The sequence below is a fragment of the Pagrus major genome, chromosome 19 (assembly GCF_040436345.1).
Source record: "Pagrus major chromosome 19, Pma_NU_1.0".
Taxonomy (NCBI): Eukaryota; Metazoa; Chordata; class Actinopteri; order Spariformes; family Sparidae; genus Pagrus; species Pagrus major.
Genome location: NC_133233.1, coordinates 17,441,627 through 17,563,173, shown reverse-complemented (window position 1 = coordinate 17,563,173; position 121,547 = coordinate 17,441,627). Strand labels below are relative to the sequence as shown.

The 121,547-nt window shown below is 42.7% G+C and overlaps 8 protein-coding genes across 12 annotated transcripts; 3 read left to right on the top strand and 5 right to left on the bottom strand.

The window, feature by feature from the left end:
• Positions 1-9,082: 9,082 nt before the first annotated feature.
• Positions 9,083-22,595, bottom strand: qtrt2 (queuine tRNA-ribosyltransferase accessory subunit 2). 2 transcript variants are annotated; one of them, XM_073487838.1, is made up of 8 exons: positions 22,082-22,595; positions 21,898-21,953; positions 19,644-19,720; positions 18,573-18,782; positions 17,429-17,628; positions 14,880-15,049; positions 10,093-10,204; positions 9,083-10,006 (listed from the first exon to the last, which is right to left on the bottom strand). In XM_073487838.1, the coding sequence occupies exons 1-8, from the start codon at positions 22,297-22,299 to the stop codon at positions 9,754-9,756; spliced, it is 1,296 nt and encodes a 431-aa protein (XP_073343939.1). In that variant the 5' UTR covers positions 22,300-22,595; the 3' UTR covers positions 9,083-9,753. The 2 variants fall into 2 exon arrangements, with proteins under 2 accessions (XP_073343939.1, XP_073343941.1); XM_073487840.1 differs by having other exon boundaries at positions 14,898-15,049.
• A 438-nt stretch (positions 22,596-23,033) lies between these two features.
• Positions 23,034-37,724, top strand: ccdc191 (coiled-coil domain containing 191). The gene is made up of 17 exons (XM_073488893.1): positions 23,034-23,214; positions 23,876-23,914; positions 24,089-24,224; positions 24,343-24,495; positions 25,373-25,551; positions 25,684-25,907; positions 27,676-27,820; positions 27,921-28,111; positions 28,300-28,549; positions 29,144-29,565; positions 31,348-31,439; positions 32,903-32,985; positions 33,076-33,177; positions 33,365-33,508; positions 35,192-35,344; positions 35,629-35,783; positions 37,514-37,724. The coding sequence occupies exons 1-17, from the start codon at positions 23,143-23,145 to the stop codon at positions 37,653-37,655; spliced, it is 2,682 nt and encodes an 893-aa protein (XP_073344994.1). The 5' UTR covers positions 23,034-23,142; the 3' UTR covers positions 37,656-37,724.
• A 41-nt stretch (positions 37,725-37,765) lies between these two features.
• On the bottom strand, positions 37,766-44,387 carry zdhhc23b (zDHHC palmitoyltransferase 23b). Its single transcript, XM_073488892.1, has 6 exons — positions 44,086-44,387; positions 42,038-42,184; positions 41,226-41,912; positions 40,612-40,779; positions 38,579-38,851; positions 37,766-38,203 (listed from the first exon to the last, which is right to left on the bottom strand). The coding sequence occupies exons 2-6, from the start codon at positions 42,172-42,174 to the stop codon at positions 38,158-38,160; spliced, it is 1,311 nt and encodes a 436-aa protein (XP_073344993.1). The 5' UTR covers positions 42,175-42,184; positions 44,086-44,387; the 3' UTR covers positions 37,766-38,157.
• Positions 44,388-45,794: 1,407 nt separating this feature from the next.
• On the bottom strand, positions 45,795-59,852 carry gramd1c (GRAM domain containing 1c). 3 transcript variants are annotated; one of them, XM_073488389.1, is made up of 18 exons: positions 59,776-59,852; positions 58,024-58,130; positions 57,475-57,598; positions 56,729-56,829; positions 56,067-56,162; positions 55,893-55,973; positions 52,765-52,883; positions 51,644-51,800; positions 51,389-51,548; positions 51,142-51,285; positions 50,483-50,601; positions 50,247-50,389; positions 50,063-50,166; positions 49,529-49,699; positions 48,892-48,958; positions 48,538-48,657; positions 48,041-48,146; positions 45,795-46,998 (listed from the first exon to the last, which is right to left on the bottom strand). In XM_073488389.1, exons 1-18 carry the CDS (start codon positions 59,813-59,815, stop codon positions 46,930-46,932), a joined length of 2,028 nt encoding a protein of 675 aa, XP_073344490.1. In that variant the 5' UTR covers positions 59,816-59,852; the 3' UTR covers positions 45,795-46,929. The 3 variants fall into 3 exon arrangements, with proteins under 3 accessions (XP_073344490.1, XP_073344491.1, XP_073344492.1); XM_073488390.1 differs by having other exon boundaries at positions 51,389-51,545; XM_073488391.1 differs by lacking the exon at positions 59,776-59,852 and adding an exon at positions 59,628-59,769.
• Positions 59,853-60,440: 588 nt separating this feature from the next.
• Positions 60,441-69,486, bottom strand: atp6v1ab (ATPase H+ transporting V1 subunit Ab). The gene is made up of 15 exons (XM_073488911.1): positions 69,399-69,486; positions 66,434-66,537; positions 66,169-66,297; positions 64,863-65,077; positions 64,640-64,777; positions 64,403-64,554; positions 64,155-64,317; positions 63,967-64,075; positions 63,748-63,870; positions 62,715-62,829; positions 62,557-62,620; positions 62,260-62,463; positions 61,991-62,085; positions 61,647-61,818; positions 60,441-61,240 (listed from the first exon to the last, which is right to left on the bottom strand). The coding sequence occupies exons 2-15, from the start codon at positions 66,513-66,515 to the stop codon at positions 61,148-61,150; spliced, it is 1,854 nt and encodes a 617-aa protein (XP_073345012.1). The 5' UTR covers positions 66,516-66,537; positions 69,399-69,486; the 3' UTR covers positions 60,441-61,147.
• Positions 69,487-70,592: 1,106 nt separating this feature from the next.
• On the top strand, positions 70,593-74,488 carry naa50 (N-alpha-acetyltransferase 50, NatE catalytic subunit). Of its 2 annotated transcripts, none has more exons than XM_073488726.1 (5): positions 70,593-70,783; positions 72,274-72,407; positions 72,534-72,653; positions 72,745-72,811; positions 72,989-74,488. In XM_073488726.1, the coding sequence occupies exons 1-5, from the start codon at positions 70,776-70,778 to the stop codon at positions 73,164-73,166; spliced, it is 507 nt and encodes a 168-aa protein (XP_073344827.1). In that variant the 5' UTR covers positions 70,593-70,775; the 3' UTR covers positions 73,167-74,488. The 2 variants fall into 2 exon arrangements, with proteins under 2 accessions (XP_073344827.1, XP_073344826.1); XM_073488725.1 differs by having other exon boundaries at positions 70,602-70,783; positions 72,271-72,407.
• A 263-nt stretch (positions 74,489-74,751) lies between these two features.
• LOC141014629 (basic helix-loop-helix domain-containing protein USF3) lies at positions 74,752-84,955 on the top strand. The gene is made up of 7 exons (XM_073488504.1): positions 74,752-74,836; positions 75,364-75,488; positions 75,582-75,613; positions 75,735-75,817; positions 75,922-76,018; positions 76,181-81,150; positions 82,580-84,955. Exons 2-7 carry the CDS (start codon positions 75,445-75,447, stop codon positions 84,386-84,388), a joined length of 7,035 nt encoding a protein of 2,344 aa, XP_073344605.1. The 5' UTR covers positions 74,752-74,836; positions 75,364-75,444; the 3' UTR covers positions 84,389-84,955.
• Positions 84,956-85,268: 313 nt separating this feature from the next.
• Positions 85,269-114,796, bottom strand: boc (BOC cell adhesion associated, oncogene regulated). Its single transcript, XM_073488828.1, has 18 exons — positions 114,569-114,796; positions 99,851-99,979; positions 98,321-98,593; positions 95,025-95,171; positions 93,728-93,871; positions 93,030-93,323; positions 91,306-91,578; positions 90,955-91,223; positions 90,696-90,861; positions 90,258-90,317; positions 89,768-89,977; positions 89,249-89,424; positions 88,930-89,152; positions 88,644-88,829; positions 87,651-87,862; positions 87,473-87,561; positions 87,037-87,188; positions 85,269-86,391 (listed from the first exon to the last, which is right to left on the bottom strand). The coding sequence occupies exons 2-18, from the start codon at positions 99,960-99,962 to the stop codon at positions 86,222-86,224; spliced, it is 3,156 nt and encodes a 1,051-aa protein (XP_073344929.1). The 5' UTR covers positions 99,963-99,979; positions 114,569-114,796; the 3' UTR covers positions 85,269-86,221.
• Positions 114,797-121,547: the final 6,751 nt, after the last annotated feature.

The following is a 121,547-nucleotide window of genomic DNA, read 5'->3' as shown; positions in this document are numbered from 1 at the left end:
GCTCTAAATAAAAAGAGGTGATGTGATTAATTTATACACAGTGTATGAATATAATGAAAATATACTGGTGAAGTATCTGGTAAAATATCTAATTCTCAATCTGATCCAAATCATTATGATTATTGAGTAGATAAACCTAGTAGCCCCAACCCCCTGAAAAACTAGAAAAGAACAAGACGTAACCTAGATGGGGTTATACTTCAAAGAGCCATTATCTAGTTTAGATCAGAGTAATCAAACCGGTGATGGTGGTGGGTAAAGCAGCTCCACATTTGCATATTCATAGACTGAAATTCTCATTAAGGGAGTGGAGGATTTCTCAATTTTATTTGTGGATCAATGTAAAAATACTTATGGTTTCCAAACGGTTCTCAGAGTAGACATTTAAAAGAAAAATCTGCCTAACACACCACCATATTTTGCAGTGGCTCCTTGCTGTGCAGGGGATGTGCGGTGGCTCGAAGCTTGACAAGCATATCTGCTTTTGATGTTTCGTTCAAATCCGGAGGAACTCTGCTAACGGCTATCTCGTCTCGTAAAGGCGAGAAGAAAGACACCCTCATCTTTAAGAGCATAGATCTCTCTCCACGCTCTTTGTTTCTCCCACTCAGAAATTCACTTTCTATAACGGTCGCCTGCTCCCTCAAAGGCTGTCATTTCTCTGTCAATCCAACATGTACTTCATTTCATATCTAGTCTGATGCTTTATTAGATCCCTGCCAGTCCTGCAAAAGTTTCACAGCTTTTCAGAAAAAAATACAACTGTACTGAATCTTAATGTTTGCACCATTAAGATATAATGCCACAAAGAAGCTACTGCAGCACTGGGACATCCTCAACGTTCGTGCTTTGGAGGCAAATAAGGCGCTGATGTCTCACTTCATCATTACAAGGAACAACCGAAGCCCTCTGAGAATGTGATCACTACTTTATCAAGTCTCTGCGTGTAAGCCCGTCAAGATGCTGAGTCACGCTCTTGTGAACAAAACCCTCGGAGCCGTCATTACAATCAAACCCTATTGATTTGGGCCTGATTGGCGCTGATGTCACAGTCAGTGTTTTTCCACAGGAACACGTAGAAGGTGAAGAAACAAATCATGTGGTTGTTTGTTGACACGCGTGTACTAACATAAGGCACACACTGGCACAGTGTGAATGAAGTCAGTGTGTTTTTGTGATTCACACCTCTGGTGAAGGCTGCAAATGAGGCAGTTTGGTTGCTATCGGCGAGGCAGCACACCTTACACCTTCACTAATGTGTCAGTTATTGAAAAGAATTTGTAATATACAAATGAGACCTTATTGCTTTTTCAATTTGTAAAAAAAATTGATTTAAAAATAACAATAAACCATCCTGTGTTATGGTTGATGTGTTTATGAAAAGATCATTTGAAGTGGAAATGTGATTGATGGCAGGGTGGTTGCATAAATTCGCCATCATAAAGATTCCTTTACTGCACGTCGTTTTTCTCTTTCAAACAAACGCCACGTTAGCTATAAACAACAGTGGCAATCAAATATAACCGGTTTGAAGGCGCATTACAAATTACCCCCCTCAGGATCCTTAAGGATATCTCATAAACAACCCCCACAAGGTTAGATTCTGCATACAAAACGCTATTAGGCGAAGATGAATCCCTCAGTCAGCACTCATTGTGTAAGTGCCGCCTCTCCAGAAATCCTTGGAGAAACCTTTGGCTAGAAATTTCCTATAAAAAGGGGGGGGATTTCTGCTTGAAGCTGCCACAGAGAAACTGTAAGTGCTAATGTTTTAGCTCACGCTTCTTCCCCTGCTTGCATTTCAGCAACCCAGACCTCAAATTACACCGAATGAGGCATTCATTCCCCATTTTTCCCCGCACTAACCAGCAATGCTCATCAGCAAAGGTCAAATCCCACGTGACCTTTTCATCCGTCTGCTGTGCTACTAAACCGAACACAGCTGACCTTTCGTTCAACTTCCTGTGACCTCTGGGGCAGCAGAACGATACAAATGAAAGGCTTGCTTGTGAAACACACAAACTAGCGAAAGAGAGAGAAGCGGTGTAGCTCCCTGGATAGTATCAGCTGAGTCACACAATAATCATGCATTTAGGAACTGAATCACCAAACGGACAATTTAAAGATGCCAGAAATTCAAAATTCCTGTTATCTCTGTATCCGTGTGTGTGTTGTTCTGCCATCGATCGGTAGGACAAACATGTCAGAAAAAGGAATGTTTAATATTGGCAAACAATTATGACCATTTTTCTTACTGTGTGTGAGTTTCTTTTGCTGACTCAGAAACAAACATAAAAACACTTCCAATAAAATATGGCTTTAGGCCCACTGCAGCTCTTCTTCTTCCTTAGTCTGGCAGAGTTTAATTTAATTTGTGTGAGCGCAGGGGAAGGAGCAGGGATTTGTGAGTGAAAAAAAAGAATCAGTGTAATCAGTAAAGCTGACACTATTGGTTGTTTAATCAAATTTTCAATGCATTCAAAGATTTGGTTTTCTATTATAGTAAATTGAATATTTTCAATTTTTTTTGCAGCCATGCTCCCAGTACTGAATTGACTGTAAGTTTGTTCCTGCCATCCATGTTTCCCTCAGGATGAATTTTAATATCCTGATCCCTTAATTAGCACTAATCTCTCGTGCCATCAGCAGGTCAAAACTTCAATTTGTCCAGTACTTTATGATTTATGACCAAATATCTGCAAAACTAATGACATTACCATCAGCCACAACTGTGTGTTGTCTTTAGCGCTAATTAGCAGATGTTAGCGCGCTGACCTGAGATCGTGAACTAGATAAACATGCTAAAGATCATTAGCACATGTCGTTTTGCTCAAAGCACCCCTGCGCCTGTAGTACAGTCTAACAGAGCCACACTGTACTGGCTGTACTCTTCATCTTGGTATGCACTAAATAATTAATCATAAAAAAAACTAAGCACATTAATCGATAATTGGAGCCCTGGCTCCACAGGCTTGCAAAATTGGAATATGGCTCCTGGTAAAAGCAGTATAGCAGCAGATAATATACAGTTTATTTTAATTTCCATTTGTGATTTTTTTTCTGGTCTCAGTCATGTTGTGTTTATGCAACAATGCAGGTTTTGACTATGTTTCCTGAGTGTCTCATTAAAAATGTTTTTTTCTTTTTGATTGATTAGCTGGCCATGTGAGTCACTGTTGACATCAATACATCCAAAACTCAATATGGTCGAAACCTTCCCTGTTCAGCAGCTATAATCCAATGTACACTTCCTTCTTTTTCTCTCACGGGAATAGTTATCCTACAAAAAGCCTAAATATGGGATCAGATTTGTATAAAACTGCACCGCTATAGCCGCCACAATTGCAGTCATTTTGTCTCATTTCATTGTGTTGTCTCTTTGTAGTCATTTTGTGTCTAGTAATCATTTTGCCTCTCTTTGCAGTTGTTTTGTGTCTCTTTGGAGTCATGTTGTCTCTTTGTGGTTAGGTTGTCTCTTTGTAGTCACGTTGTGTCTCTTTGTAGTTATTCAGTGTCTCATTGTCATTTTGAGATTCTTTGAAGTTGTTGTGTGTCCCTTAGTGATCATTTTGTGTCTCTTTCTAGTCATTTTGATTCTTTGTAGTCCTTTTGTGAATTTGTCCAGTCATTTTGTGACTCTTTCTAATCATTTTGTGACTCTTTGAAGTCAATTGTCTGTTTTTGTAGCCAACATTCAGTCACAGCAGCGTTCAAATACCAACAAAGTCAGAGGACTGGTTGTGGTGCACATATCTTGTGTCGTAGTTTAAATTCCATTAAATTATGTCTTTGAAGACCCTTGTGAGTTGTGTCTGCTCTCACCACCTCACAAACTCATCTGGCGTGTAAGCAACTAAACAAATGTCATGCTACAGATATTGGTAGAGGAAAAAAATGTGGTTATGTGCATAATGATACTGTGTGCGATTATAAGCTGGACATAAGCCAGGTATAGATGTGCACAGATCCAGATAATTGATGTATTCATATCCACAGAGGAAGGGCTACTCTGCCTTTACTGGTTTAAGATCACATTTCATTAAATTCACCCACCAGGGCAGAAAGTCATGAGGAATCTTATCCAATAAGTCAGGAGCATTAATGTATTATGGCCTCTCCATATTTCAAGAGAGTATTTCAACATACACTTACACATTATGATGTGCTGAGTCGCAGCCCTGATAAAATATTCATCTGTGGCGTCCCGGTGGGAGCAAGTCCCCGCTGATTTAAAACATCATCAGCTGATGATTTATGTGTATAAATGGATTATGAAGTACATGAGGGAGGTAATAAGGCATTTGGCCTTCTGTTTAGGGAGCAATCATTTATAGTCAGCACGGTGGCGAGAGTCACGGCTGCTCCTCGTCGGTGGTCAAGGGTTACCATGGGGACAGAGGCGAGGGTCAGGGGCTGCAGAGGGAGTCGTCACATTGTCACTTTATGGTGCCCTAGTCGTTTCTGATTGGGTGAAATGGAGGAGGACCTGTATGTTAAGCTGACAGTGTGGTGTTATATCATGGCTGATAATAGTTAAGAGTGAGCAGCAGCCTGCACGGATTATTAAAGACAAAAGGCCCCCAGCTCATCCTAAAACTATACATCAGATTGCAAGAGATGCCAAATGATTACAGAGGCACAATTATCTCTTTGTTGACATTTTTATTTCTACATAATTGTTTTGTATCTCTGTAGATATATGGTGCCTTCAGTTTCACAGCCTTTCTCTTTTCTGTTCTTTTTCTGTTTGTTTGTGGTTGTTTTGTGTCTCTTTAAAGTCATTTTATATCTCTTAGTAAGCATATCGACTCCTTGTAGTTGTTCTGTGACTATTTTTAAGTCGCTTTGTGTTGCTCTAAAGTAATTTTGTTTATTGTAGTAGACATTTTGCGACTCTTCAAAGTGGTTTTGTTTGTCTTTGCAGTCGTTTTGTCTTTTTGCAGTACCCTTTGTACTCATTTTGTGATTATGTATTCATTTTATATCTTTGTAGTCACTTTGTGTCTTGTTGTAGACATTATGTGACCCTTTGAAGTAGTTTTGTTTGTCTTTGTTATCGGTTGGTGTCCCTTTGTAGTCATTTAATCTCTAGTCTCTTTGCAGTTGTTTTATGTCTCTTTGTTGTAAATTTGTGTCTCTTTTTGGAGTCATTTTGTGTCTTTTAGTAAACAATATATGACTCTTTGAAGTGCTTTTGTTTGTTTTTGAAGTTGGTTTGTCTCTTTTCAGTTGTTTTTCTTTTTTAGAAGAAGAAGACGCTTTATTTGTGTCACCTATCAACTATGCCTCCAGGGACCAACTCAGATCTTAGCCAGTGCCGTGGTCAAAGGGCACTGGAGAATCAACCTAATTGCATGTTTTGATGGTGGGGGAAACCGGAGTACCTGGGGGAAACCCATGTGAGCATGGAGGGAACATGTAAACTCCGCACAGAAAGGACCTGCCCCAACGCAAGTCGAACCCAGGACCTTCTCGCTGTGAGGAAACAATGCAAACTACTGTGCCAGCATGCCGTTTTGTGTCTCTTTATAGTCATATTGTCTTATTGTATTCATTCTATGACTCTTAGAAGTTGTATTGTCTTTGCAGTCGTTTTGTCTCCTTATAGTCATTTTGTCTTTTTAAAGTTATGTAGTCATTTTATGACTATGTACCCATTTTGTCACTGTAATCATTTTGTGTCTTGCTTAGTCATTTTGTGAGTCTTTTGAGTTATTTTGTATATCTTTGTACTCATTTTGTCCATTATTTATTCATTGCGTCTCTCCATAGTCTTTTTGTGACACTTTTAAGCGGTGTTGTTTATTTTTTTGTCTCTGTATTACTTTGCGTGTCCTTGTAGTCAACTCGATGAATGAATTGGATTTCACACAAGAAACGTAAGCAATCACAGATAGTAGCTCCCCAGGGGGTCAGGTGGCCCCAGCGGTGTGTCAGACAGGCCTGTTAAATAATCGATCCCTGGCTGTGGCTACAGTGACACTTCAAATCATACGTCAAATTAATGATCATAAGTTTCAACGCATCACAGACACTTGCCTCTCAAAGTGAAAAATACAGACAATAGCTCACTCCTGTAAGACTCTGGATGTTTTGATTCTGACAACACAATCCCTCACTGATAAAAACCTTCTCTGGCCATCATTTCCTCCAAGATAACACCCACTGCACCTCACACCACTGGCTTTATGAGACTTTCTGTTGTGTTGGGAGTGCAGCTGAGCTCATTCTTTTTCATGTTTTGCTGCCACAACAGCAGATAACAATCTGGCTGCCATGTGAAGTGAGAGATAAATATGAGGCTCGGCTCGCACTGCAAACTTGTCCAGGAGAGCGGTGAGACAGAAGAGAAACTTGTAGTGATCCAGTATGAATAGCGCTCTCCATCTGTATAATTGGTTGAAATGAGCTATGAGGGCCACCTGCTGACTGTGTCATTCAGAGCTCTTTTACATGGAAATTGTGCCCAGTGTCACTCAGCAGAGAGTGAGGGAGGCACACGGAGAATGAGCACGAGCATATCAGCTGAAGTCTACCACAGAAATGTTTAACTCATGAGTGGAAAATATGCAGAATCCTAAAAAAGCTAATAGCTTACACTTAGTCTTAATTGGCATTCTGGACACATTTTCCTACATATTTGTTTATCCACCAATTAGGGTATTTTATGGAACGTAATCCCAAGAATGAAGATTGACATAAATTGAGACTTAACTTTGAGATTACAAATTACAAAGCCAGTTACAAGCTGCATTTAGGAATATTTTTATATGAAATGTAAAAGAGGTGGACCCACATATTCACTTCTCCATGTAAAATTATCACCAGATGCTGCAGTTCAGCTGTAAGGAGTTTTTTTTGTATCTTTCTGTGCATTGTATTGGATTTGTGGCACACAACTTGATTGTTCCATTGTTCTCATTACCTCATTTTGAGCCACAGCAGACTGCCTTTATCAGGCAAGAAGCTCTGATGAATCCTCTGTACACAACCGGCTCAGCACCAAACAGCAGACAGACACTGTTAATTGATTAGGAGGTGAACATAGAGGAGCATTTAGCAGCTAAAGAGCCAAATAGTTCCCTCAGGAGACAAAACCAGAGCTAAAAGGAGAGTGAATATTGGACTTATATTAATCAGGTGGCCAGAAATACTGTATGGCTCCACATTAATGATAATTTGCTAAATGTGTAAATAAGCATCTGTTTACACACTCACCATGCCAACTTAAAGAGGTGATTATATCAATGTTGTGCTGACAGCTTGTTCCACTGTGCCAAAGCAGCCAACAAGATCAATTCATACTGCTAAGTTTATCCAGAAAAACAGAACAAGTGCACTATGGAAAACACTTCCAACTATGTTAAAGGTGTGCCACACAACTTTGAAATAGTTATACTTTCAAACTGAATTTGTGTCCGGGCTGTGGCACTGCCAGTTTATCGAATTAAACTTCTTGGACATCCAACATTTAACTTTCACTATTTTCTTGACTCAGCATAGTTGACAAAATGTCACAAACAAACCTTCAAGAGGTCATATTATGCTAATTTCCAGGTTCATACTTTTATTTGGGGGTCCTAGTAGAATAGGTTTACATACCTTAATTTAAAAAAAAAACACATTATTTTTGTGTTTCATATGGTGCATTGCTGCAGCACCCCTTTTCACACTGTGTCTTGAACGCACTGTTTTAGCAACAGAGTGAGACATCACGCCTCTGTTCAATCTTTGGTGAGAGTTGTACATGTGCATTACTTAACGGGCAGGATGTAGCCAATCAGAGGCAGAGCAGGGCAGGTCATGCCAAGCAAGGTAGTGTGATCTAAAATAACACATCTACAGCAGTAGCAACTGTATGTCTGCTGACTGACTGGAGTGTATATATTTTAATATTAAATATATAAAAATCCAAGGCCACCAGCGTGGTCAAAACATAACATTGAAAACTGAATGTAAAGAAATGTAAAGTTTTAACCTGTCTGCGTTCAGAAACATACATTACTAACATTTATTCTGGCGATTGGGTTCGCATGTAGGAAATAGTCAAACCTTGTGTGGACCTCTTAATGTGAGGAATTCTGGTGAATCCTATTTGCTCTAAATTCACATTTTGTTCACATTCTCACATCTTATTTTAACACTCTTGAGCAATAAACTGCCAGCTGGGATGTGTTTAAGCACCCCCTATCTGCTATATGCTTATTTATATTCTATTTCACTATGCTATATCTCATCATTATTGCAATCACTTATGTTCCACTTTATCTAACATTTGAAGGTCACAAGCTCGATAAATATATGTCAAAATGAATAACCGGCTGGAGTCTCGTAGTCTAGACTTATTAGGAGTAGTTTCACTCCACAGCCATTAGCAACAGCTTCAAAAGGGCTGGAGACTGAAACCTTGTATCACATGCAGTGCATATTTATCAAGGGCAAATTTGCTGAGCATGCTGTTACACTAACTTTTGTCAGATAAACATCACATAAGGAAACATTTTTTGTTACGCCTCCACTGAAACAGTTCCTGGATAAAATGCAGGAAAAGGAGGGCAAACCATTAGCTACTTATTCTATTTTCACTTGCTAATCAGAGGTGTTGACTTTACAACCTTCTCTTCACCAACTCCTGTCCACTGCCATCCCATTGCACCTTAAAATAAACAGTGTAGAGGTCGCTGCTTGTTTTAGCCTTTCCCTATAGACATTAATAGAGTTCCATCTTTCCCAACCCATTTTAATCCTACAAGTATTAATAAACAGCGCCCACCTACTGACGACAGCAGATCGTCAAACCTGCTTTATAATCCTCGTTGTGGTAAAGGTATCCCACAGGTACGACATAAATCCTTATACCTGTTCCATAAATCTGTCACACTCTCCTCTCTCTCGGCCTGTCCCCCTGTCCCCCACAGACATCTGCACGGTCCGACAGTCAATTATATCCCATCACCTTCAAAAAGCCTGCATGGTAGGCAGTAGAGACCCATATCTTTATCTGATCTTTATCCTCCCCTCAGCAGCAGCAACAGTGGAGCTGTCAGCTCAAACCTTCAGTTAACCCTCACAGGAGACAACAACCAGTGGCATGTTTAATGAAAACAATCCTATTAAACATGACGGTTTGTCAATGTGTTTGAAAACTACATGAAATCAATTTCCATGACTGTGAGAAGCTCGAGTTATCCAAGTGAAACATTAAAAATATTCATGAACGTGCAAAAAAAAAAGACAAATGCTTGATGAAGACAGATGTATAAAGTATGAATACACACTTGACTTTTTAATGTATAACAGAAGAAAAAGGGATCTTTTTTTCATTTTATAAGTCAGAGTTGGTTCGTCCTCTGCTCTATGTCATGAGTTCACAATCAGCCCAAAACAGGAGAGGATTCAGTCATAGTCGATAGTCTTCTACCATCCATCCTCACATTTCTTTCCTTATTCAGATTCCTCTTCCCCTCTTCAGCCACCTGACCCCTGACTCCTTCTTGCTATCAGCTCGGATCAATACACAAGCTTAAAGGCAGCCGTTCTCCTGATGTGAAACCAGGACACGACCCCAAGGTGCAAACATCAGACTGGTCTCTTTATCTGCTCTGTGTATGAGGTACATGACTTTTGTTTTAAATTTTGAAACACATGGAATGACTCAAAGTCTCTGCATGATCTGAGCAAGATAGAGCTCTTATAGCCAAGTCAGTCCAGAGATCCTTTACAGGAAAAAACAATCTCTCTGATTTATCAGTCTTAGTCCTTTCTCTCTGTCTGCCCGCCTCTCTCCCCAAGAACCCGTCTCTTGAGAAGGTCCAGTTTATCCTTGGCCAGAGCGTCCCTCAGGGCACCGAAGAAGCCGTGATAGTGGGCCGTGTTGTGGATCATGAGCAGGACTCCAGCCAGCAGCTCATTGGTCACCAGCAGGTGGTGCAGGTACGCCCTCTGGTGGTTCTTACAGCAGTAGCAGCCACACCCCTCCACTAAGGGTCTGAAGTCGTCCTGGTACCTGGAGAAAAGTTTTAATAAATAAATCAAGCGTTCAACAAAGATTCTCAAAGCGCTACTGCTGCTGCTGCTGCTGCTGCTACAAACCTCTTGTCTTTAAGATTCATCTCGAAAGATGTCATCTGTGACTGATCCACATTAAGGTCTCCATTCTGTTGTGGCTCCCCTGCTGTCTCCCTCTCTTTGTCCAGCTCAAGCACTGCCAACATAGACAAACATCTCATTAATCCCAGCAGAAAACACCTTCACACCATAATCTCATATCATTCAGCAGGAGATTACATCCCCTTATACAGAACTCCATCAGCCCAGCGGCGAAAATAAAATGGGGACACATACTATAGCTTGACACCATTTAAACACTGCTGTCGCCTATATTTTCAACCCCATTAGAATATAATTACATGCTGGTTATGTTCTGACTTTCAACGACTGTCTTTTACAGATGGGTGTTCACTGTGAGGCGACTTCACTTAATTTAATGAAAATGGAGAAAGTATGCAGAGCTGACAAAGAGCGGTCTTTTATTAGAAGGTCTGTACACCAAACTATCTGGTCGGTTACAGACAAAAGGGACGTGAAGTTTAAAAACACAGGGTGGAGAAAAGGGTAAGAAAGTGCACAGTCCACAGCAATGCATATGACAAAAGACAGAGAGATTAAAAGGCAAGAGTAGAGCAAACTGGGCTTAGTGCAAACTGAAACGGGTGAAGCGGAGAGCAGCAAAGTGTGTAAACAAAGCATAAAAATGAAATTATTATGGTCTGTAGCTTAAGGAAGGGGTGATAAGCTCGAGAATAAAAGGGACAAAATGAGGCTTGACCAAAGCAAATAAGATAAAAGGAAGAAGAACTAAGAGCCGAAACTACAGAAACATTGAAGTTGAGAAAAAAGGGTTTGAAGTTTCAAGGCTGCAGATAGTTGTGGGCCTTAAATGCCTTCTCAGGGTTTCTGCACGTGTCCAGCACTTAAATTTAGTTCTTTTTAAGACCTTTTCAGGAAAACTTTTAACCAATGCTAGACTGATTTTTGGGCAAATCTTCTTATTCAAGCATTGCAGGTGAAAATGAATGCTAGTAGAATATGTGTGTTCCAGTGCAGACGTAAGTTTTATGTAGGAATATGTTTATTAGAGTGAGCTTGGTTAATCTACATTAAATAAAAAGACAGTGTTATGTTCAGTGGTAGGTTTAAAGATTTGTATGATTTTCACTCAGAAGAGTTTGACTCATTTTGACATAAGAAATTAAAAGATGGATGATTGAAATTAGATCAAATATTTGTGTTTGCGACGTTTGGACATCTAAATGCTGCAGGGAAAACACAGAATGAAAACATCCATGACTGTAGCTACTGATAGCCTCTTAGCTCAGTTAGCCGTGCAGCTTGCTGGACAACTGGGGGAATGTTGGCGTTTATAGCAAGAGGAAAGGAGTTTTTGACCACTTGGAGAAAGATGTTTTCAGGCCCAGGGCTAGCGGGTTAGCATGCTAACTTTAGTACATATCTCTGCAACACATTAAGTAGCCGTCTTTGACATATATTCAAAAAAGCATATAGGCAGGCAGGCAGGAATGATTTCCTATGGCGCTCTGTGGTGCATCTTGGTGGGATCAGTTTAGAGCTGAATGTACTCCTGTCCATGACGTGGTGGTCAGCCACAGGAGTACATTCAGCACTAGACTGATCCCACCGAGATGCACCACAGAGCGCCACAGGAAATCATTCCTGCCTGTGGCTATCAAACTGTTTAATTCCTCGCTCTGAGTGTGGCATTATTGCTCTGTATATATGTACATTTCTTGTATTTTTGTTTTGTTTTTGTTGATTATTATTATTATTATTACTATTAATATTAATATTATTATTATTTCTGCATATTCTGAACTTTGAATGGGAGCAGCTGTAACACAAACAATTTCCCCTCGGGGAAGTATTTCTGATTCTGATTCTGAAAACTCAATTTTAACCAAAGATGTAGCTAATGCGTCTCAGTTTTGAACTGCAGAACAGATGGATGAAGTGCAGTAAGCGTAGAGGGACGGTTGATGAAAACAGAAAGTTGTCAGGATGGTGGAGGCAAGAGGAAAACTTTGGGGTGAGAAAAAGGAAGGGGCTGAATTAGCATAATGGTGTGTAGTGTCAAAAAGGACGTTAACTGGGAAGTGAGAGTGTTGAAACCCCACCCCCCTATGGGGCTTTGTAATTGGCTGAGAGGGTGATTAAAACTTCTCTTCAGGTTTGACACCATTGCTGCTCTCACCTCCACTGAACTCCATTACGCTCCCTGTGCAGAATCGATTAGTGCTGTCTGACACTAAATGCTGCCAGTTACCAAACTTCACTCTGTCTCTGATACGAGTTTAACGCAACTTTTTAATGAAGCTCAAAGTCCTCTGTGGGGCGAGTCGGTGCACTTCCCACAGCTCTTGTCATAACACTTCTTTGGCTTTTCACTTGGGACAACAATCAGAAAGACGGGCCCCGGACTTAATAGCTACCATACTGGAGCTGCTTTGAGATACACCATTGATTTCATTTCACACGCTGTATTTCTTTCTATCCAATTATTCCGACTGACCTGGGGCGAGCAAATACACAAGCACTATTACACACAAACAAGCAAGCAAACTAATAATTTCAACAGCCATTAAATCTGTCTTATTTTCATGCAAAATAAATCCTTCATCTTCAAGGCAACATACCACATGCATCCGTAGAGGTACACAGTTCTTTTCTATTCATTATGTAGAAACTGGCTCCAACAGCAGTCAGACTTCGCCTTGTTGCTCACCAAATTAAAAGAAGGGATGATGAAGGGATGTTCAATTACTGAACACACTCTGCAAGGTCTTTACACTGAGCCATCTGGTTACAGATGGTGTATTTGGACAAAAGATTCTGTGCAGCCTCTCTGCTGTGAGATGAATTGCCTTTACATTTGTACGAGAGCATCTGTTAGCATTTTCAACTCATATGCTCCTCTCCTATAGGAATTAGCATAAGCCTACTACGCTGATTATTGGACATCTTTAATCATCTGTTCAGTGCTTTCTAATGACTCTGTGTCATGAATAACATCAAAGTGCTGCCCCTTCTCAGCTTTCTAACATTCATTCTTCTCTGTTCATGACATACCCGCACATTAACGTCAAGATTTCTTTTCTCATTGCTTTTACCACGTCTCTTTTATGCACAGAAATGACTTTAAGTAAACTATTTTTCTCAGAGGAATCATATTTCCCACCACAATCACATTTCATTCTCATCTAAATGCATCCAGCGGGACAGACCCCCTACCCACTCTCCCAAATTACACAGTGACATGTCAGTTTGCTCGAGGCATATATTGCACTTGCTCTTCAAGAGAAGCAACAGTGTTTTCCATATTTTGGGGGTAATTTTCTGTATCACACTTGCATTTAAAAGAAGTCATTTTGTGGCTTTGGGCAAGGTTGCTTTACCTGAAAGGTCGTTTGGTTTGAAAAGAGTGGAATTATTCAAATAAAGTGCTTTACCCATTTTAAATGTAAATGTCCCGATTTAAATGCTACATGTTTAAAAGCACATAGACAGTTGCAGAAGTTACTGCCTGAGAAGAAAAAGAAGGTTGTTCTCACTGAAAAGAATATGAGCACATGGGAATCCTTCTGCAGTAGAAAGTGAAGAGGAGGGTCAAGGCAACTTAAATGGGAATGTTGGCTGAAAGTTAACATGCTTGATCTACATCCCCTGATATGTCAAAACCATGTTCCAACATCAAACCGAGGCTGGGGTACAAGATAAAGTCATTAACAATAAAATAGGCTGTTTTATTAATGGAGTTTGGTGATGAGTCACCATATACTGCTCATGTACTGCACGCTTTCACATCATTTTTGAACTGTAAGCTAAATTATATGACTGTATTCTGATGAAACACATCAATGCTGATGTAAATATTGACATTTCTTACAAAATTTATACAACAAAAGTGCGTATGTACTGACACTCCCCCATAGACATTCACACACTGGACAGCCTCTGGCCCAATCCCAATGTCCACACTCACAAATTCCTGTTATACCATTCCGGCCCCTTGCAGACTCTCTCATACACTTACCAGGTGATGTCAGCTAAATCCATGAGCGCTCAGGGGGGACACTGGGACTGAGCCTGGCAGTCTCTCTGAGCCGCTAGCTCAGCTACAACACAGGTACCACAAAGAAACTTTTACAAAGTAAAAGTCTGGTGAATGTCAAAGCTCCAGTGGAGTCTGTGTTTTCAGTGTGAATGTGAAGAATCTGTCAGCGCCTTCTCATGGCTGGTTAGCTCTGACTACTGGCTGTTCCTGCTACACATGACAGTGGTCAGTCTGTCACAAAGAAGCCACTCTGGTTGGTGTCTGCTTACCTCCCTCAATACACAAACATCAGAGCTGCCTTTGAGAAAACGAGTTAAAAAAAAAAGAAAACAATAAAACTACTTAATATAATTGACTTTATGAACCAACAGTAGACAACTCAACTTGCTTGCTGATCTGTTGTCTGAATGTATATAATGTAAATAACTATGTATAAATGCATAATTTCTGTCTCGGACCCCTGGAAGACGCGCTGACATCATGGCGTTCGCTAATAGAGGTCCTAATAAACTAATTTCACGTACCCACAAGACCACGTCCCCATACAGTGATTGTCCTGTGCGGTTCTCTGCTGCAGTTTTCAACTATGCTTACAAAGAGGAAGCTAGCAGAACCAGGGTGTGTAGTTACCCTTTAATAAGTCAATATATTGATGACAAGTTAACCTTTCTGTCATTACTTTACTTCGTCCCCTATAACGTGAAATTAGACAGTTGCAACAACTATTCTTCAGCACAGCTATTCACCACACCTGCAGGGGGCGCTCTACCTGCGCGCTCCGGGTCCGGGGAGATGTCGAAGTCAAAGCACAGAGCACAGCCTCGCTCCGTCACCTGGAAGGGGAAGAAACTCTCAAACAGGTCCATGCCGGCCTCCACGCACACCAGCACCTCATCAGGTCGTCCGACACCCTGCAGCAGTCTGAAAGTCACGCATACACACACACACAAAAACAGCAGAAAGCAAAACATTGAATTTAACATTAAATAAATCCTAATATAAAACACAGACATGTCTACAATACATAGTGGCTTGACTACATCAGCAGGTTTTCTCTACCCTCTAACAACATGTGCACCTTTGTGTGTTTGTGCTTTCAGTTAACTGGCTCCCTCTGACTGTCTGCCTGCAGGCGTCAAGGTCAGGCCCAATTTAGCATTTGATAATGACTCCACTCCACTTTCCAGCTTTCCTGGGAGGAGCATCTCCTAACAGCCAGAGCTACCAGCAGGAACGATGTCACACAGTATGCCAGATGAGCGTGTTCTCAAGCATACTTAGTGAAGCTCACAGGGATGCAGTCTGCTGCTCCTCACAGTTCCTCTCTCTGTTACTCTCAGAGCCATTGCCAGAGGCTCCTCCATCACCTCCTGGGGAGGAGTACTCATGTGGGACAGTGAGACTGCCAGTGTAGTCAATATGGTTGCAGACACCTTCTTCATGAGAGGCTGTTTATTATTATACAATTTTGGGTGTTATAGTCGTAATGTAAGAGTCTTTTTCAGACAGCACTTAAAGATTATTTTCATCAAATTAATCTGTCAGTCATTTCTACAATTAGTAAAATATATACGAAACAGACAAACATGAAAAGCGTCCATCATAAGTGCCAAGAGCCTGAAGTGACATCTTCAAAAGTTATTCTGTCTGTTTGCACAACAGTCCAAAGACAAAAGAAATTAAATTCATTAAGACATAAAACAACCAAGGCAGCAAATCAGAGCAGAGAATGACAAACGATTAAACTGATTATCTAAGAAGCTGCTGATTCATTTCTGTTGATTGATCAATCAACTAAGCCATTAATTTCTATTTTAATTAATAATGTAAATGGAAGAAAAATTTATGAACCAAAATTGGCACAGCTAAATAATATTTTTGTAAAATTTTCAGTTTTAGCATTCGTACGTGTGAGCTGCATGTTTTTAACTCTAGAGCAGACTACTGCTGTCAGTCATCCGAGTTGTCACTGGGGCAAATTAATGTCTTCATTGGCATCTTTTATAAACTCATCTTTAACATCTTTAACAACTGATGTTTATAAATTATAAACATCAGTTGTACCAAACAGTTGCAATAAACAGTTGATTAATCAATGGTTTATAAAGCATTACATTGTTTGTTACAGAGAAATAACTATTGCTATTGATTATTATAAAGTGTTAAAATAAATCACTGTCAGTAGACAATGCTAAATGATTATTGACACTGGTACTATCTTTAAAGGTGGTGCTGAGATAATGACTGTGTGGAGCAGTTGGGGCAGCACAGGAGAGCTGCTGGCTTATCACTTGTAATCAATGAAGCAGGATAATTGATTGATTGAGCGGGACCCAACGACCGGGTCTACTCAGTCTCTCAGTCACATTCTTTTCATTATCAGTCACTGCACTTTAAACCAAACTGCAGCACTGGTTTGTTTATTTACCAGAAATAAAAATAAATCAAATGATTGAATAGTTTATCAATCTATTGTTTGATTTGTTGATCTATTATGTTTAATTTGTTATTTTGGTAATAAGTAACAATATTGAGCATTTGCTTCTTAGTAGATGCTTATATGTCTTTTTACAAAATACATTATTAAGTTAATTAGAGTTGAAAAAATAATCAATTAATTGATTCTTTGATCAGCAGAAAATTAGGGGACAATCAACTCTACTCCAACAAGAGGATTTGCTGCTTTTCTGTTTATGTAAACTGAGTATATTTAGATGTTGGGAAAAAGACATTTAAAGATGTCACATTTTTCCACTATGTTCTGTTGTTTAAGATCAAGCAATAGTGAAATACTCGTCGAAGAAAACTTTTAAATCATCACATTATACACAAACAGTATATACTGTAAAGCATCTATGGACTGTTCTTTAAGGTGCACTATTCAGCTTTCTTACAGGCCTATAAACAAGGAGGCCGAGGTCTTTACACATGCAATAGCTGTTGTAAGAGCTAACATGACTTTTAGATGTAGCTTTCCTTAAAGCTGTATGTTTACATTTGCATTGGTATTAGAGAAAAACAGGTTTGTACTTTGAGTTAAGAACAAAAACATCACATTGCCCATGTAGACATCCTACAGTTCAAGAGTATATAACTATACAAACATATTGCACATTTAAACTGGTGGATAAATACAATGTTTGTGTGTCATCTCTTATTGAGGGCAGGATAATGAACATGATACTGTTTGTCTCCTTTTGTTTGGTTGGAGTTTATTTAATATCAGTGACACCTTCCGGGAAAAAAATCTCCCCTTACAACTGTAATCAATAAACACATCCATCTTTCTCACACACTGACCTGGGTTTGTCCTCAGGCAGCTCCTTGGTCACAGCAGTGATGAGCTGGGTCCTCAGGTCCTGGTCCATTGAGCCCGTCTGGAGGCCGTCCAGGCAGAATCCTGCCACAGGCCTCTTGGCTGTCTCCCTGGCTGAGCGCACTCTCTCTTCCAGGATGTCTCCTCCCTCCACCACCCCGAACACCTCAACTCCCTCCAACTCCTGGCAACGAGAGACAGTTTGGTGATTAAACAGCTGACAGAGAGAAAACCTGGAAGATAGAAAGGGGAGGGAAGTATCATCCTGAAACTTGACAAACCATTTATGTTTCACATATTGGAGGTCCTCAAGTGCAAAAAAGAGAGATTTTATTCTTGCCAGAGCCCATCTCAATTCCGATGACTCGACATGAAGCTGACTGCACATCATGAGGAGGAAAGACGGAGCAGTGGGTGGGGGAGTGGAGCTCAATCAAGCAGCGCACTCATAACAATGTTGATGTCACGCATTACCTGCAGTACGCTGTCGATCCTGTTAGACTCTTTGCTCAACATCATTCTACGCTTAACGTTTATCGTCCCAAGGGAAATATGGTTTGCAGCCAGGCGATAAAATACAGAAAAGAGCACATTAACGCAGCGTTTAGCAGTGTCATGCACACGTCATACAAAACAATATTAAAAACAAAGTCTTTCACTTACACTTTCAGATTAATGCAACAAAAAAGAAAAAAAGGATGCAATGAACTGCTTCCTGTAAATTAAGTTACAGATCAACTAGGACTAAAGCAATGAATTCTTCTGAAGCATAATTGAGTTACGGTGTCACATGGATAACTCTCGACAAACAGCTTCACTTTGTTCTCTTCATCATGAAATGGGGTTGCCGTTCATTGCTTTAAAAAGAAAAAAAATAATTGATTTCATTAGTCATGCCTAATGCAGAGCCATTACACACCCACTAATAACAAATGCACCCACTGATTATGTATTCCTCCTAATCTCACTGTGTTTCAGCCGTATCACAGCAGCACAGCGGTCCCCTGTGACAACAAAAACACCCAACATCAATCCCTGCCTCGCGTGCTCGTGCCGTGCATGACTGATTCACAAATGTAACAGAGCAGTGGTGTGTGTGTGTTAAGACTGCCGGTTGTGTGTGTGTACCTGTGATTTTTGGTGCAGCAGTAGACACTCATCCAAGTGAGCGAGAGTTCGATCCACCGACTTTCGGACCCTTTTGCGAGAGGTGTTGTTCTGCCACGTCTCTCCGTCTGCCATGCTCTGGTACCAGTCGGGCTGCACGGTCCGCTGGAGAGCCATGTACTTGGCCACTGTCAGTTCAATCCGCCCACCGCTGCCCCACACCGACACAGTCTATGGACAATGAGAAGGCATTTTTCATGTGAAAACACGACTAAGAGGTAACAACAGTTTTAGTGATGCTAGAATTACTAAAATAATTCTCTTTTCAAAGGAGTAGTGCGCCATTGTTGGAAAAAGGCATATTGATTTTCTTGCCATGAGTTAGATGAGAAGATTGATACAAATCTCACAGTAGCTGGTTAGCTTAGCATAAAGCCTGTGAACAAGGGCAAACAACTAGCCTGGCTCTGTCTGAAGGTAGCAAAATCCGCCTATCAGCATATCTAAAGCTCACTAATTAACAAATATAAAGTGTTAAAAAGACAAAGTGTGGTTTATGTGTTAAGTGTGAGTATTTCTGGGATGGGAGCAGTGACTTGCTGTAGTCTCCGCTGGTTGCCTGGCAACTGCTACCCGAACAAGACATAGGCAAACACATAATCCCCCTAAAATCGCAATCTCATAATTTTTACACTTTAAGAGGTGCTAGTAGGCAGATTTTAGTTCCTTTCACCCAGCCTGTTCAAGGCAGGACAAGTCTGTATAAAATGTACAAAGATGGAATTGGGGGTTAATTTCTTCCATCTTTGAAAAATCTCACTGTGTTAATATTTTGTGAAAGTACCAGTAGTGATCCCAACAGTATTGCATTTAGTCAAAAATATTATGGTATTTGATGTTGTGGTTTTTATGGGTCTAGCATTTATGAAGTGCTTTTGAGGAGATTTCAGAATATCAAGATATATATATTGTTTATCGTAATAAAGCCTTAAAATATTGCAACATTATTTTGAGGCCATATCCCCCAGCCCTAAAAATAAGCATATTTCCCAACATATGGATCTACTCCTTTAGGCAGAAGTTTAATCTCACCTTGTTAGTGGTATAACCTGTTGGGCAGGAAGTCGCAGGGTCGTGAAGCGAGCAGTACAACACAGTATCATGAAGACCTGTACAAAGCAAAACACAAAAGTCAATGTAAATGGCTCACAGAGCACAAGACCAGACAAAGGCCGAGCATGAAGAGAGGTGACAGTATGAGACACGTCATTAATGCATTAATGTGACAACTGAGTCTCGAGAGTAACGAGGTGAGGCCTTATCAGCAATTAAATCACTGCTCTTCCCTTCTGGGACTTAAGAGACAGCACTGTAGTAACCACCTGACAGTTTACAACAAGAGGAGCTACAGTGATTACTTTTCCAATTTCAAATGTGTTTGCTTGAGGTCTGGTAAGGCTCCATACCACAGCGACTATGGTACAGCAAAGCTGAATGAGGTCACTTTTCTGGGGCATTTATATAAATATTACTATGAGCAGCACAACCTTTTAGTCAGGCTCATGGAGCTAATCAGCTTTTCAATACTGAACTCAACGTACAGTATATTTAGAAGCAATTTGCTACGTCTTTTCAATTTAGCCAGTGGTAATAACATTCATATAGCCTTCAGCCTTCAGAGTAAATTTATGCATCACGTATGTGTGACATTTACATTAATCAACTAGTCACACCAGCACAGGATTTTGAGCCTGGCAGAGGTTCTTCTGATGTGGCTGTTATTTAAAAAAACATTTACAGTGGAGCAAACAGCAGGTTAATTCAAAATAGTTCAACAAACAGTCCCTTTCCCCCTCTAAAGCTTCCTAATCTTTGACACGGAGATAAGTAATTGAGAGTACATTTCTTGCTGTTTTGACAGTGTGAGAGAAAAATATATGAAATATGTTGGACATTTTTCCATTAGGAAACTGTTTTAACCACTGACATAATCTATTTTTGATGCAAAATCAGAGTAGGCTGCATGAGGAGCTTAAAGAACTGATTAAGTAAAGACCAAGTTACTTTAATTACCAATAAATTTGACACAAAATGATTCATTTATTTTAATTGCGGAGCTCCCGTCTGTCGCTACTCACAACTGGCCCAACAATAAATTTTCTCAGACCATTATTGTGTATTTTATTTTAATATATTTGAAAAGAAGTATTTGTAATTTGTAACAAGATACTTTTTGGGGTATTTGTATTCATCTCTGGTTGTCCGGTTAATACATTTTTAATCATTAAATTCTGACCAGCTATTAATCGATTAATGATAAATCATTAACATCCCTACTCACAACCTCTTTCAAAAATCTTTAAATGCTCAGAAACATGTTAATTTAAAATCCAAGTGGGTGAGTGGGTGTACTGAACTGTTGTGAAGGATTTCTACACTTCACACTTTTTCCATTTTCAGTATCACAACTTGATGCGTCTGCAAACAAAGACTCAAATCCAAAACTATTTTTTCTCTCTTCAACACATTAAAAGATATTGACGATAGTAATTCACAAGGTCCTCTCAGTAGCTGTTATATTTAGCTTTAGTTTAATATTTATATACTTTACAAACTTCTCATCCAAGTTGGCTTGAATGTAGAGACTGAAAGAAAGAATAGATCAGCTTGTGGGTGAGACTTTTTTTGTCGTCTATTGTTTTCAAGGTTCAGAAGTTATTTCAAATGTAAACACAAAAGCTGTTTATTAACTATTTGTATGAACTGACCTTGCTGACTGCTTTAATAAGACATATGCTGCTACTTGAATAAATCAGTTATGAATCACTTTTTCTAATACCTGAGCCAATTTATTGACCATTATTGAGTGATTACAAAGCCTTTACGTGCACACATTAAAGCAACATTATGTAGAAATTGGCATTTTGTGCGATTTTTGAAGCTGTTATTTTAAGGTGAACAAGTTACATAATGTTTTAAAGTGCTTCCACAATGTTAAATGCGAGAAAAGATTTAAAAGCTGCTTGCATAATTGAATATGCTTGCGTAATGTTGCGCCTTTATCAAGCTATGAATAAAGTTCTACTGCATTAATATGGACGCTTCATGATTTTAAGTTAGTTAAAAAGCTGATGATAAATTACCTTTTCATCAATACTGAATAAATCTAAATGCACTGCAATATCATTAGGCTGTCATCCTAATTTATGTCTAATCAATGCTGTTTAGTGTGCTGGAAAGTTCCAACTCATTGTCCTTCACTCATGATTACTCTCTGGAAGATAAGTGGTACAAAGGTAGGCGAGAGAAAGAAGAAAAGATGGGAGAAGAGCTGTTATTGCAGTACCTGCAAATTTCCTGAATCCATCCTTAAACTCCTCCAACACTTCCTGGTGCTCTGCTCTTGAGGGAAAAAGGTGATGCAGGTGTGTGTTAGATATAGAGAGTTCAGTGTGAGTGTGTGTGTGTGTGTGTGTGTGTGTGTGTGTGTGTGTGTGTGTGTGTGTGTGTGTGTGTGTTGAGTTGCTTACATATTAGACAGGGTGATGTGAGTGACAGAGGGGAGGTTGCTCAGGGTGTGCAGTGTGTCCTGGGTGAGGTGGGGCACTGTGCCAAAGGGAGTGTACAGCAGACACCCCGGGACATCCAGGGACTGCTGTCCAGTCCTGCCGAGCCCCTTCAGTACACCCAGCCGGCTTCTTCCCTGAACCACTCGGGACAGCTCCAGCTTCATCCTGCTGCCAGCCATACGAGCAGCCGCAAACAGATTCACTGCACTACACTAACGCACAATACTTAACTAAACCACGAGGAGTTTGATTGGCGGTGAATCAAGCAGGCTAACGTTAGCAAAAGTGCATGTGAGTTAGCCACGCAGCTAACTAGTCTCACGTGCCACTTTAGGCAAGCATTCGTCGAGTTTTGACGTTTACTGCTCTTAAACGACGTACATGAAGAACACGTACACATTCACAACTGTGCTGGTTTTAATTGTATACGTTTATGATTAAAGTGTTTTAATTCGCTTACCTACAAAATTCACTGGCTGACAGGAACTACAAGTCGCGGAAATATGTCGTCATCATCAGCCGCCGCGGCAATTGGAAAAGTACAGTGGTGCGTCTCGCCTCCTTTTCGACCAAAACACCATTTTCTTAATTTGTGCTTAATACAAACCTTTTAAATAGGCGAGGCTTTCCGATTTGTTTAATCTTCTTTCAAGTTTTAGTCCATTTAAAACGGAATTTCAGGTCATTTAGAGACGTGATGAACGTTGCTATGGTTACCAGAGAAACGCCTGAACTACACGCAAAGTCTAGTGGGACATGTAGTCCCCGATTAAACGTTGGCGGAACATTTAGCCTTAAAAAAATGGTTGGTTTACTACATTACCCAGAATCCTTTGTAATCCAACTCGATGGAAGTTCTGCGTACAGGTCTTGCGTTTTGCTAGGTCTCTTTGTAGTGACTTCTGAACACTGTAAACAGGAACATTTAAATAGTTTGCTTTGACGGTTGGTAGAAGAGTACTCTAAAAATGGGTGGGATAACATTATAGTAGCGGAGGTAAAGGTCAATAACTAAACAGATAATGACGTCCCCAGGTCACAACCCTCACCTCTCTAGGTGGAGGAGGCTCAGCAGGAGTACATCAGGAGACAAGGTAAGTTTAGTTTTTGGATTGAGGGGTGCTGCTTCTGTAATAACTGATTTTGGGAACTGTGGCTGCCTATTCTGGATAATAACTCCAAGGTGCTCACCTCAACATGTTTTCTTATCTAAAGGGAACACCTTCAGGATGTTTTTCAGTCAGTTTCCACCTTTCAGATCTTTTTTCCAGGATTATAAAATCCTCTAGACAGGTGAAACATAATTGTAAAAAAGGTTTCCTTGCAGGATTTGTGAATGAAGGAGCTGCACATAGGTGTTTACACTCTATAAGGGCATTTCTCATGTCAGGGCAGGGTTTAGAAATGTCAGACAGATGGCTTTTCTCAGATACTCACATACCTGAGACAGAGATAGCTGCATTGCTGCTGCTGCTGCTATAGCATCCACTGTTGGACGTCTGGGAAATTATTTTTAAAGTAATCTGCTGATTTAAAGCAATGGCTAAGCTTTCCTGGGAAATAATCCGCAGACATCAGGCACTGGCTCAGCCCTCAATTTGCACAAAGCACCCGCAGCTCAAGGTGCCTGTGAGCCTGGCTGGGCATTTTTAAGCAGGCAAAGGTGACCATGACACCAGCATTTTCGTGGCCCCTGTGGTCTCTCTTGCAAAGAGTAATAGCTGACACTTGAAACTGTTTTTCCTTCATGAACAGATTCATATGAAGAATGGTGATATCGACCAGTGGAGGAAGGTAAGAAGAACTTATGTGCTGGTGCAGCTGGGTGTGCATGTGTGCATAGGCAATTTCAGTAATTCAGTAATATACAATTTTCTGTCATTTACAAACTAAAGAATGAATAAAATAATTATCAGATTAACTGATAGTTTCAGCCCTACATCTCTTTGTCTGTATCTGTGTCCTCAGCGAGTAGAGATGGCTTCAGAATTTGCTGTATCCGAAGTATTCTGCCCCAAGAAACCTCATTCAGGAACCAAAAACCCTGCTGTACCATTGCAAAGCTCTGACCAGCTAAGAGATCATGATGATGCTTACAGTGAAGGTAGGTTATCCCATGAAAAAAACAATAGACTTGTCTCTGGAGAAGAGTTACCTATATAACAGAGGGCTGAGTCTGTGCAGAAGCAGGACAATTATGTGTGTGTGATTCTCTCTTGCAGCTCAGGCTCTTCTTGGTGATTGGCTGGGCAGTAAGTTGCGTCTTGAGCTGGAAATGGATGAGGAAGATGACCTGATGTGCTCCGCTGAGAGGAGAAGCCCTGTTGCGTTGGCGAGTGCTCGGCCTGCAGCTGTGGACTACACAAACTTTGATGGTACAAACTGTGTCATCTGTCCTACTAACCTGAGGCTCTTTATTTTAATTAATCAGCATCAGCTCAAACAGCTCCCAGGCCATCATGGGAATTGGGAGGTTTACATTTGACATTGCAAGCCAAAATAATTAATGGGACTAATTAATTAAAGCGAGGGTTTGTAGCTGAATAGAAAAAGTTGGTGCAGAACATCTTTAAAGGAGAAGTTCACCCCAAAGGAACGTGTAGTTGTTATCATGCAAACCCAATTCCAGCCTAAATTACAGGACAAGTTCCCCCCAAAATTTAAATGTGTTCATTATCTGCTCACACCCATGACAGTGGAAAGTCTGGTGAAATCTCAAAACATTTCTAGCGTTTCACAGCAAAACAGCATTGCAGTATTGTCCTGAACAACTGAAGTAGATGGAGAAAATACAACATCAAAGTGGCTCTATACAGCTCGTCTGGCATGATCCAAGTCTCCAGACGCCCCGAGATCCCAAATTGATTTTGGAAAGATTGAAAGTTATTTACACCCTTTGTGAAGCCGAAATCTTCAATGTAGCTGCTAAGTTAGTGGCAAAAATATTGAAAAGACTTTATTTAGATGCCTATTTCACACTGAAATTTTGAAAAACATTGATTTTGCTTTGAATATGCAATGTCAATGTTTTTGAGATTATTATAGGTTTTTAGGTTGATCGACCCCAAGCAAGTGTTTCTTGTCTCAGCGCATTAATTTTGACACCATGCTTAAATGAAATGAAACTAGCAGCCTTTAAGGGAAGAAGATCAATCTAAAAACATATTTCTACGCTTTGCAAAATACTCAATAATTTGTAAAGTGCAAGTGATCCACATTCTTGATATAATACTTTTTTTTTCAAATACTTAGATCTGTACAAGTGTCTGGCTGAGGAGGAGGAGCACAGCGCTGTTAACGGCTTCCTACAAGACCTGATGGAGCGAGAGGTGTTGGACTGTGGGGTGATGGAGGAACTAGCGTTGGATGTTGGACAAACAAAAAGAAAGTTCAGAGACCCGATCGTCACCATGGAGGCACGACACCTCCAGGTATGTGACCAAAGTGAATCTCAAATTCCTCAATTTGCATAAGAGATGAAATGCTGTGGGTTGGAAAACTGTCAGCAATTCAGCTGTAAGCTACATTCTAAATTACATTAATTGCTACTGATTGCTGCTAAGGTGCGGGAGAACAGGGCCAGGCGGGAGGCTGAGAGGAAGAGGCAACAGAGAGAGAAGGAGGCTCAGCGTCAAGCCAGAGAGGAGGCAAGGCGGAGAGAGCGAGGGGAGGAGATGAGGAGGAAGCAGGAGGCAAAGAGGCAGGAGGAGATGGTGCAGCAGGAGATGTTGAGACTGCGACGTGAGATGGAGGAGAGGAGAGGCCTGGAGCAGCTGGTTCGACACAGGTATGGTATCCTCTGTTGAAGTGGAAGTATCTGAAATGACCCTCATGTCTGATTGCGTCTACTGTGACTTCCACCTTCCTGTGATGGATTGAATGGGTTAATGATAACCTGTTGACACGTAAGCCTGTGATGAGCCAGCTCCCTGACCAAAACAACTATCGTGGAAGTGACCCTGTGGAGGATACATGAGCCTTTGGCAGACACCATGAGATTGGTCTTTAATCCCTCACAAAGTGTGTACAATCCAAGGCTTTTCTTTATCAAAAGTGTGTTGTGAGATAGGCTAACTTTCATCATGAACATCCTTTGATAACGGAAATCAATGGTTGTCATCATGTGGACATAAAAACGAGACCTTAAGATTTATAAGGTCGCAACTAAGGATAGTATTTATGATGCACTTTATCATTCAGTTGGCACCCGGAAATGTGTGTGTGATTCTTGGTCAATGTCATCTCTAAGCTCATTATTATTGAGGGAGTCTGGAATCTCGTCAAGATTCATCTTATCTGTCCCTTCAGACACTCAGAGTCTGCTAATATACTTGTGAAGGACAGTGAGTAACCATGTCAACGCATGAATTAAATATCCTAATGGGACACATCATTGGCACTAGATGAACTAGATGAAGTCAGTGTATTTTTAAAGTCAGTAGGATTATGGGGATCAGTAATGTCTGTACAAAACTTCATGGCATCCACCCAAAAACTGTTATACATATTTCAGTTAACACCAAAGTGTTGGACTGAACAACCAGTCGACATTCAAAGAATCAGTCAATCAAACTTTATTTATGTAGCACCCCCAAACAATTCAAAAAGCAAAAGTATAAAGTGCTTTATAAGTGATTGAAAAAACATGGAATATTAAGAAAACAAAAAATGGAATTTAGAGACTAATGCACAGCAAGTCAGCAATAAAATATGGATAAATAAAATAATTAAAGATACAGATAAAAGATAATACAAGGAATGAAAACACCAATGAAAAATAAAATGAGAAAAAACTTAAAAATTGATAAAAGATGAAATATTAATAGAATAGAATATTATAATAATGAGAAACTGTAAAATGTAGATAAAACAGAATAAATAGCTATGATAAAACAACAAATAAATACATTATTAAAAAGTAGAAACACTAAAACCATAAAATTATAGGACACTACATAATAAAAGCCAGAGTCGATAGAAAGTGTTGATACTTCAAGCTTCTCTCAGATCCTTCAAAAGGCTGTTTCCATTGACTCAGAGCATAACGGCCGAAAGCAGCGTCACCAAATGTTTTCTGTCTGCGTTGTGGGAAAGCCAAAAGAGAAGAGCTGGAGGATCTGAGTGGTCTTCTTGGCTCATAAACCAAAAGGATATAGTCTGGTGTCTGAACATTGCCATCCATAGAGCCATATCCTGCTTGTGTAGCTAAAATGTTTAGGTTCGTATTCCTCAGGACATTATTTTTGTCGTTAAAGATATTTTTTTACTGATGATTCGTTATTTTTTATTGTCTAACCATAAAAAAAAATTTCAATTCTGAAAATCTCAAAAACTCAGTACTCAAAACACAATATTGGAGAATGTGAAATTGAACAGAGGTAAGCAAAAGGAAAATAACCCACTTGGTCGATTCCAGGAGACGTGTACAGTGATGGAAAAACTGAATGTGTATAAGATCTGTAATCTTATTATTTTGATTGATGTGATTTACTGCAACTTTTCGCGGATGACTGCAATTCTTCATGTAGTATATGTATGCTATATTTATTCCACAGGGAGAGGGAGAGAGTGGAAGGGCAGAGGGCAGCCAGAAGCCTCCAGTCAGCTCCTCCACTTCACACAAAACAGCAGCAGCAGGACTCAGAGCGACGCTTTAAAGAACCGAACATTGAAACCAAAGTTCACATGCAAAATCTCAAGGTTGGTGCCTGCACTGAATGTGTGGTAGTATTTGCAGGCTGGAACAATTCTGTAACTTGTGGTCTTGCATGTTTGCATGCATCTGTGTGCATGTTTTTAGTGTCTCCAGAGGCATTTCTCCGGATGGTATACAGTGGTGTTGGACCGAAGGCTACGTTTGGGTAAGGCCACTGCGCTCTGTGACTGGAAGAGGCAGCTGAGAGCGTGGCGAGCGTGGCGGGCAGTGGTGTGGGAAGAACAAAAGCAGCGAGAGGTGTCGAGAACAGAGCAGGAGCTACGAGCTGAAAACAGGCGAGAACTAAAAAGAAATTACGTTAATTTACCACAGATGGCCCAATGTAAATTATTACCCATATTAAAAATTAGACTATTAATTATAACAGTATTTCTAGTAGACACTCAGTGGTTATATATCCTGTTCCCCAGGCCCAGCAGTAAGTGAGGCTTAAAAATATGATCATATCTGTCACCTCCTCCAGACAATGCCACCTGGCCGTGGAGAGCGACCGAAGACGTTTGCTACGGCGATGTCTGAATGAGTGGCAGCTATGGTGTCGGATGGAGAAGGAACAGCGAGTGCTTTTGGCCCAGCAGCAGGAGACCCGCCGCAAGATGGCTGCCTTAATCAACGCTGCATCGACAGGCAAACTCAAGGCCACGGAAACTCCAACTTATCAGGCAGTAATGGCCCCTCCTGAGGCATCTAACCAACCAGAAAACGAAGAGAAGGTGAGGGGTGCAACAGCAACAGTGCACAGTGCAAAGGGATTCATTCAGACGTTAACTCTCTTTAACGCTTCCCACTGATTATAACCTAATTTTTAAGTGAAATCATGACTAAAACATCAGCCCTATGCTTAGCAGGTGATGCTAAAGGCCTCATTACTGAAGTTTAAACTGAATGAGACGTTTGTTTTTCCAAATAGTCACGATGACCTGAAACCTCTCCTGTACGTCGACCAGGGGGAGAACCTTTTCCTGCTGAAATAGTCACAACTCTGGAGAGTGCAGGAGCAGGAAAGGAGGTGTAAATATATAGGACAGGAAGGTATAGAGCAGATGGACGAATAAGAGGTGTAGGATAGTGGAACAGAGCTCGAGGGACGTAAGAAACGGAACAAGAGATGAAGTTGGAGTTGCAGTAGTTCATGGTGGAGGGGTCAGGCCCCTGCTGCTTATATATCAGGCTTCCTGGAGCTCGAATAAGATTAAGTTACTTGATACTGTATCTATAATATCCCCCTTAAGCTTTCTGCAGACCTAGACCTGAGGGCAGGTTTGATTTTTCTCATATATAATCTTTATATCTGTTCCCCCCTGTAGGAAGATCACCACAGGTCAGGCACTTCAGCCCACAACGCCTCTGCAGTGCAACAGAGCAGGACCCCTGCGTGCACTGTGGCCCAGCCCACACAGCCATGGCAGGTGACCCAACGCCATGCAGCGCCAACGGCCGCTGAGCTCCACGAGGCACGGCGGAGAGGCGAGGGCGGCGGCTTCACCGGTCCAAAAAGAGCAGCGTCGCCGGCCAGCAGGTTTGAGAACAGACATGCCGTCCAGCAGCAGATCATCACGCAGCAGAGGAAGCTGTTGAAGGAGCAGCAGGACCAAATTGCACGGCTGAGGGGGGAGCAGAGCATGATGGGATTGGAGCTGGAAATGGAGAAAACGGTACAGCTTACCGAGCTATCATTGTTAGGAGGCTCGAGACCAAAGAGCCACAACTGTGACCTCACAAAGCACAGGTAAACTCACTGCACTTCCTTGAAATGTAAGGCACAAAAGCTCTAGATGTGTGTTTTATAATATTCAAAGTAACACATGTTTGAATTGACTGATCAACAACTTTTAGTTTGCCAGTTTATGAAAAATCTCACCTTCAAATAAGTCATTCTGGTGTTGGTTTGGTGATGTTTGTAAGTCGTTAATTAGGGGTAATGAAGGTATTAGTGTCATGAGTCTTTCACTTTCAGATAAACCATCAACAAATGGTTACCCACAATTGTATATTTTAATAAGTTGTATATTATTATAATATTATGCTTTTTCATTTGCACAAGCTACAATCCATTAAGTCTGCAGTTATAAATGTGAATAAAAAGTTAACAACATGTGTGTAGATGTACTGCAGCACTTTCAAGAATATTTTATTTATCTATGTATTTAATTTAAGCAGGCCAGTGTACAGCTCAAACATAAATGTCACCATGCTGTGCCGTTCCAAGCTAATTTTCATCAGCAGCCCCATGGCAAGTCTGAGCAGAGATACGGCACCATAACAAACAGTACAGAGTAAAAAAAAAAACAGAGTTATACATAAAAGAACATATAAGTCATGCAGTATAAAACTACACATGGAAGCGCATCACAAATGTGCACTTGTCAAATAAAAGCAAGCCATAAAGATGGAACATCGATATCAGTGAGTGCAGAGCTGAGCAGCTGTTAATAGACTTTTTAAGTTGGTTTTGAAAGTGCTGACGGAGCTGCAGCTCCTCACATCATCATGCAGGAACGTCTATTGATTTGCAGCTGGTACAGAAAAAGCTGATTGCTCTCGGTTCATCTTGGTGGGGTAAAATGGTGTGGTACATTCTTGTATTGAAGATAGAACTGAGTGTAGAGTGAGTGTACATAAAGTAACATAATAGAGGAGGGGCTGAACCATTTAACATTTTACAAACCAGACACAACTTTCAGTTTTTACTGTTTGTTTGAAAAGGACTCAAGAGGATTTATGGCTGTTTCACCATAAGATTTTCTTTCTGTTAATGGCTTGCTTATTTCTGCATTTGACAATAAAACCTCTGAATCCTTTGAATCCCTTCCTACTGTCAATACTCTTGCATTTGATGAGAGTATCACTGTTAGGAGATGGTGAAAGTTTGTCATCCACAAAACATTTCTGGAGCTTCACAGCAAGACAACGTTGCAGCATTCTCCTAAACAACAGCGGTAGATCGGGACTTGTTTTGAAACTGGAAAAAAAAACTGAAAAACCATTAAACTGCATAGAGCTTGTCCAGTGTATTGTAAGTCTCTGGAAGCCCTGAGATCACAAATTGATTTGAAAATATGTAATTTGCACCCATTACAGCCGAAATCTTCACTGAAGCTGCTAAGCTAAAGTGTTACCAAGCACCCCATCTGAAGTGGGCGCACAAGCTGGACCACATGTTGAGAGAGTAAAGTGACGTTTCAATCAATTTGGGGTCTCAGGGCTTCTGGGGATTCGGATTACACCGGGCAAATTCTACAGAGCCATTTTATGTTTTTTTTTTTTTTAGGTTGTTCTCTTTTATATTCCAAATAAAGTCCCCATCTACTGCAGTTGTTATAGGAGAATGCTGCAACACCGTTTTGCTGTGTCTTTCCACCGCCATGGTGGTGAGTAGATGCTGACTGAATTTTGATTTTTGGGTGAAATTACCCTTTGAGTCAATACCTGTCTGTGTAAAATTTGGCAGATAAGAATGAGGAAAGTGTGAATGTGTGGACAGAGTTATCTTTGATTTTTACTATCACAGGGCACGGAGAGCTACTGGAAAACCTGATGTTCTCTGTGCACCTCAGAAGAAAGCAGTCACACGGCAGGCATGCCCCCATCCTATCATTTCAGGTTAGTATGCAGGTTCAGCAAGCGCAACAGCAGGGGAAGAAATAGACACGGATTTACATACACATACTGTATAAACATACATAGAAGGTTCATATCTCCTTCCAAACATATGGTGACAGAACGGTGAAGCTCTTTTGTCAGGAAGATTGGATGACCCCCCGAGTCACACAAATGGAGACTTGACTGTTGCATGCATGAAAGCCTTAAGGTCTGTAGTCCAACAACAGTAACATAGTAATTACAAGGCCAGGGAGAAACATGTTTTTCCTGCACTGGTCAATTTTGAGATTTCTTTTTTCAGACTATGGGAAAGAAAATGTCCAGAATATACATTTACATATTTATTTTAGTTTAGATTTTCATTCTGGAAATGTAAGCAAAATAGTAATGAAATACAAAAACATTAATGTAAGTAATCAACTAGAGAAGTTTCATGGTGATATCCCTTACTGAAATGTAATATTAATGTTCACCTGTAGTGTCTTGCCTTAGCACCAATTTTACACGTTAAAGTGTTTACAGGTCCTGTGGAGTACTGCTGCATACGTGAAAAAAAATATTATGAAGTCTTTTGTGGCTCCAGAGAAAGCTGCATGTAATCGGAAAAAAATCCTCCAGTGATGTCACTCAAGTTGCATTGTGGGTAAGGTAGGTTCAAGGTTTTAAAAGAAAGAAGAACACGTGGAATTAGAAAGACGATATCTCTGGTTCTGTTGTATCACTTTTGATAATTCGTTTTTAAACTGTCCATAATTAGTCTAACAGTGTAACAGGAGTGCAATGATAGATCAGTGGACTGATTTTCAAAATGTGCCACCTACATTACCCACAATGCAATTTAGCCACTGAGTGACATCACTGGAGTCAGTTTATCAAATTACATGCAGCTTCCTCTGGAGACACAAAAGGCTTTATACTACTTTTTTCACATGCACAGAAGTCCTCCCCAAGACCTGTAAACACACTTTAAAGGTGCTATATGCAAGAATTATCAAATTCATACTCAAAACAAACAGGGTAACCGCTAACTGTAGCTGCCTTAAGCTAGGTAGCTTGGTTTGCCGTGCATCCAGTGGTTCAAACTCGGGGCTCTGGGACAGGGGAGTGTTGGTGTTTACACCACTAGCACAGGAGCTTTGGACCTGGGCAGAATGGTGAGCATGCTAACTTCAGTAGATATCTCTTCAACACAATACAATACAATATGTCATAACGTTAAAACTGTTACTTTCTTCACATTCTGTTAATAATTTCAGTTAATGTTTAACTAAAATGTTCAACCAAAATTTAACAAAAAACTTAAATATTGTACCTTTTCAATGTGTGTAAAATTGGTGGTTACACTTCACTTCCAGTGGCCTGTTCAAAATATGAAACATACATAAACATTCAGATACAGTATGCACCCCTGAGACTCAGATGAATACCTTATCCCCAACTCACCCCTCATCTTCTCTCTGCAGCCATGGAGGCCCGTGCACATCAACGCACAGCCCGGAGGAAAGAAATCGAGGAACTCAAGAGAAAGAAGGAAGAGGAAAGACTGGTAAGAGATGGAGGAGTTGCTTTCTGGTCCACCAACACTGTTTTATAGGAGTTGTTATTGTCCGGTTTTAAAAAAAGTGCAACTTTTCAGGATGAGATGAAAGCCGCTGAGGAGCAGAGGCAGAGGGAGGAGGAGGAGGAGAAGCGCAAAGCAGCAGAAAAGAAGAAGGAGGAGAAAAGGCAGGAAAGAGAGGTGAGACATGTTTCATATTTTATATGTCCATGAAGACATGAGTCGGAATACAGGAGCAGGACTGTACCCAGGCAACCCATTGCAGAGTATTAAAACAATGTCTCTTTTTTTTTGTGTGTGTGTGTGTGTGTGTGTGTGTGTGTGTGCGTGTGCGTGTGCGTGTGTGTGTGCGTGTGCGTGTGTGCAGCGGGAGGAGGAAAAACAGAGGCAGCTGAAAAGGCAACAGGAGCTCCTGAAGCTGGCCCATCAACACTACCACAGAAACCTGCTGCTGCGGCGAGGCCTGGCGCCATGGAAACGTCTCATTCAGCTCAAACAAGCAAACATGCAGGTAAAATCAGCTACAAAGACTGTTTTCAGCCTGCCTTCATTTTAAGAGCCCAGGAGGTGGTATTGCTTCTGAAAGTACTCCTGTACACCAAGTAGTCCTGTTTGAAGAAGGAAATGTGCCCCCCTGTAGGCTTTCCATTATCGCACATGCTATAAGAGAATTACAAAAAGCAAAAGGGAAGAAGTTTGATCTTCAAGGGTAAATCCAAGTCCTGGTACATGTCACGGATTCGAATAATAAAAAGTCTTTCTGGTTATAGAGGCTTGAACATTAAAAGGAGCACGTTCAGTCCTGCATCTGCTATCTGGCTCGAAGCAGTCGCTTCAAGGCAATGCGTGTCTGTAAAAGGCTTTTTATAATTCAAATCTATACAAGCGGCTGGACATTTTTTATGGCTGAAGGACCATTGGGTGGACATGATGCTTTCCAATTTTCTCCAACTAAGAAGCTTGTTTAGTTATTTCTTTTCCATCTGAGGAAGATTATAAATCTGCTATGTCTGTAATTCCATCAGTAGAAAGAGGATTACACATGCTGTTTTCTGTTGTCTCGCCTTATCTGAAGAGGTGTGGAGGAGCAAAACTGCCAAAATCAAGAAACAATTATATTAAAAAATAAGTGGCATTCATTTGTAAAAAATGTTTTTACATAAATTGATATTTCTGTTTTAATTTGCTTTACTTTATTTACCTTTGTAATAATTTCCCTATTTATTTACTTTCCCATTTCATTTTTCATCCTATTTATCCACTTTTCAATTTATTGATCTATTTATTTATGTATTATTCTCCCTTCGCATTTTTTTAAATGTATTTATTTATTTTTGATTTGGGTTGTTTTGGTCCGCTATAAGAGCATAGAAACAGCTTGGACATGTTCAAAACACTGGAAAAGCTTTTGAACAAAAAGTGTTTTAAATAACTTTTAAATACTGTCATCGTTTGTCAGTCAGAATCTTTGGCTCCTCATCTATTCCCCTTTTTGCCTTAGCTGTCAGTTATTAATGTATTATTTATTGATTTATTCTGTATTCATTATCCCTGTTGCTGGGATGATTTGTATTTGATCATCATTCCATTTAATCATTATCTGTCAATAAGTTCTGTTTTGGATTTTCAGAAGTGCCTTGTAAAGTTTATTATTATTATTATCATTATAAAGTACCACAAACCACACGCTGTGTATCCACAGGCAGCCTGATCTAACACATTTAATAGACTGATAATTGTGAGAAAGGAGAGAACTGTTCTGGTAAAAATACTCACTGAGCAGCTTAATTAAACACAGGACGCAAACCTACGAAACACACATATACCCACCACCCAGCACCACATTTATACTATTCAACATGCACAGATATAGCTCAGACACACACACTCAAACAAGGCAGCGGGAAAACATCCAAACAAAAGCATGTGACAACTTCATAGCCTTATTCCCTTGACAGTATCATCATTTAATCTTTAAAATGTTCCTGCCTTTGCACAGAATCATACAAAACGCAAAAATCCCCTTGTGCATACATGTTTCACAGCTAGATATTGTACAAATCCTCTTTGTTACACGTGAGATTCGAGCGCTTCATCATTTGACACAGCTCTATTGTTTCAACCTGGCACATATGATTGAGTTTGGACGCATTCATCGGCTTGCATCGGTCTTTTTCTTTTCAATCCCCGCCAGCTGGCCCAGAGTCACCACAATCTCTTCATCCTGAGGCGCTGTACAGTAGCCTGGCGGGAATCAGCAAGAGAGTCCCTGTCTGCGAAAGAAGCTTCTGCAAACCAACTGTACCAGCACTTTTTGCTTCGGAGGAGCTTAAGCTGCTGGGAAAGAGTGTGTATACACACGCACACACATACAAGCACAGTTACTCAATCAGAATTACAGGCTCCTCCATCTTCTGCCAGTGACTTAAAACATAATTGAGTGCAGGTTGCGGAGGAGATTAGGAAAAGGTTGTTGCTTTAAGTGCGCTGTCTTTAAGATAAAAAAAGTTTAGATTAGTTCCTACTCATTTTCTTGATGAAGCTTAAACTTACTGAGTGACTTGCGTTTGAGTTGAATGCCAATACACTTTTAAAATGTTCCTATCTCTGAGGGAGTGTTGTCTGTCTCAGCTTAAGGACTGGCGGATGATTCAGGAGGAGCGAGCCGAGCGTTTCTATCGCACTCGCACTCTGAGGAGGTTTCTGCTTGCACTGCTGGACCATGTGACCCAGGAGAGGCTTGTGGAGTGGGACCGTCAGGAGCTGGCTCAGGAGCATAATAACAGGTCTGCTACCCGTGACTTTCCCATATGTCCCCTGTAAGGATGATGCTGTGTGTTCCCCCAGTAACATAACCAACTAACAGGGTGTCATATTAAAATGAGCAGCTTGTAAAACTTTAATTAAGAGTTGAAATTTAATATCAGAGCATGCTGCGCCCCCAAAAAACATTGAATTCCTATAAAACATCATATTAAATCTAACTTTATAGACATTTTAAATCCTATTCTATAGGAAGACTTTATAGATTTTCAAGACTTGCTTACAACAAAGATGAATTTCTGATGATAAAGGTTCATTTCTGATGATAAAGGTTAAGACACTGGAACATGCATCTTTGAGCAGAAACAGTTGTTGAACATCTAATATGAAATATGAGAGCCTTAGCAGTGCATCATGTCCTTAACTCCAGTGAAGTGCCTCATACAGTATCTGCTGTAAATGCATCTTCTTATTATGATTAATGGAGTCAGTTATGGTTTTTTGCTGCTCAGGTAGAAACTTCAATATAGCTAAACTAACTGGCATAGCATAGTGTTTTTATAGCCTGACTGCTCTCTAGCCCTGAGTGATTAAAAAAATGTATTTTCTGCAATAATTCTCTTTTTAGCAGCCTGATTCTCAATTAGTTTTGTGAGTACAGGTAATATATCATTCAATGAGAGCACCTGTGTGAATGCTAACGTCAGCATGCTCACAATGACAATGCAAGAATGTTTTTTACAGGTAATGTTTACCATGTTCACCATCTTAGTGTAGTGTGGTTTTGCTAATTAGCACTAAACAAAGTACAGCTGAGGCTGGTGAGATCATTAGTTTTATAGGTATTTAGTCATAAAGTCTAAGTATTAGTCATTTTCTTTTGACCTGCTGGTGCCGCCAAGAAAGCTCTTGGGTTTGCTGTCATGCAGTAGATCGGAACAGAATAACAGCTGCCAGATGTGCTCCAGATGTTTCCAGTGAATAAATATGAAAAATTAATTGAAAAAAGTTACAATGTGAAATCAATTCATCCAGAAAGTCACAAGCCAATTTTTAATGTGTAGTGGTTTTTTTTACCTTAAATAAAATGTGTGTCCACAATGTTGTGCCAATCTATCTGAGAAGTTTTCAGATAATTGACTGGATAATTGAAAATGTTGACTTGCTGCTGGTGCTACAGGAAAGTCAGGGGGATCACAACAGTTGTTAGGATGCATTCTCTATGAATATGTGAATGAAATGTTACGGCAATCCACCCCATAGTTTTTGAGATATTTCCGTCTGGATCAAAGTCATGGACCGACAGGCACGTCCTTAGGACCACGCTGCTAGCGTGGCTGAAAAACGTTTGGTGACTTAAGAACTTTTCTAATTTGCGTCTAAATTGTTTCCTACAAAATATACATTTTAGATAAACACACTTCTGGTTTTTATTATGCTTAATAACAACATATTCAGTTTCCCATTGTGGCCAAAATTAATTATTTCAGCAGCACTCGTGGAACATAATGATGTCAATGTCTTTGTTACAAAATGTGAGCGTCTATAAACTGGCTTCTCAGGAGAGGTCAGGTAAGTGACCACAGCCTGCAGGTGAATTCCCACCGGCTGCCCAGCTGCCATTGTCCACAAGCCCGCAGAAACATCATGTGAAAACTCATTAGGTGCTGTCAACCCACAGGTCTCTATAATTCAGTTTCTTATTGCTCACTTGCTCTGTTCCCGTCTGTCCCTCCATCTGCCTGCACTTCAGACGGGTGCTGCGGCGATGTTTCCTGGCTTGGGGGCAGCTTCCATGTCTGCTGCGCGAGGAAAGAAAGAAGGAGGAGCGGCGGGAGAGGCTGGGGCGGAAAGTGGCTGAGATTCTGCCTGATTTCTGCAGCTGTCCACTGTAAGCCTCTAGCAGAAACTGTCCCTGAAGGAGACAAACTGCATACCGACGACACACGACGATCAACTCATCACATAACTCTGGTGGGGACACATACAAATGCAAATACACAGGCACATTTCTCACATTCTTTTAATATAAATAAATAAAATGTAGTCATACAAACACACAAATGGATGCATTAAAACCTTTAAATCCCTGTGTGGATGAATTAAAGCAGCTGTCTTGGAGAGCACTACAAACTTCTTTGCTGAAATTCATCTGTCTTGATTTACATGCTGATTATGAGGCTTGTTGTGCTGTGATGTTTCGTTTATCGGTGACAAATATCTACGACACATTGCACAAGGTCAACACTGCAGAGGTGTGTTTGTTGAGGAGAAAGAAGGTGTGCAGAGAGAGACCATCCTTGAAATGCTGCTCAGCCCATTGCTTTGTGCAGGACTGACCAACTCCGGAGTTGTCATCTTGTTGCTGATGCTGTGCTCAGAGAAAATGTCCCTAGATTACTCATTGTCACATTTTTCTTGTATGTTGACTCCCAGCAAGGCACTAGAATGTAGAGGAGACATAAAAACAATGTTCAAGCCCGGGGAAAACAGTCAGTCAGTCTGAAGGAAACAGTGATATTTGATGAGAGGCAGCAGTGGAAGGAGATTATAAGTCAGTGAGTGGGTACAGCTGCATAGCGGAGATGCCAGATGTCGATGACGTTAATGGCTTTGACTTTATTGGGGTTTGTAGTTATTGCTATATGTCAAAGTCGAGACAACTCAATAGCTGCAATAACCCAGCGATGACAGTCCTGGCAGCAAACAGAAGGTGACCAGCAAAGTTAAAGCCACGCTGCCATCCAGTGGACACAAACAAAACAGCAGCATTAAGCTCCAAACTCTTAAAAATCAGGGTTGCATAGCAGTCTCTTACACCAGGTCTGTTGGGGCAGGAGAGGGAGGAGGATTCAGTTTTTCTCCCATGGTCATGAACTCTGCCCAGTTGCCACGGAAACCTCGAGAGTAGACTCCAGTGTCTACGACGAGTCCCCAGTAGGCACTGCGAGCAGTTTTTTCTCTCAGGGCGGTGCGTGCCTCACGCTCGGTCACGTTGTAGCTGACGTTGATCACCTGCACCACCAGCAGGTGCAGCAGCCCTCCAGTCACGATGCTGCTGTACCAGGCACAGGTGAAGCAAAGTGCGGTGCTGGAACACAGGCGAAGAGAAAAGATGGTGAAACAATTAAAAACAAAAAGAAAAAAAAAACTCACACATAATGTTGCAAGGTTATTATTGTTCATGGTAAAGCTTTATATTAAGCTCCTTGTAATAGTTGGTGTCTTCAAGTCCTTGAGAATGAGTTTTCTTGCTAGAACCATCCCGTTGTTTGAATGTGTGAAAGGAGGATTAGAGTCCTCTGGCTGACTCTGTTCTTCAGCATCTATAATTTGTTAAAATGTTTCTTATAAGTGCTTGTAAATATTTTGTAATCTAATAAACTTCTTTATTATGCTATTATTAACACTTATATAGTCTTAACGTTATAACTCACGCTTATTATGTGAACCTTAAAATAAAGTTTTACTGTGTTTGTTCCATCAGCAAGACTCTAGTTTGGTCTTTTTTTGGCATTGGTGGTATAACATGCCCATCACTTGATTAAACCCACTAATGATTCAGTGGATATGGGAAACTGAAAAGGTAATCTTATCTAATGCCATTTATGGCTATATTAAAATAAAACTGCATGCACACATATCAAATTCTGTGTGAGCAGTTTAAAAGAGGTTAATGGACAGATCGCAGTTCAATGATCCATTATTTTTAGGACATGATAGAGGTTCAGACAAGTTTTGTGTTCAGTTGTCTGAGGTTCAGATGGACATTCTGAAGGCCTGTTTTAAGTGTGCGATGCCAGAGCGGATCAGTTCAACTATTTTACAACCACTCTCTCATTACTCTGAGCAAAACAGTGTCTTTCTCCAACAGCTCAATGGGAACACTCCATAGTACTCTTTGAAAATGATTCAATACTACACTGACAGAAGCCTTATGCCGAATATGCCAGAACCTCTCACAAACTCATTTAGTCATCATTTTATGATCAGTTCTGGGAAAAATGTCAAAACGCTACACAGTGCTTCAGTTAAAAGAAGACGATGTTGTTTTTAATTGCTGCTGAAAGGCCATCTGCCATGTCCTGTCTCTACAGGCTCCATCTGATCTGTGAATGTGTACACATATGCAGAGTTGTTCATTTTCCATATTTAGTTTGAATTATTGTGATTGTCTTTGTACGGTTAAGCAGATTTCTGTGCTGTGTAGAAAGGTTGGGTTTAAAATTAAAGATGATCTTTACATTGCTAAGAATACAGGTATCCATGACAACAAGCAGCGGTAAATTGTAGTTTGTGTCACATCTTTAGACAATGGAACGAAACTTGCTTGAATCAACAACTGATGGAGGACTTGTGAGGCCTATTTTGATTTTAATAAGTAAAGGAATAGTTTGACATTTTTGGACAAACACTTAATGGCTTTCTCGCCAATGAGAAGATCAATACCACTCTCATATCTATACGGTAATGAAGTAGCTAGAACCAGCAGCCAGTTTGCTAAGCTTAGCATAAAGACTCCAAACAGCAGGCAAAAAAGCAAAAAACTGACTACTACTACTTAAAATTTTTGTTACTTGTTGGCTGACGTGTATGCTAATAATGATATATTTGTGATTCATTTATATTGACCCATAATATTAGTATGGATTTATAAGTCAGGCTCTACTTGCTTGTATTCAGACAGGATATACATTTTTATAACCTCATTTCCTGGCCACACACAATCGATTTTCACCAGGGTTCATCTATGTACAAGCATGTTTGTGACAATCAACTGTTACCAGAATAATTTAAGAGAATATAATGCTTAAGTTACCCATTCAGTGTACATGTCTTTGTTCTCAGTACCTGTACTGGTTGTAGACCCCCGGGCAGTAGAGCAGGGCGGTGAAGAGGTGTTGTTTCGGACACACACTTTGCAGCACCAGGCTGATCCCGTACAGGGACGTCAACAGGAAGAGGAGGAGTGTAACCAGGAAGCTGCGATGATTGGCCTGACCCACACAGCTGTTTATCCTACCGAGGCACCGACACAGGGCGACGCACAAACACACAAGTACACACACACAGGTAGACAAAACATTGTACTGAGACCCCAGGGTTACGCTTCACTACACACATGCAGGACCACACGTATAAGTGAGGGAGTGGATGACAGCGAGGAACGTGTAGCTGTAGTTAATGAGTGTGCGATGTTGACTAAACACAACACACAAACATGGTCAATAAAGACACAGCAGGTGTGAGCACGACAAACACTCATATCCTGGAAAGAAAGACAGTCACTTAAAGGCATTGTGTTGTAAATTAAAAAGAATGTTTTTTAGATTTATTGAATAGTTTGTGTAGAAAAGAAAAGGAAAGCAGGAGACAAACGAGACCACTTCAGTGTTTGAGATGTGAAAGAAAGTGGAGGAAACAGTGATGACAGGCCGAGTGAGAGGCATTTTAATGGAACCCACCAGACACAGTGGTGGTCGAGACGCAGCACGCAGACACCACAGATCCGACAATGTCCTGCCCTCGGGGGCCGCGACACCCTGCACACTGGACACCAGTTCCTCCGGCTGCTTTCCTTCACCACCCCGTCCTGCTCCGACGATCCCGCCCGATTGGCTACTGTCATCATCACATCCTGCCTGCCCCCGTGTGTGGCAGGGTCTCTGTCTGGCAGAGAGCTGTAATACGTCACCGTGCTGTGGACGGAATCTTGGTTTGGCCGTACAACACCAGGTTCTCTCTTGGTGTTGACGAGGGCCACCAGGGTCAGTATGACTCCTACAGTCACCACAGTTACCTGGACCGGGCCGACATCCCCACTGGGAAGCACCTCTGTGATGAACAAGTAGTACATGTACCCGAGGGAGAAGAGGGCCAGGCTGAGGAAGAAGAGCGTCCGTCCCTTCTTGCGGTGGGTGAAATAGTAGTACCAGAGCACCAGGCCGGGCAGAGCTGTCAGAGCCACCATGCCGAGCAGGAAGTGGAGAGCAGCGACGTGCAGGAGGACAGGAAGGAGGATGAGAGGAGGGATGATGGACAGGTCCACTTTACGGGCTCCGCCCCACAACCATGGCACACGGATCCGGTCCGAGAAAACTTCAGTCACCTTTGATAAGGATTCAGGTTTCTGAGGCTCCCTCTTCAGGAACCTGAAGTTTGAAAAAAGTGAAATATTTTTACTTGAGTCATTAGGATTAGTTTTTTCATACTTTATCACACTGTGCTTTTATACTACGGTGGCTCTGAGTCGTCAAATCAGTTATAGGTCTCTAACCTGTCACAGGCGTCATCCAGGTCCTCACAGTCACAGCAGCAGGCCGCTACATGGCTGCGCTCTCCGAATCTGTTCACGTACTCGCAGCAGCACAAGGTCCCCTCCTCCTCCGGCACCTTGGTGGCTCGCTTCTTCATGACGGACAGCCTGTCAGATTATTAAAACGTTTATAAACGCCTTGTTAACTGAACTTGTGTGGGCATTTGTGTTAAAGATAAGATGAAATCCATAGACAAGAGAAGTGGCCGATAGAGACAGGACGTGAAAGACTTTAAATACCTCTAAAAGCCCACTTTGCTGAAATGTCCTTTGCATTCAGCAGCTTACCAGCTATTTGCATTTTAGATAGTGAAGTAGTTCCAAACAGATTTTCACCACATGACTCTGCAAAAGCAGACCCTGCTTATTTGACCCTACCCAGTCCACCTTCTACACTCACATCTGTCACACATCTGTTGCCCTTGAATGATTTACAGCCACTAAGCGGTCCCACTACTGCAGCCTGCTGGCTCATTTAGACTGCACAGATGCGTTTGGGCTGAGGTGAGGCAGTGGCAGCATCACAGGTCTTTCAGTGTCCCATCCATCACACAAAGCAAGACCCAGTGAACCACTAAGTGGGATAAATTCTTCAGTTCACCTCAGTTAAACCTCTCTCTGGGGGGGATCTGGCTCTGTTAGCCTGAATGAGTCTCTGATTAGCAATAAATCAATGCATGAAATGGCTTGTTGTTAGTCAGCCCCTGATCGTAATAACAGGGTAAAGATGACTTCAGGGTTGGGAAAGCTCAACCAGCATCTAACTGGTGAGTCCTTCCAGGCAGCCTTGGAGCAGAAAGAGAGGACAGATTGGGCTACATGTACTGATTAATGTGTGTGTGGGTGTGTGGGTTTCACCAACTGGCACATCTGCTGCCTGACAAAAAAAAAAAGAAGCTCATACTGCAACGATTCATAGCATGACTGTGGTGCTCAGCAGTTTTATGTTCTGCTGAAATACTGAGGGATTGTCTGTGGCATGCAGCAATGTCTGCAGGATGTTAAAAAGCTTGTGAAATATGATGGAGGATGGATGTATCTCTATGTGAGCGACTGCTTTTTGTTAGTGGAATTAAGAATGGGGACATATTCCTTAGAGGTCAAACGGTTTATTGGCCGAGCCCAGCTAACTTGAATGGGGATAAAATCATTCAGATTCTACTGGACCGAATGGGGGTTGTGATTCTCAAAGAAAATGTATCCACTGTTTTACAGACGCTTCTTTAATCATGTAAGCTTATGGGAAAAAGTGGTGATGTAATTACATAATAGTTTGGCCACTACGAAAACTGGCTTCAGAGCCTGGTGCTCCTCCTGTGGGCTTGAACTAGACCCGGCCCCGTCCTTAGCACTCTGAGCTCCCAGTCCAGACCGCTGGCTGCACGGCTAAATGAGCTAATTAGCTCTCGGTTAGCAGCAGTTAGCAGCATGTATGGATTCAAAAGGCAGACAATTATTACATATTGCACCTTTAACAGACAGTACATTTCAGAGCAGTATCGATGTTTTCATCCAACTCTCTGCAAAAAAGAGAGTTGGATGAAATTCTTGAGAGCAGATTTACAAAAATAAGTATTAAATCTGTATATTTCTTCAATTTACATGACAAACTATAAGACAATAGGTAGAGAAAATGCCATTTTATGAATGCCAAACCCTCCTCCAGGGTTATTTGGGCTAATAATAACATACATAGATATAAAAATGTATTTTTAAAGCTGGGTTGACAATTTGTTTTAATAAGAAAGAGGAAAGAGTTGAGGACACTCATTTTCTGTGCAGATTGTAGGCTTCAGTAGTTCGCCCGTGTATTTGTTTGAGGTTAACTGAGAATAAAGTCTTGTTTTCATACATTTGTGCTTTTCTCTGGTGTCAGCGCTCAGTTTCGTTTCACACGGGAGGTTGTTTGTCTCACGCCAGCCAGTTAAACACCGACAGGAGGTCAAACCTGTCAACAACCAAAGCTTACAGTCTGATGGAAGACACGACCACACACAGCCTCACCGTACCTGGACTCTGGGCTCCTACATGCCGATGCTTTCGAGTAAATATCGACGGTAGCGTTTCTCCCCCGCCGCCTCTTCTCAGCGGAAGTCTTGCTCCTGGTCCCGGCTGTTGTATCCGGTGTGTCTCGGAGCGTCTTAGCGCCGCGGAAGTGTCCAGAACAACAGCAGCTGCTGGGACACGAGTCCCGCTTCAAGTGTCCGAGCCGACGGGGATCCGGTCTGCGGGTTCGGTTGTGGTTCTACTGCAGAGGGAGACGTCCTCCTGTGGCTCTGCCTGCAACCTGAGCAGACTGTCTCCCTCCTGACGTCAGATGAGGTCCCCGCCCAGGACGCGCTCACACCTACAGGACGCACGAGCTGTTCTAACTGCATCCAGCTGTTCAGTTCACTGTCCAGCTGTGCAAAATATCCAAATACAATGAACAATATAAATAATAAATATTCAAATCTGCTTATGAATTCATTCTGAAAGACTTATTTTCTTAAAATGAACGAAAAAAATGTCCATTTTAAATCAAATGAGTCTAGAATAATGAAATAAATACATTACTTAAAGGGGCACTTTATATTTGGATATTTACAATATTAATGAGGTAATAATACAAACTCAGAAATATTTATTTTCCCATAAGTGAATAAACAAGCTGTTCTCAGAGGAAAATAAGGTCAAAGAACACTGTTTGAAAGGTGGCAGGGTCCGCCACATATAGACAAAGTAAAACAGTATGAAATTGTGTTGTCCTTTAAGGTCAGTTTGTTAACCAACTGCACTGGTGGATTTCTCTCCTCCATGTTTTGAGGATATAGGGGATTTTGCCTCAATGGCAGACTAAGACTTGATAAGGGAACAATTGTGTCACGATTTCATTATTTTATTTTAATATATTTCATATGAATCATCTTAACTAGTAAAGTAAATAAAGTATCCAATAACTAAAGCTGTTGTAGAATATAAAGTACAATATTTCCCCCTAAAATGTAGAGAAGAACTATTATACAGTACATTGTATAAAATCAAAACCATAAAGTTCACGTGCCTCAGTGTACCAAATTACTAATAATACCACTGGATATTATAAAAAACCTCCCATTAAGTATAAAACTGGAAACATTGTAATCTCAATATAAACTCTGCAGATACACTATAATTTCCACTATCGTATATCAGAGGGATACTAGAGAAGAAATCATATATTTCCTCTCAGGGTAAATAGGGACAGGCAGCTGATCAATAATTAAAGACAGTCTCAGTAGTGTTGTATTTCACCTGTGACTAAGGAACAAAGACACATTTGGCTTTACTCCCAGTTAGTTTTCCACTTGTTTTCCAGCAGCAGTCACAAACATTTAATGGCCAATGTATAGTGATGAGTTGTTAAGCCTGCAGTTTCTAAAAACATTTATCCAACATTATTTCAAAATTTAACAGTAGCATGATTGATCCAAATATGAACTTTGTGTCCTCATCTTATGCAACTCAGCACTGTAAAGGGTCTAAAATGTTGTGAATTTGCTGATTTTCTTTATCTCCTATGATAATAAACTGAAGTCTTTTGGGGACAGCTGAACAAAACAGTGTTCAAGTATGTCAGCTGCTCTGCTAAACTGATATTTTTATTATTTTGTAGACTAATATTTCATGGACATTTATAAAATATGACATTTTTTGGACAAGAATGATTAATCAAGAAAATAATTGTCAGACTAATGCATCCTTGCAAGACATCCTGTTTATTAAAATAGTGCATTGCAATATGGCTAACAATACACGAAACATCAACCTATTTTAAACAAATCAACCACAACACTTTCAGAAGTGGTTTAATGTAAGAACAACTGAACAAACTTATGCACACAAACGAGGGTGAAGGCAACACTGTAAACATCAAACAAGGCTCAAGGTGGCGTGTCACCGACATTTGATAAAAGACTAAAGTGTCACTTTGGAAATCAAAGAACTAACTTGAGTACACAGTAATGACAAACCCTGAGATAGTCTACTGACCCGACACCATTGAAATAACATCAGAGTGAAAAGTAATTCAAATTACTTGGTTCAGTGCAGAAACGGAAAATTAATGTATATAAAAATGTGATTTACAGGGAATCCTTTTAATCAATCCAAGACGGAGCTAAAGGTAATGACCAGGTTTGGCTCATATACATCATTATAAAACTCAGAGGTTATTTTTCTATTTGCAATTTAATGAACAGTTAATGTTGCAGCCATTCCTGCAGATTTCATAAACAATACAAAAAGATGTGTCATGATTACAAAAGAAGACAAAACATTGACATTTTTATTGGAAAGAATAGAAAATCTAAAAAGACACCTAAAACATCTGCCTCATCTACGAGGCACTTGTGCAAAAAATTACGCGTGCAAACATGTAAATAGAGAAAAATAGTTTCTTTAAATAATATTGATTAACTTCCCTTGAATAAAAACAAAAAAGTAAAAGTATTTACAATAGCTCATCTGGTGTGGCACGAGGCTCGTCTGAAGAAAGAAGATCACATCAGGAAAGAGTTTTTTCTGAGGTCCAAGCCAGCTGACAGCGGCACCCTACAGAAATCTAAACCCGCTGATCTGTGTGCAGCTGACTCAGATTTTACTTTGTCCTCGCAGCTGTCAGTCCTTTAAAAAAACATCCTGGCACCTGATGCCCCACCGCAGGCTTTAGGACGCGTAACCCCGGGCAACACATGTGGCATTGTCAAGGGTCTGGGGATGTCTACATGGCAACGTCACTGGATACCAGAGATCTCAACGAGGCACTTCACTGCTGCAGTTTCCTCCACAGGGCCGGGGGCACAGGCAACTCTGTAGTCGCCAGGTGTGGAGCATCACTGTGGCGCTGCTGTGCGATTGGCCATGGCAAAGTTTTGCTGCAGCACCACCAGAGAGCTGCGGAGCTGCAAGGGAGAAGAACTGAGTCAGCAGCTACAACACCTGCTTATTAACCCAATTTATCAAACTCATTAGGTCTGCAGTCGACCCAAACGCATCCATCCTTTAAAAGGAGCAGTTTGAAATTTGGGGGGAAACAGCCTTATTCACTACCTCGTGCATAGTCAGATAAGAAAAATTCAATGTTTGTCCGTTAAATACGAAACTAAGCCAGCTAGCTTAGCATAAAAACTGGAAGCAGGGGCAGAAGCTAGCACCAATCTGCCTGCTAGCACCTTGCTAATGCTTACTATTTAACACGTTATGATTGTTTGCTCTTAAAAACAACGTGTCAGAACTAGCTGTAATTTTAAAAGTCATGAACTGGACTAATTCTTAGCCAAAGGTAACAAAATCCACCTACTACTAACTAATAATTCATCTTGTTGAATTTGCTGTTTTATAGTGATATGTGCTTGACAGTTTCTTGGCTCTGAGAAGTTGCCAGGCAAACAGCAGAGATTCCAGGAAGTAACCAGTCCCAGCCAAGACCAGTAACTGGAAGGAAGAGTCATTACGACACTGGTGCCAGACTTCCCTTCACTTTCTGTGCAGTTATCACAGTGGTGAATGGGCAGACCACTCCCTCGTCTCTCCCCTCTGGGTGATGGAGGCATCTGTATTTTGGTGTGTTGCTATTTAGCTAATGTTTCATGTGTTTGCAAGTTGATCTTGTGCTAGATTTATAATAGGCTGGAGCTTTTGATTGAGGCCAGTAACATTCAGATCACCTGTGATAATATCCTCACAAAACTAACTCTGAGCGAGTAACGTAACCTCCCAGACTACAATAGATCTAACACCAAAATCTGGCAACAAGAATGCTGTAATGATGATGTAATGTTACATCCTTCTTCCATAGGTTCAAAAATGTAACAAATGTACATCACACTATAAGATAATATTAGCCGAACGTCTACTACTTCTACGCTCTCTCACATAGCAGTGCAGACTTTCCAAAATCATGTCCAAATTAGTGCATTTGCAGCTTAAAACTGCCCGTCCTACCTGCTCTAAAAGGTTAATGGAGTCCTGCAGTACAGTTTTTAGCAGCTGCATGTCCTCTGTGCTCCTATACACTTGTCCCTGTCTGGGACCATATTCAGGGGCCAAGCTGTCAAAAAAAGAAAAGAAAAAAAAAACAATTAATCTTTTGCTCAAAATATGATATTCACATGTGCTTCATAAAGACAGCTGAGGACACAAAATTAGAGGCAGAAGCAAAGTGAAGAAGATGTGAGAAGAGGGCTGAAAGTGAAGTAGCACTGATGTCGCTTATATAACCACATTTACTGACGCCTATAAACAGGCACTGTGAACATCGTGAGTCATTAGAATAAGAGCTCTGTTGTACGTGGGCTGCTTAAATGACAGACAAAAAAAGGTGGAGGAAGACTAACCCCTTCCCCCTCTCCACCCACACCAAGACTTCTGCTTTCTGACTGATCATTGCAGCTGAGAAGATTTAAATACACATGTTGCAAAAGAAAAAAAAGTTGTCCGACCTGGCCTCGGCCCTCTCCCTCAGCCGATGCTTCGTGGTGAGATACATGCGATGGGCTACGTCCTCCATGGCCCACAGCTTGAAAAACAGACCCAGATTCATCAGCGTCAGAATCAGCAATCTGAAACGGACAGAAAGCAGCAGAGTTTAATTTAACCAGTAACCGCAAAGGGGTGGAGGGCCCGTGCAAACGGCAGAAATTAACACAGACAATAGACAACTGTCTTCACAATAAAGGCGGTTTGGATCTAATTAAAAACAAAATTCTCAGCAGTTAAAAAAATACGTTCTCCTTCCGTTTTACACAATAAAAAACACGTTGTTTCACAGAGTCCTTTCCACATCGTTCACTTACATCAAACTCATCCCAGCCACTATTGTCGTGGTGCTCCATCTGTGCGAGCCTTTAATTTCCATTGGACCTGAAATGCAGACAGATCAATAAATTAGTACAAGTTTTTTTAAGCTGGAGCCTGGAGTTTATTAGCTTAGCTTAGCATAAAGACTGGAAGCAGGGGGAAACAGCTAGCCTGGCTCTGTTCTAAGGTGACAAAATCTGCCTCTCAGCCGCTCTAAAGTTCCCACACCCGACCGTATCTATTAAATTAGTATAAAAACAACACATGGTAGTTTTAACAGCATTAGGTGTAGGACTATTTATTGGCTGGACACAGTTTCTTGCCTGGCAAACTCATGTTCGATACTTTGAGTACTTAAACTCTTTGTAAAGCCACAACATGCTGTGTTTTACGTACAAATAAAAGGAGATACAACATGTTAGGGAACTTTAGAGATCCTGTTTTCCCTGCTTCCAAGCTTTATGCTAAGCTAAGTTAACTGCCTCCTAGCTGATGCTTCATATGTAAACGGCCTGACATGAGAGTGCTATCAATCCTCTCATCAAAATCTAACAAAAGGAAGCAGTTCAGCATACTTCCCCAAATGTCAGACTGTCCCTTTAAAGCCATCATTCACAGTGTAACGTCATGTACCCATGTTGGCATCTCTGTGCTGCTCGGGGTCCTGCCCGTACTGCTTGTTGGGCTTCATGTGCTCCGGCAATGTCCGACTATAGGTGCGCCTCCTCCTCCGAAGCCCACTCATCTTCCCCGTGTCACCACCTCCCTGGTTCATCTCTGCTTCCTCCTCCAGCAGTTCTGCTTCTGTACAGTGTCAACACAAATACAGGGCAGTGAGAGGACAGTGAAGAACAGCGTGTCGTTCAAGTATCTGCATGCAGACACGGATTTATTAAACTACAGTGAACAGCATGTCTGCTTAATAAATAACTAAAGAACAAGAAACCTGTACATATTATACACTTAAAATGGCTGATAACTCTACAGCCCTTTTCTCATTCCTTGCAAATGCAGCTGTGATATGATTCACTGCAGCACAGCCTGGTGTGTGCTGGAGGAAACTGTTCATATCAGATCAGAGATAAAAATAAACCACATACTAAGGAAAGAAGACAGGGAAGTGCTCTCTTCTGCTTCTACAGTGGGTGAACCGGGCTTTCTACTCACCCAGCTGTCTGAAGTAATCTTCTATGCCGCTCCAGGAGTTTTTGGTGATAAAGGACTTAACCAGGCCCCATGGCTGCTTCTTGTATTTCACATCGGTGTAGACCCTGGAAGCACAACACGCATGTTAAATGTAAGTCACTTAAAAAAATATAGAAGAAAAACTGATAGAATCATAACACCTTACCTTAGCCGACACTTCCTCTTCGAGCTACGTATGATGTAGTACCGATTTTGAGTGTAGAAGTAATCGTGATAGGGAACGTCGTGAGTGAACACCTCCGAGTCCAAGAGGTAATACTGACCGTCCCTGGATTCTTTGTACAGCGTCTGACAGGTAATTAGAGCACAAATAAGCGTTGAGCCATGATTCATCCATTCAAAGCGTGCAAATACACCATTCACACAGATTTGTAAACACACCTGGTTCTCTGTGGCGGTTGAGGACTTGCCAATCAGAGGGTTGCTGATGGCTATTGTGTAGTTCAGGCTCCTCTTCATGTTACCCGCGGCGTCCTTTTGCCAAGCAGTACAGCTGGCGTCTGATAACACAAAAGACAATAACACACAAAACGCTATAAAAAGGTGCATTATGTAGTTTTGGGGAAGACATTTTTAAATCAGAAGATAAAGATCTTCATTGCGGATTTTTGTATGCCTAAACAAACTAAATAAACAAACCCTTTGTTTTCATGACTGAATAAACAAACTGACCTTAAAGGACAACACAGTTTAGTACCGTTTTACTTTGTTTATATGTGGCGGACCCTGCCACCTTTCTAGCTTCAAACAGCGTTCTGGGGAACTTATTTTCCTCTGAGAACAGCTTGTTTATTCAGTTATGGGAAAAAAATAATATTTGAGTTTGTTTTATTACCTCATTAATATTGTAAACATAATTCGGTGTTTATAATGCGGTGCCCCTTAAATTAGCTGGAAACTGGTGATAAGTTAGTTTCAGGAGTGACACACAATCATTTGAATTTATTACTTATGAAAGAGGGCCAATAAAGATAAGTTACATAACGATAAGCAATGATGTCCTTGGTTTTGCTTTTAAATCTAGATTAAAGCAGGCTTACTGGTCGTCTTCCTGATGTTCATGAACCTGCGGATGAAGCCGGAGTCGGTGAAGAGCAGCTCAAACATCTTGTTAGCGCTGATGTGGAAGACCTTGTTCAGGTAAAGTCGGCCCTGCACCTCCGGCAAACCCACTCGCTCCTCCACTGATGAAGCAAAAAACCCATAGAGTGAAATATTTAAACAACAAAAATATTTTTAAAAACGTGAGCTCAAGAATCCTCCAGGACCTGGGTTGAGTCCTCTTACCGTCTTCTACGCTTTCTGAACCGCTCTGTTCAGTCACGCCGTTCTCGTTGGCGTTGAGGTCAAGGGAGAGCGAGGAGCGCTTGGAAACCCGTTCTGGGGCAAGGCGGTCCAGCGGAGCATGATTGCGCTGCTGAGTGGGGGTAGTGCGGGAGTCATCCTGCTAGAGGGCGGAACAAAAAAACGAGTTGTAAAAACGTTTAGACATGCACAATTAAGAGAACAATTAAGGGTACAGAAAAATATCATCTTTAATACCATGCAGGCGGAGTTCTGAGAGCCGAGAGGGGAAGGCAGGTCCTCCCCCTGAGGCGTGGAGGCGTCTAAGGGCCCAAGCTCCAACCCAGGGAGGCGAAGGGAGGAGGTCCGCTCCAGCCTCCCTAGACCATCATCGCCACAAGGCTTCACCGTCAGGCTGCAGACAAACAAGACAGGTATATTGGTTATTGTTATATTGTGGTACGGCATAAGTGTTTTAAAAGGTGCAATATGTCAGAATGGGCCACCTGTTGAATTCAAACCGGGGCAGCATATCACAGAGTAACTGCTTACTGTTGCTGACTATTGCTATTGTTAGCTAGTAAGCTAAGTTAACCATGCAGCTAGCTGTCGTATTAGCTGACTCCGCCTGGATTGGTAGCTCGGGGAACCAGGGGCGTGTCGGTGTCGTTTACAATCAGACTATCAACCCTTCAGGTACAAACTGGCTAGGGGCTGGTTAGCATGCTAACGTCAATAGATACAACACAATGCATAGACATCTTTCTTACATCAAAACTGTTATTTCTTCATATTCTGTTGAAAATTTTGGTTAATTTAGTCCATGAGTCCTTTCCTGACAATGTTGATGAGCCATTATTTTTTTGATAAATAACTTCACTTCGTTAAACTCCCATAAAGAACTCATGTTTGAGTGACTCAAATTTCTCATGATGATTATCCATGCTAATGCTATCCATGCTAGCGTTGATCTTGCTAGAACAGCAGTCTGGTTGTGATGGTAATGGTTATATATGACCATTAACCACAGCCCCACTCTCTGTTTGGGAGAGAACGTCGACCGGTAAACTGGAAGTAAAACCGACTGGAGGGGGGCTTTAAACTCAAATTCTTACATATTGCACCTTTAAAGGCTACATTACAGTAAAGTGATGTCATTTCACTTACATGCCTTTATCAACTTAGTCATTATATCCACATTATTGATGAGTATTTATTCAAAATATTGTGGTATTTAAATTGGCAACCAGCCTTAGCTTTTCAAGTGCTTTTGAGAAGATTTCAAAATATCAGGATCTTCATTGTTTAACGCAAATACAAAAACTATTGCAATATTATTATGAGGCCATATAATCAGGCAGCCCTGGAAGTCTGCTCACCTGGTCTGCATGTTTGATTCTGCTGCTATCTGTAAGCTCTCCATCTCTTCATGGCTCAGGCCCAGGTCATGCCCATAATGCTGTTTAACCATCTGCCAAAGCTCCGAGCTGCTCAGAGGCTGCAGGTGGAGAAAGAAATAAAATATTAGAAGAGACGTGAGAGGACATGCAAACATTAACCACAAGGTTTCCTCTTGCCTAACTAGGACTCCACAAAGTTTGAAGTAGCTGCAGGTAACCTGGAAACACGTAGCCTCCACACAGTATTATTCAGTCTTATCTCCATGGGTGACAGACAACCCACAAAACTTACTGTCTCTCTTGACTGCAGAGATTGTCATCTGTCATACTAGTGTTAACCCATGACAGCAAAGAGAAGCTCAATCTTAGAAATAGGACCAAAAATAATGAATATCTCAAATAAAAACACACCTCAGAACAATATTTACACATCAGCAGGCACAGATAATCAGAGACAATAAATAGTTTTCACATAAAATGAGATTACAAAGACAAGATGTGCTGTAATAACCAGTAAAACGACAGAAAACTGTATCATTGCAGGCCTGTTTATTCCGGCACGTTTGTCGCCATATGGGACCCGCACACGGTCTTGTAGCGCGTCTAAAAACCCGATTGAAAGTTTAAGATCCATTCACACGGACTTTACTCACTTATCGGGAGACATTTCCGAGCAGCTGTTAGCTTTCACCTGGCTGTCCGACAATGATCTGGAGCCTGGGCGCACCGCGCACTCACATTCAGGAAGTCCCGAGTTCAACTGCGTAAAGACGCGCCGCCCAGATTTACACCGTGATAAAAGGTAAATAAAGCCCGCTCCACCTGTCGAAAGTCCGGTTCACCGTCGGTTCACACGGCCGGAGAGGCTCTCGTGACTTTATGCGATTCCTCTGATAGTTTAAAGCCCCGACACAAGCGGAGCGTAAAGTGCGCTCTGTGCGGTTAGAGGCAGCATGGAAATGAGCCCCTCATGGCCACACCTGCAGAGGTCAATGAACTCTGGAAGGTGATGTTTTTAATCTACCTGTTTGTGCGCCACATCCCTGCAGACTCGCACCCCTGTGAGTAGGCTGCCATAGTGCCTGTCTATAACTGGAGTCTACTATAGGCAGTACTGCCAGTCGTTCAGTGTGACAGAAAATCATTGTTGTGTAGTTTCTCCTCTTAAAAACAAGTTGCTATGATGTGTATATATTTGCCTGAGCTCTCTTAATTTAACTTTTTTTTATGGCTTACTTTCTGTTTACTCTCAGTACTTGGGCAATCACAGTTCTCCAAATAAACATGAGCTGGTGGTTTCGTCTTTTAACTGCATCCCTGACATACTGGAAGTTATTGGGTCATTCTACAGAAATGCCCACTTTTGAAAGGTCAAAATGTCCGAAACTTAAACCACCACCAGTTATTACATAACTCATTGACTCTATGAATACACATAAATTAAATCTTAATGACTTTTTATCATTTGTTACCCATAAGGAAGGTAACACCAGTGACACAGATCTTCAGGAAATGGGTCACAGGAAGTGAAGTGATGTCATCAGTCTGGACATTCTGTCATAGTTATGTTTTACATGATTGCATTTTAAATGGTACAAAATACAGCACTTTCCTTCTATACATGACTGTGGGGGCAAGTAGTTCTGCTGTGCTTGGTATATTAAATAACTTTGTTCAAATAACCTGTTGTTATATTATAAAATATGAAAAAAATGTGCGTCTCAAGTGTTTTCAGGTGTAATTTTTCTGTAAAAATGGACAGAAAAATGGACGTCTCCATAAAATGACGCCATTAATCTCAGTCGCTTCAATTTTGAGCTCATAGGTTTCTTCTTAACTGGCAGTTCAACTGCTTTGAGCCTCTCCACATCAACTGGCACCTTAACTATAATCTTTGACGGTTTAAAAGATCATTTTTCAAGTCAAAAAAGTTATAGCTTAGCGTAAAGATAGCAAAATATCATTTAGTTATAGAGACTGCATCGTCCCGCTCGACATACATCGCCAATACCAACATGGCCACTGCTTCAGCACAGAAAAAGTATTAAAAAAGGTGAAAATCTGAACGGAGAGTGAGTCAGTTTTGTTAGTGAGCTGATATACAGAACCGGCTGTACAAGGTTTCAGTTTGGGGTTTTGCTGAGCATTAAAACAACATCACTTACGCAACTGTCGGATGTGTAGTCAAATTACACACAGTATGTTTCAGTCTTATGCTTGACTGTAACAAACTGCGACTTTCTCAAGTTGAAAAAATACCAAAGATTATTTGTCTCCTGCCATTCACTACCATACATATCTTTCCTGAAATAATGCTGTACTCCACTGCACTCGAACACGGAAAAACACACCTACGACACGGAGAAGTGCAATGAAACGGGGATCCAGGTCGGAAACTTCAGCGACATAAACACAGATGACATCACAGCAGTATGGCGGCGCTCATGGTGAACAATCACCTGTAATCTTTTCATCACTTTTTAATTAATGTAGTGTTTGTGTTGTGAAACGTGCTTTAAAGAACAACTTTAAAGTTGCCATTTTTAAGCAAGCGCACTGGGTAACCTTTAGAAAAGTACAAGTAAATCATACATATATTTACACACGAGTATATACTGTATACTACGGTAAGCAAACATGCACATATTTTCTTTCTAAAATTGGGCTTTTGCGGTTGGTTTAACATCTATTTACTTTTGCAGCGTAAAGGGCAGGTTGTATGTTTACTTTAACTACTATGTACCGACGTTTCAAACACAGCCACTCACAAACAAAAGTGTCTGTTGGAATCAGTGAGCAAACCTGCCGAGCTGCTTTGTGCGGATCTTTACCCTACATGCAATAGCAGCAACAGCACTGATAACCTCGAAAGAAAGACAGTCTGAGGCCGTCTGAAACGTACTCTGGACCGATTAGATAAGTGCTGCATAATGGGGTAAAGTCACAGACCTGCTGGAGTTCAACAGCAAACTTTTATGTGGTTAGACCTTGTGGGCAGATTGAACCTGTATGAGTGGCTGGAGTATGAAGATTGCACTGATGAGTGTCTGTAGATAGGAGACTGTACTATATAAGGTAACAAGCAGATAAGTGGAGCAGGGCCTTACCTTCTCCAGCAGTGTGTTTTGCCACATGCGGAAAACACCCTGGTAACTTTTCTCTCTTGCTGAGAAGGAAGTGAAGAAGAGCTGAGGGTGAAGATGTAAAGAGATAACGGATTATGTGCTTATCAGACGTGAAATAAACTCTAAAAATCATTGTTCCTTCCGAACATAATCTACCTTCTCTGTGCTCGTGCAGACCTGGATGGCGTTGGGAATCAGCCGAGCAGTTTTCTCTCTCGTCATAGTCATGATGTCTTTGAGAGTCAGAGTAATCTGTCAGAAAGGGGAAAGGTTACAGTAATTGGTGCACACATGCTTATCAAAGAGTGCTATAGAGAAAAAAATCCCCCATATGCTTTATCAGATAGTTCCTCCTCCACTCAGGAGTTATTCTGCGATGACATCTTTTAATGACTTTAAGCAACTCCCAAGAAGAGACGTGACTTTAAAGCTCGTGGCGGTGAGTTAATCAGTCGTTGTTGCATTATCACGGTCCATTGAGGCCGCTGCAAATGGAGCAATTAGTACGTCATCCTTGTTATGTTTCCTGTTGTATCGCAGCTATTTATCTCCGTAGCTGTTGCACATGATTACAAACTTTATGTCGGACAGACAGTACACACAACAGACAGTATACAAAAACAGTACATACAACAACACACATTAAAAACGTACAATACCAAAATCTGATATCAATAGTTTATATTCTGTATTTCTGAAAATGTTTCTCTTTTGAAACTATGATCTTGTACTATATTTTATTTCCTCGTCCACATATTTGCAGTTAAATGAATGAGTGTTTCTAGGCCATGCACCCTCTTCCTCCACTTTCTTATTACCTTGGTACCCCAAAACACATTGCTGTAGAAACAGAGCCAGCTCTGCGAGAGGTAGAGGCGTCCCTGAAGGAGGATGTCCCGCTGGAGGGCACACGGGTAGTCTGAAGGAGAAACCAAACATACAAATGAGTGTGCCTGAGGTGTTCTTTGACTCACTATATCCATGAAACAGGTCACTCTAATGAGATGTTGTGATAGCCGTGGTGTGATTTACTTCCCCTCAGTTCACTACAGATAAGACAATATGTGGCCAACTACAATTCAGTTTAATTATCGATATAAACTGATCTTGATTTCCGAATATTTTTAAAATCAATTTTTAATTTCTAGTCAAAGTCTTTTTAAGAAGAGTTTTGGAGTCTTGGATTCAAATATTTCATTTTAATGTGTAAAATTACTATATCATGTATGAAACACTAAAAGATCCAGGTACAGATTAAACAGTAGATGTGATAACACAGTGTGGGAGAAGGTTTTAAGATGTCTTTAAATTTAGGATAAATATTGGTAACAGTAATGTTCACCCGCTTAAAATTAGCTTAGCCACTGATCATGTGACTAAAAGTTAGTCTTTGCCCAAAGACCACGACTGAAATAAAAATGGAGGACTATTTTGCATTTTTATGGTTAAAAAATATTTGAAAATAAATACTGGATCTCAGCAAAGAATGTCATGAACTTAAATAATAAAATAAATCTGGATGTTGAACTTTAATCATTACTATGAGGAGCAGTCTGTAACTCACCCAGTAGGAGTCTCTCAGACTCCGGCAGCTCTTTGAACAACTTCTTAAATTCATCCAACTTCTGCTTGTAGGTCGGCTGAGGAGCTTGAGGTGCTGCGAGACACTGTCCCTGAGGGTCAGAGCTCTGATGGAGGGGATGTGAACATTGTTTATTTAATAAGAGACATTATTACATACATACTTGTAAAGTTACAGTGGATTTTTTTTCCCTGTCTTTGCATTATGTCTGTATATAACAAACTAAGTTTGAGGAATTAGTAAGAAACATCTCCTTTGAGTCTGAGCAGGTGATAAACAGCATTATAAGCCTTCCGGGCTTTGCATCAGGGAGGCAACAGCAATCCCACCTGTGTGTGGTGTAACATGGTGTAATGAGCCTGACCCACAAGAGGGCAGTCAAAGATTTTCCATTTCAGATTTCATTATAGATTACAGAAGGACTGCATGATTTGACTGAGTAATATTAAGGATCCATTAATCTAAAGGTCATGTACAGTCAGCAGTAGCTTCACGTTGATAAAGTTTAGTGCTTAGTTGTTTATTTTTTACCTCTTCTTCATCAGAGCTCCACCTGACATCTACCAGGGATGTCGACTCATCTGTAATATCGTCACTGCCCACTCCTGACAGGATGGATACCTGGTCCATCTGCTCTGCTGCAAACAAAATTGATGAAAACTTAGACCATAAAAAAGGTAAATCATAATTATGAGGAAAAAAGTCATTCTAATGAGATAAAAACTCGACATTATGAGATAAAAAGGTCAGAATTATGGGATAGAAAGTCAGAATTACAAGACAAAAATATTAAATTCTGAGATAAAAAGTTGATTAAAAAGTCTGCTATGGGATAGAAATTCGAAACCATGCAGTTAAGTCATATTTACGAGAGTCAGAATCATGAGATACACTACTGAAAATTAGTTATTGATATTGGGATATGGGTGCATATATGTGCAAGGATATGCAATAAAAGTCAAATGAAATGTGTTGCATTATTTTAATGATTGTTCTTTTCAAAAACATTCACAAAACACACAATAAAAATTCAGGTATGTTTATGAGATAATTAGACATTTTAGGGATAAAACATTGAAAAGTGGAACTTATGAGAAAAAGTTTTAATTATGAGAGTTCAAATGATCATATACAAAGTCACAAATATGAGTTAAGTCCAAATTCTGAGATTAAAAAAAAGTGGAAAGTGAAGATCTGCTCTTGTTAAAGTCCTTTTAAAAAAAATTGCCTTGACAACTTAAAAGATAAATATTCCCATGACAAATTCTAATCATGGGATGAAAGAAATGATAAAATACAAAAAGACACAATTATGAGATTAAGTCACAGGCCTGTTTATGAGTTAAAAAGTCAAAATTACAAGATAAATGTTCTTCTATTTCATAATAATGACTTTTATCTCACACTCGTGACTTGCCATGGTAATATTTCTTGCATCAAGCTTTGCTTTCATCTTTTTTCCACTTTAACTGGCAGAAATGGTCTTCCATACCTTAAACCCTGCTGCAGACTGACACTATACACATTTCCATTTCTCCAGTGGTGTCATAATGACAAACTGGGGCAAAGAAGAAATGAGGTTTGTGTGTCTTTAGAGAGGTTGAGTTTGAGAACACGATGTGAACCTCGGCGGTAAATGTCATCTAACAGGGAGATCCAGCAGCAGCGCCACAGGGGAGGTCATTATCACAGCAATGGAACTGGTTTGACGAGGAGACACGCTGGAGGAAGTGTAGTCATGCCAATGTACTGAAACCTCCATGCACGTCAGACTGTCTTTCTTTTGTTTTGGTGGAAAAGTGTCGTGAAAAGAGCGGATTTGGAGCCACAACATTAAAAACATTTATAGACATCTCGATATCTTTGCGCATAATGCCACCACAGTGTGAGGCTACACATCCAAACTCTTTGTGTGCTGTTAGATTGTGTTGGCTGATACGCGCTATCAGTCCACATGGACGTCAGGTGTTGCCAAACAGACTCAAGCTGATGAAAAGTTACTATCTGATGAGTAAAGACGTGCAAACGTGCGTTTTACGCACAGCGCCATGATTGCTGCACAGGCGTGCTGCGCCTTCAGCATGTCTCCACATGCGGCTCATCTGAGACTTAAACCCTTCTTGTCAGTCACTTACCTGGCACGGAGTCTTCTCTCTCAGCTCTTCGATCAAGTTGAAAAAATCATCAAGCATTTCAAGACAACACCAGTTTGTTCCTCACAGGTCTGAAACTCTGCTCGTGCGTCTTGTTCCAGGTGTATCTCATCCGACTAGGGGAACATACCTGCAGGGAGTTGTCTTGTCCTCTCACTGATGACGCTCATTGGTCTTCACTCAACTGCTTAAGGGCTCCAAAATGACTTCTCCCGTCATTAATACACCAGCAAGACAAGTGGATGCACTTTTATACAGCAAGTACCCAGATGGTGTGATGTTTATGATGTTTTAACAATTACATGATATTTTTAGAACAACAAGCTCATCACTACTTTTATTAATTGCAATTCTAAATTAAGTTCTGAACTTTTAAGAAGAGAAAGATCTTCAGTGATTTTTTTTTTTATATACCTAACAAACTAACTAAACTGTGTTTGTTTTCATGACTGAATCAACTGAATAAACAAACTGAATTTAAAGGACAACACAATTTCATACCGTTTTACTTTGTTTACATGTGGCGGACCCTGTCACATTTCTAGCTTCAAACAAAAAAACAACTTTTGTCATTCAGTTCTGGAAATAATATAACTACTTCTGAGTTTGTATCATTACCTCATTAATGAGGTTGAATTTATTTATAGTGCCCCTTTAAAGAAAATCAAAATGATTGTTATGCACAAAGCATCCTCAGGGCAGGGTGCTGGAGAGTATGCGTGATATGCAGAGAGACCAGTTCTGCAGGTCATCAGAAACTATGAGGTCACGGCAAACACACAAACAAGACATGGCTGTTTTTTTCCCCATGTTTTAATTCTTTGGGAGTAACATGATGAAAGTATTGGACAGCAGAGCGTCACCGACTCTTACACATTCACACAGCAAAGTACACGACACTGCACAGCGTGAAACACAACCATAAAAACAAAAAAAACAAAAAAGAAAGAACAACGTAAGCCTTCACGTCAAAAATGCTGGCAATAAATAGACTGATCTTATTAAATTTATATTCAATACTCTTCTGTACAGATGGTTCATGAATTACAGTACATCAACCGAACAATCCTCTTGAGGAAGAGCAACACAGTTACACACAGAGAAAAATCATGTAAACAGAGAAAAAGGAAGAAACGGGCCGAAGAGATCCTTCCGTCATACACACAGTAAACCCACACACGCATGCACGATCAGCGACCATGCAGAGGATCCAGAGTACGCCGATACGAGGCAACAAATGATAATGAATACAGTACATCTTTCTCTTTTCCCTCCACATGAAAAGGCGCACACACACACACACACACACACACACACACACACACACACACACACACACACACACACACACACACACACACACACACACACACTCGCACAATCACTCACAAAAAAGGAGCACGGGGAGCACGTGGGGTGTTCGGGAATACAAGGAGGTGGAATGTGATTCTGCAGTGGAGGGCTCAGAGATGAAAACCAGGGAGGTCGAGAGAGATGGGAACCTATTCTTCCAACGTGCGGAAGGCGTTCTGCATGTCCTCCAGTAGCTGAGCGTATTCGCCCTTGATCTTGGCCTCGCCGTCCTTCACCGGGTCCTGGAGCGAAAAAAGAAATACGGTCTTACAAACGCGAACAGAAAACTTTGAGCTATGGTCGTCATTCTCACAGTGTTTCACAAGTTAGTCAAAGAAAAGCCCCTTCTGTGTGATTATGAGTCCTCAAGCTTGAACATTACATCAAGAAAAGAAAGTGAGAAGTATGTTAACAAATTCCTCTGTTTTTTGCACTCAACTTTTTAAGAAAGGCGCTGGCGACGTCACAGTCGCTCTTTTTTTTTTGCACCCACATCCTCTGGCTCTGATGTCACGATGTCAAATAAAAAGCGCTCAGCGCTCCACCAGCGTTTTTCTGCCTGAAAAAAATGCTATGTGGACACAATCCCTAAGCCCCTAATTTTACACATAAGGCCGAAAAGGCATATTCAAGCTTTGGCACACACACCTTGAATTTCATTGAGCTGATCTTGTAGAGGATTTCTCCCATGTGCTCCTTGATCATGGCCCAGGTGATCTTGTTGTCGCTCTGAGCTGTTGTCTCCACTGCGTGTCGTGCCATGTCGTAGAAAGACACCATGTTGGAGAGAATGCCCACGGTCTTGTAGAAGGGACAGAACCTGAGGAGAAAAGACAGACATTTAAAAGATCAGTAATCAGTAGATCAGATCTGTAGTTTTAAGGTTTAGAGCCGTTCTTACATCAGATTTTACATGCACAAACTCAATGTATCTTTCTCCAACATCTATTTGAACTCTGGTCCGTGATAAGTGAGGAGACGTTTGATGTTACCTGTCATAAGGAGTGTAACCGTTCTGCTGCAGGAAGTCGTCTTTGATCAGTTTGGCCACTTCTAGGGTGATTTTATCTGTTTCTGCAAGCGATGCCTGATAAAAACAAAAGGTAAATAAAATACCTTACTAGGTGTATTTGAACAAGCAGATGTAGAGAAAATTTGGGTTTTTTTTCAGTGTATATCTGCCTTTGGAGCTACATACAGGGATAGGTGTCAGAGTCAGATTTAAATTCATCCAAAGATGAAAAGCCTTATCCTGAATTACCTTTCCAACAAGCTGCACAATCTCAGCAAGGTCCTCTTCCTCCTGCAGGATCTCCTTAGCTTTGGTACGCAGGGGCACAAACTCGGGGAAGTGCTTGTCGTAATACTCATCTAGAGCGCGAGTGTATTTGCTGTAGCTGATCAGCCAGTTGACAGATGGAAAGTGCTTCCTCTGAGCCAGCTTCTTATCCAGACCCCAGAACACCTGAGAGAGGAAATAATCAAGAGCTGAGCACCTTTATTCAACAAAGCTTCATTAGAGCGATGGTGAGGATGATAATTTCAGGTAATAACTTACCTGTACAATACCGAGGGTGGCTGAAGTGACAGGGTCAGAGAAGTCACCACCAGGAGGCGACACACTGAGAGAAAGAACAAACAGATTTAACTGTTCAGTCCAGATAAAATGTGCATGGTAACATCTCCCTCTAGTGGACAAACTAAAGCTGTACTCACGCTCCGACGATACTGACGCTGCCCTCCCTCTCAGGGTTGCCCAGACACTTCACCCTGCCAGCACGCTCATAGAAGGAGGCGAGACGGGCGCCAAGGTAGGCAGGATAACCACTGTCTGTGGGAAGATTCAGAAAACACTTGTGAGAGGACTGCACTGACACACTGGCTTTCAAACAGACAGACAGAGGCACTCACATTTGATGGATTTGCTGAAAGGTTTAAAAGGAAAAGTTCACCCAAAAATCTCCCCAATGCGGATGGAAAGCCAAGTGAAGTTTTGCAGCTCACAAAACATTTCTGGAGCTTCACATTCCAGTGTATTCCAGGTCTCCGGAAGCTCAGAGATCCCAAATTAATTTGTTTAGACACTATTTACACCCTTGACGTGCAGTCGAGCTGTGCACCCACTCCAGATGGGGTGCATGCTAATGCTTTTACCTTAGCAGCTGCAGAGAAGATTTTGACTTAAAAAAGGGTGTAAATAACGTCTACAAATAAATTTGGGATCTCAGGGCTTCCAGAGACTTTTATGCCTGACGAGCTGTATGGAGCCATTTTATGTTTTTGTTGTTTGTTATTTTAAAACAAGTCCCCATCTACTTCAGTTGTTTAGGAGAATGCTGCAATGCTGACTTTCTAAAAGCATGTGGGTGAATAGATGGAATCATTTTCATTTTTGGGTGAACTTTCCCTTTAAGCTGTAAGAAATCAGTAAAAAACACAACTGTTTCTTCTGACACTGATGAGAAATCTAAGACAGCGGTGAGCGGTTAATTGTTTGCGGAAGGGGCAGAAGATCGTGTTGGTGTTGTGAAATTCACAGATTCACTCCTACTTCCTTTTTTAAAGTGAAGGCTGATCACTACAAAAGGCCCTATTAAAAAGAGAATGATTTTCCTAATTTCCTGTAAATCTAGTCTGATGCCTGACCTGAATTTATCTCCTGATGTTTTTCAGTACATAATGCCAGAAGTACTGGAGCCTGAATCTGCCTTTAGCTCCTCTTATAATCTCCAAGAGACTCCCAACTTACCAGCAGGCATCTCAGCCAGACGGCCTGAAATCTCCCTGAGAGCCTCGGCCCAACGGGAGGTGGAGTCGGCCATCATGCTCACGTTGTATCCCATGTCTCTGAAATACTCAGACAGCGTGATTCCTGCCAAAACAAACTGAGTCAGTACAATCAGAGTAAATGAGACTCTTTAATGTAACTAATGCAAGTGATCAGAGAGTTTGTATTGTTAATAGATACCTGTGTAGATGGAGGCTTCTCTGGCAGCTACAGGCATGTTGGAGGTGTTGGCCACCAGTGCCGTTCTCTTCATGATGCTCTCCGTCTTCCCGTCCACCTCCATGGTCAGCTGTTCGCCAAACAACACTGTCAGAACACCAATCAAAGTCTAATTGGGATAAAACAAAGTAGGTGCTCTCGCTACCTACCTCAGGGAAGTCTCGCAGTACTTCTGACATCTCGTTACCACGCTCCCCGCAGCCTACGTAGATGATGACGTCACTGTTGGAGTACTTGGACAGGGACTGAGAGATGACAGTCTTTCCACAACCGAAGGCTCCGGGGATGGCTGTGGTTCCTCCCTGTACACATCTTCATGCAAAAGAGAGGTGAGAGTCAAGAAGTGATTTCAGTACAGAAGCAGTGCTGCTAGGTGAAACATTTTCAGGAGACTTACGGGAAAAGAGCGTCCAGCACTCTCTGTCCGGTCAGCAGCGGGTGATTGGCGGGCAGCTTCTCTGTGACTGGTCGTACTTGTCTGACGGGCCACACCTGAACCATGGTGAACTTCTCCTTCACCCCCTCAAACTCCAGCTCCATCACCACATCCTGAAACAGACACACACGGCATCAACACAAAGCAACATCTAACATCATCTTACTTCAGCAGTAGCTGGAGGCCTGGCGTACTCACGTTGACGTCGTAGCTTCCAGGTGGAGCCACGTAGGTCACAGTTCCTCTGTTTTTGGGAGGCAGCATGATCTTGTGCTTGATGAGGGAGTTCTCGTACACCATGCCGTAGATGTCGCCTCCTGTGATGTGACTGCCAACCTAACAGTGATTCAATAAAAGTGGTTAACTCACCGACAGTTTGAACACGTCAGGCTGAAAGTTTGAAATCTGCACAGACACGTACCCGCAGGCTCTTGCTTGGATTGAACTCCCACTTGAGGTCTCGGTTGAGGGCTCCGATGTTCACACCTCTGGGGATGTAGATGCTCTGTGTGAGGTCGTTAATGTCCTTCAGTGGTCGCTGGATACCATCAAAGATGGAGCCCATGATTCCTGGACCCAACTCCACGGAGAGAGGTTTCCCCGTCCGCAGCACGGGATCTCCAACAGACACACCGGCTGGATTCTAGCTCAGGAATTCTAATATAGCGTGATGTGAGTGTAGCGTTTATCAGTGTGCTGGCCCCTAATCATGCAACCTGGATGAGAGACGCAAGACGTACAGACATTTTTTATTCAAATAACCATGGTACTCACTCGCTTTGTCCACATACCATTAATCAGAATTTAGTAAAATGTCACTCTCTTACAGTGCACCTTATGCTGCCTCTAGGGCAGTTCAAAGCCCTCATCTCAGATCTTGTTTTATTTCATCGTAAATGCTTTTAACTAAACTGTAGCTTTAGTTTATTACTCTTGTATTTATTCATGTAATTCTACTTTATGCTTCACTGTTTGTATTTTTTTGTTTGTATTCACTCCACAGCATGTGTATCCTGTATTTTAACTTTAAGCTGTAATACGTTGTTGTTATTGTTAAACTGTTTCGTTCTACATCTAGATGCCAGTGTAAATGATGTCCTCAATGTTTTGTTTTTAAACAAAATATATAAAGTAAATGGAAGGATGGGAAAGTTCTACTAAATATTGTTACAAAGTGAAGTATGTTCAAAATCATTTTTACTATAATACCATTTATTTGTTATCGTCTACAGACCCCTGGATGATTTGTTTCTCGACTGTATATTGATTTCCTTTGTAGCATTTCGGGGAACTTAAAATTAATGCAGTGTAACTGTATATCTGGTCTATTTTATTTACATTTTTTTCATTTAGAAATCTAATTTTAAGGCACTTCATTTTAATAATTCTTTGTTGCTATGGGTTAAAACATTTTTATGTTGTGTTTGATGGTAATCCATCTGTTTATTGTCCATTTTATAATTTGAAAGAGCTGAGTCTTCTGTGCTAAACTAGTCAATAACAATACAAATACTGTTCATAAATTCTTGAAAAACAGGTGTCATTACACACAGACTTATCCATGCATCACTCTCTCCTCTCTCTTGTCTAATTTTTGGCCTTTGATTGAATCAAATGGATTATCTTGAAAGAATGTACACGGCAGAGCTGCCACACAATGAATCAATATGAAAGCTGTCACATCAAGTAACGGCAGGGGCTGGACAGTCACGTGGTCAAAAGGATACATGTCTCCTCGTAGACCTGGATGGTGGCCATGTCTCCCTCCAGCCTGATAATCTCTCCCACCAGCTCACTGTGGCCGACACGGACCAGCTCGTACATGGCTGCTCCCGCCATGGCTGTGGCTGTCACCACTATAAACACAAACAAAGTAAACAATCAGACTGAATGCAGTTGAACAATCCACAGGAAGTCAAAAAGCTGTAGCTGAACAAGAATATCCCACTTTTATATTTATATAGTAATATATATTCATGTGTGCTAGCCAACCTGGTCCAGAGACTCCATGAACGTATCCAAACTCGCTCTCTCTCTCCTCATCCCTGATCTTGGGCAGCTTGGACATGTCCATCTTCACAGATTTATGAGTCCAACTGGAGGGAGAGGAGAGAAAGGGTGAAGGAAAGAGGAAAAAGGGTGAGGCAACAGAGAACTAAAGGGAAGGAGGTTAACCAGAGGACTGCAGGAGAGGCCATCTTGGTCCCTTTCAACAACACAACCACTGTGTCAGCTTTTTAATTATTGAAAACTTTTATTAGCAGTCTGTGGGTAGGAGTGCTTTGATTACTGCCGTTACAGTTAAATGCATTTGAGACCACAGAGTGTCACCAGTCTGTAGCATAACTGGTGCACCTTTAAGTTAATATGAAAAAACCCATTTTGTTCACAACGACAGCAAAAATGTCAAACGTGCTAGTTCCAGCTTCTCAAATATGAGGATTTGCTGCTTTTCTTTGTCATTTAGGATAGGAAATAAGGAGTCTCTGGGTTTTCCACTGATTGTTGAGACAAAAGAAGAAATCTGCAGATGTCCCTTTTCTGACATTTGTTATAATTGTCAAAAAAGTTCAAATTAATCAATTCATTGTGAAAACAATGAGCAGATTAACTGATGAAATAAATAATCATTAATTACAGCACCAACTCAAAGGTAAAACTTTTTTTGATTATTACTTTTTGGCCTTTCTGGATGATAGGACGGGGAATGACATGCAGCAAAGGGTAGGTAAAAACAAATTAATTTAACTAAACTTTGCTGCATCACCATAATTTTCGGTATGATACTTAACACAAAATGACTTTTAGCAACCAATTCAAAGGGAAGGGAATATTTTCTTTTCTTTTTTTAATAATTGAAATAAAATCTAAAATACTATTGTCAGAATCCACATATTCACACACAGCAATTTGTCTGGCGCTGTGCTGGGACCTTGGTAGTGACACCCCCTGCTGTAACCATAGAAACCGCCAGGGAAACACAGTAAAATCCTTGCTCACGACTCTACATTTCTCAGCATTACTGAGCCTGATCTAGGCCATCCCCCTCAGCTCCTTCTCTTTCTTGGCTGCCGCAAACACCTCAGGTCCAGTAGTACAGTCGGTTAGTGTGACGCGTCAGGCTAACATTAGAGAGGAATCCCACAGAGTGGCACGTTCCTCTGTTTTCCTTTCATATATGTACGGACATATTCCTGTTTAATACAGCCTCCCAGGGGTGCATGTTGCATAATTTGTCTCCTATTATTCATATTTTTCTGTCATATTCACATCATATATCTGCAAGACACTACCCGGACTCCACTCATGCAGGAGTAACAAGAACACAAGCTGTCATCAGTCGTGACAGAAAGCCATCCCCATAGAGAGCTGACTGCAGATGATCTGCTCACATTAAAAAGCATCTTTATCAGCTATATACTGCACGCATCAGACATCAGTCATCATGCTCAGTCTATTTAAATGTGGAAATTCTCATCTCTATCGGATAATCACATCACATACGCAGTACTCTACATCCATGCCCTTTTCTTGTCCTTCCCACTGATGTACAGATCTTCCTGTTTACGCCAGGCTGCTTAACCCATCTGTGCAGGAGTATAGTAGCACCACCAACAGGTCAATGCAGGAATAACAAGAATGACACCTAAAAAAGGCTTCGCTCTGTTCCTCTGGCAAAGACCAAAAACTACAAAATGATCTCAGTAATAATGTGTTTTAATTTCAATTTAAAGGTTTGACTAAAAAATTGAGCATCAGTGTTTACCTGATAAAGAGCAGCATACAGTGGGAAGATAAGCTCTATTGTTCTAATGATTAATGTCCATAAAATCACACAAAACTGTTTGATTAATTGTAAATAAAGCCTTAGATGTCATTAACTTTATATTTGTTACAAGCCTCTTTACAAAGCAGTTTAGGTCAATTCTCATAATAATCCTGGCTACAATAACAGACATGACACTTGATCATATGATCCTGGCACATGACTGGCTGGCCTGGCTGTATGTATGAGTCTCTTTAAGGAAGTGGAAAAGTAGCATGGCTCAAAACTGGGAAGTACAAATCAAGACTGTGTGCGGAAACAATTGAGAAATCCTTCCCCCTGACAACAATCCTCCACAGAAGATAGGCATGGAAGTGATTTTTACCCTTAATTATCATACCACTGACCTCAGATTTAAGCTGGCCAGGTTGTGATGGGTGGTAAAGAAAGGTTGGAATGGCTGTTGTCACCATATGTCAAATCAAAATGACAAATGGATAGCTTGAAATCAGGTTTGTTTGTTTATCTAGACTCATTATTACATATTTGAGCTGAAGGACAACTCTTTAACAACACTGAGGAGAGGTTAGTATGTGTAGGTACTGGTGTCTGTGCAGATATAGGCCCAGAAATGTTACATGTAAGTGAGATGACCATGAAAAGCCCCCTGACACACAGATGTTAATTGCCAACTCCTTGAATGCATGTAGCTTATCGCATGAGAGTCAGCTGATTTATACTGTTTTAATGGAGAATAACCATACTTTTAGTAGATATTTAAAGACATTTTGATGACCTGGTGGCCTGCGTGTGGTGTATGATGACCGTGGCATTGCTCTGAAACTGTTCTCAGAGCAGCATATTCAGTTTGATAGCTTTCCTCGAAACTGTACTCTTGCTAGCTTAAATGACACATCGAGGAGAAACTAAAATACAGCCGATAAATCACGAATAGACATGTCTGTCATTTCCACTCATTCCCACTTTGTTTCAACGGTGAAAATAACGTGGCTAGCCCCGTTTGTTATTCAGTATTATGAAAACGATAGCAAGACTGGTGTCTCGGCCTGGCTGAAAACTGCTGGCTCCACCGTTTTGGCGCAACGGGCTAACTACTACATTATTCCGTTGTCAACACTCAACAAAGCCGTCTGTAACATCGAAAATGTGCGACAAAAATACAATAGTTACCGTCTGGTTGTGAGGTGGTGGTTTACTGTCTTGCCTCGAGAGAGAAACGATGGTGGCTGTGATGCGTGACAGCGGAGAGAGATCAGCTGACTTCATTCACTCGCTGCTCGGTTTTACTGCTGGGCCACTGCAACTGCCGCCATTTTGGATCCGCCCCCTACAGCAGGAATAAAAGTTCATAATATCATATCATATCATATTATATCATATCATATATTTTCCCCCTTATAATACCATCTGTTTCTGCATCTACTATTATATTGTGCAAGACATTTAAATGAGTAATTGATATGTGCAGAAATGTATGAAATTAACACAGGACTGTAGATGTTTGTGTCCTGCATTTCATTCAGTTTGTAGTCCTATTGTGCACATCCCTAATTAATTTTGCATGTTATTTAAAACGTCTACATGGTGTATATCAGAGGGACCCTCGGCTTATTTTTGCCCCCCAAGCAAATTACTGTGGCCCTGCAGGCTGTAATTAAGGATTTAATTATTATTTTTTAGACTTTAATGTATTCTCAACACTCGGACAGGGTGAGGGGCCACTTATGCCATGAGATGACTTTCTGTCACTATGCCTTCTCTGCTAATATCAGCAACGTTTGAGCCAAAATTGACACAAATTGCAATAATTATTTACACCGATCTGAAATGAGGTGATGCTAAAAGGGACGAAATGTTCTATACCCAAGTATTGTATTTAGTGATTTCTCTCTAAAAAAAAAGTGGTCTGATTATGTTTGTATGGTAAGTTTTATGATTTTTATCTTATTTCCGCGACAGCTTATTAGAAAGCACTTGCCTTTTTAATTTAATTTCGCAAAACTACAAAACCAGTCCTAAAAATGAAAGCAGTTGTAACATACATGGGGGTTTTGTGCCCCGTGTTCGGCCTGATAGGTTGTGCTTCCTGTCAGGTTTAATACAAATCCCGCCTCGTTCGCTATGATTGACAGCTCTAATCCCAACCATAGCGCCAGATTACTCAAGCCTTCATATCTCAAATTTGACGACAAAAATATATAGTATAACACAAACACGGAAAATATCCGAATGATTGTTATAATATTATATATTGTAGGTAAACACAGCTAGCATTGTGTATTTCCCTGACAGACCAAACTCAGGGCACAAAAAGTCCCAGAGCCGCACAGCAGTGCTTGTGCGCATGCGGGGGTCAGGGTTGACAGTCTCCACACAGTCGTGGAAGGAGTGCGGCGGCTAAGCTAACTGCAACCACCGCAACTAGCTACATGTGGAGGGTAAAACGGGAGGCATCCCCGACCCTAACTCTGTCAAAATTCCTCCTTTTTACCCAGAACAACTCTAAAGTTCAGCCTCATCGAAAATAAGGGATAATATCTGTTTACAATGAAAGGGTGAGTGTAAGCTTTTGAGTCACGAATAAGTAGCTTAGCACGAGTAAAGTTTTTCCTGTCTGTTTTTTTTTTCTACAAGGGGAGGCGGGGAGGAGACGGCGAGGCTAGCTAGCTCGCTAAGCTACTTTTATTTGGGTGTAGGACAGAAATACATCCGACAGCACCGTTACCGTAACGACTCGAGCGCGGATATTCTCGTTAATTTAAGCCGCTTGTCGGTCCGTTCAGGTCGCGAACAAGCGAAGCTAACTAGCTAGCTGCTAGTGGGAAGCTGAGTCAGTAAACCCACTCTAGCTAAGCTAAATAGGCAGACCCTGGGTCTCAGGTATTTTGTGTGGTCGCGTCAAAGTCGACAACAGCTCAACTGAACTTCAGCTGCAGTAAACTAGTGAATCTAAATTAGCTACTTGACAAGTCACTGGCGCAGACAGCTTGTGTTTGTCAGCTAACGTTACGGTATTAGCGTTACACCCGACATCAACTTCAGAGTTTGTGCCAGCTTGCTCAGCGTAACTTGACATGTCAAAGTTGCACACTAGCAGTGATGCTCGATGTTGTAACACATTTCTGGCTAAGGTCTCGATTCTCAGATCAAGCCCTCAGCCAGGGGCGATTAACGCTGAATTGTGTTAATTGTTCGGATAGTTGCCGTTTGATGTGTGGACGGATGCTGGCACTGTACATCCTGATGAGCAACACACGTGACCAACAGCTGTTTTTTTGGACGTGTAGATGCCTATAAATACAACTGTGAACCTTTCAACCACACGAGCTGGAGAGTTGTTTGGGTCACTCACACAGACACTGTCACACACACTTTCCCAGGCTATCTTTGAGTTGACTCTTGATTTTAGCAAGTAAGAATAATTCAAGAATGACTAAACAAGTGGTTTGAGGTGTTGATGTTTTGTTGAAAGATGATTTAGGTAGATTGTGTCTGGCATCAGGAAACACTGTATGGCATCCCATTGCGCTGTGTGACATTTGTGGGTCAGCGGCACAGCTTCCACCACATCTGGATTGGTTATCATTTGATTTTACTGATCATTACACATAGGGGCTGCAACTTTACAGTTCTTAAGATTAACAATTATTATGTCTATTAGTTTTTTTTAATCAATTAATTACTTGGATGGTCTATAAAATGTCAGAAAATAGTGAAAAATCTGCCGAAAGCAGAACTGGGCATCTTCAAATGTTTTGTTTTGTTCAACCATCTAAACCCAAATATGTTTAGTTTAAAGGTGTACTATGTAGTGTATTTAATTTTAATCAGAAGAGAAAGATCTTAATTGACTGATTTTTTTTTTTTTTTTTTTTTTTTTATGCCTAAGCTAAATCAAGAAACAAACTGACCTTAAAGGACAACACAATTTCATACCGTTTTACTTTGTTTATATGTGGCGGACCCTGCCACCTTTCTAGCTTCAAACAGTGTTCTGGGGACTTTATTGGTCAGTCATTTGACCGTTTTGCTCTTGTTCCAGTAGCCGGATCGAGCTGGGGGATGTTACGCCCCACAACATTAAGCAGCTGAAACGCCTGAACCAGGTCATCTTTCCTGTCAGCTACAACGACAAGTTTTACAAAGATGTATTGGAAGTTGGAGAGCTTGCAAAGCTAGGTAAGAAACATCACTCATGTAACCTACTCCGAAATAACCTTTTAAAAAAAAGTTTTTTGTTTGTTTTTTTAAAAAAAGCATGAAGTGTTGGTGATGTTTGAGTCTTACCTCTTTTTTGTCTTGCAGCATACTTCAATGACATTGCAGTGGGTGCTGTGTGCTGCAGAGTGGATCACTCTCAGAACCAGAAGAGACTGTACATCATGACGCTCGGCTGTCTAGCACCCTACCGTAGACTCGGAATTGGTAAGGAGCTCCAAATGTCTAGAAGATGCTGCAGTGCACCTTTTGATCTTGTGTTTTGTTTTTCTAACTTTGCCTTTGTCTTTTTCTCCAGGTACAAAGATGCTGAATCATGTGCTAAACATCTGTGAGAAGGATGGCACTTTTGACAACATTTACCTGTGAGTGTCTAATGGTAGAAATTATCTTTTTGTAGTCAACTCTAGCTACAGCTCCGCACACTTTCAGGCTAGATTAATTAGATCTTTCTTTATTGGAACTGATTTAAGTTACAGATTCTTTCTTTCATTTTTACTTTTTGTTCTCCCAGTGACTAAATTTCACCTTTCCCTCCCCAGTCATGTGCAGATCAGCAATGAGTCAGCCATTCACTTTTACCAGAAGTTTGGCTTTGAGATCATCGAAACAAAAAAGAATTACTACAAGAGGATAGAGCCCGCAGATGCCCATGTGTTGCAGAAGAGTCTGCGCAGCCCATGTGCACAGCCCACCGGAGAGCTTCAGAAGGCAGAGTAGGGGCACAGCGTTTGGAAAGAGCACAGACGTGCCCGCCTCCACAGAAACAGAACTGTGACAAATGCCCCAGGGTCGACACATTCAACACTTTCTTCAAAGGACGCTAAAAAGAGAAAACAAATTTAAAGTACAAAAAATGCTGCATTTATTTTGCAAAGGGGTCCCCTTTGATTTTTTGCATATTTTATTCCTTCCCTTTCCTCATACAGATAATTGAAAATGACAAAAAGCTCAGTATCCAAAAGTGCTCCTATGGCAAAAGATGCCAACGACAGTTTTAGACTTGGTGAAGGGGGAGGGTGTGGTGTTTGCAAATCATACTGTTTGTGTTTGAGTTGTTTTTATGCGGTTATAAAGCTAACGGGGACGTATCTATACTGTTGAGCAAAAGGAAACAGTTGGTTTGAAGCTGTAAAAGTGTTTGAAAGACCATCACTGACACACGCTAGTCCCAGCTGGTCAGCTTGGAGTGATGCTATGAGTTGTTACATGGAACAGTCACGACTCCATTCCCTCGCCACCTGAACCCTGGGATTTATGGGAACTGTGTCTGACCAGTTTTGTTGAAATGTCATGTCCAGAGGGGAGCAACAGAAATGTATCCCCTCGGTACAGGCGTGAGGAAGGCTGAACGGTTTTGAGGTGGTGGGAAGACGTGGTCACCACTCATAATTTCTGAATAACTTTATTTTCCAGCCTGTTAATTTAATTCCCCTTCAACTGTTATTTTTATTTTTTACATCAAAATGGCAAATGGTTCAGAGGTTCTCCTGGGTTTACTGCTAAGAGTGAAAACATTAAGGAGTAAAAGAAAACAAACAAAAACAAAACATTGTTGTATTGAATGTGTGACTGAGGACACTCCACAATGTCTTGTGAGGGATGTTCGAGTAACAACAGATTGGCCGTTTTGGATTAGATTGGGCATTATTTTTAGTACTAAAATGAAGGTGTGTGAGAATGTGTGTCTCTAAACGCATGGAAGTGTTTGGAGACATCTTGCCTTAAACACCTTTGGCACTTTATGTAGCCACCTTGCAGAAATGGTATACTCAAACTTCCTGCATCAGTCAGCTTCTGTTGTTACACACACCTTCATTAGGTTTTGAAGCTCTGCAGATAGTTTGGAAATTTTGGTATGGTCTTTTGAACAGCGTTTTACCCCGAGGAAGCTCTGACCCCTCTGCATGCAAGGAGAGTTGTGTCCTCTCCACTGTAGTATAAGCATGTTTTTCCTTTCTTTGAAGAATTTTATCTTTTCTGGAGCTCTATATTGTAAGACTTTTTAACGTCTAAATAAAGGAATTACTATTTGCAGTAAATGTGTTGCTCGTTGTCTCATTCTTGTATATTTGCAAAGTGAAATGTTAGCAAATTACGCAGAAGTGTAATTGAAAAAGGATGCACTGCTTATAAACATCGACAGAATACATGACCAAGTACATTAGTTGTTGACCCGACCCTGGATGCCCTCTCGCACGTCGTGATTGGCTGAAATCTACCACATCTAGAATACCATTGGCCGTCAGCTCACCCAGAGCCCGCCCCTTACTGCAGTACGTTAGATGTATCTAAATTGTTTTGAGTTGGATGCTGTGCTAGCTAACAGTTAGCCTCCAATCTCAAAGTTCTTGCAAGGACGGACAGTCTCCAAAATGCCGAGACTAGAGGTTAGTGGAAACTACCATCCATACGCAGCCTTTTAATAGCAGCGACGCGAAGAAATCCGCCATTAATTTGCTTGATAATCATGTCGGTAACGGAAAGCTAAGCTAGCTTTAGCCAGCTAGCTAACAGAAAGCTAGCTGAATAGGTATTGCTCAGGTTGCTTGTTTCTTTTGCTAGTTAAGTGACGGGGTAATTATTTGAATATCACTTATTGTCAGCGTAAATCGGGACTCACAGCTGTTCGTGCCACTCGTTAAATAGTCTGTAATTATGCTGTAATATGCAGGTAAATGAGTTTAGGTTAGCTGTAAAGCTAGGTTAAATTAGACCAGATTGTTAGCATCTGATTGTTGTAGTGCAGGCTCAGTGTATTTTAACAAGGTCTTTTGACTGATATCTGCCGTTATATGACATCATTACTGTTGGCTAATTGCATCTGAATGCATCCTTGGTGTTATACATTTCTCTAATGCCATCATACTCATTTAACATTCATATTGTCTCCGTTTGCATCATGTTTTCATTGCAGGACGGACACGAAAGGGATTTAAGGACCAGCTGTTAAATGTGTTGACTGGTACCTTATCACACAGGCAACTGTTAGTACAGGATGCCAGAGATGACTGAAACTCAGACACCTGGTCGTAAACCCAAGTAAGGATGTCTGTTTTATTCCACTCAGGTACATGGATATATATGTATGTTATAGTAATAAAAAAATGTGAACTGCTGTTTTATTTTTTGCAGAAAGAAGAAAAACAAAGAATCCCACAATGCAGGTGATATATCTCCTAATATGCTTTTCTTCAAATCCTACATCTTTGTGTACATTGATCTATAGTTTTATTTGTTAAACTAGTGGTCATCTGGAAATTAAAATGTAGTGTCTTCTTTATATAGTTGAGAGACACAGAAAAGAGAAGATTAATGCTGGGATTAACCGCATTGGTAATCTCCTGCCCTGTTCCCAGGCACTTAAACAGGTAAGAGACAAGCTGGCACTAATGTTTTGCTTCATCTGCAACACTTACAACAACTGTACAAGCCAGTTAACTGTTGTTTGGTACCTTTATCTCGTAATCTATAGAGTAAGAACATGATCTTGGACCAGGCTTTTCGCTACATCACTGAACTGAAGAAACAAAATGATACGATGCTTCTGGAAGGAGGAGATAAAGTCCAAGGTAAGATTAATAATTGTACAACTCACACTTTGCAGTAGCAGACACCTTTATTAATACTCGAAGTTAAGAGACTATGACTGTAGGCTGAAACGTGGACTTGGAATCATTAACGTATGACTAAGTACACTTGATTGATTATATATGTTCTTGGTCTCTGTGCAGCTGAGGAGATTCGTCGGCTGCGGCGTCAGTTGGAGGAGCTGAGGAGGGAGAGCGCTCACTACATCGATCTCCTCAAAGCCCATGATATTAACCTTCTAGAAGACCCCACTGTTCACTGGAAAGGCAAACAGCGCTGCGCCAAGGTGGCAAAGGTGACACCCACTCACCAACTCCCAAAGGGGATCATCGTCTATTCCAATGGCAATGTGATGTGTCCAGCAGGAAAGGAGACTAGCCCAGCAAAACAGCCTTCTGAAACAGTTATTCTTCAGCCATCCCCTGAAGTCACTGCCAGGTTGAGGGTTAATGGAGCCCTGCTGCAAGTTAATACCTCTACTTCCACCCCTGCACTTCTCCCTGGGTCAACCGCCACTCCCACCCAGTCTACACCAGGCCTGAGAGTGATAGAGCAGTGTGTGGTGGAGACCCCAGCTGCAGCCCCGACTCTGCCACCCTCTGTGTCTTACATCACCCTTCAGATCCCTGCAGCCACCACAACCCTGCCACAGCAACCGCAGCCTGCCGCTCCAGCTCCGACCCTCACCATAGCGGCCACGTCATCCTCACAGCTCCCTAGTGAAAGCCCTGCTCAGCCAGTGTCCAATCTCACCACGCTCACCCAGGCGATAACCACATCCAGAGCAGGAGCCTCAGAGGTTTCCTCTTGGGTCACACAGGACACTGCTATGAGGACTGTAAGTTACACTGCTATCCCCAATAGCCAGGCCCTTCTCAGGGCTGGGGCAGCAGGCAGCACACAGACCACCTGGACAACACTGCAGATGGCAGGGAACACAGTGCAGCCAGTCTGCCAGAGTCTCACCACCCCAGAGGTCATCAACACCACCCAGGCAGTCCAGCAGGTGACTGTGTGTCCAATGGGCAACAAACCTTCTGTTCAGCCCATTCAAATACAGATGCAACCACATGTGCCTGTACAACAAGCACCCATTACAGCCCACATTCAAGCACAGCCCTTTCAGAGACCACCCCAGCTACGGCCAGCAATCCTGAACCAGGCCCTTCCTCAGCCTGTCCTAGCCCCTCAACCTCAGTGTACTGTTCTCCCCAGGGCAACAATAGTACCCCAGCCAGCTGTGGTGACACACCCTGCCGTCGTTTCACAGGCCCAGCCTGCTGTACTTCAGCCAGCGTCTTTGGTTCCCCATCCTCCAACAGCCCTCATACCTCAGCCTCAGCCCACCCTGGTACCCCAGCCACAGGCCACAGTGCTGCCCCTTCTTCAGACCATGCAGGTGCTGCAGGTCAACCCAACCGGAGGAACGGCTTCAGGTGTAACAGCCCCACAGAACACTAACAACCCAAGTGTGGTCATCCTACAGCAGGCTAGTTCTTGCCCAACCCAGTCAGTTGTAAGGGAGGAAATAACCAATCAGACACCCTGTCAGCATATTGTAATCATCCAGGCACCCAATCAGGCTGCACCTGCCCCTCAGACTCCGCAGGTTGGCATGGTGCCTGCAGCTGTGCCTGCTGCAGTACCTGTTATGTCCACCCAAATACCCACAACCAACAGTTCAACGTCTGCACCTTCCTTACAGAGTGTTGGGGGAAAACAGCTGGTGCACATTCTCCCACGCCCTGTTCAGCCTCAAATGAACCATCCCCTTCAGGTCACCCAGGCCTCCTCTTCCCCACCGATTCCTTCAACCCCACAGACTATCACTGTGAATGGCCAGGTGTTTGCCCTGCAGCCCATGAAGACTTCTGACCAATCAAGCTCCCAGGGTGGGCAGAGTACACTCCAGCTGGTCCAGCCCACCACCACGGAGGAACCAACAACTAATGTGGCCCTAAACAGTTTAGGGGCACTCAGCAGTCTCAATCAGAGCATCTCTCAGGGCCTTCCACTTACCATTTCTAGCCAGAGCAGCATTCAGCCTTCAGCTGCTCCATCATCAGTAGTCCAGCAGACACAGCCTCCCGCTCAAGCATCCGTCCCTGGAACCACACTTGCTCTACCTGCCCGGCAGTTACAGGTCCCTTGTTTGAATCCAGTCAAATCAGCGCTGGTGGTGAATGCCTCTAACACTACAGGAAGGAGGCTCCGTACAACTTCGAATGCAAAGAGGGCAACAGCTAAAAGGACTAAACAACCCAAGAAAAAAGATCTCAGTCAGGCACCGCCTGCTGTTGCTGTTTCAGCCAAGCCAGTGGCTGCAGCAGGAGAAAGTCAAACAGTTCAAGTTACAGTATCTCAAAGTTTACAGTCCTCGACTGTAAAAGTCACAGACATTCCCCCTGCTTGTACCACAGCTGTCACAACTGCAGATTGTAGTGAAGCTGTAGCAAGTGTCACCTCCACACAGAACACTCAGATAATGATTGTTTGCAGTTCTTCTAATGAGTCAACTGCGCCGAGTCAGTCCAATCCACAGAGTAAAAGCCCCGTCAGTGCAACTCAGTCTGATGTTATATTCAGTCAGACTAGTAACACTAGTAGTGTGGCAACTACGGTTACAACTGTCAATGTCACATCGGTCAAGCCAACGGTCAGTGCAGCTGTGGCCACTGAGAGTAAACCAGCTGTAGTTTCTGGCAACAACTCAACTGTAGTCAAACACTCAGTTCCAGAGGTTAAACAGGCATCCACGAGTTCAGCAACTAGCACAACACAGAGTAAGTCAGCGGCCACTACAGGTGTTTCTAGACAGAGCAGATCTGTGGTCAGTTCTGCAGGTGCCACGGAGACTCGGTACACTCCCACCACTGCTGCATGTATGACTCCAGTCTGCTCCAGCAGTGTCACAGCGACTCCACCAGTATCTTTAAATCAAGCTACCCCACCAACAGGCGCTATAACTCTATGTCATCCCCAGGGATCTAATACCCAAGGTCTTCTGCCCTGCAATAAACCTGTTTCTCAGACGACCACTTCCCCCTCTGTGTCCACAACTGTGGCGCTCTCATCGCCTGCCACAACCTTTTCCCACAGCTCTGTTACAGCCCCTACAACAAGTACAGAGTTTAGGAAAAGGGTCACTACCAGTAGAGCTCCAACACAGCAGACTGATGTGAACATTCCCAATCCCTCCCCCTGCCTTCCCATTGAAGTCAAACCACCCCCGCCCGCTGGAGGAGACAGAGAGGCTCATGTGGAGAGACACTCCACAGCAGCAGCGAAAGAAGGCTTGGTGGCAGCAACTTCTGAAACTCCCTCCAGAAAGGATTTTGGCCTGTCTCAACAGGTGTACACTAACCTTGATGATCAAACTATAGAGCACCCTATGACATCCAGCAGACAGACAGATTCTCCCATGTCTACAGGGGCTGGGGGAGGCAGAGGGTTCTCTGTGGCGTCCATGCTTCCCCAGGGCCACAGTATTAGTGCATCATCTGGCTCATTTGGAACATTTACATTCACCTCTGAGCAGGCAGAAATGCTGGCCTTGGCCATGCTTGAACAGGACAGTCCAGGAAGGCGGAGCGGAGGCTGTTCTGGGGACAACCCTGCTTCAACAAATCCCACCACAGCCACATGGGAGGCCACAAAAACTCCACCTGTGTCTAGCAGTAAAGAAAGGGGCTCAACGCAACAGACAAAAGTGACTAAACCCATGGACACAGTTACAGTTAAACCAGCTGTTCAGGTGTCTATCAGAGGACAGGTGGGGGAGGGGTCTGTCAGTGGACCTAACGGAAGCAGACATCCACAGAACATCTCGTACTCCCAGTCTCAGTCCCTTCCCCAGGCCCAGTCTCAGAGCTCCTCCCAGAGCGGCACTGTTGCCAGCCTCAGTGTCAACAACTTGATCAGGCCCAGTTCCAGTCAGCAGCCCTACCCTGGCTCTCCCAGTCTGGCTGGCCAGCAGAGGTCTGTTCCCTCACCTGTTGGGACCTCGGCACACATATCCCAACCCTCAAACAATGCCCTCTCCCCCTGCTCTGGCGCAGCCCAGCTGAATGAGTACACCCCCTTAAAGACTGCATTAATGAGGGCTCAGGCTGGAGTTGGCGTTGCTGAGCGGCAAGTTAAGATCATCTCCAAGCGGCAGGCCCAGGAGGAGGTGATGCTAAACACTGGAAAACGACCCAAGCCTTGCCCTCCATCAGCTACCACTGTTAGCCATATGGAAGTGAAAGCACCAGACCACAGCCAGATGATGGTGGGGCAGCTGCCTCCCACGTCTGCCACTGTCATGACGAGGATTAATTCAGAAAGTGCAGGCCCCCTCTTCTCCACAAACTCTTTCATGCCGGTAGTACGACCCACAGATGGCCACTGCCCTCCTCAAGGGCCCCCTGAGCAGAACCAGCCAGGTGTGCTTCATCTGCCCCAGGGTCATCCACAGCATGCTGCATCCCAGCCCGGCCAGCACCTTGGAGGAAACCTTTACATGAAACAGCAGCAGCAAGAGCAGCAGAGACACCATCTGTATCATTTGCAACACCACCTGACACAGCCTGACCCTGCACAGCGCCACTCACTACACCAGAGGGCGCTTCAGCAGCAGCAGCAGGAGCAGCAGCAGCAGCATGTGCAGAAGAAGAGGGGACTTGTCAGAGGCAGTCAGACTGGTTCACCTGCTGGGCTGCAACAGAAGCAGCATCACCTGGAAAAGTCTGGAGTTCAGCAGCCGCACTCACACCAACAGCAACAGACACAGCATCAACAGCACACACAGCAGCAGCAGCAGCAGTCACAGCAGCATCAACAACAGTCACACCAACAATCACAGCAGCATCAACAGCCAACACAACACCAACAGTCTCATCACCAACAGCAGACTCACCAACAGCAGCCACAGACGCAGCATCAACAACACCAACAGCAGCAGTTACAGCAGCAGCAGAGCTCTCACTCCAGACACCAGCAGCATCTGCAGCAGCAGATCCAGCAGCAGCAGCAGCAGCAGCACTTTAGACATCAAGAGAAGAGCTGTGAAGCCCAGGCCGCAGGATCCAGAGCCCACCACAGCAGCCACCTGGGCCAGCAGGAGCACCTCAAGGTCAGTGTTAACATGCTAAATAACAGGGGAAATGATGTCTTGATGCAGAAGAGTCATTAATCGGAAATTTAAAACCCAATTCTCACCCTTATGATCACCTATAAGATTCATGAGTCAAATCTTTATCGTCATGGTGTGAAACAGCAAAGCGTCTCCCTGAGCTGCGTTGTGCAGAATACTCGATAAAAGCAGTGAAACAAAATAAAATAAAATAATGTGAATTAAAGGATGATACCAAAGATATAATTGTTACTGAATAAAATAAAATGGGCATCAAAAGGATTGTTAACACTTTCATTTTTCACAAAATAGAATATAAAACAAAGATAAACCTACTGCTTAAATGGTTCAGGTATCAGTGTGTACATGAGTCTATGCACCAAATACCACATGATTTATTTCTTAGAAATGGGCCCCTGCTACTTCCAGCAGCATCCTGTACACCTGTATGCAACTTAAAGGAAAAAGTTCACCCAAAAATGAAAATGTACTCATGAGGAGATAATGAGTGCCGATGAAAAGTCGCAAAGTTTCGTAGTCCACAAAACATTTCTGGCGCTTCACAGCAAAACAGTGTTGCAGCATTGTCCTAAACAACTAAAGTAGATGGGGACTTGATGTAAAACGTTAAAAAAACACTGAAAAAAAACATAAAATGACTCCATGCAGCTTGTCCGGAGATCACAAATTGATTTGAAAAGACATTATTTACACCGTTGTTAAAGCCAACTTATCCTTCAAGTGATTCACTGCTCACGGAGCCAATATCTATAATTATTTAGTGACTTGTGTAACTAAAAACAGATCCATAACATAACAACTATACAAAATTAGTACTTGATATCAGCCAATACACAACATTCAGGATGGGAGTCAGTATCCAGAAGGGAAAAGATGGTCTCAGTACATCTCTAAGAAAAATAATCACTACCTCCAGTGTGTCATTCTGTCAGTGCAGTCAAATGTGTTAAAACAAGTTCAAACTGGTATGCTCTGCTGGTATATTTGGGCACTGGTTGGTAAATCTATCCAACCTATCTGACACTTTGGCCAACAGCAGTGTTCTCGTTACAAAGACTTAGCTGCAGCAATCCACCGCAGCAGACCATATTTACACAACCACAGCAAAAGAAAAAAATCCTAAAAAACAAAATGCTTGCCGAGGAGCTTTTTCTGTCCTGGGCCTCCAGTGAACAAGCAGTCCTGCCCCCTTAGCCGCAGAGACAGAGGAATGAAAATTCAAGGTTGCAAGTAATTTAAAGTGAAACACAATTAAATTATTACAATATCCAACCAGTTGTCAGTGTTTTCACTTTATGCCATCTATCTATACACATCTGGGAACTATCAGTAAAACACTGTGCTTTAATTGCTGTCATTGTATTATAGTAATCCAGCTATATAACATTTTGACTTTTCTCTCCCTCAGCCTGGTCAGGACCATAACGCTATGCAGAGGATGATGAGTGCCAGGACTCTGGAGCAGCAGCTCATCTCTCCTCCCAGCAATCCTGTGTCCCGGTCGTCTGACCTGGCTTGCGCTCCGTCACGCCAGGAGCGTCACCGTGTTTCCAACTACTCTGCTGAGGCGCTCATTGGTAAAAGTTCCACCAGTGGTGAACAGCAACGCATGGGTCTCCACCTTCAACCTGGCCGCGGTGCCACACAGGAGCAGCCGGACCTCCGCGGTTACCTCGACACATCACGAGGGAAGGCCAACATCGCACACAACCCACAGAATCGGCTCCCCTCTGAACACCCAGTGTCTGCTGATGTCCAGCGGGTCTCCGAGTGTCCGCCATTCAAGGCCATGGGAGGAGGAGGAGCACATCAACTCAGTGGTTTTGAGGCTCAGGTGTCTCGTGGGAGTGACATGGCTGCTAAGTCAGTGCCGCCCTCCCAGAGGGGTCCCCAGGGGCAGCAACAGGGAGGGTTCAGGATGGGTGTTGGCCCTCCAGCAGACGGCAGGAACCGTGGCGGCTACAGCGCAGCTCATCCCGGCTCACAGGGAGTTCAGGTTGGACCTGCACTGCCCCGGGAGCAGGAAGGATGTCACCAGGGTTTCATGCAAAGCCTCCTTTCCCCCCACCTGCCTGATCAGAGCAACCACCAGCGGGTGCAGTGCTGTCCCCCAGTCAGCATGGAGTACAGCTGTGTGCCTGGAAGCTCTTCAGGAGACATACAGGGCAAGGCCTCCAGCCCCAGTGTGCCACAGACACAGAAGGCCCAAGCTATGCGACTCGGAGAAGGCAACAAGGGCCACATTTCTCAGGTCAGCAGTAATATGCATGGAGGCCCAGGTGTGCGCGCAGGTCTCCCCCACCCTCCGACCGCACACAGCAGCTCTGAGCCAGGCCGCTCCTCTGCCCCCTCCAGACCTCCCACTGCTGTTAGCCAGCACTCTCGCCACATCGCCCGAGATGCTCCGCCCACCAAGCTGAGACCAGGTGACCGGGCTCGATCAGGTGCTCTGAGACACAGCAACCCCTTTGAGCCTGAGGGCCACCTGCCTCTGCCCTCTGGAGGTGGGGTGCTGCTGGGCAGGCCGCAGTCAGGAGGAGAGGCACGACGCAGCACTATCGTTCGATTTATGGCAGATAGTGCTCAGGTTCCTAGTGAAAACAACCTGGTTCCTGACCAACACCTAACTCAAAACTTTGGTTTCCCCTTTATTCCTGAGGGAGGGATGAATCCTCCACCTCCCATCAATGCTAACTCCACTTTCATCCCTCCAGTCAGTCAGCCCAACGCCTCCCGTACGCCATCTCTTCTCCCTGTGGAGCCCCAGAACACTTTACCCTCCTTCTACCCTTCTTATTCTCCAGCGGCTCACCCCAGCCTTCCCAGCGACGTCACGCTCCAATACTTTCCCAACCAAATGTTTACCAGCCCGAGCGCCGACAAGGGCAGCGCTCCTCCGCTCAACAACCGCTTTGGCTCCATCCTCTCCCCACCTCGTCCTGTGGGTTTTGGCCAGGCCAGCTTCCCCTTGCTTCCAGATATGCCACCTATGCCCATTGCCAACTCATCTGGAATCACCCCTCACATATCCAACTTCAGCCTCACCTCACTGTTCCCTGAAATCGCCACAGGCATGCCCACTGACGGTTCGTCCATGCCAATGTCTCCCCTGCTGTCTCTCTCCAACACCTCGTCTGCTGACTCTGGAAAGCAGCCTAATCGTCCTGCCCACAACATCAGCCACATTCTTGGCCATGACGGCAGCTCAGCTGTTTGAGAAGAAGTCCTGCTGCTTTTTGATGAACTGGTGTTCTAAAGAGGAGAGTTTCCTTTTGAATTTAAGATGCGTTTCTTTTAAATGTTCAGGAAGTCATGGTGAACTACCTGATGAACGGTTTCTAAGCTGATATGACACCACGTCTGTCTGGTGGTGAATTTTGTTGTTTACATGTTCACACAGTCTCAATCTCGAATCTGTTCCTTCTGGCATATGTATGATGTCAAAGTTATAATTTGTAATAATCTTTTGATTTTAAGGTGACAGGAAGTCATGTTCTTTTAAGGCTCTTTGTATGAAATGTTGGTTAAACCGACAACAAAATGATATTTAGGTTTAGAACTTGAATTCAGTGTATTTTTGGGGTCGTTAAGAAACCTTCTGCACAGTTACCTACCAATGTAATTTACTAACTTATATCAGGTTGTAGTGTACAGAATCTTTGTTTTTCAAGAGCTATTTTGTAAATACCAATGTTTCATATCAGAATTGTTAGATTATGTATGTATTTGTAAATACAAAATTCATTAATAAAGTTTATAAGGAGACATTTGTATTTGCTGCCAACTGGAGAATCTGTTTTCTTACTCCACTAGATGGCACTTGAACTCATCACTATTTTCTGTGTAGTTCTGGGTGGTGCTGCAGAATCCACCAGTGGGAGAAACAATGAAAATTAGTGGCGTTTGTGGTGTCTTGTCCAACAAGAGTGGATTTAAGACTAAGTTGACACATGTGTGAAAAGGAAACTAGACAGCAAATTATTTGTTTTCACTGTAAAAACACAGCAAAACAAAAGGAAAGCATTTTAATCATAGTGTGCAGACTGTAGCTGCCACATAAATATATCCCAAGATTGAAAAGATGCACCAAACTCCAGTCAGATTTCATAAGCTTTTATTTACATGCAATAGTGCTCCAGCATGTGCAGCCACAGAACAGCCACACTTTATAAAAGGGGGAGTGTAGATTCAGGATCTCCTTCATTTTTGATTGTGGATGTCTCTGGCAAAGACTAATACTTATGCACCAACCTGTGAGGGAGGAATAATACTGACACACCTGTCACAGCGCCCTCACCTGGCAGTCATTTGGTAACCAGCGATGAGTAAACACAGAAGTGGTTGCAGTATAAAGTTCAGCTTATCCATGACTGAGTTTAAGATAGTTTTTTTTTCCAGAATCTCTCCCATTCAGTGATTTTAAAAAAATAACAAAATCAAAAAAATAAATAACTATACAATATATAATCTCTTGTACACTACTGGAACAGAATGATTTATGTTGCATACACTTGTTAATAGTTTGTTAATGATGAGCAATGCATAATACATTTGTGTTACTGCTATACAAGAAGACAGGCGGTTGTATTTTGAAAACATGACAAAGCAACAGAACTAAACAGCAATGAAGCACCTCATAATTACAGCATCAGACTGGTTTGAATGGTCCCTTTGTTTCTGTTGTACATAAAGCTAAGTACCTAAGGTCCAGACGTTTAAGGATGGAGGAGGATCTCTGTGAGGAATGACTAGACATGAAGTGCTGAACTGAGAGGAATCCCCTGCAGATTTAAAATGCCCCCTGGCTGATCTTCACATGAGGAATAATGTCTCAAACCTCCTCAGGAAATGCAGACAGCATCACAACTTGGTTCTCCCTTTCTCCATGGCGTAGCGAGCAGGGGGAGGTATGAATAAAGAGTCTTTTTCAATATGAAAATAACCTTATATACAGTATAATCAGACACTTATGTACAAAAGCATAAATATATAAATATCTGTGATACAAAAATAAATATTTTCTCTTGTTTTCTTCTTGTTCAACAGTCTCTCATGCATCTGTTGTGTTGGCTGTCCTTTCGTCCTCGGGGAATGCTTCATTCGGGAGGATGTTCACTTCCTGTATCGTCGTGTCTTGAGACTGCGGCGTCGTGGCTGCTGACGACGACGTGGTGAAAATCCCTTCGTCTTCTAGAGAGAGAAGAGGAAAGGACGTTGACTCTGCAGAAAGAAGCAGGGAGAGAGATCTGGTCAGAAAACACGATTGGCGACCTTTTGGATTTAAACAAATAGGGGGCAGCATATCACCAGAGTAACCGCTGACTGCTGCCAACTGTAGCCGCCGTTAGCCTGTTAGCTCAGTTAACTAGGAGATAGCTGTCGTATTAGCTGCCTGGACTGGGAGCTCGGAACCAGGGGATTGTTGGTGTCGTTTTCTAATTGGACCATCACTTCTTGAGTGTGGCAAAGAGCTAGCAAGTTAGCAAATTAAGTTTTTCCACATCTTCACTGCTTCTTAAAAAAGAGGCACTATGTAGTTTTCCATTAGTAAATGGAAATCTCTAAACCCATCTCTAGACCATCTTTGCCATGTGGACTAATTCCTCATTTATTTCTTCTTCTCTTGCTTGTAATTGTCTGTTTGCAAATGTCTTCAGTCTTTGAGTCTGTGAGATTCAGTTGAAAGCTTAAAAAAAGCTAATAAGTTAGTGAACGATCAGTTGAGATTACTTAGCCACACGTGACATCTTCAAAATGTCAGGCTCTCCCTTCAGTCTACCAATTAATAATCAACAGTGATTGCTTCCTGTTGGGATCATGACATTGGATAAGGAAAAGCTACATTGCAAATGACAGTGGACGTACTGTGAGTGATGCCATCCTCCGCTCTATCTCCTCCACAGACGTTGCCATCTCCTCTCAGTTCCTGTGAACTGAGGTGCTGATGGGAAGAGTTGAGGAGCTGAAGAGTGGAGTCGTCAGCAGGACAGCAGTGCTGTTCAAGATGATCTGAACCACTAAGGAAGACAAGGAAAAATAGTTTATATTAAGGCTGAAATTTATAATTGTTTCCAGTGTTATACAGAGAAAATGTGAGAGAAGAATGAACAATGACCTGCACATATTTCCACGGACCATGGTGACAATTTTTACATCTTGGGTTTATTGTATTTTTAACCTTCTAGTCTACCCTGAGTATAGTTGCAATGATTAATCAAGTAGTTGTCAACTATTAAATTAGTCGCAAGCTATTTTGGTAATCACAGCACATACTGTACATGACATTTATATGTAAACATACCTGGTGGAGTAGTGGTAAACAGGCAAATGTCCATTTGACATTGTCTGTGGTAACAACGTGTCACACTCCATGTCACAGTCCACATCCTCCTGCAAAACAAGCACATATAGAGCATACATTAAACACTATTTCATAGCATGGACAGATTATTAACAACCTGTATTGAATGAGTCTTTACCTGCTGCAGCCCCGGCAGGCAGTGTGAGTTGTGGTGAGGTTTGCCGTTTGGAGTGTATTCTCTGTTAGCAGGGTAGACGCCATGTGGAGCCGCCATGTGGTTGTCCAGCGGGCAGTGGCCAACCAGGGCAAGTCCCTGAAGGGGCACCATGGTGTACTGGCATGAAGACACAGGGGTGGCCACGGCAGGGAAACACAAGTCGGATGTTTGCTCTGAAATAAGCACAAAAAAAGAATTAAAGAGATGTAGAGTAAAATACTTTTATGGCTGCAAAGACAAAGGAGACTCATTTCTTTTCCCTCAGTGTTTTATAGGTTCTTGTGCATGTAAAAGATCTTGAAAGTTAAAAAAAGTCAAAACAGAAGCTCCTCTCTCCCACAGAAAACACTGACTTTGTGACATCACACTACGTCACCATGCCACACATTTGCAGCAGCTAGTTTGGCATGTAAGAATTAATTTAGCACAGCCACTCTGTTGTTGTTAACGGTGCTGGCTCAGGCATGTGTGCGCTGACCAATCAGAGTAGACTGGGTAGTCAGGAGGGGGCCTTAAAGTATCACCGCAACGGTCAGCCCTCCCGACCGAGACTTCAGTGAACTTTCCCCCAGAAAACAGCCTCCCTCGGCAGGTGGAAACTGAGGAAAGCACGTTGAAAAAAAACACACGGATGTCAACGTCATGAAATGTACCGTCACGCCTCTTTTAGTTCCACAGCACCGACATGCTGTACGAATTGACACACTGGAGCGGCTTTAATCCGGCGCTGCTTGGTTCAGTATGAACAAAAAAAAGGCGCTGTAAAGACGAGCCTTCATTGCGGTGATAATGAGGAGTCTCTGTGTGACAAGGGCTATCGCTTCAGACAGAGGGGGAATACAGTGCTGCAGCACTAAAGCATGTAAACCTATTTTAGTAGTTACCCAAAATAAAATTATGAACCTGAAAAATAGCTTAATATGTCTCCTTTAAGGCACTGAGCGGAGCACTCACTCTGTTTGGCCCAAGCCCTCCAAAGGCAGAAGGGGATGAAGGCGACAATGATGAAGACGAAGGCTCCTAGGACGATACCAACTATGAGGTAGGGAAGGTCGCCAGGCCGAGGTATGAGTCCGCCGGAGGGTTCGAAGCCGTGGTCTGGTGTCTCTGGTGGGATCGTCCGCTGGTTATTTAGACGAGCTGAGGAGACAAAATAATTGTTAAATGTCAGACTCACCTACATCAGCCTGAAACCTAAGTGTGAGTGTCAGTCTGAGCTGATGAGGCAAAATGACCCCACCTTTTGTTTCACGGATCACCACGTTGCCAAATTCACTCTCTCCCTTCTCGTTGAAGCTCTGCATCTTGATGTCGTAGGCGGTCTCAGGCTGGAGGTCAGTGATTGAGTGCCAGTATCTGTCCCCCTCCACCACATCCTTCTTATAGTCACTGTCATTATCGCTGTCTGACGGCCGGTAATAGATGTAGAAACCGTAGATGGGCGTGTTGTTTACAGGAGTATACTGTTGAGAGGGGGATAAATCATGTCATAATCACAATCAACAAAATACTTATTTTAGTAGACAAAAACACATTCATTTTGTCCTCCAGTCACTCACCGTCCATTTGAGAATGATGGTCGTCTCATTGATGGCTTCGTTGTACGTGATGTAGGGTCCGTCGACGGGGCGCTCATGGGTTCTCCCACCCACCACTGTGTATGCCTTCGAAGGAGCACTGGGAGGACTGGAACCGATTACGTTCACCGCCACAACACGAAACTTATAGGACGTACCTACAGGGAGAGGAATAACCATCACTCAGCTGTCTCTGGTGGCGACACGCCGCCTAGGATGAAGCTGCGTTGACTAATGATGTTTGTTTTCACATTACTTTATGTCTTCCTTTTAAGAACAAATGCCATGTTGATTGCGTTACGGTTATGGTTTTGACTGATGGCAGCAATTACTGAACTGACTGTAACAACACTCATTACGCTGATGAATTTACAGGCCGTGGGAGTGTAATTATGCAGGACATCATCATTATAATTATACGGTACATCCTCCTTCTCCCCCCCAACCCTAACTTCTATGAATAAGAACAACACTGTTTAAGTGCGTGCGAAGATGGCCGACCTTTCTCCAGCCCCGTGATCTCCACAGAGAGCCGCGAGGGGGGGATGTTTTCCACCGCCGTCACCCAGTCCTCTCCGGCCTTCTTCACCTTCTTGTACTCCACACGAAACGACTGGATGGGGAAGCCGCGGTTACCCCGAGGAATCCAAGTCACGTATGCCGACGTTTCCGTTGCTGTGGAGACTGTGGGCTTGTCAGGGGCTTCGGGAGCTGCAGAGGAAGGAAGAATGGTGTCAGATCGAGGACAAGAAAAGACATAAACTCACAAACAACACTGTAATTATAAGAAACAAAACACATTGCATTCAGCACTTACTGAGAGCTCATCCTTCAGAGACAGAGAGGAAAGAGAGATTGAGAAATGTTAGTCAAAAGGAGAATGGTTAGTTCAGGTTCTTCTGTAAAACAGTTAGTTTAGCAGAAGTCACTTATTGTTAGTATAATTAATAGGAGGTAGAGTTTGCAAGTGCGGGATTGGAGGGATACTTACGAGAGAGGCTTGGCGAAGGGACAGCAGGTGTTTTCGGTGGGTCGATTTGCCCTTTACGACCTGAAGACAGAAAATACAAACAGTCAGATTTTAGATTAAGGAACTGCTTTAAGAGCAAGATACATTTGGGATTAATTTATCTTTTGCACGAGAAGCGACATTTGAACGAGAAAAAAAACAAGCAGGTATGTTTACCAAGTTCACCAGCTTAGTTCAGAGTGTTAGCATGCTAACACTTGCGGCTGAGGCTAATGATTCCCGTTGATTGTCATTCGTTTTTTAGCTTTTGGACTATATCACATTTTAAACTGATGATGGTGCGACATGAAAAGTTAAAGGATTAACAACATGATTCATTCATCCTGACCAAAGTGTTAGACCGACCCAACGGCATCAACATGTTTAAAATGCTCCATGTCTGCTCTGACAGTGTCGTACCTTTGCCAGTTCTGAAGGTCATCATGGCAGGTTGTCCCAAACCGGCACAGTTTTTGGCAGCCATCTCCACCTCGTACAGGCTGTCTGGCTGCAGCTTGGCCAGAGTCAGCTTGTGGAGGGAGCCTGAGATACTGCTGGATGTCCACTCTGCTAGAGGATCTCCCACCTGAGTGACACGGAGACAGACGGGTGAGTTGCTGACGAAGAAAGTGTACATTTTGAGATAACATACTGTTTAAGTGTGAAGTGATAGCAGTACCTTTCTGTATTTGACCATATACTCCAGCACAGGGACTCCTCGCTCATGCCTCGGCCTCCAGGTGAGTTCATAGTAGTCAGCCTTGCCCGTGCGTGGCTGGCTGGAGATGATGGGGGCGTCTGCAGGCAGGATCTGTCCTGGCAGCTCGGAGCAGTCGAGAGGCAACATGGCGCCTGAGGCCCCAGGCCTCACAGGCGGCTGCTCTCTCAGCACCTTGTCTGGGCTGAGCGGCCGATAGATCGAGGGCAGCTTCCCTCTGGAAGAGATCCCTAAAAAGAAAAGAAATCTTGAAATCTAAAGACTGGAAAAAAAGAGTCAAATCTGTGACAAATGACGGACTATCTGACTCACCGGTTGATACTGTGATGAGGCGAGCAGAGGCCTGAGAGCTGCCCACCCCGTTCTCAGCCATGCATTGGTACAGTCCGTCGTCCTGAGGGCCCACATTGGAGACGCGCAGCACCTTGGAGTTCAGGCGGTGCCGAGGAGACGGGGCCAGGGGACGGGCGTTGTGAAGCCACATCACTGAGGGAGTGGGTTTACCGCGGACCTGGCAGATGAAGCGCACCGTCTCACCGTATGCGGCCTCCTGCTGCTGCAGCTCCACCGTCACCTGAGGCGGCTCTGCAGGAGACAGACTCAAAGTCAGGAGGCTAGTTCGAAATTACATACTTTTTAGCTAGTGTCTGAGGCTGCAAATGACAAAAACTGCATCAGTGCAACTGAGAGTTATTACCATCTCATATATCACAGCTGTTTTGCTATTAGGGCTTCCTATTCCCGAAAATTAATTGATTCCAGCTTCTCACAGCTTAGGTTTTTTATATCACTGTAAACTCAGTATCTTTGGGTTTTGGATTGTCAAAAACGAGCAACTTGAGGAGCTTACATTGAGCTTTGACAGACATTTTTTGCTATTTTCTGACCGTTTACATGTTATAGAGCACATGTTGTTTCATTTAACCCAGATAATCCAATAATCACCTGATTAATCCATAATGAGAATAATCTTATTAAAGGGGCAATATGTAGTTTTGGAGAAGAAATTCCAACTCAGAATTTTAATATTTACAAATATTAAACTCGGAAATATTTATTTTTTCCACAACTGAGTGAACAAGCTGTCGCAGAGCACTGTTTGAAGCTAGAAAGGTGGCAGGGTCCGCCAAATATAAACAAAGTACAAGAGTTTCAAATTGTTTATTGTTTATTCAGTCATGAAAACAAAGAGTTTGTTCAGCCGTAAAATAGTCAGTCAATGAATCTTCAATCTTCTGATTAATATTTATTCTCCAAAACTACATAGTGCTTCTTTAATGTGCAGATTTCTTTTCCCATTATTCCATAATTTAGTTTAGTCTATAAAAGTTTACAAAATAAATAGGTAAAAAAACATGTCACAGAGCCCATGGTGACATTTTCTTAGTTGTTTTGTCCAAACAGCGATCAAAAACTTTAATATATCCCCTTCAAAATGATAGAAAACACAGAAAAAGCTGCTGGAACCAATGAATCTTTGTCATCCACTGCTTGATAAAAGCATGCTGGATTATTAAATCTGTTTAAGCTCGAACAATGTCACATGTGTCTGAATAAAATCACAATCATGCACGTGTGTGTGTAGAGTCTGTATGACAGGAGGGGAGTATAGAGCCAGGCAGGCGGGGCCACGCCAGCTAGTTGATGGTTGGCTGCTTGTGAATCAGGGAAAGACAGAGCTCATTACAGCAGCTCTCTGGCTTTAATTAGAGCCAGCTGCAGAGAGACAAGCCCACAACACACACACACACACACACACAGAAAATCACTGTAAAAACAGTCATCCATAACCTAGACACATTCAATGAACTCCTGCTGAAGAATAGAGAGCTCTGTCTCCACAAAGTCTTTCTTACACAGCACCTCCTGGGCTTACATGCCTCTGACATGCTCACACACAGACCTTCGTTCTCTCTGCCGCCAAACAGGAGTCAGACTAATTATTAAATCCGTGGCACAGACAAAACTCCAATCTACAATTCACGAATCTTACAAAAGCGACACACAGCATGCTCAAACAACTTTCCTTTACTCACCAAACACTTGGACATCATACAGCACTGTTGCGGAGCTGGCCGAGCCGATGCCGTTATCCGCTCGGCAAACGTAAGTGCCAGAGTCGGCCTCACCCACCGCGTCGATCAGCAGGTTGCTGAGCAGGAAGCGAGTGTTGTTATGCGAGCGCAGGTCCTGCCCGTCTTTAGCCCATATGACCTGCGGCGTGGGGATGCCACTGGCCACGCACTCCAACACCAGCCGCTGGCCTTTGGTCACCATGATGGAGCGAGACGCCGGCGGGTAAATGATACGAGCAGCCTCTGAGGTGGAGCCTGGAAAAAGATGTGGACGGTCAGTGTGATGTGAAAAAGTCTGTGCACGTTTTCCCACACATCTCAGTTTTCTTCAAATTGCTTGTATATGTGTTGTGGTTGAAATTACAGCCAGAATACAAAAGGACATAAAGCATTTGCAGAATCATGAACTGTGCACGTCATCACCTGACTAAATGTCTCCTGGCAAGACGGGATGATAAAAGTCGCACTGAGCTGCCGAGCCGACCACATGTGCGCCACATGTGGCTACAGTAACCGTTACAAGCTCTCCAATAATGTCTTCTCTGATGTAATTACTTAATGGCCGACACATTGAACCATGGATTCAGTCTTTAAGTCATGTTTTCATTAACACCAGCATTGCTAATAAAAAAACTCTGTAGTTGTAGATTATGACTCACGGCGTATGCGCAGGCGGTCAGCAGAGATGGACGTCTTGACCTCCTGAGTGACGGGGTTGTAGGCAGCACACTTGTACGGCCCCTCGTCGTCCTGCGTGGCGTTGGCTATCTGCAGGTTCCCTGACGGCATGATGAGGTAGTTCCCTACAGGAAGAAGGACAAACAGATGTCAGAGCGTGCTAAACTGATCAGACTGTACACTTCTGACCAGCTTCTTTGAGGGATGTCGCTTTTGATGGACTGAAGACAAAGATTTGAAAGGTTTTATTTGTCACTTGGTCGTACAACATGTGCAGTGAAATACAGGGTGTTGTCTTGGAGCTGTGCTACAAAGACAAGTGTGCAATGAAGAAAAATAGTTAAGTAGTAAAAAAAAAGGAGGCAAGAAGTATAAAGGGGCAAAATTATGACTATATGTACTACTACATACTAGTGGACTGCCATTTCTTCACAGTCGGTTGATAATTTGATGATTTTTCAAATGTTTCAAATGGAATTCCTACGTATTGCCCCTTTAAAGACTCGTGACTTGACTTAACATGAGACATGATGACTTGTCTGTGTTCATTTTATGGTTAGGAGTTATGGTTTTATGGTTTACTTACATTTGTTGTAGCCTGGCTGTCAGTATTTGACTGAAAAGTGATGGGGAGGGAATATTTGTTTGTAATTGAGAAGAAATTAAAGCTTTTGTCAAGTTTTTTGTTTGACGGCATTTATTTCACCGAATCTCAATGTCATACTTTTTAAACGAATCAGAAAAAAGATTTATAAAGACGGGATGCTGCAGGCAGGATGGAAGTTTCTTTGGTACTTTAAAGTAATAATATACAAATAAAACCAAGAGCAACAGCAGGTAAATCAAGTCCATGCTGTGAAACACACGTGTAATCTGAGTACTATGTGCCATTCCAGACCATCTGTGCACTGCCAGCAGGGACCACAAGGTGGCGCCCCAGAATCTGAGCCATACTCCGTGAATGCATGTCAATGTGGTATTCATTTCCTCAGAGATAAGCTGCAGATATCAGTACCTACAGCTCCCAGGCATCATCAGCATACCAGCCACAAACCACTGGAGCTTTTCTTCTCTTCCAGGCAACTTAGAAGTAAATAGTTTGAAAAATAAACAACTGCATTCCCATGTTTCAACATTCTCCAGATAATACCCTTATCAACGGTTTTATGATGAGCCAGATAGCTGGATTATAGCATTCCGGTAAATTACGAAGATAGCATGGGAATCAAGAGGGAAGCAGATTATGTGAGAAGCTAATGGAGTGAAGCAGCTCGGTACCTTTGGATGTTTCCAGCCACTCCTGCTTGACGCTGTAGCGGACCTGAGCCTTGGGCTGGCTTTCCGGGAGGTGACACTCAATAACAGCCGTGTTGCCTTCGTCGACCTCGATCTCCTGCTGGTCGTCGGGCTCAAAGTCCCGCAGCTCTGCAAAACACAGGCGAGGGGAAAAAGTCAGCGCTGTGACACAGTTCACTATTCTTTCATCGTGTTAATGCGCAGCGTAAATCAACATGTTTACAGTCAGAAAACCACAATCATCGGAGCAATAATAAACTGTATAATAACTGTGCTGTTTCCATATTGGGTGTCTCTCATATCGGCCTCAGCCACATTCCCACAACGGCTTTAATGCGCCCTCTCTTTGAAAGAGAAACCTCCTCTACATCCATTTAATAATTTCTCTCCCCACAGCTTGTCTTAACACGATCTGACTTAAGTCGCAGGAATTTTATAAAATGGCACTCCGGCTATTTTCTCTGTTTTACTCATTTCACGTCACTTTGGATAAGCTGAAAGCCTTAAAGTGGTGTCTGTAACATTCGAGTAGGTGTCATTAATCCTTTCAAACATTATACTGGGACTGGAGCCGGTTCAGATTCTGTGGGAAACAGGGGGAGTGGGATTACTGGGGCCAAGTGCTGCTGCGACTATGTCCCGCAGACACACAGTCTGCACAGGACAGACACTCATGTGACCCCTGACCTCCTAAACCCCCCCCCCCGGCTGAGCAGCCCAGAGGCCCGGCCACGGGGTCAAAGGTGAGAGGTGTCCGTCCTATAGAGTTTCAAAGAAAGATATCCAGTTTGGGTTTGGGAGGAAACGGCAAAACTTTGCTCTTAAGGAGCCAGGGAAAAAAAGGAAAACCCACAAAAATCTTAGCGGGGGGACGCTGCCATTTTATAGATTTGAAGCAGAGTGGAAGAAAAAGAGGGAAAAAAAAGAAGCAACAACTGTAGAAATGTGTCATGGAGGAGTCCAGGAGTGAAATGAAAGATAAATAAAACGTCTCGGGGAACGTAATTAAAAAGTCTACCGGCCTTTGTTGATTTATTCTTAACAAACATCCATTCTTTCCAGAGGTGCTATAACGGGTGTGTTTTTCTTGGACCGGCTGCTCTCTCTGGCAGAAGACCGATTCGCTGCTGGTATACACAGTCAGCTGATGAGGCGTCTTTGTATACGGCTCTAATTCAATAAGTGAAGTTTATCTGCTGATAGGGACGTCGCTGTGATTTACTCAAAGTGCTGAACAAACACCTTCACCGCAGGCTGCTGATTTATTCACCATGCGTGCTGGAGCTGCCCCTCTGTCTGCGTCTGGGGGAGCTTTTAACGGGAGAAATGGGGGATATCACAAACACAACTCCATCTCCGACTCCGTTTCAGCTCTTATTCTGAAAGATGAGAATCCCAGCCAGGACATGTCAAGCTAAGTGGGGGCAAAAAGCCTTAAAGAGAGACCGTGTGGCGCTCCATTTGCTAAATCAATCAGGTGCTGTTTTTACAGCCACTCCCACCTTCTCCCAAATTCCTCCAGTTACACCTTTTAACCCCCCTCCCTCAACTCCACCGCCCCGCATTCTTCACAGGAAGAACCCCGCATGGGTGCCTCTCAGGTGTGTGTGCGTGCATGTGAGCGTGCGCGTGTGTTCATCCTGCAGGGATGGAGGATTGATGGTATTCATAAAGTGGAGCAGACCTCCCGCACCAGCAGGGCCGCTTGGCAAGGCAGACTTTAAATATTTCAAGAGAGACAGTGCATTCATCATCTTTATGTGTAGCAGTAGGAGGCCTGCGTGTGTGTGTGTGTGTCTGAATTATAACATGTTTGTGCAACGTGTTGTGCGTTCACGTTGTGCAGATACACGCAGAAAGAAAAAACGGGGAGGGTGATTGTCTGCACAAGAATTCAAGCGAGCGAGGAGCTTTTAACTTATGCCAAAATAGCGCAGATTCATTAGAGTCGGATAGCGAGGAGGGTCTGGAATCAACCTATCCCGATCACAAAAAACATGTGCGTACAACTAAGAGGGCTCACATGGAGAGGCAGGCACGTACACACTCCCCATGGAGCAATTCCTTAGGCGGTTTCGGGGTGGCCGAGCAGAGACCGTTATTAAATTAGAGAAGTTTTTCAGGGGGAGGCGGGGTGAGCAGTCTGGCTCCACATGTAGTTATCTCAACACGATTCATCCACTATTTGAAACCATCAATAACTTTTACCGCTTTGTACACGGAGGAAAAATAAAAAACATGAGGTGAAGATGACAAAAGAGGAGGGAAAGTGAAAGATAATGAAAGGAGGGGAAGAGGAGAGAAAGTGACAGGGTGAGGAGTGAAAAATGTGGATAGGAAGAGAAGTGTGTGTGTGTGTGTGGAAGGTTATGTGTGAGGGCTTCAGGGAGACAGAATGTGACATCACGTCTCATCTTGTGCAAGGATCTTGTCTCGACTGGCCTGAAACACCTCCAGTTTCTGCAGCTATGGCAGCCTCATACATCACATCACTACATGTAAAACAATACAGTTAACAGCTCCCTTTTTTTGTGTGTTCAAGTGAGGCATACACCCATATCCTCTGTCCACACACATATACACACACACACACACACACACACACACACACACACACACACACACACACACACACACACACACACACACACACACACACACACACTGCCCTCTAACCAATTACGGGGCCATAATTTCTGGCGAGCCCTGCTGTCGGGCCCTGTGGAGAGGAATGTGCTGTTGTGGGGAGCAGAGGGGCCGATGGAAGCAGGGGGCCCCCAGGCTGAGTCCAGGTCCCTTCTTCCCCTTCTCCTGACCGGCCCCTGGGTCCCCTCCATTCCTCCAACTCGGGTTACACAGCTTCAGGCCCCCCTCTCAGTCCCATGATGCATATCAAATATAACACCACACACTCCACTAAAAATGTCAGCAGTGAGAATAATTCACTTTAGCTCCGTTAGATCAAGAGGACGCCGCATACAAGTAGTTAATATCTAACAACGCTGAGCTGCTATCACTAATCAATGATAGGCAACAGTTTGTCACCATGATGAGAATTAAAGTTGGACTCACAGCAGTGGAAAAGTACGTGGTTTACAGAGTGGTATTGGTGAGCATTTTAAGCAAACAAATTCCGCCTCTTCACTGTTTTTGTTCTACTAGAAGAACATTAAGTCACAGCCGCTCTTTGGATACTCTCACAAACCAAAAAGAGGCTGAAAAGGGGCCCGTGTGTTCGTGTTTATTTGTCTCAGCTGTGTGTGTGGGTGGCTACTCACTGGCAGCGGTGACATTTGCAGGCACACTGGCCAGGGCTCCAGCGCCGGTGCTGGCCACACACTGGTATCTGCCCAGAGTCAGGTTGGAGAGCGTGGGGATGTACAGGCTGTTGGGCCCCAGGACTACACCCAAATCTCCGTCCAAGAACTCCTGGCCGTTGAGGCGCCAGCTGATGTTGGCGGAGGCGGGTTGGGCGCTGCAGCGCAGGTTCACGCTGCCTCCCAGCTTCTGCACCACGGACATGGGCTCCTCAGTAAACACTGGCACCTCGTCTGGAGAAAAGATTGGACGCGGCAATCAGCATTTTGTCAACATATGAAGACATTTCTCACTGATTACATGTCAAACAATGTGGCCAGATGGGTTCCTTTTGACATGCATACAATTAATTAGGGCTGCAGCTAACAATTTTTTTTCCCAATTGTTTTTTCTTAAAGCGTTTTGTCTATAAAATGTATCTGAAACTGTACATCTTCGAGTACAAAGTGACGTCATTAAATGTCTCGTTTCGCAGGCCAGTCCAACAATATACCACAAAGTCAGACTCAGCCTGTCATTTTGAAGCAAAAACGTTCAAAAATTACTCATGATTATGAAAATAGTTAAATACAGGGCTGCCCAGAGTGGTTTGTTTATGCAGTTTTTATTTTTCGTCTTGCAAAATGATCTTAAAATATGTAGGATACGTGACAGGCAAAGTGACACTGCACCGAAAGTCAGTCAATTCAGGGAACTTCTGATCCTAGGACCATTTCACATCTTAAAAAGGTGCAATAGGTAAGAACTGGCCACCTTTTAAATTCATACTCCAAACAAATAGGGGGCAGCATATTGCCTGAGTAATCGCTAACTGCTGCTGACATTAGCTAGTTAGCTCATTTAGCTGAGCAGCAAGCAGTCCAGACTGGGAGCTTCTGTGTGCTTGTGTGCGCTTGAGTGGTATAACAAAAAAGGACTGGGCCAGGGCTAGCAGGTTAGCATGCTAACTTCAGTAGATAATCTCTGCAACACAATGCCAAGACGTCTTTGACATAGCGTAAAAAACTCTTATTTCTTCACATACTTTTGATAATGCTGGTTCATTTTTTGATTTTTTTTTAACAAGTCCACCATTAAGTTTCAGACTGGCCCTCCAAAAGGAAACAGTTGTCTCAGTTTTAATTTTCTCTCAATCAGCTCAATTAATGTGCCAATCGTTGCGGCTCTACATACAATACTTCTTTTCAGTTTACTCATACGTCTCATGCAAACTACAGCACTTCTTCAGTTCATTTCAAATAAACTGCTGTTGCTGCTGCCAGACACGTACAACACCTCCCTTTCTGTGAACTCAGCCAGGATATTTTGTCCCTGGCAGGACTTACCCTGCACCAGGTGTTCTGGAAAAACTCATGTAAAGGCATTCATAAAGTGAGCAGAGATCAAGTCAGTCGAGTGCATTTGGAAATGGAAACTTTTTTTAATTTCATTTCAGCAGATTATTTCTTAGAGACCCAGTTTTTTTTAACCGTCTCAGTGTGAGTACTCACCAGTGAGAGAGGCGCCGCTCTGCAGGCAGCATAGCAGCACTGCACCCAGAGCGAACAACACTGGAGCCCTTCTCTTTTTCATCCACGGAGTCCAGTCTCGCTTTCCAGACATCTTCCATACACTACCCCCTGAAACACACACACAGTGGAAGGTCAGAGGGTCATTTACAGACTTGGTTGACTCAAAACAAACAGCACAAGATGCAAAAAACCAAAGCCGCCAAAATTCAACTTGGAAACATACATCATCCTTCCAAACGGTCAATTTCGATTCATACACACACACACACACACACGCGCACACACAAACACGCAGCCATTAACGAAACACAACCCAGGCGCGGCGGCGCACTCTGTGCTACCCTCAGCAGCCAAACTCCAGACACAAATAAAGCCTTTCTTTTCTGTCAGCCCCCATCTCACCGCTGACCCCATCTCCTCCGCCTGCACCCGCACCCATCCAGCCTGCGCTCATCAAAGGGGCGCCCTCATTCTGCGGGCCGTAACCCGACCCCTCCACCTTCCCGCTCAGGTGTAACCGATACAGGTAGAGGGTCCAGGAGGAGGAAGGAGGGGAAAACACACAGGCTGCATTCAGGAGTCGGGACAAAGAACAACTAATGAGAGGCAGGACGGGGAGGAGGGGGGACGGGGGGGAAATGTATATCACAGCAGCGAGGCGTGTGTGTGAGATGGAGGAGAGGAAGGGTCTTTTATACTTCGGTGCAGTATGTATTGGGAGGAAAATGGAGAAGACGCTGGTAATGGTCAGTCTATTAACAGTTAATGCAGAGAGGGGAGCTTTTCTCTCTCCCTTGTCGCCTGCTGCCAAGTTTCCCGAATTCTTTCCTGTCAGGTTAAACTAACAACTTCCCGTCAGGATGAGGAGGGTGGTCCTGCAAAACTGAATCTCTATTACTCCCCCTCTCTCTCTCCCTCCGTCTCTCATATACATGCATGTCACCGAACATACTCAAGGGCACAAATTGTCCTGCGACGTTACAGTAAAAATGGAAGCACACAACTTTCTCATACATATTTGTCCCGTTCTTATTATGGCAAGGGGATGATTAATGAAGCTCAGAGACTCGGGACTACACACACACACACTCAGGGCCAAAGCAGGACAGTAAGAGAATGGAAACTCTTACAGTGCACCTTCATCATCTAATGGCAGCAGTGAAAATGTTTAGCCGCCTGGCACATTTATTGAAAATGAGCAAAGCAGCAGGCCGACGGAAAAACAGCTGTTAACTGCGCCAACTGTCACACCAGGCTGCGCATTACTCCGCCACATTTTAATTGCTTATTATGAATGTGTGTAAACAGTTTGAGATTGTTAATTCTCACGACATGAGCAGCTATGGAGGAGTACTCCCAAACCTGCGCAAAAACATGTGAAACTGTAATTATTTACTGACTGGAAACAAAAGCCATTTCATTCACTTATTAAAGCTGCAAAATAATTACCTTTTTAGCATCATATTTTTCATTTTCGCTGAAAAATCCTATTAAAATCATGATGATGTGACATTTGTTGTGGTCTGTACCAAACAAGCATGTTTTCTTACATCTGGAGAACAAGATTAGAGCGTCTCTCCTTCATCATAACGCTGTTTTGTCACACACTTTACCTTTATCAAAACAATAACTGACTTTCTTGGCCAGTAGTTGGCAGCATAACAAGTTGTAAACACAACACAGAGCTTTAAGCTGACTTGTTAGCAAACAAACCTGCATCATACATGAAGCAACACGATCATTTATTTGGAGTTGTGTGTCTGACTGAATGAATGCAACGTCAATATTCACTCTATTTTAGCTCCATTTTTGGTCTCCACCATCTCCTGAGGGAAAAACCTTGCATTTTAGAGGCTAAATGCTCTGTCTGCTCTTTAGTCCTCAGTTTTTTTAAAAAAGAGTTAATGTGCTTCATGACAGATGAAAACGCCTTTTTCCGACTGATCTGCTGTCGCCATTCAGAGAGAAGCAACAAAAAACAGCAGTAGATTTAAACATTCTCCTCATCACTCCAGACAGATCTTTCACACATCAATTCATGACACAAACAAAAATGTAACATTTCCATTGTATTTTCTATTCACCTATTTCACCCTTTGAGGTTTGACTGCTGCCCGTTCATCACCTCCACCAAGGAGGTTATGTTTTCACCTATGTCTGTTTGTTGGTTTGTGAGCGGGATTACACAAAAACTACTGAACAGATTTCCACGAAACTTGGATGGAAGATGGGTCTCAGCCCAGAATAGTCCCCATTAACTTTTGGTGCAGTTTCTTTGGCCGATTTTCTAGAAATTCTGTTAAAATTGGCGATACATTTGGATGGAAACAGTTGCTGACTTGTAGCTTCTCGAATGTGGAGGTTTGCTGCTTTTTACTTATTCGTGTTATTACAAATTGAAAATCTTTCAGTTTGGACTATACGTCAGACACAACAAGCAATTTGGATGCCATGATGGACATTCTCACAATGTTTACTATGAAAAAACAGCCCTGAGCTGCAGCCCTACATACATGTACCGTTTCATTTACTCTCTCAGAGTAGCCCATCAGTAGTGGGCTCACTCAGTAAACAAACAGCAAGCTACTGTGGAACCAGGAGTGAGCAAAGCTGAACGCCTGTGGCTTCTGTGGCCGGTCGCTGTATGGACACAACCCGGGACAGCTGCCCATAAAAGACACATACATCTGTATCGCGCACCTGTCCCAGCTGTGAGAGCCACTGACCGTAAACCACACCAGCCACTCTGCCAACTGGACACACAGCAGGACACACTGGCCCTCTTACCTGTCCAATATCTGCCTTTCACACACAAATACAAGCAGTGAGACAGGAAAAGAGATAGTTTTGTTCCAATCGAGGTATGAGAAGGCCCCTCGTATATCATCACTCCCTAAAAACAGCCTCACTCCTCCGAGCCTGTCTTTCTGTCTGATTCATTAGTCAGCAGGGTCCTGTGTTTGCTTAGCGGATACCCTGCCTCCAGATGAAAAGTTGGCCTGACATCTATGTCCAACTTTTTCCATCCATCCTTCCCAGAGAAGTCACAGACAGCGAGAGGCAGAAGAGCCTCCTACGCATCAGCGAGATTGATAAAAAACAGAGCACGCACACAGACAGCTCCCCTAAATCAAGAACCGAGAATGTGTGTGTGTGTGTGTGTGTGTGTGTGTGTTAATGTGTGCCTGTGACTGTTTTGTTTCAGCGTTAGCAGTGAGGAACAAACGCTGCATGGCAACACTCTGTGGGAGCAGCTTTGTGGTATTAAAACATACTTCAGTGACAGCGAAGTGAGGAGAACTGTGTGAACTGCGCAAATCTGCCAGATACAGCGCAGAAGTATGATTACAGGAGTGTAAAGCTATTTCTGTAATCATGTTGAGAAACTGACACTGGCTACTGTGAGACCTGGCTTACTTGAAAGTCGACTCCCAAGTGACTCTTGGGAGCAAATCTTACATACAGTGCATCCTTTGCCTTGGTTTTATCCTGAGACCAAAGAAAATACATAAGACAGCTGCAGGTTGTGTACAACTTCCATACTGTTATTTGTGCCAATCTGCAGAAAGTTGTGAACAGGTGGTCCAAATCACAGTCCTGTTGAAGCTTATCAAAAGTATCAACACTTAAGCGATAGCACATGTTAAAAACCATACAAAACACACATTTGATAATACAGTAACTATTTAAAAAAAACTGATCTACAATGAGCTTATCAATCCAGGGCTGTAACGAAATTGACATTCTTACGAATTCAGCCTGTACCAGCACTGCATGCAGGTCATTAACTGGTTTACAATTTTCGTGTGGCCAGGACTTCATTTGTCGAAAGAGTTGTCGAGTATCGTTTTTTTATACCAATACTGAATCAAAGTTTAAAAAATGTGGTATGATGACAACCTCAGTTTTGTGTACCTCTTCCACAGTCAAATACGTACTTATTTCTATCATTGTTTCGCCCATTTCAAACAGTATTGTTATTCTTTAATCCTTGTAAAGCTGCTTTGACATCTAACATGTACGTCGTTTGGCTTTTTTGTTGAATTAAAAAGGGTGTAGTTGAAAAAAGTGTGGTATTATAAAAGAGTCTGCTTTTGTTATTGGTGGAGCCCGATCGATATAGACGTATACGTTCAAATTGCACTGACATGAGAACTTATAGAGGTTATAATGCAGAAAAAGATGCTTGATTTTCAATTATTACATTTCTAGTTTCAGTCAGTTGATTGTTAATCAGTTAAATATCCTGCCTTCATTACATATTTTTGTCATAAAGGGGTCACTGCAGCCGATACCTTGATATCGAGTCTACACTCCATCCAGTCAGGCTCTGGTTATCCGTACTGCAACTCATGCCATGAATTTGTGCATATATTGAACACCACAACAATACCCTGCCTCTGCATCACTAGGGCCTTCGATGCTCACACGTTACGTATTCATTTATATGCATTGGAAAAACCTGAAAAACACTTTTAGTTCGGGATATAACACTGCAAAAACTCAAAATCTTACCATGTATGTTTGTCTAATTATCTCATTAAACTCGGTTGAAGACACAATTACACAGAAAGTAATGTTTCAGACAGATATATGGACAATTTGCACTTGTTTTTAGACAGTCTTACTTAGTCCTAGTTATTTTTGAAGGGACATTTCTTCAAGTGCAGACACTGACCTTGTTAAGACAATCGGATAGTGGCGACATTAAATGCAGTTTCTTTGTCAGTGTTGTTATAAAAATCCAGTTACATGTTTAGTTTCAATTGTCACAGTAATTGATTCCAATAAGTACCATGCAGTGTGGTTCACAGTTCTTAAATATGGGGAAAAGGGGAGCACTGGTATTGTATTGGCTCTTGGTATTGGAAGAGAAAAGAAAAAGAAAATGTCCAAAGTGTGTGTTACTTTGACATTCAAAGACTTAAAAACAGCTTCACTTATACTTTGTTAAGACTTGTGATGTGACTTGGACCTTCCCTCCAAGTCTTAAGACGTGACTTGGACCCAACTCTGAAGACAGATGTGTGTGTGCCCATGTTTGGTGTATATATCATGCAGGGGGACTCGGAGGAGAGCACAACGAGCAGCAGAGCGTTCCAGGTCGTGGTGGTGTTGGTGTGTGCAGGCATGCATCATGAGTGTAGGTATGCGAGTGCCTTATATGTCGTTGTGGGAGAGAGTCACTTGACAGAAGTTCATTGTGAGCGTGCTAAGTAAAGACACCGGGGCCCCTGTTCTCCCGGGCCACTGCCAGTCCCATTGTCCCCCTGCCTCCGTGGATAAATTCATTTTGACAACCCTGCTAATTGGATAAAACCAGACTGGAGCCTCCTCCCTGAGCGCTCACATTCCATCTGCTTTCTGGCATGAAGAGGACACACAGGAGGGGAGGAGGTGGTGGAGGGGTAGCAGGGTAGTAACTCCTTCTGAGGAGCTGAGCTGTTGAATATTTATCACCTCCCCAAACTCCCCTCTTGCCCTCCCTCCTCCCCCAGTTTTACGTCTTTTTACACCCAGCGGCAACCCCCCCTCCTCCCTCGAGGTTCTCCAAACACCACAAAGCCCCCCCTTTAGATAAACACATGCGGTGTCAAGTGTGAGGAGTGCCGGGGGTTCAACTGCCCCGCTCGGGCCCGCGGCCCACAATGCCATGCCGCATAGCTGCCATGCGGGAGGCCGGTTGCCCCTCGCAACGCTAACAGGCAGAACGCACCTTAATAGAGTGGAGAGTCATTGTAAAGCAGTGAGCCGGTGCATGGACAAAGACCCCGCGGACCCCTGGAGAAAGGGGAGACGCTACTCTGAAGGGCCCGGGGAAGAGCTGATGGGCCCTGCTCAATGACCAAAGAGAAGGGGGGGGAGCTCAATGACCAAGAGGTTTGAGTCGAGAGTTTGGGGATGCGAGAAGGAGAAGGAGAAGGAGGAGGGGGTTCAATGCCTTTATGGATTGATGTGAGATGGGTGAAGGGGGTTTATGGAGGCAGTGGGGGGGGGGGGGAGAGGTTGACTGAGAAAGCAGAACGGCTACTCAAATTAATAGAGAGGATGTCAACTGGCGGGCGAGCAGGAGGAGAGAGCAGGGCCTCGTCAATGAGAGGGTGTGTTTGAGAGAACGCGTGTGAGAGCTTCGCTGAATGTCCCAACATATTTTCCCCCTCACTCCGTCAATGTGTTTGCTGGTCTCTCCGTTTGGCTCGGAAGGAGGATGAGGAGGATCCAGAGGGTCGCTTAACAAACCAGCAGCAACACACCCGGTTCACCATCTGAGCATCACACAGGGAGAGAGCAACAAGATGGCAACAAGGAGAGGGCAGGGAATCATAACGGGGTTGCACGTAATGATTTCTTACATTGTTGATTCATTTGACTTTGAGATGCAACTTATGATCATTTTCATTGTTGATTGGTCTTATTTCCTCAATTAATGAGTTAGTTGTTTGGTCTATAAAATATCAGAAAATAGTCCTTTAAAAACAAGCACTCAAAGCTATTAATCGATTATCAAAACAGTTTGGAATTAATACAGTATAATAGTGAGCCAACAGTGATCCCTTCAAATTATTTATTTTTTTTTTTTTGTGGTCAAACTGTCCAAGACCTAAAGACGTTCAATGTCGGGCTGCAACAAATAATCATTTCTCATGATCAATTAATTGATTATTCTATTCTTGATTAAAGTGGCACTATGTAGTTTTAAAAGACATTCAGAAAGGTCATGTTTATAACACTGATATGGTAATAATATAAACTCAGAAACATGTCTTATTTCCATAAATGAAAAAAGGAAAATAAAAGGATGATAAGGAAAGTAAGGTCCCCAGAACACTGTTTGAAGCTAGAAAGGTGGCAGGGTCCGCCAAATATAAACAAAGTAAAATAGTATGAAATTGTGATGTCCTGTCAGTTCGTTCAGTCAGAAAAACAAACAGTGCTTGTTTAAGCATAAAAATCAATCGTTTTTCGACCAATCGACTTTCAGACAAAACAGAATAGCAGCTCACATTTGGGAAGCTAAAGTCGCCCTGATAACTGTTTTCAACAAGTAATTTTTTGTCGTTCGGCAAACTGAATAATCGCCTAATCGTTTATATCAATTCTGTCACCTAAGTCTGTCTCTGTTATCACTACACTAACGCATGCAACTGGTGTTTAATTGCTATGGTTATCAATATGTTATTTCTTTTTATTGACTTTTACAACATAAATGGAGCTTTTTGCAACAGTAAGTAGCGTAGTGATATGTGCGTCTAGTTTATGATATATGTAGTGATATAGTGAGATCACATTGCTGGACGTGATCTCATTCAAAGTACCGTGGATAATGCGATCTTAAGTGGAGAACCTCCGAACTTCTTTGTTGTAATTCCCTTAAGCAAAAACTTGGCAGAGAACAGATCTTTAAATATATTCCCATCTATCTCTCGGCTTTCTCGGACACAAGGGAACCTTCTGGAGTCTTATCTTGGCATGAAAACTCGGCCCAACAGGTGGAGAGGGGGCCAGTCCAAATCCTCCACTCGAGACATCACTCGTTCTCATGCCATAAAATTACACATCAAAAGCATCTAAGCATCCCTAACGAGGTTGAGAATTCATCCCCTCCTCCTTCATAACACACACACACACACACACATATGCACACGCTTCACAAAGTATTAACGAGCTATATGCCCGTCCAACCCCTGCTTCGCCCCCCGAACCGACACTAACGAGCTACAGAGCGTCTCAAGGATTAACGAGAGGGATCTGGACAGGCCCGACATGTCGAGGAGGGGGGCGTTCTAATCAATTAGGCACCGAAGCATTTGCATAATTTAGATAACGAAGCTGAATTAACCACGGAGAGCTAATTACTGCGCCATGGCGAACACACCCACCCACATTCCTCCGCCTGGTGTGGGATGCCAGCGTGCCCACTGGGGCCATGGGAACAGGATTGGATCATCACTGCTGCTGGAGGAGTCTCAGCCATAGAGATGGAGCACACGGGGATGTAGGTGGTGTTAGCCAATCACATCGCAGGGAGGAAGGGAGGGAAGAAAGATAGATGGATGGATTTATAGAAAGAAGCAGAAAGACGCAAAGATGGGTGGATGAGAGGAAAGAAGGATGATTGGAGGGATAGAAGAAAGAAAGGGAAGATTGATGGAGGCATCATCAATGGAAAAAGAAGGAACATTGGATGGACAGGAGGGAAAAAAAGAAATATGGATGATGAAGGAAGGAAAGAAAGAAAGAAAGAAAGAAAGAAAGAAAGAAAGAAAGAAAGAAAGAAAGAAAGAAAGAAAGAAAGAAAGAAAGAAAGAAAGAAAGAAATAAGGAAAGAAAGAAAGAAAGAAAGAAAGAAAGAAAGAAAGAAAAAGAGTTGGATAGATAGAGAATAAAATATAGATGATGTTAGAGGGAATGAAAGGTGAATGGGTGGACATAAATGAACAGAGGTTAGATAATCAGAAGGAAAGAAAGGAGGATGGATGGACAGAAGGGACGATAAAAACAAAGGATAGCTAGCTGGGTGTGTGTTTAAAAAAACTAGATAACCAACTTCACTCTTTAACCACAATCAAACTCTGAACACACATTGTATACACGTTTTCATCGCACATGCAAACATGTTCATGAAACAATTATTTAATTATAATATAGAAAGTGTGTGTGTGTGTGTCTTTTAACTCTTGAAGGATCATTTCTGAGCACACACACATAATCATCATACAGTACTGAGAACACTACATATATCCAGCATATTTCGCAGTACTCATCACACAAACACACGCGTGCATGCAGCTACATATTTCACTCACCCACAGCCATTCTTTCCCTGCACACACACAGTGACACACACACACACACACACGACTGATGACACATAAGCAAGCAATCACACAAACTCCTATTACATGGTAAAAGTATACTCACAGAGGCACATAAATATGTAGACCTCAGGAAGTTTTTCCAACACCAAATGTCAACACGCAAAAGAAAAAAAAAAAAAAAACGGGCTACCACTTATCCTCGGCCTGAGAGATAAACTACAAGCACGCCACGGCATTCATGCATGCTAATATAGACTTTCATAGCTGTACATATATTCGAGCCTGCCTCCTTGTGTGTTCCTGCATCGTAGGGAGGAGGGAGGGGAGGGAGGGAGGGAGGAGGGACGTGAAGGGGGTGAAAGGGGCCCCCCAACTCCTTTGGCAGCTCATGCATCAGAGTGAATGGAACCAATTATAAATCAAGAGCAATTTCTCCCCATTATTCAGCAGGAACCAGGAGGGAAAAAGAGAGAGAGAGAGCGAGAGGAGAGAGAGGGAGAGACTGACCCAACAACTCTCAGTGGGAGACGAAGGAAGGAAGAGAAAAGCAGAGGGAGTGAAATATTATATGAAAAACAGATATGAGGACGCATTAGGAAAGTGAGATAAGGCAGAAAGAGAGATGAGGGAATGGAGAAAGAAAGTTATAGGAAAAACACATACGGGGAGGAATCAGAAAACGGAGAAGAGGCAGGAAATTAAGCCGAAAGCGAGGGTGTGGGGACGGCGGAGAGGGCGCAACCCGACTTCGACGGCCCGCTCGGCGGCTAAAGAGCGAAAGCTGCTGGCCTGAAAGAGTTCCTTAAGAGGAGAAACAGCTGGAGGAGGCTTTCAAAGAGAGCTCTCGCCAGTGTCAGAAGCTGGGTTTGTGTGTACCATTTGTCCTGTCAGTCACAGCTCACAGATGTGCTGCGAGATATAAAATAAAACCTCACATACACACACACACACGATTTTGGCAGAAGACAGAAATGCGTTGTCGATGGAAAATTCCAGTTGTGATAACCTCAGGGGCCCAATAACTTAACTAATCTGGTGCCCAGTGATTTATTCTGTTGAATCATGTCTTCTCCTGCCAGTTTGACATTCTTCGATGATGAGTTTTTTCTCTCTGGGGCAACACTTTTAAATCTGATTATTGGTTAAAGCCCTGGAACGAGACCCAGATTCCTTGACGTTTTTGTCTTTCTGCTTCTTTTATTGTTTCGTTCACACATGCTCGAGAGGGGGGATACAGAACACGGTTAACACGGGGAGTTTTTTTTGCGCAGAACTCTTCGAAAAGTTACCAAAGTGTGTGTAATTGAGACGGCCCCGGTCTGAGTGCAATCTTGTGCCTGTGTGTGAATGATCTATTAGAGCGTCTGGGTTGCTTTTGGCTCGTAATAACACCCCCTAATCTTTGTCCAAATATCTGCTTTGCACACACAGGGCTATTTGTCTACACACACACAGCTTACTCCTTACTGGAGTCTGGAGTTGATCAATGATCTAACAGCACTCGCACCAGCCTCACAATGTGTGTGTTTGTGTTTCCGTGTGTGTGTGTGTAAAAGGGAGAGAGTGAGAGTATGGGTAACTTCATTATCCAATCAAGGGCTTCTTGACTTTTACTTTAAGTAGTGGAACAAATCAACTCAGCTGGTTTAAAGGCTTTGGGTAATCCTCATTAGGCTGCTGAGACAACAAATGAAAGCATGGTTTTCTTCATGATATGGATATAAAACGTTAAAAAAGGTGCACTTTGTAGTTTTGGGGAAGAAATTGCAATCAGAAGAGAAAGATCACTTCACTGACTTGTTTTTTAAGGCCTGAACAAACTCGCTTCGTTTTCATGACTGAATAAACTGAATAATTGTGTTTATTCAGCTATAGAAAAAGATAAATATGTCTGAGTTTGTATTATTACCTCTTTAAATTTGAAAATATTAAAATTTGGAGTTTGAATTTATTTTCCAAAACTACAGAGTGCCCCTTTAAGAAACATAAAAGCATTTGCACAGGAAAAGTCTCTCGCAATGAGGTTGTGTCTCCCGTCTCCTCTTTCCTCAATAATCTCTCTCTGTTTGAGCCTGTTTAATTAGCCTCTCCAACTCTCTGTCAGAACTTTCTCCTTCACTATTCTCCCTTTTTTAAAAAAAAAAAAAAAGCTCACATTCCTTCTTCACTCCCTCTCTCTGGCTGACAGGGAGGATCAGGGGAAGAGAGGTATGCAACCCCAGGGGAGGGGCCTGGAGCTCGGCCACCTGCCGGTCCAGGTGTCCCTCTCTGGTTATCCGATGTCTTGACTGGACACAGAAACCCTCCCGGGGGCACGAGGCCTGAGTCCCGAGCCTCCAATCTGTCAGCGCTGGACGACTAATGCACCGTATGTCAACAGGCCAATAACGTCCAGCTCTGGGAAATGAGGCAGCCTTATTTGGCGTGAGTGTGTTCCTTTGCTAGTTCATGAAAAGTACCATCATCTTGGGAAAAAGTCTCTCGGATATTATAAAGTGTAAATAACTTCTTCTTTCTCCCAAAGCGACCACGCAGGTGAGACCAGTTGAGGACCACAATGACCAGCAATACATTCCAGTGTACACACACACATATGTGCAGCAAAGGCCCTCAGATTGAGCCTGCAGGCTGTTATGACTGCATGAGTATACCCGCTGTCATAGAGATGAAAGCATGCCCTCAGGAAGGATTTTTTTCTTCCTTTGTCAATTAACGCCAATGTTACACCCACTACAATAACAACGCTGCTTTCCAGCGCCGCAGTAGAAACTCAAGGAACTTTGGCTCACAAACACAAAGTTTGAAGCAGACCCGATGGAACCGTTTGTAATCTCAAAATGCATCTCCAGATCCATCTCCATCTGAACACTTTGATTTACATCCAGGCTGCAAGAGTCAAACATGTTAAATCCTATCCATCCACTCGTAACTTGCGTCATAGTTCAATATGGCACCAAGATACGAGCGAGAAACTATTGGCTGCGTACCTAAATCCACACAGTAACTTCTCCTCACAAGCTTTTAAACAGGAATGAGAACTCAGGCTCCTATAGAGTTGCTGAAAAACTATCCGCCATCTTTTAGGCAAATGGTGGAAAACTGCCGGTACACGTCTGTTTGGCAGGTAACCAAGATCAATCAAATATAATTTCAAGTTCCAGCTGCTAACCAAAAGACAATAAAGTCTGTTTCCTGTCCTGAAACTAGAGGTCTCTCTCGCCGATACAGGTATGCACATTTTCAGTCCCAGACGTCAGCACAGTGTCGGATTTTAGGGGACGCTTTAAAGGGTCTCTACTTCCAGGCGATAGCTGTTGTTTCGGCCTGGGACTGCAGCCTGAAAGAGTTTCATTCATCACAACGTCCTGTACAGAAAAAACATAAATTATGATACTCCTATAGGGACTTGAATCGCACTTGTGGTATTCAAGAATGGATTGAAGTCTACTTTCCCGGAGTCGAGAGCTGCAGCTGACGGTTACTTTCATTTTCTCATAGTCTAATGATATCTCCAGCTCTCAGAGCCTGAGGTCACATGTTTGGGGTGACGTTGTTTGGAGCCCTAATGAAGACGTAGTGGTCGAGACATGGTGGCTGTTTTTAAAGGAGCACTATGTAGTTTTAGAGAAGATATTTTAGTCAGAAAACGATCTTTATTGACTGATTTTTACGCCTAAACAAACTCTTTGTTTTCATGAGTGAACAGACAAATTGACCTTAAAGTTCAACATGAATTCATACTGTTTTACTCTGTTTATATTTGGCGGACCCTGCCACCTCTCCAGCGCCAAACAGCTTGTTTGTTCAGTTAAGGAAAGGATACTTATTGATCTAGCCACTGTAATAAAGGCTTTTTTCGTATTTCCTTCCTCTTTTTGATGCCTCTTCTTGTTCGGCAGGCCTGGATCGCCTCTGGTTTGAGTTACGAACCGCAAGGAGAAAGATTTGAGATTTTTGGCAACTTTCTTCTGTATTGTTGTGCTTCTGTATTAAAGGAAAACTAGGGACCTTCCAGGCGGCAACTGTTGTTTTGACCATGGACTTCACCCTGAAAGCGTTCAGTTTCACATACTGGATTTAGGAAACATGATCATACACCCTCCTACAGGGATTCAAACTGTGTCTGGGTCTACTTTACTATAGTCTCGACTGTTTTATCCCCCGCAGTCTGACTGTAGCCCTTGAAATATTAGTTTAAAAACTTACATAAGATGGACATATTTGCGTAATAGATGGATTATGAACGCCTATAATTGTGTCTTTCCAGGCACCACATAAGTAATCAAAGGGGCCAAACAGTGTGAGAAACAGGCAGATAATCAGACTGGAATCAATTAGTCCCAACTTTGATCCACCCGACTGCCAGAGATGATCAACAACAACAACAAACCCAGCGACCAAACAACAAGAGCCCTCTTTTTACTGGGACCAATTAATTCCCTCATAAGCCGTGCGCCTAATTGGAGGAGGCCGGGGCCCATTCGTTTCGACTTTTAATCCAAGTGACATTGATTCAGCGCGAACAATCGGGCCCTCTTGTCTGATGCCATGTCTGTCACTGAATCGCAGAGGTTCCTCCATGCGAGCGGGGCCAAATGTAATCCAAACAACAAAACGACACCTGGGGTTGGAAACTTGAGCCCCTGCGGCTGTTCCTGCGGGCACTCCTCCGTGTCCGTGCGCGCCCCCTCCCCTCCCCTCCCCTCCCCTCCTCCCCCCCGCTCCTATGCCTCTGCACTCGGCCCCCACGGTGAGTGACACCCCCGGCCAACACTCATTAGCAGCCCAGGGGGATTAAGACAAACATTTTCTCATTAAAATCAAACCTCTGAATGAGGGGATGATATCAGGAGAGAGTCTCCTGTCAGGGGAGGCAGGATGCTGCATTCCTGAGCGCACGGAGCAGCTGTCAGTTTATTGGAGGCTTTAATTAGGTTATTCTGACACCAGACTTTGGTTGGAGGGGTGAAGGGGGGGGTTAGGTATAGAAATGCACTCAGGTGGAATTGTTATGATTTCCTTCACGCTGCGAATAAAACTTACGCATGCCATTTTGCGCAGAAAAGTAGAGAAAATATAGGATTTCGTGTAAAAACAAAGCATATAAGTTACTTTTTGAGCATCTTTATGAGCGTGCATGAGGCTTTTCTGAGCTCTTCCTTCATTTTGGTTGCTTTGCCGGAGATGTTCCCCAGCCTGCCGCTACATCGCAGCACTCCCCGGTGATAATATGGGGGTAAATCTGGCACGGCTCACCATGTCTGTTTTCTGTTACCCTATGGGAGCGACTATAGGCTGCGGCCTTCAAGACGCACACGCATTTCCCCTTAAAAAACAAACGTATGTCTAAAAAACACAGCTGAGAAGTCCTGCAACGTGTCACACCATGCTCGCCCCCTGCTCGTATGCACGTATCTGGCTGTAAAAGTCGGCACAAACACGCTTAAAATGAAAGAAAACGTCGGAGAATACGGACGCGGAGCTCATCCAATCACAACAGGCTAAGTCCCGAGGACAAGTTAACGTTTTTCATTAAAAGTTGCGGAGAAACGGAGCGCCAAAACGCACGCATCCATCCCAACACGGGAGATGCGTGTTCAGAAAGTTTGTTGCAAAGTTTATCTGACTCAAGAAGCGGAAGAAAAAAACAAAAACAAAACAAATGCGGCTATCAAAGTAGTCCCCCAGCACCAACTCGTCATCTAACACCAAAATCACAACTTTTTCTGGAAACAAAGCGGCACAGAAGAAGGAAGAGGCTTCGGTTTGGCTGCAAACACGCACCGAAAGTGTCACATTTATGTTTAACTTTGTAAAACATGTTGATACGAAGCGTAACACCGCACAATCATGGACCGCATGAAGGGATCAAACTTACCCGAACTGCTGGATTTGGTGCTCACACCTCGCTTTAAACCAGCCGATCCTCTCCTCGCCTCTCTCCTCTGGTGAGTTTTAGTCCGCAAAAACAACTTTTTACTTCTCTTTTCCCTCTAAAGCCTCGCTGCTTTGGTAATTTACTGCGATGCCACCGACATTTTCTTCGGCTCCCCAAGTTCTCACATTGAAAGGCCGTTTTTGGATGACTGAGCTCTCAAACAATTCTCCCTTTTGCGACGTCTTTTCGGGTCCTCCCACTTCCCAAGCAGGAGGAGGGATCTGAACAATAGGGACTGGCTCCCAAAATCCCAGAGCTGAGCACTGCAGCGCCGTTTCTCCAGACTACAGAGCCCTGCACAGGACACATGAGGACTTTCCAGAGGTTGTGCGTAAAACTAGAACTTGAATCAACATTTATTAAGTCAAAAAAAAGTGTGTGTGATCAGAAAAACTCCCTGAAACGTGATTTCTTTACAACTACGGTGTCCTGGAGGAGAAAAGTGCGCCCCCTCCCCCTCCTCCTGCTCTGTTCCCCCTGATTTGGTATGCGTTGGTCCCCACAGAGTTTGTATTGACCCCCGTCCATTGAGGCCTGCAGGCCCTTCAGTGCAGCTGTGCAGTGCTGGTGCTGTGTTGTTGTGAACTGGACGGGCCCAGTCAGGACTGTGCAGCACGCACACACACACACACACACACACACACACACACATACACACACACACTCATACCACAGTGATCACAGCTCAAATCCCCCCTCTGTGCTCCCTCTGGAATTCTCTTCTCCACTTCAATCAGCACACTTTGAAACGAGGGGAGCCGTTCCCGTCCACTTCATTAATAACCGACTATTCCCAGATCACAGGGTTTGATAGCGGGGTCTGTCGGTGGGAAGTGGGCCGCGTCTCGGCCCCGTGAATGCAGGAACTCCCACCATGATGTACCTGAGGGGTTATTGCAGCTCAGCAGGCCTCCATTCACTGACAAGCTGTGGCATTTCATGACACCTGTTGCTCTTGTTCAGGTGAGAATGTGCTTGTGAGCGGACTCTGAACGTCAGCCCGGCTTCAAGATGTTCTCAAGGAGTCATTAATCGTGGGTGTTTGCTGTGTTGTGCTGCACTTTGCCAGCACTTTGCAAGCTCTGCCAATGTTTTGGTGTTGTTGCTACCGACTCTGTTTGTATGTGGCTCCCTCACACTAGCGCCACCCTGCACTTGCACTGCAGAGTCTCAAGAGTGGGAGAAAAAATGGGGACTCCCAACCCCAAAAAAACCCTCCATGGTGCCCCTCCCCCCCTCTCCATCTCCCCATGCAGGGCTGGATGAATTAGCTCGGGACAAAAGGCTTTGTGGGCCGGCCATGAAAGGCCTATTAACCATACTGCATCCCCCAGAGGCCCTGCCCGCAGGACACCGCCTCCCAGAATGCCACTCTCTCAGCAGGCCGCAATCCCAGCATGCACCGCTTCCCTTCAGCGCTAACCCCTGTCACCCCCGAGGCTCGCTATAGAGCCCCACACAGATTGTCATGTAGATGATTATAAATGTTGTTATGAAAGTGATGGAGAGTGAGGAGGAGAGTGGGGGGGTGTTGTTGCAGTGTGATTTGTGCGTTTTACCAACAAAGAAGAAGAGTTTGACGAAGTGAGAGCGCAGGGTGAGCTCAGGTGTGAATCCATCCAGTGCATGTCATCATTAAAGGAGTGTGTGTGTGTGTGTGTGTGTGTGTGTGTGTGTAGTGTATGAGGCGATCTTTTTCCCTCAAGGGTCTCCACTGTGCTGTGCCCTCTCCTCTCCGACCTCCTCGCTCCATTGTTTAGCTGAGCGCCATGACAACGACCCGCTCTCTCCTTCCCTCTCTGTATCCTGCTGACCTTAGCAGCTGTGTCACTTCCTCAGCGTGACAAAACCAGATTGAATCACACACACACACTTGTGCTTTGTGGTGCATGGGAGCTCTAAACCAGCACACTTTCACTCTCACATTCATAAAAGCGAGACAGAAGAGGAGTCTCTGTCTCTCTCTGTTCCACTCTTCATTGGTGAATTTGGATGTTGTCGCACAGGGCGAGAAGAAATATTGTAAGGACAGGTTCAGACGCCTGCATGTACATCAGAAATGGTGACTGTAATCACTCCTCCTGTCCTGATTGGCCGTGAGGTGACCCCCTTCCTCGTGCGACTTCAATGTAATAACGCAGCCACCGCATTCACTTCAATGGAAGCTACGCTGTCACCAAGTCACCGTTGAAAGTTGGAGCCGGCTCAAGCTTTGATTTGTGCACACGGCGGCCATTTTCCTCTGACGTCACACTCAAGGGATAATGTTTCGCCGCTGTGTTCCAGGTTGTAAGCCGTATAAACGTTGGTAATCTGACAAATTATTTTCAATTTACCACTTGATAATTGATAAGCAACTACAAGACCATGGATAGTGAAAATCTAAAGGGACGTCGGGCCACATTTCAAAGTGAAATAACTTATTTGACAACCCATTAGCTAATGTTAGCATTCAAGCACTTCTTAGCTAACATTATCGTTTGATTACATCCATTGGTTTTTACTTCAAGGCTAAAATAATATATGTCCAAGATGTGTGTTGATATCTTAGAAATAATTTACTTATCGTGTAACGCCATGAATAGTAATGTTAGCTAGGAAGTGGTTGAATGCTAACGTTAGCTGTTGTCCAATGGAAGCTGTGGATTTTCACAGCCATAGCAGGATCCTGCCGATGAACCAGCGTTTAAGGTCTTTCTTTCCTCTCAGACGGGGAACGACTTTAAAATACAGACAAAACCGGTGAGTGAGCACAAAATGACGAGGATTAGATTAAGTATGAAGCCTTGTTCAGACCAAAGATTCACAACAAGCCTAGCATTGTCTTTTCAGGTACTGATTATTCAGGATGCAGTGAAATGAAATGATGTTTCATAATTTCAGAGGCATAAAAAAGAATGATATGTGCAGTATTTTACCGCCTGATAAACTTTCAAACTCACTGCTCTGCCACTCAAACTGGATTTACTGGATCGTATTGCATCCTTTCACCTGCATCTGACACAACATGACCCCTAACCAATGCCACCTCTTTTAAGTTTTTTGGACTAAACCCAAAGAAGGAGATGAGGAACAGTCTTTGTTTTGTGCAAAAATGAACTTGAAGACGGCAACCTTTGATACTCAGTCCATATCTGTTGACCTAGATCACTCAGTGTTACAACAAAGGCCACTTAAGACCTCTGGCGACCAAAGATTAGAGGCTGGCAAAGGTGTTGGTATACTCGAAATGAAGTAATTTGTACGACCACATCTGAAGGCAAAGGTGTTTATAGCTGTGCCAGACAGCCACAATCGAAGGCGGAGTGAAGAGCCAGGTGTCACAGGCAGAGGCGAGACGAGCTAATTGTTTAAACATGGGCATAATGACGCACGCTTTTGGACAGAAGAGATCGTTGTGAGAAAGAAGCTCAGACTGTTCTTACTTTTCCAATCTCTGCACAGGCGGCTAATCTCTGTGTGATGTGGACGAGCTTATTGGATTCTTGGTTTCAAAAAGCAAGCACCTCAGTCGAAGCATATTGACCCGTTTAAACAAACAGACCAATTTACGCTATATGCTGCTGCTGTCCCTCCCCTGTCAGTTGACCACCATGGGACCTTATATCAGAAAAATGTACAGTAGTTAAAAGCAAGAGAGAGTTGCAACATAAAGAACTGTCAAGTTTCAATACATCTGTGGTTTGCAGAGACGTGCATTGCCAACATTTAATCCGCTGATTGGAATGCATATGTGATCAAAACATTTTTTTCCAAAATAAAGATCTATGGGGAATACCAGACTATTAAGTTTAAAAAATCACGGTGCCAGTGCTGCTATGAGAACCCTCTTATGACTGTGGACAAGCTTGTTTTTTGTTTTGCTGCATTTCAGATCATGACAGTGGAGCTGATGGATGATGCGGGCTGATGACGAGTCTACACTTGCATATTTTTTACGATGCACCCACCGGGCCTTCACTGCGTTCTCCTCCCTCACAAACTGATATCATACAGTGTGACACAGATCATTAGAAACCATCTCACACAGTGTGACGTAAAACCGCAAGATGGCTGCTGTTCCACTGTGTATAGGGGACTTTAGAGAGAAGTTTTACTTGAAATGAGGCCAGTTAAGACAGGAGGAATGATAACAGTGACCAATAACTCTTATGGACATGTGAGTAATGTATCGAGATAACCCTGAAGAAATCCAAACCTGTTCTTTAAAGTGACAAACTGAACTTTCTTTGTGAAATCAACCTAAAGCTCTGTGGGAGTTTCAGGGTTCATCTGCACTGACAGGAGCAATGTGCTGCTGGTCGCTGCATAAACACCCTCAGTCATGGTTCAGCTCATTACAATAACCCAGACATTCAAACAACAGGTGTCTCTATATCACCCTGGTGACATCCCATAAGGCCTTTTTCTATTCATGACACATAACACCGTTACAATATCAGAATAAAGGATTAAATGAAGTGTGATTGGAGGTAGAGTCAACAGTACAGTGGCAGGAGTTCTACTTCCTGACATTTTCTTAGCATATGCACCTAAAAATAAACCCATGTGAGCTGAAAAACTGCAGAGCACATGTCAGAGCTGTCCAATGAGGGGTTCAAAGCCCAGACTGGAGTCATCTGTTTTTTTCCACGGTTTCTTCTTCTTCTTCTTCTTCCTCTTCCTCCTCGTCTAACTTTCTTTCCTGTGCTCCTAAATTAAAAGAACAACTCACAGAAGGAGCTCATGGGAAAATGTCTTCACGGAGAACTGAATGATGGTGTCTTATGACCTCTGAACTGCAGCTTCATGCACATGATTTATGGAAAAGTACAGTGGAGGCAAAAGTACACAAATCCTGTAGTTGAGTAAGAGAAAAAACACCAGTCCTGTGCTCCAAATAGTAGTAATTCTCTGACTTGAGAAGAAAAAATTAAATTTACTGTATTTTTGTAGAAACATAGAAGTGTTGAGTCTATAGTATCCAAGGTGGATTTGATTCAAGAAGCTCAAACCATAAAAACGTGGGCCTGTTTTTAATTGAGATCTATTTTCTGCTGAACATAAGACACAACTGTCCGCAGTGAAGTCCGTGGATAATCCAGGAAATAACCATGCAGGATATTGCTTCTTTAGGGAGACTTTGCTGTGCAGATTCTCATACTGTCACTGTCACTGTCAAACCCTTGTCTCCAAAATGTTAACAGGCCTGTTTTCAGCTTTGTAAACATACATTTTTTTAGATGCTCCAAATGGTCAGTTTTGTACGGTGGCCCTAAGGGTCAAAACAGAAGAACACTTCAGAAAGCACATTTCAATGAGGAATGTTGTTGTGTTTTGACCCTCAGGGCCATCAGGGCATTTTCTCAACCCTTAGAGGAATGGTCCGACATTTTGGACTGAAATTCTTACTTTGAAGAAGTCTTTGAACAACTTTTTTAAATTCACGTATTGCATATACATTTTCTGCTCATATTTAACTGGTGATATGGTATTAACTTGTCACTGTTAGTTGCTGACCATGTAAAGAGACCTAGGTAAATTAGAAAAGTAATTTTTAGCATTTACCTTGATAACAGGTCAGATTAACCAATATTTTAATTGGTTTAAGAGAATGTTCTTGTGCAGCAACAAGTGTGGGACAAAATTTCCTTGTAATCTTATTCCCATCCTCCATGAAATCTTGAGTGAATTATGCTACATTTTTGTAGCATGTTGTTTCTACATTGCGACCTAAAAGCTCATGAACACACCAAAGTTGTAAGAATGACTTAACATCTCGTGACCATCTGAGGTGCACATGAACGTATATAGGGTTAGATGAGAAGTTTAATGCTGCTCTCGTACGTATACAGTGAATATGAAACTACCACTGTTAATTTAGTTTAGCTTAGCATAAAGACTGGAGACTGGAGATTGCAGCGTCACTCGCGAAATTCCATTCACCTTTATGATTTCCAGCTGATATATAAATACATGAAATAAAGTGAAAATGTCTCACAAACTTGACCGAGTAAAACAAATTTGATTTGGTTTATGTACCTCATTAACAGTTGGTGTTGACACTTTTCAATATAATACACAAAATACTGACCAGCTACTGAGGAATGAATCAAAGAAAACCTGATAGTTGATGAATGAATTGATTACTGTAACCACTGTCCTTCATAATCAACTGTAAAATGTGGCTCAAAACAAGTAATTATTCATTAAATACTCATTACTAAAACATTAGTTACTATTTCATGCACCTAACTGTGAAGTCATTAAGCAATCCCTATTACTTAATAAGTTAAATTTGTTTTTACTCATTATTCTTGCCCTTTTTGTGCCCTGTAGCAAAACTTACAAGGAGCTTTTACTGAAAAATGTACAATTGGATCTTTAATAACAAACCAGAGACAGCAGGATTCTCAGTAAAGGTAGTAAATCCTCTAATAATACGTCACATTTTATGAGCTATTTTTTGTATGTTTTGTATAAATCTTGATTGTGCAAAGTGTACTTGCTGGCACGGGCATCCGATAAATAATGTAATGAAGTATAATAAAGTTGCAAAATGCATTTAATAAAGAGCCTGAACACGGCTGGAACAAACACACAGACACATGCTGCACTGTGCCCTGGGCCTCACATCCAGACACACAATCAAAATTCTCAGAACAACTCGGGGAGAAGAGATTTATGGAGTCTTTTTTCTTTCAGATGTCTTCTGAAGTGCACGCACGCACACACACACACACACACACTTGCACTTTAACTGTGCATCTCTGCCTCGGGAGCTTTTCATATCCGGAGATTTTATTGTTCTTTTTCATTCTTACTGATGTAAAGCTTACTTTGTGTGTGTGTGTTGGAAGGATATGGAGGGTAATAGTCTGTTATTGGTTCTCATTCCAGTGTGATTGTGCTGTTGAGACAGAGATCCAGGCTCAGGTGG

Bases quoted from the DNA above. Each gene is read 5' to 3' on its own strand.
- atp6v1ab (XM_073488911.1), bottom strand. From the start codon at position 66,515: ATGGACATGTCCAAGCTGCCCAAGATCAGGGATGAGGAGAGAGAGAGC. The intron at 64,778-64,862 runs GTACGTGTCTGT...AATCACTGTTAG, and splicing joins ATCCAAGCAAGAGCCTGCGG to GTTGGCAGTCACATCACAGG. The intron at 64,076-64,154 runs GTAGGTAGCGAG...TTTGGCGAACAG, and splicing joins TACTGCGAGACTTCCCTGAG to CTGACCATGGAGGTGGACGG.
- boc (XM_073488828.1), bottom strand. From the start codon at position 99,962: ATGTCTGGAAAGCGAGACTGGACTCCGTGGATGAAAAAGAGAAGGGCT. The intron at 93,324-93,727 runs GTGAGTCATAAT...ATCTTTTTCCAG, and splicing joins TGACCGCCTGCGCATACGCC to GCTCCACCTCAGAGGCTGCT. The intron at 90,318-90,695 runs GTACGACACTGT...TTCTGTCTTCAG, and splicing joins GACCTTCAGAACTGGCAAAG to GTCGTAAAGGGCAAATCGAC.
- zdhhc23b (XM_073488892.1), bottom strand. From the start codon at position 42,174: ATGAAGAAGCGAGCCACCAAGGTGCCGGAGGAGGAGGGGACCTTGTGC. The intron at 41,913-42,037 runs GTTAGAGACCTA...TTCAAACTTCAG, and splicing joins CTGGATGACGCCTGTGACAG to GTTCCTGAAGAGGGAGCCTC. The intron at 38,204-38,578 runs GTAAGAGACTGC...TCTACATTCTAG, and splicing joins CCTGCCCCAACAGACCTGGT to TGCCTTGCTGGGAGTCAACA.
- qtrt2 (XM_073487838.1), bottom strand. From the start codon at position 22,299: ATGGCTGGCAGCAGGATGAAGCTGGAGCTGTCCCGAGTGGTTCAGGGA. The intron at 15,050-17,428 runs GTCAGTGTGTGA...CGTGACTTTCAG, and splicing joins CTGCCTGAGGACAAACCCAG to ACTGCTGCAGGGTGTCGGAC. The intron at 10,007-10,092 runs GTTTGTAGCAGC...ACTTTTCTCCAG, and splicing joins ATGAATCTTAAAGACAAGAG to GTACCAGGACGACTTCAGAC.
- LOC141014629 (XM_073488504.1), top strand. From the start codon at position 75,445: ATGCCAGAGATGACTGAAACTCAGACACCTGGTCGTAAACCCAA. The intron at 75,489-75,581 runs GTAAGGATGTCT...TATTTTTTGCAG, and splicing joins ACACCTGGTCGTAAACCCAA to AAAGAAGAAAAACAAAGAAT. The intron at 75,614-75,734 runs GTGATATATCTC...TTCTTTATATAG, and splicing joins CAAAGAATCCCACAATGCAG to TTGAGAGACACAGAAAAGAG.
- gramd1c (XM_073488389.1), bottom strand. From the start codon at position 59,815: ATGAGCGTCATCAGTGAGAGGACAAGACAACTCCCTGCAG. The intron at 56,163-56,728 runs GTAATAAGAAAG...CCTTTCTGACAG, and splicing joins ATGTGTTTTGGGGTACCAAG to ATTACTCTGACTCTCAAAGA. The intron at 50,390-50,482 runs GTGTGTTTACAA...ATTACCTGTCAG, and splicing joins CAACCGCCACAGAGAACCAG to ACGCTGTACAAAGAATCCAG.
- ccdc191 (XM_073488893.1), top strand. From the start codon at position 23,143: ATGACGTCCCCAGGTCACAACCCTCACCTCTCTAGGTGGAGGAGGCTC. The intron at 25,908-27,675 runs GTATGGTATCCT...TTTATTCCACAG, and splicing joins GAGCAGCTGGTTCGACACAG to GGAGAGGGAGAGAGTGGAAG. The intron at 33,509-35,191 runs GTAAAATCAGCT...AATCCCCGCCAG, and splicing joins TCAAACAAGCAAACATGCAG to CTGGCCCAGAGTCACCACAA.
- naa50 (XM_073488725.1), top strand. The intron at 72,408-72,533 runs GTAAGAAACATC...TTTGTCTTGCAG, and splicing joins TGGAGAGCTTGCAAAGCTAG to CATACTTCAATGACATTGCA. The intron at 72,812-72,988 runs GTGAGTGTCTAA...TTCCCTCCCCAG, and splicing joins ACTTTTGACAACATTTACCT to TCATGTGCAGATCAGCAATG.